At 41.7% G+C, this 133,459-nt stretch overlaps 2 protein-coding genes across 6 annotated transcripts; both read left to right on the top strand.

Annotated features, from left to right (window-relative positions):
• The first annotated feature begins 18,245 nt into the window (after positions 1-18,245).
• Positions 18,246-29,981, top strand: elac1 (elaC ribonuclease Z 1). Its single transcript, XM_078552580.1, has 3 exons — positions 18,246-18,409; positions 21,538-22,008; positions 26,276-29,981. The coding sequence occupies exons 1-3, from the start codon at positions 18,253-18,255 to the stop codon at positions 26,764-26,766; spliced, it is 1,119 nt and encodes a 372-aa protein (XP_078408706.1). The 5' UTR covers positions 18,246-18,252; the 3' UTR covers positions 26,767-29,981.
• A 1,673-nt stretch (positions 29,982-31,654) lies between these two features.
• On the top strand, positions 31,655-126,382 carry LOC144686798 (mothers against decapentaplegic homolog 4). Of its 5 annotated transcripts, XM_078552525.1 has the most exons (13): positions 47,933-48,147; positions 52,113-52,218; positions 66,743-67,196; positions 77,184-77,358; positions 82,332-82,361; positions 83,427-83,657; positions 90,809-90,928; positions 96,472-96,585; positions 101,113-101,163; positions 107,004-107,187; positions 109,115-109,283; positions 112,185-112,323; positions 123,052-126,382. In XM_078552525.1, the coding sequence occupies exons 3-13, from the start codon at positions 66,957-66,959 to the stop codon at positions 123,261-123,263; spliced, it is 1,665 nt and encodes a 554-aa protein (XP_078408651.1). In that variant the 5' UTR covers positions 47,933-48,147; positions 52,113-52,218; positions 66,743-66,956; the 3' UTR covers positions 123,264-126,382. The 5 variants fall into 5 exon arrangements, with proteins under 5 accessions (XP_078408669.1, XP_078408680.1, XP_078408651.1 ...); XM_078552543.1 differs by lacking the exons at positions 47,933-48,147; positions 52,113-52,218 and adding an exon at positions 31,655-31,674; XM_078552554.1 differs by lacking the exons at positions 47,933-48,147; positions 52,113-52,218 and adding an exon at positions 47,492-47,512.
• Positions 126,383-133,459: the final 7,077 nt, after the last annotated feature.

Raw genomic sequence — 133,459 nt, 5'->3', positions numbered from 1 at the left:
AATAACTAGGGCTGTAGAGAGAGCTTTAAACTAAATAGAAGGGAGGGAGGGTTCTGGAGAGGGGATAAGTAGGCTTACAAAGCAAAAGGATATGGTGGCATTTGCAGGGCAGCTACTTGGGTAATGATAGTGTGACAGGAAGGGACAGTGTGCAAACATTTTTTAAAAAGCAGAAAATAGGGTCAAAGGGGGGGGAAAAAATGGTAAAAAGGCAAAATTAATGGCTCTTAAATGCAAATAGTATTCGGAACAAAATAAATGAATTAATGGCACAAATAGAGGTTAATAGGTATAATCTTGTAGCCATTACGGAGACATGGGGCAGAATTTTGCCGTTGGTGAGCAGGGGGCGGGGCCTGCTCGCCGACGCGTAAAATGATGCGGGATGGTGTCGGGGGAACCCCCGACGTCATCCCACCCCATTTAAATTTTCAGGAAGGCGGGGGCACAGCAAAATCAACTGCAGGCCCGCCGACCTGTCAATGGCCAATTGAGGCCATTGACAGGGTCATTTAAACAATTAAAGGATCTGCCCGTCCAACCTTAAGGTTGGCGGGCAGGCCAGGAGCCCCGGCAGCAAATAGATAAAACATGAAACCTCATCCAGCGGCGGGATGAGGTTTCATGCAGGGTTGCAAAAATTTTAATAAAGGTATAATGTAAATTATGAACATGTCCCATCTCATGTGACATTGTCATTTGAGGGGGACATGTTGAGGAATTTTCTTTTCTATTATAAATATTTTTAAAAGTGTCAGCAATCTCCCTGAGGCAGCACTTTGCCTCAGGGAGATGTGCGCTCTTTCGTGTGCATGCGCGAAAGAGCACGCTCTCGCTTTTGGGGAATCACCCCCCCACTTCCCGCCGGATGTCATGCTGGGCAGGCCTTAATTAGCCCGCCCATGTAAAATGGCGGTAGGGCCCGCTTCTCCGGCAGGGATTGGCTCCCCGCCCGCCAAAGATTGGGTCGGGCCTGCCCATCCGACAGGCAGAAAATTCTGACCATGGTTACAAAGAGATCAAAACTGGGAACTTTTTTTTAATTCATTCATAGGATGTGGGCTTCACTGGCTGGGCCAGCATTTATTGCCCATCCCTAATTGTCCTTGAGAAGGTGGTCGTGAGTTGCCTTCTTGAACTGCTGCAGTCCATGTGGTATGGGTACACCGACAGTGCTGTTAGGAAGGGAGTTCCAGGATTTTGACCCAGCGACAGTGAAGGAATGGCGATATATTTCCAAGTCAGGATGGTGAGTGACTTGGAAGGGAACTTCCAGGTGGTGGTATTCCCATCTATCGGCTGGCCTTGTCCTTCTAGATGGTAGTAGCCATTGGTTTGGGAGGTGCTGTCAAAGGAGCCTTGGTGAATTCCTGCAGTGCACCTTGTAGATGGTACACACTGCTGCTACTGTGCTTCGGTGGTGGAGGGAGTGAATACTTATGGATGTGGTGCCAATCAAGCGGGCTGCTTTGTCCTCGACGGTGTCAAGCTCCTTGAGTGTTGTGGGAGCTGCACTCATCCAGGCAAGTGGGGAGTATTCCATCACATTCCTGATTTGTGCCTTGTAGATGATGGACAGGCTTTGGGGAGTCAGGAAGTGAGTTACTCGTCACAGGATTCCTAGCCTCTGACCTACTCTTGTAGCCACAGTATTTATATGGCTAGTCCATTTCAGTTTCTGGTCAATGGTAACCCCAAGGATGTTGCTTAGCGGGAGTTTCAGTGATGGTAATGCCATTGAACGTCAAGGGGCAATGGTTAGATTCTCTCTTGTTGAAGATGGTCATTGCCAGGCACTTGGTGTGGCGCGAATGTTACTTGCAACTTACCAGCCCAAGGCAGGGTATTGTCCAGGTCTTGCTGCATTTAGACATAGACTGCTTCAGTAACTGAGTCATGAACGGTGCTGGACATTGTGCAATCATCGGCGAACATCCCCATTTCTGACCATATGTTGGTAGGAAGGTCATTGAAGCAGCTGAAGATGGTTTGGCCTAGGACACTACCCTGAGGAACTCCTGCAGTGATGTACTGGAGCTGAGATGACTGACCTCCAATATCCACCACCATCTTTCTTTGTGCTAGGTATGATTCCAACCAGTGGAGAGGTTTCCCCCTGATTCCCATTGACTCCAGTTTTGCTAGGGCTCCTTGATGCCATGCTCCATCAAATGTGACCTTGATGTCAAGGGCAATCACTCTCACCTCACCTCAGGAGTTCAGCTCTTTTGTCCATGTTTGAACCAAGGCTGTAATGAGGTCAGGATCTGAGTGGCCCTGGCGGAACCCAAACTGGGTGTCAGTGAGCAGGTTATTGCTCAGCAAGTGCCACTTGATAGCACTGTCGATGACCCCTTCCATTACTTTACTGATGATCGAGAGTAGATTGATGAGGCATAATTGCTGGGTTGGATTTGTTCTGCTTTTTGTGTACAGGACACATTTGGGAGATTTTACACGTAGCCGGGTATATGCCAGTGTGGTAGCTGTACTGGAACAGCTTGGCCATTGCGGCAAGCTCTGGAGCACAAGTCTTCAGTACTATTGCTGGAATATTTTCAGGGCCCATAGCCTTTGCACTATCCAGTGCCTTCAGCTGTTTTTTGATGTCACGTGGAGTGAATTGAATTGGCTGAAGACTGGTATCTGTGGTGCTGGGAACCTCTGGAGGAGGCTAAGATGGATCATCCACTTGGTACTTATGGCTGAAGATTGTAGCAATTGCTTCAGCCTTATCTTTTGCGAGTGATGTGCGGGGCTCCCCCATCATTGAAGATGGGGATATTTGTGGAGCCTCCTCCTCCAGTGAGTTGTTTAATTGTTCACTACCATACACGACTGAATGTGATAGGATTGCAGAGCTTAGATCTGATCCTTTGGTTGTGGGATCGCTTAGTTCTGCCTGTTTCTTGCTGCTTATGCTGTTTGGCACGCAAGTAGTCTTGTGTTATTGCTTCACCAGGTTGACACCTCATTTTTAGGTATGCCTGGTGCTGCTCCTGGCACTCCCTCCTGCACTCTTCATTTGAAGCAGAGCTGTATCCCCTGAGTACAAAAGCAGGGATGTAATGCTGGAACTGTATAAAGCAATGGTTAGTCCACAGCTGGAATTTTGTTTGGTTCTGATCGACATATTACAGGTAGGACATAATTGCTCTGGAGATTTACAAGAATGTTGTCAGGGCTTGAAAATTGTAGCAATGAGGAAAGATTGCCTAAGCTAGGATTGATTTCCTTAGAACAGAAGAGGCTGAGGAGTGACTTACTTGAGGTGTACAAGATTCTGAGGGGCCTCGATTGAGTAGACAGGAAGGGCCTGTTTCCTCTACCGGAGAGATCAATTATCAGGGGGGCACAGATTTAAGGGGATTGGTAGAAGGATTAGAGGAGACATGAAAAACTTCTCCACCCAGAGGGTGGTGGGTGTTTGGAATTTGCTGCCTGGTTTGCTCATGGAGGCAGATATCCTCAACTCATTTAAAAGGTACGTGGATCTGCACCTGAAGTGTTGTAACCTGAAAGGCTATGGGCCAGGTGCTGGAAGGTGGGATTAGAATGGGTGGCTAGTTTTTTGGTTTTTCTTTCTCGGCTGGCGCAGATATGATGGGCTGAATGGCTTTTTTATACGCTGTATCTTTTCTATGGTTCCATTGACTGGGAAATGTTAACATTCGGAGGGATTTGGATGTTCTTGTACACTAATCAAAGTTAACATACAGGTACAGCAAGCAATTAGGAAAGAAAGTGGTGAGTTTGCCATTATTACAAAAGGATTGAAGTATGAGTCTGGAGTCTTCCTCCAACTGTCAGGGCCAAGGAGAGACCAAACTTAGAGTACTGTTCAGTTTTGGTCCTCTAAGGAAGGATATACTTGTTGTAGAGGGTGTGCAATGAAAGTTTGTTAAACTAATTCCTCCTGGCACTAGGGGATTGTTTTATGGGAGAGATTTAGTAGATTAGAGCCACATTCCATAGAGTAAAGAACAATCAGAAGTGATCTCATTGAAACATACAAAACTTGAAGGAACTAGAAAGGTAGATGCTGGGAGGATGTTTCATCTGACTGGGAAGTCTAGAACTAGGGTTGAGTTTCAGAATAAATGGTAGGCTACATAGGATGATGAGAATGCTCTTCAGTCAAGGGGTTCTGAATCTTTAGAACTCTCAACTCAAAGACCTGTATGCTCAGTCATTGAGCACATTCAAGACTGAAATCGATAGATTTTTGGTTGGGAATTGATGGATATGGTGAAAGTGAGGGAAGGTGGAGTTACATAGGCCAGGATCGTCCAGTCGGCGATTTGGGGGCGGGGCCCGCTCTCCGACAGGAAAATGACACGGGATGATGTCGGGAGGAACCCCTGACGTCATCCCAGTCCCTTTAAATTTTCAGGAAGGCGGGCGGACAGCGAAATCAGCTGTCCACCCTCCAACCTGTCAATGGCCAATTAAGATTGTTAAAGACCTGCCCGTCCAACCTTAAGGCTGGCGGGCAGGCCAGGAGCCCCAGCTGGCTCCTGATTATGCATGAAACCTCATCCACTGGCGGGATGAGGTTTCATGTTCCTTTTTAAAAACCTGAATAAATGTTATGTTATATTTATTAACATTGTGTGCCATTGTCACATGAGGGGAACATGTTAATAAGTTTTATATTCTTCTATTTTTAATGTTTTTGACACAGTCACTGATCTCCCTGAGACAGCACTCTGTCTCAGGGAGATGTGCGCTCTTTGACAGATGGGGAATCCCTCCCCCTACCCACCAAAACCGCACAGGAAGTGCATAGCGGGCAGGCCGCTAGGCAGGCCTTAATTGGCCCGCCCACTCAAAATGGCGGCGGGCCCCGTTTCAGCGGTGGAGTTCAGCTGCCCGCCCGCTGCCAAGCCGGTGGGGCCCGCCCGCCCATCAAGGTAAGAATTCTGCCCATAGGATATATGACACAGAAATAGGCCAATCGGACCAGCCAGTTTATGCTGATATATTTGTGCTCCACACAAGTCTCCTCCCATCTTTTCTCATCTAAATCTACCATGGTAACCATCTATTCCCTTCTCCCTTAAATGCTTGTCTAGCTTCCCCTTAAATGCATCTTTGCTCTTGTTTCAACCACACTGTGGTAGTGTGTTCCACATTCTTACCACTCATCGAGTAAATAAGTTCCTTCTGAATTCCCTATTGGATTTCTTGGTGACTATCTTATATAATGGCTTCAAGTTTTGTTCTTCTCCATAAGAGGGAATATTCTCTCCACACTATCAAAAACATTCATTATTTTAAAGACCTATTAGGTCACCCTCAGCCACCTTTTCTCCAAGAGGAAAGAGCCCCAGCCTGTCAATACTTTCCTGATAATACGTGTCCATGCATTTCTGGTATCATTCTTATAAATCATTGTACCCTCTGCAGTGCCCTTCTATCTTTTTGATATTATGGTGAGCAGAAACGCACACAGTACTCGAAGTTTGATCTAACCAAGGTTCAATACAGATTTAGCATATCTTCCCTACCTTTCAATCCTATCCTTCTGGAAATAAGACCTGATGCTTTTTTTTTTATTGCCTTGCTGTGTTGCAACTTTTAGTGATGATATTTGTACTCTTGAGATCCCTTTGTTCCTTTTCTTCACCTAGACTTGCAGCTTTCAAGTGACCTCCCTATTCTTCCCACCAAAATGTACTGCCTGTGTTGAATTTCATTTGCCAATTATTTTCCCATTCTGCAACTCCTCTGTAATTTGTTGCAGCCCTCCACGGTATTGACTATCACCCCATTTGGTGTCATCCACAAATTTAGAAATAGCGTTTTTGGATTCCACAGTCTGAATCGTTAATATGAATTGTAAATAGCAGTGATCCCAGCACTGATCTTTATGAAACACTGCTTCCCACCTTTTGCTCCAAAATCGCTATCCTTTACTCCCACTCTCTGCTTTCTGTCTTGAAGCCAGCTAGCAACTCATCTCCTAATCTCATTCTCTGACTTTATTCATTAGTTGATTATGGGGCAGCTTATCATCGTCTCTGAACATTAACTCTGTTTCTCTCCACAGAAGCTGCATGACCTGCTGAGTATTTCCAGCATTTTGATTTCATTTCAGATTTCCAGCATCTGCGGTATTTTGCTTTTGTATAATGTTTTTCCTGTACTCCGAACACCGTTTTAAATGTTTTCCCATTGTTGTTTGCCAATATAATTGCCCATTTTAAGTTCCCAACTTCTAGGAACATAGGAGCAGGAGTAGGCCATTCCGCACATTGAGCCTGCCCCATTATTCAATATGATCATGGCTGATCATCCACTTCAGTGCCTTTTTCCCACACTATCCCCATATCCCTTTATGTCATTGATATTTAGAAATCGGCCAAGCTCTGCTTTAAACATACTCAGTGACTGAGCTTCCGCTGGGGTAGAGAATTCAAAAGATTCACAACCCTCTGAGCAAAAGATTTCTCCTCACCTCAGTCCTAAATAGCTTCCCCCTTATTTTGAAATTGTGCCCCCTGGCTCTACGCTCCCCAACCAGGGGAAACATCTTATCTGCATCTACCCTGTCTATTCCTTTAAGTATTTTGTAGACTTCAATGAGATCACCTCTCATTCTTCAAAACTCTACACAATACAGGCCCAGTTTCCCCAATCTCTCTTCATAAGACATTCCTGCCATCCTGGGAACAAGTCTGGTAAACCCCCATTACACACTCTTTATGGCAATAATATTCTTCCTAAGGGAAGGGGACCAAAGCTGCACACACTACTCCAGGTGGGGTCTAACCGAGGTTCTATACAATTGAAGCAAGACTTTGCTAGTCCTGTAATCAAATCCTCTTATGATAAAGGCTAACATACCATTAACCTTCCTAATTGCCTGCTGCACCTGCATGTTAGCTTTCAGTGACTTATTGACGAGGACACCCAGGTCCCTTTGTACATCTACACTTTCTGATCTCTTACCATTTAAGAAACTCTGCACATCTGTTCCTCCAACCAAAGAGGATAATCTCACATTTTTCCACAATGTATTCCATTTGCCAATGTTCTCGCCCACTCATTAAGTCTGTCCAAAACCCCTTGAAGCCGCTTTGTATCTTCCTCATAACACAAATTCCCACCTCGCTTTGTGTCAGCTGCGAACTTGGAAATATTACATTTGGGCCCCACATCCAAATCATCGATATATGTTGTGAACAGCTGAGGCCCAAGTACTGACCCCTGTGGTACCCCACTAGTCACAGCCTGCCAACATGAGAATGACCTGTTTATTCCTACTATGTTCTCTGCCTGTTAACCAATAGAAAAGCTACCATAAGACCATGAAACGTAGGAGCACAAGTAGGCCATTTGGCGCATCGAGACAGCTCTGCCATTCAATGTGATCATGGCTGATCTGATAATCCATAGGATTTAGGAGCAGAAGTAGGCCATTTGGCCCATTGAGTCTGCTTCACCATTCAGTGAGATCATGGCTCCTCAGTCCTCCAACTCCACTTTCCTACCTTTTCCCCATAATCCTTGATTCCCTTACTGATTAAAAATCTGTCGATCTCAGCCTTGAATGTACTTAACGACCCAGCCTCTACAGCCCACTGCGGTAAAGAATTCCACAGATTCACTACCCTCCGAGAGAAGAAATTCCTCCTCATCTCATTCTTGGTACAGCACCAGTCAGCTGTGGCCGCAGCCTTGACTGCAGCTCCTGTCAGCCACACTCTAATACTCAGCTCGTGGGGATGGCTATGGAATAGCAGATGGCAAAATAGGAGTTTCTAACATTCACAGGTCTACCTACAATCAATTAGATTGCTGAAAGCTACACAACACAAAGACCAACCAATTTTGAACACAGTAATCTCCCAAGCATTGGGTCTAATGTTCAGTTATTAGGAACAAAAACAGAAAATGCTGCAAAAGCTCAGCAGGCCTAACAGCATCTGTGGAGAGAAAGACAGAGTTAATGTTTCGAGTCCGTATGACTCTTCTTCAGAGCTAAAGAGAAGTAAAAATGTAATGAAATTTGTACTGTTTAAGGGGGATGGAGCAGGTGAAGCCAGATAGAAGGCCAGTGATGGGTAGAGGCAAAGGAGAGATTGGCAAAGATGCCATGAATAAAAGGACAAAGGGGTGTTAATGGTGGCGTTACTGGCTAAAGGAGGTGCTGATGATGGCATAAAGGTCAAAAAGCAGAATGTGGTAATCGCAGGACAAGGGTAAGCACTCTGGAAAGAACAACATGAACAAGTGACAGATGGCCCCAATGGGGGTGGGGTGGGGGGGTGGGGGGGAGGGGACAGTGGTGGGAAAAAAGATCGAAAATAAGATAAAAGGTGGGGCTAAAGCAATAAATTAAAAAATGGATAAAAATGAAAATAAATAAAAATAAGTAGATAAAAAATAAAAATGAATATTGAAAAAAGGGAATAAAAATGGGGTGAGGATGGAGGAGACAGTTCATGGTCTGAAGTTGTTGAACTCCATGTTAAGTCCGGAAGGCTGTAATTGGCCTAATCGGAAGATGAGGTGCTGTTCCTCCAGTTTACGTTGAGCCTCACTGGAACATTGCAGCAGGCCAAAGATGGACATGTGGGCATGAGAGCAGGGTGGTGTGTTGAAATGGCTAGCAACAGGAAGGTCTGGGTCACGCTTGCGGACAGACCGGTGTTCCGCAAAGTGGTCACCCAGTCTGTGTTTGGTCTCTGCTATGTAGAGGAGACCATGTTGGGAGCAGAGAATGCAGTAGACCAAATTGAAGGAGGTGCAAGTGAAGCGCTGCTTCACATGAAAGGAGTGTTTGGGCCCTTTGGCGGTGAGGAGGGAGGACGTAAAATGGCAGGTGTTGCACCTTCTGCAATTGCATGGGAAGGTGCCGTGGGAGGGGGATGAGATGATGGAGGAATGGACTAGGCTGTCCCGGAGGGAGCGGTCCCTACAGAATGTCGACGGCGGGGTGAAGGGAAGATGTGTTTGGTGGTGGCATCATGCTGGAGATGGTGGAAATGGCGAAGGATGATCCTTTGAATGTGGAGACTGGTGGGATGAAAAGTGAGGACAAGGAGGACCCTATCATGGTTCTGGGAGGGAGAGGAAGGTGTGAGGGCAGAGGCATGGGAGATGGGTCGGACATGGTTGAGGGTCCTGTCAACCACTGGGTGGGAATCCTCGGTTAAGGAAGAATGAAGACGTGTCAGAAGCGGCGTTTTGGAAAGTGGCATCATCAGAACAGATGTGAAGAAGGCGAAGGAACTGAGAGAATGGGATGGAGTCCTCACAGGAAGTGGGGCATGAGGAGCTGTGGTCGAGGTAGCTGTAGGAGTCAGTGGGCTTGTAATAAATTGGTGGACAGCCTATCACCAGAAAGAGACAAGAGACAGAGACAGAGCGTTCAAGGAGGGGAAAGGAAGTGTCGGAGATGGACTATGTGAAAGTGATGGGGGGGGTGGAAATTGGAAGCAAAGTTGATAAATTTTTCCAGGTCCAGATGAGAGCATGAAGCAGCACCAAAGCAGTCTATCGATGTACTGAAAAAGAGTTGTGGGAGGGGGCTTGAGTAGGACTCGAACAAGGAATGTTTCACATACCCAATAAACAGACAGGCACAACTAGGGCCCATGCGGGTACCCATAGCCACACCTTTTATTTGGAGGGCGTGAGATAAGTTTAAGGAGAAATTGACACGATCGGTCTACCAGGACAGTCCTGTTTGTGGATTTTGGGGAGGAGGTAGAAGCGGGCTGTCCAAGGTTGGGAGACTATGAGTTTGGAAGCTGTGGAGGGAAGATCTCCAGAGGAGATGAGGTCAGTGACAGTCCTGGAAACAATTGCTTGATGTTCGATGGTGGGGCCATGGTCCAGGGGCAGGTAGGTGACGCTCAGCCTCTGCGAGGTAGAGGTCAGTGTGCCAGACAACAACAGCACCACCCTTGTCAGCAGGTTTGATAACAAAATCAGGGTTGGACTTGATACAACGGAGTGCAGCAAGTTCAGAAGAAGGCAGGTTAGAGTGGGTGGGAGGAGCAGAGAAATTGAGACGGCCGATGTCATGCCAACAGTTCTCAATGAAAAGACCAAGAGCAGGTAAGAGGCCAGACGGAGGGGCCCAGGAGGAGGAGGGAGAATACTGGAGGCGGGAGAAATGATCCGTTGAACTGGGGGAGGACTCCTGCCCAAAGAAGTGAGCACAGAGACGAAGGCGGTGGAAGAAGAGTTCAGCATCGTGCTGAGCCCGGAATTTATTGAGTTGAGGGCGTAAGGGTAAACTGAATCCTTTGCTGAGTACTGAATGTTCAGCATCAGAGAGGGGAATGTCAGGGGATAAGTTGAATACACAGCGAAGGCTGGGTTTAGAAGACGGGATGGGGTCAGAGGGATGGGAAGGGGTGGAGGGTTCTGGATGGGCGTTGGTATCAATGAGTTGTTGGAGCTTGTGTTCCTGAAAGAAAGGGACAAAGTTTCTTGTTATGGCGTCAGGTGAGACAAAGAATAAAATGAAACTGGGGACAAGGACAGCTTTGAGATAGAGTGAGTTGGTGCTGCTGGAGGGAGAGGTCGAGTGTGTTCATATGGCAGCGCATGGCACTGAGTGCGGATCTCAGGATGCGGCAAGAACAGCAGTCCGAGGAGCGTTGTATGTCCCGGAGATACCTATAATCCTGGCTGGATTTGAAACATGAGGGATGGAACTTCAGTTGGAATCCATGTAAGTCGGAGACGAAGACAGTCACTGAGGAAGGAACTGTGGCCATGAAAGCGAGTTTTGGTAAACACCTTGTCAAACACCAGGAGGGAATTGGAAAGCAAGGAAGGTGAACAAGGCAAAAGAGACAAATGGAAATCCTGTCGGAGAGAAGAGCAGTACTTCTTCAAGGTAGGCATTCCTGGAAGAGAAGTGGCAGTGAATTAAACACTAAGATAAAAGTAAAATACTGCGGATGCCGGAAATCTAAAACAAAAACAGAAAATGCTGGAAAAACTAAGCAGGTCTGTTTTTGTTTCAGATTTCCAACATCCGCAGTATTTTACTTTTATTTTGGTTCAGTTATTAGGTTTTGCTTTTAAGCTAGCATGGTTCTATAAGGCCATCATTCAGGTTGTCTGTGGAGGAATGGTATAAATAGTTCCCAAGTGTGATCAGAGTTTAATGTGTGGGTTAGTGAGGAAGGTTTGTAGATTGATAGCCCAGAGGATAAAAATACACTACAGCTTTTTTTTTAAATACATTTGACACTTTGGAGCGTAATGTCTGAAGTGTGATGGATGTTGTCATTTTTATTTTGATAAGGCAGACTAGTAGATCTCCTGTGACAGTGCTCACAATGTCAGAAGGTATTTGGGTGCAAGGAGATGCTGCAGTGTGCAGTTGGGGAGGGGTTTACATCAACGCTGAAAGAATTTGAAATTTTTTTTTAAGAGATCTCCAAAGAAATCATTAAATTTATACCATTGATTGCCTGTAAAACAAATATGTTGCATCTTCCCAACCCATTGTAAGGTGCAGAATAATTTTGTTTCCCTTATTGTAATTCAGATGACTTCCATATTCTTTATTCACCCACTCTGCAAAAGTTGGATTCCATGGGCAAGCCGAAGCTTTCTATGTGAGCTCACGTGCAAAAAGCTGGGCTAGTGGGTCACAGGTCCAGCGGTGAATCTTTACATTAATGTGCAGCTTGGCAGAATAAGTATACTGAGGGACAAAACATTAACATTTTGTAAGCCAGCAGTTATAGCCTGACCCTGTCAAGAGTTCTATAAATCCCATGATAATGGTTTTGTTTTCTGCAACAATTACCCATCCTGTCCTGAATTCAGTGAGAGCCGCTTTAAACAACAAGAATTAATGAGTTCAAAATTGTACGTGAAAACTTCTAAATGTTTGCTGTTGAGGGGAAAGCCCTTCCCTTGCACCTTGACTTGTGAAAGTTCTGAGGGGTAGCCATTTTTCTGCCCAGGCTGGTTGCTCCCTTCGCTTTAAGCTCCTCCGCTGTCTTGAAGTAGTACTTGGGTTTCTTCTTCTGACCCATGGGATCCTTCCACCACTGGCTCATCTCCTTCTGAAATTCCTTGTCCGCTTCTTCAAAGCCATTCAGCCCATCATGTCTGTGCCAGCTGAAAATACCAGCTGCCCATCCTAATCCCACTTTCCAGCATCTGGTACGAAGCATTGCAGGTTACAGCACTTCAGGTGCAGATCCGGGTATCTTTTAAATGAGTTGAGGGTTTCTGCCTCAATCCGCCAATCCGGGCAGCCAATTCCAGACCACCTACCACCTTCTGAAATCCTTAATCCTTAATTGATGCCAGTATATTACCTTCTATCCCATGTGCTTCAATTTTGCTAACCAACCTATTCTTAGCCCCTCAAAATCAGATTTTCTCCAATTTTTTAACTTGGTTTTTGCTCTTCTTATGTCCTTCTCTAACAACCTTTTTAAAGTGTATTGTGGTCACTATTGCCTAAATGTTCCCTTACTTTTACTTCCCTTACCTTATCTGTTGAAATACAAGCTCAGCCATAATCTTATTTTTGCAAGCTCAAATAGTTTACTCCTCTTATTTTTTATGCTCATAAAAGTAGCCCAACTGGAGAAGCTAGTATTAGATTAAAAGTATAATGCCTACAATGTTGCCGAAAAAGAGCAGCAAAGTTGAGGATTGGGAAGATTCTAGAAATTAGCAAATGATGACCAAGAATTTGATAGAGGGCAAACAATTGTATGAGCAACTGTGTCACAAGATATAAAAACAGATTTTAAGAGTTTCCACAAGTATGTACAAAGGAAGAGATTACCAAAAGTAAACAGGGGTCACTTAGAAGCAGAAATGAGAGAAATTATAATGGGGAATAATGAAAAGGCAGAAATGTTAAACAAATATTTAGTATCTAACTTCACAGCAGAAGACATAAACACAGGGAATAGTGGAAAATCAAGAGCCCAGTGAGTGAAGAAGTTGGAACTATTGATATTAGCAAAGAAGTAGTACTGGAGAAATTAATAGAACTAAAAGTCAACAAATTCTCTGGACCTGACAGCTTTAAAAAAGACAGCTGCAGAGATAATGGGCTGTATTTTAAATTACCTAACCTGCTGGGAGCAGGTGGTGTTAGTAAGGTGCAGGGAAATTGAAAGTTGCGGTTCCCTCCCGCGCTGTGGCATTTAATTCCCTGCCTGGAAGCCAACCCGTGACAGTCTTGGCTTTCAGTCGAACAGAGAGCAAGTTGAGCCACCGAGCCAGTTAAGTCCTCACCCAGTGAGGGAGAGGGGTTGGTCACTTGCGCCTCCTCCGTTACAACAGGAAGTAGGTGTGTTGGTATCAGAATTATGATTCTTAGACTTTCATTACACACGTACGCATGCACACACTCCAAAACCAGTTAGTTCTGTTAAAATTTCCCCCAATGGATGCATTCGTTTTGATCTTCCAAAATTCCCTAGATTCTAGAACAGTCCCTGTAGATTGGAAAGTAGCCATTGTAACCATGCTTTTCAAAAAAGAGGGACAAAGAAACCAGGTAAACTATAGGCCGGCTAACCTGACATCAGTGGTAGGGAAATACTAGAGTCTCATATAAGAATGTGATAACAAGGCACTTAAAGTAAAATGATTAGGCAGGCTGAACACTGTCTTATGAATTTACAAAGCTATTAGATTTTTTACAGCAGAGGCACTGTAGGTGATGGAGAACAAGTGGATGTAAAATACTTGGATTTTGAGAAGACATTCAATAAGAGCCACATGACAGGTTGTTGCATAAGATTAGGGCTCATGAGATTGAGTTGAGTTGGCAGGCTATAGTTTGTGGCATGCTGCACTAAATTATTTATAATTTATATCAATGACTTAGACATATGTAAAATATATCCAGGCTTGCTGACTATATTAGGTGGGATAGTAAGCTGTGAGGGACTGCAAAGGGATATAGACCAGTTAAGTGATTGGACTAAAACGTGATAGTGGGAAGTGTGAAATCATCCCTTTTGGTAGGAAGAATGAGGACTAATTGAGTAGAAATGGGCTTATGTTCTCTGGCGTTTAGAAGAATCATCTCTCAGCGATTGCAATAAAATTCTTCAAGGGCTTGACAGTAGATACTGATTGGTTGCTTTCCTCTTGCTGGATTGTCTACAAGTAAATAACATTAGATAAAAATAAGTTATTTAGCCCAATCAGCCCGGGCTGCATTTTGTGCTCTGTTTGAGCCTCTCCTGTCCTTCCTTATCTACCTATCAGCATAACCCGATACTCCCTTCTTCCTCATATGCTTATCTAGCCTACCCTTAAATGTATCTAGACTGCTCTTGAAACCAAGTCAGCATTTGATTGTGTGGCATGAAGGAACCCTGGCAAAATTGAAGTCAATGGGAATCGGGAGGAAATCTTTCCACAGGTTGGAGTCTTACCTGGCACAAAAGATGGCTTGGTGCTGGAGGCCAATCATCTCAGTTCCAGGACATTGCTGCAGGAGTTTGTCAGGGTAGTGTCCTCGGCCTAACTATCTTCAGCTGTTTCATCTATGAGCTTCCCTCCATCATAAGGTCAGAAGCGATGATGTTTGATGATTACACAATGATTAGTACTGTTTGCAATTCCTCAAATATTGAAGCAGTCTGTTCCAATATACAGCAAGACCTTGACAGCATTCAGGCTTGGGCTGATACGTAGCAAGTAACATTGCCTGGCACTTGTGTAGCGTGAACGATATCTCCAACAAGAGGGAATCTAACCATTTTCCCTTGACATTCAATGGCATTACCATCACTGAGTCCTCCAATATCAACAAGCAGGGTGTTACCATTAACTGACCTGGACCAGTCATAAAAATACTGTGGCTACAGGAACTGGTTAGAAGCTGGGAATTCTGAAGCAAGTAACTCACCTCCAGACTCCCCAAAGCCTGTCTACCATCTACAAGGCACAAATCAGGAGCGTGAAGGAATACTCTCTACTTGCCTGGACGTATGTGGTCAGAAGCTTGACACTGTCTAGGACAAAGCAGCCTGCTTGATTGGCACCCCGTCCACCACTTTAAACACTCACTTTCTCCACCAGCAACACACAGCAGCAGCAGTGTGCACTATCTACAAGATACACTGCAGCAACTCACCAAGGCTCCTTTGACAGCATCTGGAAGGACAAGGGCAGGAGATGATTGGAAACACCACCACCTGCAAGTTGCCCTCCAAGCCACACGCCATCTTGACTTGAAACTATATCACCGTTCCTTCACTGTCATGGGATCAAAATCCTGGGACTTCCTTCCTAACAGCACTGTGGATGTATATGTACCAGAAGAACTGCAGCGGTTCAAGAAGGCAGTCCACCACCACCTTCACAAGGGCAATTGGGCATAGGCAACAAATGCTGGCTTTACCAGTGATGCCCACTTCCCATGGAAGAATTTTTAAAAATTGCTGAAATCATTTCTGTGGTAACAAGTTCCATATTCTCAGCAGCCTGGGTGAAGAAGCTTCTTCTGAATTTTCTATTTGACTTCTTATTAACTATCTTATATTGATGGCGTCTAGTTTTGCTCTTCCCCACAAGTGAAAGAACCTGTCTCTTATCAAAGACTTTCATAATTTTAAAGTGGTGTCTTCGCTCACCCCTCAGCTTTCCCTTTTCAAGAGAAAGGTTTCTCAGCCTGTTTATTCTTTCCTAATGGGTATAACCTCACATTTCTGGTATCATCCCTGTAAATCTTATTTGGGCCTCTCTATGCCCCTGTCTCTTTCTTAATAATATGGTGGCCAGAAGTGTACAGAGTAATCCAGCTCTGTGCTCAAAGTAGGATTCCATACAAGTTTAGTATAACTTCACTGCTTTTCAATTCTATCCCTCCGGAAATAAACCTGCTTGGTTTGCTGTTTTCCTTCCAGCCTTATTGACCTGCATTGCTACTTGTTGTGATTTGTGCATATGTACACCCAGAGCCCTTTGATCCTCTACCAATTTAGATTCTTATTTCCCAAGCAATGTGACCTCCTTATTGTTCTTAACAAAATATAATACCTCACACTTATGTGTTGAAATTTATTTGCCAATTATATCACAGAATTGTTCCGGTGCAGAAGGAGGCCATTTGACCCAGCATGTCTGTACTGGCTCTCTGAATGAGCATTTCACCTAGTACCATTCTCCTGCCTTCTCCCCATAACTCTGAACATTGTTTTTTTTTCAAATCAACTATTTCCCTCTTGACAGCTTTGATTGAACCTGCCTCCGCCACATTCTCAGGCAGTGCATTCCAGACCCAAACCACTTGCTGTTGAAAAAGTTTTTTCTCATTCCACTTTTGCTTCTTTTACCAATTACCATAAATCTGTGCCTTCTGGGTCTCGATCCTTCTGCTAATGGGAACAGTTTCTCCCTAACTACCCTGTCAGTATCCCTCATGATTTTGAATACTTCTAACAGATCTTCTCTCTGCTACCTTTTGTCCAAGGAAGAGTCCCAACTTCTTCAATCTATTTTCATAACTGAAGTTTCTCATCCCTGGAATCATTCTCGTAAACCTCTCCTGTACTCTCTCCATTGCTGTCACATCCTTCCTAAAATGTTGTGCCCAAAATTGAATGCAGTGCCCCAGCTGAGGTCCAACTAGTGTCTTAGATAAGCTCAACATAACCTCCTTACTCTTGTACTCTATGCCCTATTCATAAATCCTAGGATACTGTATACTTTAACTGCTCTCTCAACCTATCCTACCACCTTTAATGACTTTATGCACATATACACCCAAGTCCCTCTGCTCTTGCACCTTCTTTAAAGTTGTATTTATAGTTTTTACTGTCTCGCCATGTTCTTCCTATCAAAATGTATCATCTCATATTTCTCTGCATTGAACTTTATTTGCCACACATCTGCCCATTCCACCAACTTGTCTTTGTCCTTTAAAGTTTTACACTATCCTCCTTACAGTTCATAATGCATCCAAGTTTTGTCTCATCCACAAATTTTGAAATTGTTCCCTGTATGCCAAGGTCTGGATCGTTGATATATATCAGGAAAAGCAAGGGCCCCAATACTAGGGAACTCCACTACAAACCTTGCTCCAGCCTGAGAAACATTCATTAACCACTACTCTCTGTTGCCTGCATCCATTATATTCTGCAAGTTTATCATTGTCATTTTGTAAATTCTTGCAGTCCTCCTCAATATTAACTGTCTCCACCCTGCCATTTGGTGTTATCCACAAATTTAGAAGTTCTGTTTTGAATTCCAAAATCTTTAACTCATTCATAAAAATTGTGAACAACGGTATTCCTAACACTGATCCTTGAGGGACCTTATTTTCCACCTTCTGCCACTCTGACCTTTTGTCCCTAACCTTTGCTTTCAGTCTTGCAGCCAGCTAGCTATCCATTCTGTGACTTGTGCCCTGAACTGCATGTTCTAACTTTATTCATTAGTCTTGTTACAATCCCCATAGAAACCACTAACTTTTAAAAATAGATATGAATTTTCCAGTGACCTATGAAAAAGATCTACTGAGTATTTTCTGTTTTTATACTAAACCATTACCATTTATTTCAGGAATTTGCATTGTCTCCATAGCTGCAATGGATTTGTAACTTTCATGCAGCAGACTTGAATTTCGAGAATGGATTAGTGTCAGGCTGATGAATAATTCCTCGAGTCGGGTGAATAAGTAACTAAAGGGGAAATTGAAGATCATCAAGAGAATGAAGGCAGACATTCAAAGGATTTATTTTTAGCCAGGAGCTGTTAAAAAGACAATATTTCCAGCAGAGAGTGTACAAAAGAGAAGGGGATCGATACTTGAAAAAGATAGATCAAAGAGGGGAGGTGAAGATGCGTTTTATAGAGGGAATTCCAGTGAGGGGTTGATGTTTGTGAATAGCTAAAGGGAAATATTTTTTGAAAACGAAGCAGTGATGGCCCCACGAGCTTGTAAATAGAAGAAAAGGTCTATACTCGGCATAGAAACCATCAAGGAATCCACACTCAACATGGTTCTGAAGAAGAGTCATACGGACTAGAAACATTAACTCTGTCTTTCTCTCCACAAATGCTGTCAGACCTGCTGAGTTTTTCCAACAATTCTTGTTTTTGGCCCAACATATCCCTCCCCTCAGGCCATCCATACGCCCATCTCAGTGTACACTGTCAGTCAATGCTACTCGGCGTTTGATTGGTCCAGGTGTTTTCACCAATGAGCCAATGATGTGAGAGAGTGGGAAGAGGCGGGTCCTGAGTGAGGAATGGACATTGCGCATGTGCAGTGCCGTAGCCGCCATGGCCATGGAACTGACCTTTCTGGGCACGGGCTCAGCCTATCCGTCCCCCAGCCGCGGGGCCTCGGCCCTGGCACTGCGATACCAGGGCGAGTGTTGGCTCTTCGATTGCGGCGAGGGGACTCAGACTCAGTTCATGCGGAGTCAGCTGAGAGCAGGTAGGCGGCGGGTCCACGGCGCAGCCCGGCCCTCACTCACCCACCCCGGCGCTCCCAGCTCCCCAACCCCCCCCAAGCCTCGTCTCCCCACCCCCCAGCCCCCCCCCTCCCCCCCTCCCCACAAGCCTCCTTCTCCCCTCTATATATTTTCTTTGCCTTCCTAATTTCCGTTTTAATTTTTCGGCTGCACTTTTTATACTCCCCTAGGTTTCCGCGGTATTAAGCCCTTGGTCTGGCCTGCATGTGTCTCCAGGTCCTCAGCAATGTAGTTGACTCTTAATGCCCTCTGACATGGCCTAGCAAGTCACTCAGTTGTATTAGAACGCTAGAAAATCAATAAGGAATGAAACTGGACGGACTGGCATCGACCTTGGCGCTGGAAGCCACAACGGCAAACTCAACCCTGGTGACTCTGCAAAGTCCTCCTTACTAACATCTGGGGGCTTGCGCCAAAATTGGGAGAGCTGTCTCAGACTAGACAAGCAACAGCCTGACATAGTCAACCTCACGGTTTCATACCTTACAGATAATGTCTCAGACACCACCATCTCTGTCCCACTGACAGGACAGACCTAAAAGAGGTGACGGCACAGTGGTATACAGTTGGGAGGGAGTTGCTCTGGGAGTCCTCAACATCAACTCCAGACCACATGAAGTCTCATGGCATCAGTCAAACATGGGCAAGGAAATCTCCTGCTGATTACTACGTTCTGTCCCCCTGTTAGCTGATGAATCAGTGCTCCTCCATATTGAACACCATTTGGAGGAAGCACTGAGGGTGGCAAGGGTGCAGAACGTACTCCGGATGAGTTACTTCAATATCCATCACCAAGAGTAGCTTGGTAGCACCAGTACAGACTGAAGCTGGCTGAGTCCTAAAGGACATAGCTGTTAGTCTGGGCCTGCGGCAAGTGGCTTGGGAACCAGCAAGAGAGAAAAATGTGTTTGACCGCATTCTCACCAACCTGCCTGCCGCAGATGCATCTGTCCATGACAGTATCAGTAGGAGTGACCACCACACAGTTGTTGTGGAGACGAAGTCCTGTCTTCACATTGAGGATACCCTCCATTGTGTTGTATGGCACTACCACCATGCTAAAGGGGATAGATTTCGAACAGATCTAGCAACTTAAGACTGGCAACTATGAGGTGCAGTAGGCCTTCAACAGCAGCAGAATTGTACTCAACCACAATGTGTAACCTCATGGCCTGGCATTCCCCCCAGTCTAACATTACCAAGCCAAGGATTGGAACCCTGGTTCAATGAAGAGTGTAGGAGGGCATGCCTGGAGCAGCACCAGACGTACCTAAAAATGAGGTGTCTACCTGGTGATGCTACAACACAGGACTACTTGCGTGCCAAACAGCATAAGCAGCAAGTGATAGACAGAGCTAAGCGATCCCACAACCAACGGATCAGATCTAAGCTCTGCAGCCCTACCATATCCAGTCATGAATAGTGATGGACAATCAAAAAACTCACTGGAGGAGGAGGCTCCACAAATGTTCCCATACTCAATGATGAGGGAGCCCAGCACATCAGTGCAAATGGTAAGTCTGAAGCATTTGCAACAATCTTCAGGCAGAAGTGCCGAGTGGATGATCCATCTCAGCCTCCTCTGGAGGTCCCTGGCATCACAGATACCAGCCTGTAGTCATTTTGGTTCGGTCCACATGATATCAAGGAATGGCCGAAGGCACTGGATACTGTAAAGCCCTGACAATATTCTGGCAACAGTACTGAAGACTTGTGCTCTAGAACTTGCCACGCCCTTAGCCAAGCTGTTGCAGTACAGCTACAACACCAGCATTTACCTGGCAATGTGAAAAATTGCTCAGGTGTGTCATGTACACAAGCAGGACAAATCCAACCCAGTCAATTACAGTCCCATCACTCTACTCTCCATCATCAGTAAAGTGATGGAAGGGGTTTCCCGACTGCCTCTCCTCTCGCGCTGTTTTCAACCTCCCGACTGCCTCTCCGCTCGCGCTGCTTTCAATCTCCCGACTGCCTCTCCGCTCCCGCTGTTTTTAACTTCCCGACTGCCTCTCTGCTCACGCTGTTTTCAGACTCCCGATCGCCTTTCCTCTCGCTCTGTTTTCTATCTCCTGACTGCCTCACCACTCCCTGTTTTCAATTTCCCGACAGTCTCTCCACTTGCGCTGATTTCAGACCCCTAACTGCCTCTCCTCTCGCACTGTTTTTAATCTCTCGATTGCCTGTCCATTCATGCTGATTTTAGATTCCCAACTGCCTCTCCACTCACACTGTTTTCAATGTTCTGACTGCTTCTCCACTCCTCGTGACTGTGACGAAGGTAAACTACCCCTCCTTGACCTGTCTGGAGCCCTTGACACAGTTGATTGCTCCATCCTGCTCTAATGCCTCCGCACTGTTGTCCAGATAGATGGTATTCCACTCACTTGATTCCATTCTTATTTATCTAATTGTAGCCAGTGAATCACCTACAGTGCCTTCTCTTCCCATTCCTGCATTGTTAACTTGGGTGCCCCACCAAAGATCTATTTTTCCCCCCCTCCTATTTGTTATCTATATGCTGCACCTTGGTAGTATCAGCAAAAACACAGCGTCAGTTTCCATGTGTAGGCTGATGGCGTCAGGCTTGACTGCACCACCACCTCTCTCAACCCCACTTACTGTCTCACTCATCAGACTACTCGTTCAACATCGAGTACTAGATGAACAGAAATTTCCTCCAAATAAATATTGGGAAGACTAAAGCCTTATCCCTTCCCAACCTCTGCAATCTCCTCTGGCTCCACAACCCTCCCAAGATACCCACATTCTAATTCTGGCTTCTTGAGTATCCCCAATTTTAATCACTCCATTATTGATCACTGTGGCTTCAGCTGTCAAGGCTGAAGTTTGGATTTCCCTCTGTCTGCCTCCCCTCTCTTCCCTCAAGACCTATCTCCTTGACAAGTTTTTGGTCATCTGCTGTAAGATTTCCTCTTGTGACTCATTGTCAAATATAGTTTTAAACACTCCTGTGACGTGCCTTGGGGTAGTTTATTATGTTAAAGATGCTACATAAGTGCCAGTTGTTATGACTAATTTTAAAATGCAAATGCATATAATGACCTGATATTTCCATTTTACTTTATAGGAAAAATTGCAAAGATTTTCATTACTCATCTCCATGGTGACCATATGTTTGGTTTGCCTGGTCTCTTGTGCACAGTGAGTCTCCAAAGTAGTCCTCTCTCAAACAAACAACCTGTTGAGATTTATGGGCCTGTTGGATTAAGGAAATTTCTGAGGACAAGCATGGAACTTTCTCACTCACAGTTGCTCTTCCCATATGTAGTCCATGAACTGGTTCCAACAGAAGATCAGTGCTTCCCTGAGGAATGGAGGGAACCTTGTATACAGAAAGTGGATGATCAGCTTCATCCTCAGGAACTGCCAGGAAAAACAATTTATCTTAATCCTGAGGAAGACTGTTACAATCTTGTCAATCATGAACAGTTCATCGTAAAAGCTTTCAGGCTTTTTCATCGCATACCATCTTTTGGGTTTGTAATTGAGGAGAGGAAACGACCAGGAAAACTTCAGACACAGAAACTGAAAGATATGGGTAATTTTGTAAATTTTGTCAAATAGTTTATTTTTAATTGCACTTTTTCAGCCCAAGGATTGCCAGAATCTCTCTTCATTCCCAGCATGAAGTAATTTGAGATCCAAAAACTCGTATTTTTAATTGAGACTTCAACTTAGTTCAAACAACCTATTAGAAACAATAAATGTATGTACAGGTACAGTGTCTCAAACCTGGCTGTCCAAAAACCGGACACTTATAATGTCCGCAGCATCAATTTTAATTAAGTAAATTAAAGAAAAACTTACCTGGACAATTCTGCTAGGTGCTGCATTGGCGTGGTGTGGCTCCCACTTAGGAACCTGCTTTGCTCGCTGATCTATCCCACGCTCCAAGCTTGACCCGAACTGCCCACGGCCCGAACCGCCTGAGCAGAAACCCAACAATATCCGAAATCCACCATGGCCCCAGTCTCGAGGTTGTAGGATTTGAAGTACTGTGCCTGTATTGGAAATTAAAATATCAGAAATAGAGTGGGTCATGGGTTCAAAGCCTGATTTTGCTGATTTTTGCCGATGGAAATCTTCAGAAGGCGAGCATAGTTAAGGCAGAAAGCCCATTAGAAAATTTTTTGTTTTTCCTATTCTAAATCAAAATGTAATGCAGTGCAATTTTGTGATGGATTGTTTTTCAAGAATTGTCTTGACCCAAGATCTGTTTTCTTGCTCAAGTGCCAATGACTTGTGCATTTTCAGTATTTTCTATTTTTATATAGTCATAGAATGGTTATGGCACAGAAGGAGACCATTCAGCCAATAGTGTATGTGCCAGCTTTCTGCAAGAGCAACGGGGCTAGTCTCATGCTCCTGGCCTTTTCCCTATAGCCCTTCATATTATATCTCTTTGTGCTTATCCAGTTCTCTTTTGATAGTGTTATTGAAGGATATGATGTTGTGGCAATAATGGAGACTTGGTTCAAAAAAGGGCAGAAATGGGAACTAAATATTCCTGGATATAAGGTGAACAGAAAAGAAAGGAGGGTGATACGGACACAATGGGCTGAATGGTAGCCTCGTGTTCTGATAAATTTTTCTATGAGAAAAAGTAGGATGGGTGGCAGTACTGATTAAAAAATATATTAAAGTGAATGACTGTCCTGGAGGTATCAAGGGCAGAATCTCTTTGGTTAGAGTTAAGGAACAATAGGAGTACCATTAGACTAGAGGTGTATTCTATAAGCCACAATTAATAGGAAAGATATAGAGGAGCAAATTGCAGGGAAATTATAAAGGTGCAAGAGCTGTAGAGAGTGATAATGGGGGACTTCAATTATCTTAATATAGACTGGGATAGAAATAGTGTAAAAGGCAGAGAGGGGAAAGGGTTTCTGAAGTGTGCTGAGGAGAATTTTCTAAATCAGTATGTTTCTGGTTCAAAGAGGAAGGAGGCATTGCTGGATCTGATTCCGGGGAATGTGGGTGGGTCATGTGGCAGTGAGTGAATGCTTAGGGGACAATGAACATAGTATCATAGGGTTTAGGTTAGTTTTGGAAATGGACAAGGAGTAGTCTAGAATAAAAATACTTATTTAGAGTAGGGCTCATTTCAGTGGGTTGAGAACATGTCTGTCATGATATATTCCCAGAAGGTAGACAACTGATGTCAGAGCACCCTTCATGATGAGAGAGATAGAGAATAAGATGAAGTAGAAAAAGGGGGTGTATGACAGAAGCCAGGTTGATAAAACAAGTGAGAACCATGCTGAATATAGAAAATTCAGAGGGTGAGTGAAAAAAGAAATCAACGATTCAGAGAGAGAATATGATATGAGACTGGCAATAAATATAAAAGAGAATCCAAAAGTCTATCGTAGACTTGGGTGCATAGGGCACAATTTCAAAATTGCAGATGACACAAAACTTGGAAGGATTGTGATCTGTCAGGGGATTAGTGATGGACTTCAAGAGGACATAGACAGGATGGTTGAATGGGCAGCCATGTGCTAGATACAATCTAACACAGAAGTGCGAAGTGGTACCTTTTGGTCAGAAGAAAGAGGAGAGGCAATATGAACTAAAGGGTGCAATTCTAAAGGGGGTTCAGGAACAGAGAAACCTGGGATATATGTGCACAAATTGTTGAAGGTGGCAGCGCAGTTGAGAAAGTAATTAGAAGGTATACAGGATTCTGGACTTTATAAACAGCAGCAAAGAATACAAAAGCAAGGATGTTCTGATAAACCTGCAACACTAATTTGGCCTCAACTGGAGTATCATGTCCAATACTGGGCACTGCATTTCTGGTAGGACGTGTGAGGGCTTTGGAGAGGATGCAGAAAAGATTTACGAGAATGGTTCTAAGATGAAGGATATCAGTTACCTGGACAAATTTGAGAAACTTTGGTTCTTAGAGAAGACTGGGTTGACAGGAGATTTGTTAGAGATGTTCAAAATTATAAGGGGTCTAAAGTAGATGGACAGAGCCTTCCTATTGATTTATGCATCGAGAACCAGAGGAAAGTAATTTAAAGTGATTGGCAAAAGAACAAAAGGTGTCATTAGGAAAAACCTTTTTATGCAATGGTAGTTATGATCTGAAACTCACTGCCTGAAGGTAGGGTGGAGGCAGCTTCACTCATGGCTTTCAAAGGAAATTGGATAATTATCTGAAGGGAAATGTTTACTGAGCTACAGGGAAAGGGCTGGAGAGTGAATGGAGTTAATTGCTCTTGCAGAGAGCTGGATTGATGGGCCAAATGATCACCACCTATGCTGTAACAGTTTTATGAGAAGAGTGGTTTGTGCAAGTGTTTACTAGCGATTTTGTTTTGTAATTTCCTTGCCTTGTGTTTTGGTGAAACATCCTTGTCTGTGTTGTTGAAGGTAAAATGCTTGCTTCCATAATAGCAGCCTTTATGAAAAACAGGAGAAGTGGTGATTAGATACTGGTGTAAAGGAAAAATTGCAGGTGGCACAGCTTATGAAGAGCATTTTATGTCCTGCTTTACTTGCTAACAGATCCTGTTTTTTGAGTGGCTACAATTGGCATTGATTTGTTTAATGCCTGCCGTGAATATACAAGCATACGAATTAGGAGCAGGAGTAGGTCATTTGGCCCCTTGAGCCTGCTCCGCCATTCAAAAAGATCATGGCTGATCTGATTGTGGCCTCAACACCACTTTGCTGCCTACCTCTAAATTCCTTTGACTGCCTTATTAGTCAAGACTCTTATCTACCTCTGCCTCAAAAATATTCAATGACCCTCCCTCTACCGCTCTCTGGGGAAGAGAGTGCCACAAGCACATGACCTGCTGAGAGAAAAGAATTCTCCTCATCTTTGTCTTAAATGGGGGACCTGTTATTTTTAAACCATGTCCTGTAGTTCTGGTCTCTCCCATAAGGGGAAACACCCTCTCAGTATCCACTCAGTCAAATCCTCTCAGGATTTTATATGTGTCAATACAATCACCTCTTGTTCTTCTAAACTTCAGCAGATACAGGCCCAAACTGTTCAACCTCTCCTCATAAGATAATCCCCTCACCCCAGGAATCAGTTGAGTGAACTTTCTCTGAACTGCTTCTAATGCGTTTGTATCCTTCCTTAAACAAGGAGACCCAAAACTGTGTACAGTACTCTGGAAGTAGTCTCGCCATTGCCCTGTACAACTGCAGCAAAACATCCCGACTTTTATATTCCATTGCCTCTGTAATAAACGACAACATTCCATTTGCCTTCCTAATTACTTGAGGTACCTGTATACTTATTTTTCCTGATTCGAGTCCTTTCATGTCCCAGGTCCTTCTGTTTACAGATTTATGAGTCTCTCTCCATTCAGATAATTATGCTGTTTTTCCTGCCAAAGTGGACAAGTTCACATTTTCCCACTTTATACTCCATCTGCCAAACTTTATTCCATTCACTTTACCTATCCAGCCCTTTAGCAGACTCTTTACGTCCCCTTCACAAGTTACTTTTCTACCTATCTTTGTGTCATCAGCAAATTTAGCAACTATGCATTTGGTGTCTTCATTCACAATCTATGTCAGTAATTTGATCATATTTAGTATTTGGGGTTTGTGCATGTTTAATATTTATGATCAGCTTTCTTTCCCTGCATGGTGGGTTTTTCTCTCTGTAAAGTACTCTATTTGCTTGTTGAGCCATGTGATCCAACAGCCTGGCAACGCTGCCAAAAGAGAATTATTTTAAAATTGAAAAATGCATATTATTATTTTTGTCTGTCTTTTCTGCTTTTGCTGTATATTTTTAACTTTTGTTCAATTTTATGTGGTTTGCATTATTTTAGGTGTTCAACCAGGACCTTTGTATGGGAAACTAAAAAACGGACAAACCATCACTCTAAACAATGGCATTACAGTTTTTCCCATGGATGTACTAGAAGCTCCTATTCCAGGTCGGAAAATATGCATTTTGGGAGATTGCTCACGTATTGTGGGTGACATGGGTAAAAAGCTTTGCATTGATGCAGATGTGCTGGTGCATGAGGCTACACTAGATGACAGTCAGTCAGACAAGGCTGAGGAACATGGACACTGCACTCCAAAGACTGCTGCAGAGTTTGCAAAATCGTGTAAAGTTAAACGACTAATCCTTACTCACTTCAGTCAAAGGTACAAGCCTACACCCTTGACTAATGCAGGAGATGATGATGTAATGGAACTGAAGACACAGGCTGAGCTGGTGCTGGAAGGACAGGAAGTGACACTAGCTGAAGACTTTATGGTGATTGAAATCCCTTTCAACAAGGCAAAGCAACAAATAATCCCAGCACATTAAAAAAAATTCTGAAGTAATGTAACATTAGACTAGATCCTGAATCAATATGTTAAACTTTACAGCAAGATTAAATTGCAAATAATGTAGGTTTTACAAATTTAAGATGGAGGTATAATTTGTTACTATGAGGTAATCATCAGCTTTCAATCAATCTCCTTGGTTAACTTGACTATGTCGACTGGAAGTGGAAGCAATGATGTCTGCCATTTGCTCTTGGTCTCTGTGGTGTGGATGCTGTAAGTTCAGGAGGAATCTGTGTTATATTTAAGAGTCCTCATTTCCACCGTGCGCTATGCCTTGGTTAGGGTTTAAAACTTCTGCCGAGTGAAATTTGAGGTAATGTGGAATTTATTAATTTCCAAGCAATCAACATTTATGGTCAGATGGTTAGGGCAATTGCTGTGGAGATGGAGGGTTGGGGGTGGAATTTGAATATTCTTGTTGGTTGCACACTTGGCATCCAGTGAAATGTATTCCACCTTCACTGTCTGGAAAAATTTAACCACAGATGGCAAGTTTGAATTGCAAGCCTTATCTTGCAATGGGACATCATTCTAATGCTGTTATTCTCAATAAGTAGACTTTTATGAAATTTCTAACAGCTTACCATGTTTATTCAGTGTGTAGTTGAACCATACAAATAGGCCATGCCCCATGTTGTTATTTTATCCTGAATTAGATGATCTTAGTGGGACAACATTGGGATACTTTCAGCACATTCAGGTTTTGGAGGGGGAAATGTAGTCAGTGTTCCTGCTTCTGACTGGTATCCAGTGACGTTCTTGAATTTCCCAATTGTGAATAGTGGGGGAAGGGCAAGGTTGTGTTTGATTTTGATTTGCTTTTCACCTACCCCACTCCCACCTACAAGAAGTCATCAACAAACCATCCAATTTTAACTTTGATCATAAATGTTCAAATGGCCAGCTAGTAACGGTGAACTGAATGATAGTAACAATTACACTCCAGTCTTTTCCTGATCTCTTGAAGCTGCTGGCCTGCTGAAATGCTATTTCCCAGGCCATAGTGGTCTTCTGGTAGCTTACTAAAGTGAGCATTCTTAATCTGAATCTGGCGAGTGAGCCTTATCCAAGGTTGATTTGTATCCACATACATGCAGGGATCCTTGTATAGTATGCTGGCTTCTCTGCCTCCTCAGTCTTTGGACCTTAGAGGCCAATTTTAGTATTCCAGCTGAGATACAGTAATTCACAAGAGATTAAGTGGTTGTACCTGGGATTTCAAGGCTTAAAACTACATCCTGTACAGTATTATGTTTATCAGTAGAAGCATTAGTATGTCCCAGAAAGGTAATTTTAGCTGAATACTATGTGATACAATAGATGGAACTACGAAAGCGTTGCACAGTGGAGATGTAAAGTGTAGTTTATTTGCCATGGTTTCCCAACTTCAAATGTGGAGAGAAGAAATAGTCCTGAAGGGGTGTTTGAATGGCAAACCCGAGTTAGAGGACGACTGGCAGATATTTTGGGAGCAGTTCTTGAGTCCATCCTGCTAGCTGAGATAGGCTGTACAATATACTCCAGCAATGCAATCCAGAGGCCGAGCCAATGTTTGAGAAATTTAGCTTGTATGGAATGTTGCATTTTTTCCCTATTCAGCTCTACTAACAAGATTTAAAGTGGAATTGTAGTGTCACAGTGATGCCTCAAATTGAATGTTTGCTGTACACAGCCCGCTATCCTTGTTTTGTATCATTATGAATGACTTGTGCAGTAGGGAAGTCTTTCTTGGACTGCCTCTAATAACTGATGAAATGGTTAAAGATAGATGACAGAGACAATAGCAAGTCCTCAGTGTTTCAATTTCACATTTATGGCTATATGTGAACTGTTGGAACGTATCTACATTTCAAGTTGTCTCAAGTACAAATAAGCTATTTTCTTCACAGTTAATTTAATTCCAGATCTTCAGACTATAACTGCTGATGAGGGATTGGCTAACCTGCACCATCTGATATAACCAAGCCACGTGGTGTTGAATGAGAGGGAACAGCGATAACCAGCGTTATGCTTCTTCTGTTAACACCCACTTTCAAGACTTGGGATGTGCCTCACCTCCCTAAATATGATTGAAAATATAGAGGATTGTCAGCATGACCCTGTATCCTATTGCTCCATTTTATTGTGTTGCCATGTTGCCCATTCTAACTTCCTTTTTAAGAATAATTTTGTTCCAATTTATTTTCTTATCTCCCTTTTGCACTGCCACACATTGGCAAAGGAGTGTTGTGCTGTCTTCACCTTTAGTGCACTTTTCTACAAAACAGCTGTTATGCCTGGGCCAAAATTGCTGTTTCAATTTTATATTTCACAATTGAACAGAATAATGCCCTCAGTTTGGGTATGGGAACATAATAGCAACATACAGGCATTGAAGAAATTCAATACTGAAAATTGGGTTTCTCCACACATTATCACACAGCCGTAAGAGATACATTTATCTGTGGTCATTTTTAAAATTTAAAAGAGCGTTTTCCTTTTTACAGATTATTTATACAGAATTTCAGGGAGTTGGAATGGGCAACGTGGCAACTCAATAGAATGGAGCAAAAGGATACAGGGTCATGCTGACAATCCTCTATATTTTCAATCATGGCTATGGAGGTGAGGCACATTCCAAATACTTGGAAGTGGGTGTTAACAGAAGAAGCATAACGCTGATTATTGCTGTTCCCCCTCATTCAACACCACATGGTTTGGTTATGTCAGATGGGGCAGGTTAGCCAATCCCTCAGCAGCAGTTATAGTCTAAAGACCTGCTGCATTCTGAGAAGGAAGTAGATTCAATTTTTGCCAGATTGCATTATATATTCACCTCCCATTCACTTTTGCTTTCCTCTGCTGTCCTGGCAAAAAAAATCTGAACTATCAAATAAGCATTATTGAGATGTATGAAGTTTTTTAATGTCACAAAGGCCAAAGGGTATATTGTGGTTGAATTAAAGATTATTGTGCTTAAGACTTCTGCTTTTAATTTTTTTAACTCTCCCTCTCTCTACTAAAGGAGTTAGGAAAGACCTGGGATTAATCCTATAATTTAACTAATTTGTCTAATTTAGTAATAACCCAGTCACTGCATTTACTTGCTGAGCCATCAAGGTGCTTTGTTTTCTGTGAACATTTGTTAATTCTGTTCAAACAATTAAACTGCAACTTGTATTTGAATAAAGTGTCTTGCTTACAAAAATAGAATCTCGTTCCCCTTTTATGTTGCAATACTCCTTCCCCTGCTACTTTTCACTAGCATAACATTAAATTCAATTGCAGATTGGAAGACATGAAGATGAATTTGTCCAGCCCGAAGTGAGACTAGACATCAGAAAAAAAAAGTTTACTTCTCCAATTTCATAGAGCCGTTGATTCTGAAATAGGCAATCTAAAACACCTAATGGTAGGTCCAATTTCAATTAAAATTGGAACCAATTGATGAATAGGTTTGATGTTTTAACAAAAAGGCAAAGATATCTGATTAATTATTCTGAAGAACGGTTTGATTCTAATCCTCTTGGACTGTGGGAATGCCATTATTAGGTGCAACTAGTTAGATTTGAATAATAGTTGCAAAATTTCTGGTGTTCATCAGAGTTCTCTTTGGTTCTTGTCTTTTTTTTCTTCTTTCAGGGATGTGGACAAAGGCCAGAATTTGTTTCCCATCCCTAATAGCCTTAAACTGAGTGGCTAGCTCAGCCATTTCAGAGGGCAGTTAAGAATCTACTATGTTGCTGTGGGTCTGGAGTCACATGTAGGCCAGACCAGGTAAGGATGGTAGATTTCCTTCCCTAAAGGACATTAGTGAACCAGATGGGTTTTCACGCCAGTTGATGGTTTTATGGTCACCATTACTGTGATTAGTTTTCAAATCCAGATTTATTAACTGAATATAAATTCTACCAGCTGCCATGATGGGATTTGAACCCCTGTTCTCAGAGCATTACTATCCTCTTGATTACTACTGCAGTGACATTACCATTGTGCCATCATCTCCCATCTTTTCAGTTGCATTTCGATGTCCTTAAGAACTGGTGAAAGATTATTGACCTGAAATGTTATTTCTGTTTCTTTCTTCCATAGATGCTGCCTGACTTGCTGAGCATTTCAATATCTCCTGTTTTTATACCAGGAGGGACTGGTTGATTTCAGTCAGCACTCCTCTTCTTCCTCCCTCACTTCTCACTTCTCCATTAGGTGGACATCAATAGGCAGATCTCCACCGACCACTATAAACCCATCACATCTGATTGCTTTCAAACTGTCCTCAATTTATTCCCAATAAAACCCCATAATTTTGCTCCCCTCTTCCTCCTTTTTTCCTTTCCCTAATATGTTTATGAACTCCCTAATACCCTTATGATCTGAGTCATTTGCCTAGGGAAAACACTGGCCCTGCTAATTAGTATCCCTACTTGAAGAGGTGTACAGATTATTAAGATACTTGGTTATTTGCAGGTACCAAGCAATCTGCAAAGCATAGTTGACATTCTACTAAGGACAAGTCCTGTACAATCCAACAATAGCAAAATAGAATTTGAAGAAAAATATCAATTTAATTTTTTTTACAGCTGTAACTCAGCCTGCCTGCTTGATCTCAATTTTTTTGTCTAAGCTAACCAAATCTAACTCGTATTTTTTTCCTCCATGCTTTCTTATTCAATGTGCAGCTTTCATTTGAAAATTGGAAGCTAATTCCGAAGTATTGCTGAAAACATTCTCCAAATGTTTGCTTTTTTTCAGTAAAGTCAGTTTAAAATCCAAGGTCTCAAAAATGAATCTCATCTTTCTTCATGAATTAGGTGGTTGAAAAAGGCTGCCTCCAGTCAAGCAAACTGCTGTGACAGCCTCAAGACCTTGTTTGTACGTGTTTGAATTAACTTGTCTATATTGCAGTGTAAGTCAATATCTATTCAAATATCTATTCAGTTCTATAATGCTTTAAAATATGCAGCAAACCTTGCTGTATGATCAGTTTTACATTTTGTTTTTGAAATATGTTGAATGGGGATGTCTTGGGATGACTGCATGCAAGCAATTACATCACGGTAAGATGCAGGTTTTTTTTGCAGTGATTTCCTTCAGACTGATTTTTTTTCTCAGTTATGTTAGTGTATTTTAAAATTGAAAACAATGTATTCCCAGAGCTGGTTTAATGTATTTTCTAGAACACACATACATGTTAAGTCAACAAAGCACCCCTTTATTTGTATGTGTAATTATATCTTTGATCATCTGCCATTTTGTATGCCTATTTGGCTCCTTTGCACATTGAAATAGTTTGTCAGATAAGTTCAATTTGACCACACAGGTAAGGAAACTTAAGGCAATGATAACATAAACAGCAACTTGCGTTTTTACTTAGCTTTTTTAACGTAGTCAAACATCCCAAGGAGCTTCACAACAGCTCCATCATTGACACCAAGCCACATGAAATATTAGGGCAGATGACCAAATATTTGATCGGAGGTAGGTTTCAAAGGAGCATTTTATACGAGGAAAAAGAGCTAGAGAGGTCAAAGGAATTCTAGGGCTTAGGACTTAGGCAGCAGAAGGCACAGCCACCATTGGTTGTGCAGGTGAAATCTGGGCATTCTTAAGAAGTCAGAATTTGCTGAGCGCAGACGTCTCTCAGTTGTGAAGCTCTAGAGATAGGGATGAGACTGTGGAGAGATTTGAAAACAAGGATGAAAATGTTAAAATTGAGACATTGTTTAAATGGGTGCCATTGTAGGTCAGTGAGATGATGGATGTAATGAATGTGGTGCAAGTTATGACACAGGCAGCTGAGTTCTGGATGATGTCAAGTTTGCAATGGTAGAATGTGGGAGGCTGGCTAAGAGCACGTTGGAATATTCAAGTCTAGAGGCACCAAAGGCATAGATCAGAACTTCAAGAACAGTTGAACTAAGGTGGAGCAGAGTCAGATGATGTTAGAGGTGGAAATGGGCAATTTTAGTGATGTCACGTGGAAATTGATGCAATGTTTTCTGATGACATCACCAAGGAGGCATCATGTAGTTGAAAAATAAGAGGCCAAGGATAGATCCTTGGGGATGCATCAGAAGTAGCAGAATTGGAGGAAGCTGAAGTGGTCAACCATGTCAAAGTCAATAAGGACAAGGAAGAATAGATTATCACTGTCACACAGGATGTCATAGTGACTTTGGTAAGGAATGGAAACCCGATTAGAAGAATTTAAACATGAAGTTCCAAGATAGATCAGCATGAATTAGGAAGACAACAGCGTATGCAAGAATTTGAGAGAGGAAAGGGAGGTTGAAGATGCAGTGGTAGTGTGCAAGGATGGAAAGGATCAGAGGTTTTTTTTTGAGGAGAAGGGTGATAATGATAGATTTGAAGGACAGGGACAATATCTGAGGAGAGAGAACTGTTGTTAATATCAACTAATCTGGGGGCTGGGAAGGGATATCAGATGGTCAACAGTTTAGTGGAAATAAAGCTGAGGAAGCAGGGTATGGCATAGGAGCGAAACTGGAGAAAGATATGATTGCATAGGTGGTGTGGAGGGCCAAAGGTTGGTCAGTTGGGATTTTGAAAGTGCAGTATAAGTGAATTGGAGTTTTTTTCAGGAATGAGCCCAGAAGGAAGTAAGGTTGGGGGTTGGAAGGGTGATGTGGGTGGAGAGATACATGTAAGTGATTAGACATTGCCTTATCTGTGATTGACACAAAGGGAGTTACAAAGACACATGAGATATAAAGTCAAAGGGAGGAGAGTTTAGGTGGACTAAGAGATTGAGGGAGGAATTGAGGAGGAACATGATGAGTTGAAATAGAAGTTGAAATTGCCAGCGAGAAGTTGCTTTGCTCAGAGACTGAGGGAGAAAAGATGTGACGATACCTCAATTTGTCATTGTTCAGGTGGGTGGTAGAGAACACCAAGCAATGGGGTCACATGTTTGAGAACACATAATTAATGGAGAAAATATTTTCTGTAGAAATTGCAGATCACGTGAAAATTTAGAAGATATGCTGAAGATAACCAAAGGTCAGAAATCAATACAATTTTTTTATCCCATGGCGGGGAGCACCTAAAAACTTAAAACCTGTGGATAAAAGTGCATTCAGCATTTTGGAATACTTTGCATGTTTTAAAAAAATTGTGTGGACTATTTAAAGAATAGAGGGCACTTAGAGATATGAGATGTATTTATGATTACTCTAGAGAGATGTTTGACTATTTTCACAACACCCCGCCCCCCCTCCCCCCACCGAAAATTTATGCTAAGCTATTTGGAATGAGAAGTTCAGACATTAGTTTGCTTTGGTTAGCATTGAGAACTAATAGCTGAGACTGAAGAGCACTTGACAAGTTTACAAATGACCATTAACTTTCTTACTGTGCCTTTTTAAGACATTGTAAATTTTATTAGTGAAATTGCCACACACTGGATATTCATAATACTAGGCCATTGCCAATGCCAGTGCACTTAAATCTTTAGAAGAATTAAAGGGAGGCATAATTTTGCATGGCTAATTAAAAACGACAGTTGTTAAACTTACTGGTATTAAAGGTTTTATGCATAGCATGAATTTGATAAAGGCAAGTAGTGTCTGGTCAATTTATTATTTAACCTGAAGTAAATAACTAGTTATAAATATATCTTAGTGGACTTTGTGCATATGGAGTTTCAAAATGCATTTGGTAAGGTGCCACTTAGAAGGCTGATTCATAAAATTAAGGCACACAACTGGAGTGTGGCACAATGGTTAGGAATATTGTTATGGCTGAAAATAGTAACTGGTGTGAGGGCATAAATGGGTAGTGTTTTACTAGGGCTCCTGTATTGGATTATCAATCCAGAGATTGAGTTCAAATCCCATCATCCCAAATTATGAAATTGAATTTAATAAATTTGGTGATTTGTGGGCTAACACCAGAAAAAAATGTTATGGAGGCTATTGAATTAGCATCAATGCCTTTCAATGAAGGGAGCTACACGATCTGGCCTGCACATGACATCAATTCCATTTTATCTTCTGACCGCTGATCCTTTTCCAACTGGAAACAGTATTTCCTTGTTTACTCTATCAAAACTACTCATGACTTGGAAAACCCTCAAACCTCTTAAACTTCTCTGCTCTCAGAATAACCATTCCAGTTTCTTCAGACTCTCCACATAACTGATGTCCCTCATTCCTGGCACCAATCCAGTAAATGTCTTCTGCACTTTCTCCAAGGCTTTGATAGCCTTCCTAAAGTGTGGTGCCCAGAATTGATCAGGTCCAGATGATTTGTGTCTCAGACTGCTGAGGGAAGCAAGGGAGGAGATCGCAGGGGCTCTGACCCAAATTTTTAATTCCTCTCTGGCCACGGCCAGAGGACTGGAGAACAGCTAATGTGGTTCCGCTATTTAAAAAGTGTTGTAGAGATAAGCCAGGGAACTACAGGCCAGTGAGCCTAACGTCAGTGGTAGGGAAACTATTGGAGAAAGTTCTGAAGGAGAGATCTATCTACACTTGGAGAGGCAAGGTTTGTTCAGGGATAGTCGGCATGGCTTTGTCAGAGGGAGGTCATGCCTAACAAATTTGATTGAATTTTTTGAGGAGGTGACCAGGTGTGTAGATGAGGGTAGTGTAGTTGATGTAGCTTATATGGATTTCAGCAAAGCCTTTGACAAGGTCCCACATGGGAGAGTTATAAAGAAGGCAAATGCACATGGGATACAGGGTAATTTGATAAGGTGGATTCAAAATTGGCTTAGTTGTAGGAGACAGAGGGTGATGACAGAAGGATGCTTTAGTGACTGGAAGCCAGTGTCCAGTGGCGTACCACAGGGATCTGTGCTCGGTCCCCTATTATTTGTCATTTATATAAACGACATAGATGACTATGTGGGAGGTAGGATTAGTAAGTTTGTGGATGACACAAAGATTGGCCGGATGGTTAACAGTGAGGTTGAGTGTCTTGGGCTACAGGAAGATATAGACGGGATGGTCAAATGGGCAGATAAGTGGCAGATGGAATTTAACCCTGAAAAGTGTGAGATGATACACTTTGGAAGGAGTAATTTGACAAGGAAGCATTCAATGAACAGCATGACATGAGGAAGTTCTGAGGAATAAAGGGACCTTGGCATGTGTGTCCATATATCTCTGAAGGCAGAGGGGCATGTTAGTGGGGTGGTGAAAAAGGCTTATGGGACACTTGCCTTTATCAATCGAGGCACAGATTACAAAAGTAGGGAGGTCATGTTGGAATTGTATAGAACCTTGGTGAGGCCACAGCTGGAGTACTGTGTGCAGTTCTGGTCGCCACATTATAGGAAGGATGTGATTGCACTGGAGGGGGTGCAGAGAAGATTTACCAGGATGTTGCCTGGGATGAAACATTTAAGTTATGAAGAGAGGTTGGATAGACTTGGGTTGTTTTTGTTGGAGCAGAGAAGACTGAGGGGCGACCTGATCGAGGTGTACAAGATTTTGAGGGGCATGGACAGGGTGGATAGGGAGCAGCTGTTCCCCTTAGTTGAAGGGTCAGTCATGCAGGGACATAAGTTCAAGGTGAGGGGCAGGAGGTTTAGGGGGGATGTGAGGAAAAACTTTTTTACCCAGAGGGTGATGACAGTCTGGAATGCACTGCCTGGGAGGGTGGTGGAGGCGGGTTGCCTCACATCCTTTAAAAAGTACCTGGATGAGCACTTGGCACATCATAACATTCAACGCTATGGGCCAAGTGCTGGTAATTGGGATTAGGCAGGTAGGTCAGGTGTTTCTCATGTGTCGGTGCAGACTTGATGGGCCGAAGGGCCTCTTCTGCACTGTGATTCTGTGATACTCCAGCTGGTCTAAGCAGTGTGTTATAACGGTTTAGCATAATTTTCTTGCTTTTGTGTACTTTTCCTATTAATAAATTCAGGGATCCCATAAGCTTTTTTAAACTGCTTTCTTGACTTATCCCAGCTTCTTCGAAGCTTTGTTCGCAAATCCACATGTCTCTCTGTCCTGTGCCTGTTTTAAAATTGTACTATTGAGTTCATATTGCCTCTCCTCATTCTATCAAATTTTATCTGCAATGTGTCTACTCATTTCACCAATCTGTCTTTCTGATGTCTGTTACTATCCTCCTCAATAACCTCCATTTTTTACTACATTTCTGAGCTTTGTGTCATTTGAAAACTTTGAAATTATGCCCTACATCCGAGTCCAGGTTATCAAGATTATATCAAAACTAGGGATCAACCTCACAGCTATTTGCAGAGCTGCCTCTTGTGACCAGGAGCAAAAGTTTCAGGTGAACCCTTTATATAGTTTAAACTATAAAGGAGGTAGTGGCATTGTCACTGGGCTAGTAATACTAGCTGATAGGAGGCTGATGCTCTAGGATCATGGGTTCAAATCCCACCATGGTAGCTGGTGGAATTTTAATTTAATTAATAAATCTGGAATTGAAAGCTCATCTCAGCAATGGTGACCGTGAAGCTATCATTGATCATTGTAAAAACTCATCTAGTTCACTAATGTCCTTTAAGGAAGGAAATCTACTGTCCTTACCTGGTCTGGCCTACATGTGACTCCAGACCCACAACAATGTCAGTGACTCTTAACTGCCCTCTGAAATGGCTGAGCAGTCCAAGGGCAATTAGGGACAGACAACAAATGCTGGCCTTGCCAGTGACACCCACATCCCATGAGTTGAAAAAAAGTAACATAATTTAAATGCTATATAGTTTAAATAGACTCAGATCACCACTTTTTTTTTTGTTTTTTTACATTTAGTAAGGTAAAGTTTGATTTTTAATTTTTAAAAATTTATTCTTTTGATGGGATGTGGGTGTTGCTGGCTAGGTCAGCATTTGTTATCCATCCTTAATTGCCTTGAGAAGGTGGTGGTGAGCCGCCACCTTGCACCGCTGCAGCCCATGTGGTGTAGGTACACCCACAGTGCTGTTAGGAAGGGAGTTCCAGGAATTTGATCCAGCGACAGTGATGGTTCTGGTGCCTAGGTCAATGCCAGGTGTTCCATCTGGTTTCATTCCTTTTTGATTTTTGTAGTGGTTTGGTACAATTGAGTGGCTTGCTAGGCTATTTCAGAGGGCATTTAAGAGTCACATGTAGGCCAGATCAGGTAAGGATGGCAGATTTCCTTCCCTAAAGGACATTAGTGAACCAGATGGGTTTTTACTAAATCGATGACGGCTTGGGCAAAATGACTAGCTTTTAATTCCGGATTTCTTTCTATTACTTAATTGAACTTAAATTCCGCCAGCTCCCATGGTGGGATTTGAACCTGTGTCCCCAGAGCATAATCCTGGCTTTTTGGATTACAAGTCCAATGACATCACCACTATGCCACCACATCCCCACATGAAATGGTGTATCATTTGTAAATGACTTCCTCGCCCCCCCACCACCCCATCCATTATAAGTAGCAATTATTTCAACATGAGTGTGGGTATCTTTTATTGTCCTTAAGTAGAAGGGTTTGTGCTTTTGCCAAGAATATGACCTTTGTTGGCTCTGTCCTTTGACCTTGGTGAAGTATTTTAGAGATTTCTTCTACATACGAGGAGCTGTATAAAAGCAATTTTTTGTTATCGATGACTAGGTTATGAAAAATTGTGCCTAAATTTATTTTTGCTAACAAAAAGACTGCAGAGATGCTATGCTGTATTCAAATAATGGAATGTGTAGATGACACTGAAGCTATTTAAGATGGACAATGAGGATAACATTTGAGGGCACTAAATATAAATGTCACAAGCTCTGTGGAAGGTTTGAGATTATCGAAATGAACTCTGTATTCCCCTCCTCCCACCTTGCGCCTCCCCCTCCCCCCATCAAGTTAGTTAATATGTGCAACAAGCTCTTAGATGAAGTCCAATTTTCTATGACTCCACCTTCCACTTATGTTTTTGCAATAGTTTTCATTTTAATTGGAGATGCACAGCCTTTCTGCTTAGTTGTACCCACACCACTTTCCCAGGGCCACAAATAAAACTTCCCATTTCAGTAAGCAGTTCACATGGACTTTCTCTAATCTGTATTTCCCACTCAGTGATTTCCTCTACTGGGGATACCAAATGCATATTAAGTGATGGCTTTTGTTAGGAATTGTGACCCTGACCACCTTGTAGCACTGCATTTTAAATCCACTTCCCATTTCTGCTGACTGCTTCATCTTATTTTACCCCAAAACTCAACATAGGTTTCAGAAAGAGTATCTTATCTTTCTACTGAATATAGTTGTTTGGAAACGTAGCTTTCTTATGTTCTACAACCTTATTTTCTTCACTCTAGTGAGTACTTGTGATGTGGGATGGGTTTGTAAGTGTCCAAGGGAAGGGAAGGCAGATCGTCATTTGGATTGGAGACCCTTTACCAGTGCACAGTACATGTTGTGGAACCATTCTTCATCTTTTCTCATGATTTGCAGATCCATAGTTTCATTTTAATTCTCCGTTCTGATCTTCATTGTTGCAGATTGTTTCAGTTTTTTCCCCACCTTTATATACGATACTGTACATTGTGCCTTTTTCTCCCCCCCTTGCTATTTTTATATTTTTGTACATCTGCACCATCTCACTGATGCTTTGCATCATTGAACTGTCTTTTAATGAGTAGTGTGTAGGTAAATTAACATGTTTGCTCCCTTTCTATGGCTGGTGTATCTGTTAGTTCTTTCTTTATTGGCTCACCTCTTTTTCTCTCATTTTCCAACTGTATTAAAATACAAAAGCAAGATATTGTTGGTACTGTAAGTCTGAAATAAAAATAGCCTTTCCTACATTTTTCTGTTTTTATTTCTTATTAAAATACATGTTTTCTCAAAATCATCAATTCTTCTGAAGATTACACCAGAAATGCCATAATGTGTTTTACTCCCCGAACAGATGTTGACATCTGTATACTCCAAAAATTTTGTAATTCAAAATTTCCCTGAGAGTAACTTTTACCCTCTTTGTTTTTACTTTATCAGAGAAGGTTGCAGGGTCATTTAAGACCTTTAAATAGGAACTATTTAGAAAATGGGCGGAGAGGTTTGGGGAAAAATTCATTTTCTTTTAAAATGGGGAAATCAATAGATTGTGTGGGAGACCATGTCATGAAAAATATATCTATATGGACTTGGAATAGAGTACACTGTTGTGATTTTTTTTTTGTTCTTCAACTTTAATTAAACATTTGGAAGACTAAAACCTTTGGCCCAATTCTACTGGAGTGAAGCATCTCTTGGTGTGCCCCATTAATTAGACTTTCTCTTTCCCTTACCTTTCGCTTGAAATGTTTTTTGCACTGCAAGTTGCTGGACATGCAAGCTTATAACATCATGGTGAGGGTAATTATGGGACTTGCAATCTATCCTTAACCAACAATATTTAAATACTAATAAACAAAGGAACGACAGAAATGGAAACATTGAATTAATGAAATCAGGTACAGAAAGAAAGAGAAATAAAAGGAGAAAGATCAGATTGAGAAATAATAAAATGGAAAGGAAAAGTAGGAAATTATTTTTTCAAAATCTCCAAACAACTCATTACCTTTGGAATGTATCTCTACAGTTTCTGGGCTGGAGATGGCATACAAGAACATAAGTCCCTAGCCCAGTGATTGTGAGTATCTAAGGTAATTAAAAAGAAAGGAAGATGTACTCATCCGAGATGCCACAGTTTAGCAGAATCGATCTCTTTGAACCAGCCACAGAAGACTGGTCTCAATATATAGAATGTCTTGCATTCTACTTTCACGCCAACGAAATCACGGGGGAGGAAAAGAGGAGAGCGATTCTCCTGAGTATTTATGGGAGCAAAACAGTTTAATTCAAAGCTTGATGGCCCCCAGTGCCCCTGATTCAAAGACCTTCGGTGAATTAGTAGACCTCATTAAGGGACATTTTCAACTCAAGCCCTCAGCCACAATGCAGAGGTTCAGGTTCAATTCATGGAACAAAGTCCCAGGGGAGACCTTTGCTACCTACGTGGCAAAATTAAAACAACTAACAGTATATTGTGATTTCAGTGAAACCCTGAATGATATGCTCAGGGATCGGTTGGTCTGTGGCGTGCAAGAGGATGCTATTCAGTGAAGATTGCTGGTTGAAGTGGATCTTGATTTTTAAGAAAGCGTTAGAAATAGTGCTTGTGATGGAAAGCGCGGAAAGAGATTCGCAAGTGATTCAAGGCGTGTGAAATGGAGCAGTTTTCCTAGTTGGGTGGGAACAGCTAACCAAAGAATTAGAGGAAACAGCTTAGAGCAAAGTCAAAAACTAATTTTTATCAATATGGAAACAATCATACTCCTAATGATTGGCAATTTATAAAGGCAGTGTGTTATTTTTGTCACAAAAGTGGACACATATTGAAACATTGCAAAGTGAGATTTAAACAGGCTTCCAGACAACAAAATCCGTCCAATTAAGTAGTGTAGAAGAGCCACAAACAACCAATTCTGGCATTTATTAATTATTCAACATGAAAGTTGGAAAGACAGAGCCAATTACTGTCACATTGCAAGTGAATGGTAAACCCTTAAAAATGAAAGTAGACACGGGTACTTCTACCACTGTAATAGGAGAACACACTCAGATATTTAAATAAAGGTGATCAACAATTAAATTTGGACAAACATCTGCCAAATTTAAAACGTGTACAGGTGAAGAAATCCAGGTACAAGATATCACCAAAGTAACTGTTCATTATAGACATCAATCAGCACAGCTACCAGTGATTGTGGTCGAAGGTGAAGGACCAAGCCTTCTAGGCTGTGATTGGCTGAAAGAGATTAAATTAAACTGGTCCAAAATCTTCCAGTGGCGAGTAGGGGGACTACAAGAGTTACTTAAAAAATTACATCATCTTCAGGGATGAACTGGGAAAAATCCAAGGCATACAGGCCAAGATTTACGTCAACCTAGAAGCAGCTCCTTGCTTCTTGAAAGCAAGACTGGTGCCATATGCCCCGAGAGAGAAGGTTGATGCTGAGTTGAACTGGCTAGAGAGGCTGGGTGTCATAAAAGCGGTTCAGTTCTCAGTGGGCAGCACCCACAGTCCCTGTCCTTAAACCAGACCAGACCATCTGAATCTGTGGGAACTATAAACCAATGGTTAATAAAGCAGCCATACTGGACAGGTACCCTATTCCCAAGATTGAAGACCTCTATGCCAAACTAGCAGGAGGGACAACGTATACAAAACTTGACATGTGTCACACATATTAGCAACTGGAGCTGGATGATGCCTTCTGAGAATTTGTGACCATAAATACCCAAAAAGGGCTATGCCAATGTACACGCCTGCCCTTTGGTGTTCCCTCGGCCTGTGCCATTTTTCAGAGGACGACGGAGAGCTTGCTACAAGGACCGCCTCAAGTTGTGATCTCCCTGGTCGATGAACTGATAACTGGATTCTCTAAAAAGGAACACTTGGCTAATCTAGAGGAAGTCTTGAAACAATTTTTAGAAGCAGGCGTGTGCTTTAGGAAGGAAAAATGCACTTTTCAGGCACATGAAGTTATTTATTTGGGCCACTTGGTAGATGCCCAAGGGTTACACCCTGTCGAAGAGAAGGTCAAAGCAATTAGAGGCACCTGCATCTAAGAACGTCTCTGAACTTAAATCATTTTTAGGGATGGTAAATTATTATGGTCGATTTCTACCAAATTTATCACCAGTTCTAGCCCCTCTACATTCACTGCAAAGAAGAAAACAGCATCGGGTTTGGGAATCACCCCAAGAACAAGCCTTCATGAAAGTAAAACAGCTCTTGCACTCTTCACATTTGTTAGTGCATTATGACCCGACAAAGGAATTGGTGCTAACCTGCGATGCGTCCCCCTATGGAGTGGGAGCAGTACTATCTCACAAGATGGATGACGGTACAGAGAAGCCGATAGGCTCTGTATCCAGGACACTTACCACAGCTGAAAAAGGATATTCTCAGATTGAAAAGGAAGGTCCTTCAATTATTTTTGGTGTAAAAATTCCACCAATACGTACATGGGTGACATTTCACGATAGTATCAGACCACAAACCACTTTTGGGTTTGTTTAGTGAGGAAAAGGCTAGATCTCCCATAGCTTTTGCACAAATACAAAGATGGGCCCTAATTTTGGCAGCAGCATATGAATACACCTTTGTACATGGACTAGGGATTCATACAGCAAATGCCGATGCCCTAAGCTGCCTACCTTTGCAAGAGAACAATGACCATGTCCCAATTCCCCAAGTGTTCGTATTAGTGATGAATTTCCTGGATTCCTCACCAGTCTGTGCCAGGCAGCTAAGAAATTGGGTGAATTGTGATCCAGTCCTGTCTCGAGTGAGAGACCAAGTGTTACATGGTTTGTCCCAGGAACAATTCTCTGATGAATTGAAGCCATTTTTCAACCGAAGACGCGGGATGAGCAGTCAAGATGGTTTTCTATTACGGGGTGCACGAGTAGTAGCTCCATCACAAGGAAGGGAACCACTCTTAGTAGAGTTACGCAGTGCCCATCCGGGAATCTCACGAATGAAGACAATAGCACGAGGTTAATTGGTGGCTGGGGATGGATGGCGATATTGAAAAGGTGGTAAAACACTGTGCAATGTCAACAGCTGCAAAAGTTGTTGGTGGAAGCTCCATTACACCCATGGGAATGGCCTGGTAGACACTGGATGAGATTGCACATCGACTACATTGGCCCTTGGAACCACGTTTCTACTGATTATAAATACTCATTTCAAGTGGTTAGACATTTCTGAGGTAAAGTCGCCAATGTCAGGTGCTATTATGGAAAAACTACACCAAAACTTCGTGATCCTTGGATTGCCGGGGGTAATCATCTCAGATATTGGTACTATGTTTACGAGCATTGATTTTCAACGATTTGTCAGCTTCAATGGTATGAACCTCGTGAAGACTGCACTGTACCATCCATCACCTAACGAACTGGTGGAAAGAGCAGTACAAATTTTTAAGGCGGGAATGATTAAGCAGGTGACTAAACTTGCGCATTTCTTATTTCACGACAGAACAACCGCACCCTCCCACAACGATAGGTGCAACACCTGCAGAATTACTGATGAGGCACTGTCTTTGAACAAGACTAAGCCTGATACTTCCCAGTTTGGAGGGGAAGGTGGAGAAAAGTCAAGGGAACCAAAAAGTGACTCATGATTTGCATAGTTATGAATGACAATTTACTGTTGGATAAGCAGTATATGTAAGGAATTTCAGTGGAGGATTGAAGTGGTTACCTGGTAAAGTAAGCTCTGTGACTGGACCACTGTCGTACCATGTGGAAGTGGAGGGCTGGATCACCTGTATGCATGTGGATCATTTGAGAAGGGAGGTACCCCAACAAAATGATGTTCCACCTGTAACAATTGCTGAACCTGTGGTCCCTGTTGAAGTTGCTCAACCAAGGATAGACATGCCCGATGCCTCTGTCGGAATGGATGACACTGAACTGCCTGTCCCTAATGAGATACCTTACATTAATGCATTCCAGAGACTGTGGTTCCTGCCAAAGATTCAGAAGTCGTGGAGCTACGATGTTCCACACGGATCAGGAAACCACCTGGAAGACTGAACTTGTAAATTCATGGAATTTCAGAGGTCCTCTGACACCTTACGTCACATCAACAATTTCCAGTTCCCTGGCCCCAACCGCTTCCTCTTCACCATGGACGTCCAATCCCTCTACACCTCCATCCCCCACCAGGATGGTCTGAGGGCCCTTAGTTTCTTCCTTGAACAAAGGCCCGAACAATCCCCATCCACCACTACTCTCCTCCGTCTGGCTGAATTTGTTCTCACACTGAACAATTTCTCCTTTAACTCCTCTCACTTCCTCCAAATAAAACGTGTGGCTATGGGTACTCGCATGGGCCCCAGTTATGCCTGTCTCTTTATGGGGTATGTGGGACATTCCTTGTTCCAGTCCTACTCAGGCCCCCTCCCACAACTCTTTCTCCAGTACATCGATGATTGCTTTGGTGCGGCTTCATGCTCTCGTCTGGACCTGGAAAAATTTATTAATTTTGCTTCCAATCTCCACCCCTCCATCATTTTCACATGGTCCATCTCTGACACTTCCCTTCCCTTCCTTGACCTCTCTGTCTCAATTTCTGATGATAGACTGTCCACTGCACTCCGTTCTCTCAGGTCCAACCCCAACATTGTCATCAAACCCGCTGACAAGGGTGGTGCTGTTGTTATCTGGCGCACTGACCTCTACCTCGCGGAGGCTGAGCGTCAACTCGCAGACACTTCCTCCTACCTCTCCCTGGACCATGACCCCACCACTGAACATCAAGCCATTGTTTCCAGGACTGTCACTGACCTCATCTCCTCTGGAGATCTTCCTCCCACGGCTTCCAACCTGATAGTCGCCCAACCTTGGACGGCCCGCTTCTACCTCCTACTCAAAATCCACAAACAGAACTGTCCCGGCAGACCGATCATGTCAGCCTGTTCCTGCCCCACGGAACTCATTTCTCGTTATCTTGACTCCCTTCTCTCTCCCCTTGTCCAGTCCCTTCCCGCCTACATCCGTGATTCCTCTGACACCTTACGTCAGATCAACAATTTCCAGTTCCCTGGCCACAACCGCTTCCTCTTCAACATGGACGTCCAATCCCTCTACACCTCCATCCCCCACCAGGATGGTCTGAGGGCCCTTAGCTTCTTTCTTGAACAGAGGCCCGAACAATCCCCATCCACCACTACTCTCCTCCGTCTGGCTGAACTTGTTCTCACACTGAACAATTTCTCCTTTAACTCCTCCCACTTCCTCCAAATAAAAGGTGTGGCTGTGGGTACCCGCATGGGCCCCAGCTATGCCTGTCTCTTTATGGGGTATGTGGAACATTCCTTGTTCCAGTCCTAATCCGGCCCCCTCCCACAACTCTTTCTCCGGTACATCGATGATTACTTCGGTGCGGCTTCGTGCTCTCGTCGGGACCTGAAAAAATTTATTAATTTTGCTTCCAATCTCCACCCCTCCATCATTTTCACATGGTCCATCTCTGACACTTCTCTTCCCTTCCTTGACCTCTCTGTCTCAATTTCTGATGATAGACTGTCCACCAATATCCATTACAAGCCTACCGACTGCCACAGCTACCTCGACTACAGCTCCTCACACCCCGCTTCCTGTAAGGACTCCATCCCATTCTCTCAGTTCCTTTGCCTCCGTCGCATCTGTTCTGATGACGCTACCTTCAAAAACAGTTCCTCTGACATGTCCTCCTTCTTCCTTAACTGAGCTTTTCCACCCACGGTCGTTGACAGGGCCCTCAACCGTGTCCGGCCCATCTCCCGCGCATCCGCCCTCACGCCTTCTCCTCCCTCCCAGAAACATGATAGGGTCCCCCTTGTCCTCACTTATCACCCCACCAGCCTCCGCATTCAAAGGAACATCCTCTGCCATTTCTGCCATCTCCAGCATGATGCCACCACCAAACACATCTTCCCTTCACCCCCCCGGCGGCATTCCGCAGGGATCGTTCCCTCCGGGACACCCTGGTCCACTCCTCCATCACCCCCTACTCCTCAACCCCCACCTATGGCACCTCCCTATGCCCACGCAGAAGATGCAACACCTGCCCCTTCACTTCCTCTCTCCTCACCGTCCAAGGGCCCAAACACTCCTTTCAAGTGAAGCAGCATTTCACTTGCATTTCCCCTAACTTAGTCTACTGCATTCGTTGCTCCCAATGCGGTCTCCTCTACATTGGAGAGACCAAACGCAAACTGGGCGACTGCTTTGCAGAATACCTGCGGTCTGTCCGCAAGAAAGACCCAAACCTCCCTGTCGCTTGCCTGTTTAACACTCCACCCTGCTCTCTTGCCCACATGACTGTCCTTGGCTTGCTGCATTGTTCCAGTGAAGCCCAACGCAAACTGGAGGAACAGCACCTCATCTTCCGACTAGGCACTTTACAGCCTTCCGGGCTGAATATTGAATTCAACAACTTTAGATCTTGAACTCCCTCCCCCCATCCCCACCCAGTTTCTTCCCCCTCCCTTTTGTTTTTTTCAATAATTTACATAGATTTTTCTTTTCCCACCTATTTCCATTATTTAAAAATCTACAACTAATACCTTGTCAGTCTTTCCACCCCACCCCAACTAGAGCTGTACCTTGAGTGTCCTGCCATCCATTCTTAATTAGCACATTTTCTTAGATAATATCACCACCTTCAACACCTCTTCGATCCTTTTGTCTGTGACATCTTTTGATTATCTGCTCCTATCACTGCTTGCTTGTCCCTACAACCACTCCCCCCCCCCCCCCTCCTTAAACGAGCTTATATTTCACCCCTCTCCTAACTATACTCAGTTCTGCTGAAGGGTCATGAGGACTTGAAACGTCAACTCTTTTCTTCTCCGCCGATGCTGCCAGACCTGCTGAGTTTTTCCAGCTAATTCTGTTTTGTAAATTCATGATCTGTGTAAATGTTGTAATGTCATGAGATAAATATCCTTGTAAACACAAAATGTACAGAAAAGTTAAAAGGGGAGGAATGTAGTAATTATAGTTTTGATAAATGTAGGACTGTAGCTTTAAGAGTAATCCTGTGCTGTAAGATCATATGGCCTGTGTAAATGAATGCATTTGCAGCGTGGAGAACCTCTAGGGGAGTTCTTTTTTAGTCATAGAGTTAGATGCACGCATGTAGCTGCTGTGTTGTAAATAAAGTTCAACGTTTCCACTAAGAAAAGTTGCCTGGAAAATCAGCTCTGTCACAAGTGGTATTCAACATTATGAAGGTTTGCATTAAGGTAATTAATAATGGATTCTTTCCAGTGGTCAGGAGCCGACTAAGATAATCACCAACAATTAAAGGTCAGAAAAAAAGTTTATTTACAGAGATTGTGGAATTTAGTGATTCAGTGCCAGAAACGCAGGGAGCAGAGATTATTTTGACAGGAAATCCATTATTTGGGAAATAAATAAGTCTGATAAGCAAGCGGAGAGGGGCTGGGATTGGTACAGGTAGCCCGTGCGGATAATATTGTGTGCAAATAACATTTGCAGAGTTTGGTGTTTAATGTGTGGCTGTCATTGTTGCCTTGCTGTCAAAAGCCGAGCCCCCCCGCGCATGCAGACAGACTGCTGTCTGGCTGTGCCAGTCGGCCGGCCGGAAATTGACGAAATCACTCGGAATTCCCCCCCCTCCCCCCAACCCCTCACTTGCAGGGCGCATGCGCCTGGTGAACCGCCATGTTGTGTCCTTAAAAAAAATCTGGGTGTCGGGGAGCGGAGGAGCCCAGGGTGAGGAATAATAATAATAATAATAATTTTAAAAGAATAAGCGACAGCTCCGATTAGATGCGGCTTGGAGATCCCAGGGCGATCGAGCAAGCCGATAGCTACTCCCCTTCCTCTCTGTGAAACGATCGAGGGAAAAGCGACGGTAAGCGAGGCCGATCCGGGGCCGGAAAACTTTCTCTCTGGCGCCGGGGAGGAGAAGGCGGGGGTCCCGAGGCCCAGGTTAGGCCTGGAGTTACAGAACTTAACCCCCCCCCCCCCCAAAAAATGGTCAAGTTTGCAAGTTCGTCCCCGCTCCGAAGCCTCTGCATGAGCATTAACTTAAGCACTGTTGCTATGGTGATTTAAAATAAACATTTTATTCAGTCTTTACCGTGGATTTGGCTGCTTTTCAAGGGGAGTCTCAGCGCCGTAAACATGAGAATGGCGGCGGGGGGGGGGGGGGGTGGTTGGGGAGAGAGGGAAGCATTTCCTGCCTCTCTCAAACACGCCAGTTAATTTAAAAAAAAATTCGAAATCCTACTCCTGATTTCTTTCAGTTCTCCCTCCTTTGGAGTGTTTAACTCGTATTCACACCCGGTGTTGCTGGGAAGTAGCAAGGGTCTGAGTGTTGAGTTAAAGCTTTCCAATTGCACTGAAGTCTCTTCTGATCAAATCATTGGACTGATTTTATTTTATTACGAGGTTATTTATGTTTATTTCACGGGAATCTCTGCATCTAAAATGTTGACTCTTTAAAGGTTGTGTAACCTCTTCGTTTTAAACATTGAACTCATTCATGTTGTGAATCCGCCTTCTGTGGTGCAAATCGATTGTTTAGAAATTGAGCGGGAGTATTGTATGCAATATAATCCATATTTTTGTTTTTTGGCAAATAACTGATAAGCTTCCTAACTAAAGTCAAGATATGAGAAAGCAGATCAATCTATCAGAATCAGTCTGGTCCCTAACTCGCATAATATCTAGCCTCCTCTTAAACACCAACTTAAATTGTAACCTCTGCTACCTCACCTAGGAGATCATCCCAAAAATGTATCACTTGACTAGAAAAGCTATAGCCATGAGACTTACAAATTACAATTAATGAAAAATTTTAATCTTCTGATCTTTCACCCTGCTTACACTAATCTGCATGTTTGTTAGAACTTGGAAATACAGACATATATCTGCTGAAACATCTAAGGAACTTGTGCCCTCTCTCCCACCCCCCCCCCCCCCCCCCCCCCACCGCCGCCGCCACCAGTTTCCGTCATCAGACCACACTAACTGCCTATCTTAACTGTCTTTCCAGATTGTAAAGTTTAAGCTTCTCTAATTTGGGTTAGTCTATTTACCCTTCTCTCCACATTCTTGTACAGGTTGACTAGAATTGACAGTCCCAGAAAAATCTCTAGGTTTGTACTGTATTCTGTTTTTCTATCCCAGAATTCCCATTGCCTTTTTAGCAGCTTTATTCCATCAAAAGTGGTAGGCCAGTCAAAAATCCCAGTTCTGTTTCCCAATGTTTTTTTAACTGTCTAAATTCCTCTGCTACATGTATTTTTCTAAATCTACAGCTATTTTAAGTAATTTCTAGACACGTTTTTGAGCTTACCTCAAAGTTGTTATAATTCTGTGCTACTGATATCGGTTCTCAATATGAGAGTCTCTACAGTTGGAATCTGAAGCCAAACTTTGCAGATGGGGAAGACTGGCACTTAATACAGGATATGATTGAAGAGCTGGTGTTTTGGACTTTGATCATATGGTTTATGCAGGATTGAACATGGGATGCTGTAAGGAGAACAATTGAGTAGTCTAGTCTAGGAATGACAAAAAAATGGATTAATGTTGCAGTAGGAATAAGTTGAGGTGTGGCTTTGTTATAGATATGAAAGTAGACAGTTTTGTTGTTTAGCATGTGTTTAAATCCCTCAGTCAATGTCTAGTAAGATGATTATGCTGAGATAATGCACTTTTGGTTGAGCCTGAGAGGCAGTGGGGAGGGGAATGGAATTGTGGGCTAGGGTAAATTCTTTTGATGGAATTCAAATAGTTTTACTGATAATTTGAAGAAACCGTTTGTCTGCTCATGTTTAAATTTTGGACAGAAAATTAGATGATAAATAGGATGTTTTTAGCTGTGTGGAATGTTTGTAGACTTAAATACATTCTGAATACCTTATTGATGAAAATCACTCGGATTAAGTCAGAAGACAAAACAGATGTGTATGTAGCAGAATGGAAATTAAGCCTATTGCAACACCATTTACAATGCTCAAATTTGTCACCATTCTTTGTGTACACTATGATGATATGCAAGCTGACCAACAGACCCACTACAAATCTTATCAGTGAAAACTGGGGTCAGACAAGGCTGTGTCATTGCACCAACTATCTTCTCCATTTTCCTGGCAGCAATACCACACCTCACCTCCAGCAAATTACCCACCGACGAGGAGATAATCCACAGAACAGATGGGGAACTGTTCAACCTAGGCCACCTTCAAACCAAAACCATTCCAAAACACCTCAGTCATTGAGCTTCAGTATGCAGATAACACTTGTGCATGTGCTCACTCAGAAACTGGAGCTCCAGGCTTCAGATTTACCAACTTCTTGTCCAAAGCATATGAGAAAAGGTGCCTTTCATTAAACACCAAAAGTACGGTCCTCTTCCAGTCAGCTCCCAGAGGAAAACACCTCTCTTGATCAATAAAGAGCGACAGTGAGATCCTGGAAAATGTGGACCGTTTTTTGTATCTTGGGAGCTGCCTCCCAACAAAGGCAGACATAGATGACAAAATTCATCATTGCCCCCAAAGTACCAGCTTGGCCTTCAGCTGACTGAGGAAAAGAGTATTTGAGGACTTGAATATCAAATCCGTTGCCAAATTATGATTTACCAGGCAGCAGTGATCCCCGCACTCCTATATGCTTCAGAGGCTTCCACAACCTACAGCTGGCACATCCAAGGTACTGTAGAAGTACAACCAGTGATGCCTTTGCAAGATCCTCCAAATCTGTTGGCAGCATCTCTCCCAAGTCAACTTTCCAAGCATCAAGGAGTCTTAAGGGGGAGGCGATGGCGTAGTGGTATTGTCGCTGGACTGGTGTCTAGAGACCCAGACTCTGGGGACCCGGGTTTGAATCCCACCATGGCAAATGGTGGAATTTAAATCCAGTAAAAATCTGATGACGATGAAACCATTGTCAATTGTTGTAAAAACCCATCTGGTTCACTAATGTCCTTCAGGGAAGGAAATTTGTTGTCCTTACCTGGTCTGGCCTACAGAACCATAGCAATATGGTTGACTCTTAAATGATGGGCAATAAATGCTGCCAGCGACACCCACATCCAATGAATAAAACAAATCATTCAAAACCTGCTCTACTGAGCAGGACATGTTTTTATGCCTGACACCAGATCCCGGAAGCAATTGCTTTACTCTGAACACTGTGATGGCAGGAGACCTCCAGGAGGACAGTGGAAGTGCTTTAGGGATGTCTTCAAAGCATCCCTGAAGAGGTCAAACACACCTACTGACTCATGGCGGACCCTGGCTTGTGACCAACCAAAATGGAGAAGGCTTATTTGGGATAGCACTGAACACATCGGGAGACTTTGGGAACGTACAGAGGCAAGGTCGAGGCATCAGAGGGAGAGAACAAACCTCCAAACAGATCACCTACCCAACCCTTCAAGCACCACCTCCCCCATGTGGCAAAGCCTGCAGATCTCGCATTGAACTTATCAGCCATATCAGAACCTGTTGAACCGAAGTGGAAGCAAGTCATCCTCGACCTCGACGGACTACCGAAGAAGATTATGCAGCTGCCTTCCGAATGCTTTTCACCAAGTGCCTATGATTTGTTTTGGTGCTGGCAGATACATGGACTTGGGCAGAGCTGAAGAGTAAAGAGTCCACAAGGTTGGAGCAGTGCATCAGGAATTTACATGGCAGTGAAGCCAAGCAGTGTATCAGTGATATTGGACTCGAAGCATTAACTCTAAAATCTAAGCTGGCCATTTTAGTAACCATATGCAGGAATGCAAATCGTAAGATAGAAATTGTTACTTTATAAATATAGCAACAACAACTTGCACTTATGTAGCACCTTTTTTAACAGAAAAACATGACACACAACACTATAAGAAGTGATGTTAAACTGAGGTCCCATCTACTCTCTCCTGGTGGATGTAAAAGCTCCCTTGGCACTCCTCAAAGAAGAGCAGGTAAGTTCTCCTGGTGTTCTGTCCAATTCTTATCCTTCAACCAACATTGTTCAAAAAAAATCAGTTCATCATTTCATTGCTGTTGGTGAGACCTTGCTGTGTGCCAATTTGCAGCTGCATTTCCTACAATACAGCGTGACAACACTTCCAATGTACTTCATTGGCTGTAAAATGCTTTGGTACACCCTGAGATCGCTAACTGTGTATGGAAGTTCTTTTGTTTGTAGTCAAAGAAAATGGACAGGAAGCCAAAGAAGGAGAACATAGAGTTTGTGTGAGAAGCTAGAGTGGGTGGAGCACAAAGTTCCCAGTTTAAGGGCGGGAGGAGGTTCCAGGAAAGGCCATGAGGGATTTAAACATATGGATGGAACTTGGTGTAGGTTTGGATATGGGCAGCAGCGTTTTGGATGAGCTCAAGTTTATGGATTGAGCCTGGTGAGGCCAGAGGAAAGTAGGAAGGCAGCGTGTTAATGTTCATGAGAGGGATTTTTTTATGTGAGGGGGAGAAGTGAAACATGGTATAACTGGGTGACGGGGCAAAATAGAGCCTAAGGAGGGTTAATTGGGAATGAACTTGGGTTTAGCTGCGCAGCAAAAACGAGTACATGGAGATAGGGGGAAAAAAATCAAGTGAATATAAGAAAATCGTCGGATGGATATAAAATCATAGAAACTTGCACAGGAGGAAGCCATTTGAACTGAGCAGTTATGCTTGGTCCCAGATCCCCACATTTTGTCTATAACCATGTAAGTTCCTCATCCTCATGTACAACTTGCTTTTAAAATTATTCACCATAGCAGCCTATGCCATCTTTTCAGGTAGATTGTTTTAGATCCCAACAACTGAATACTCACCTTCCTCTAGATCTTTTTCTAATGATTTTAAATTTATGACCTTGGTTATTGGCCCACTCACCAGTGGGAATAATTTTTCTCTATCTATTCTCTAAAAAAACCCCTCATCCTGAAAGCCTCTATTACGTTGCCACTTACCCTTCCTGCTCAAAGGAGAGCCGTCCTAACTTTTCTAAACTCTCCTCATGACTGAAATTTCCCATCCCTAGTAAGTTTTCCCTTTACTCTTTCTCGGGCCTTTATATCTTTTCTCAATTGTGTCCAGAATTGCCCACAGTACTCCAGCTAAGGCCAGTGATTTATAAGGTTCTAGTGTGATCTCTTTGCTTTTTTATTTTATTCCTCTATTTATAAATGCAAGTAGCCATATATAGCCACCTTATCAGCTTGCCCTGCCACCTTTTAACAATATATGTTTTTGTTAATTCTTTCATGGGATGCGGGCGTCGCTGGCTTGGTTAGTATTTTTATTGCCTATTCCTAATTGCCCTTGAGAAGGTGGTGGTGTGCCGTCGTGTTGAACTGTTGCAGTCCATGTGGTGCAGGTACACCCACAGAGCTGTTAGGGAGGGAGTTCCAGGATTTTGACCCAGCGACAGTGAAGGAATGACTATATTTCCAGGTCAGGATGGTGTTTGGCTTGGAAGGGAACTTCCAGGTGGTGCTCCTCTGGTGCGCTCATGTATCTGCTGCTCTTGTTCTTCTAGTTGGTAGTGGTCGTGGTTTTGGAAGGTGCTGTTTAAGGAGCCTTGGTGAGTTGCTGCAGTGCATTTTGTAGATGTTACACTGCTGCAACTGTGTTGGGGTGGAGGGAGTGGATGTTGAAGATGGTGTATGGGGTGCCAATGAAGCGGGCTGCTTTGGTCTGCATGTGGTTCATCATCTTGGGTGTTGTTGGAGCTGCGCCCATCCACGCAAGTGGAGAGTATTTTATCACACTCCTGAGTTGTGCCTTGTAGATGGCGGATAGGCTTTGGGGAGTCAGGAACTGAGTTACTCTCTGCAGAATTCCAAGCTTCTGACCTGCTTTTGTAGCCATGGTATTTAAATGGCTAGTCCAGTTCAGTTTCTGGTCAATGGTAATCCCCAAGATGTTGATAGTGGGGGATTCAGCAATGGTAATGCCGTTGAATGTCAAGTGGAGATTGCTGAAATCTCTCTCTCTTGTTGGAGATCATGATTGCCTGACGTTTGTGTGCTGTGAATGTTACTTATCAGCCCAAACTTGAATGTTGTCCAGATCTTGCTGCCTATGGGCATGGGCTGCTTCAGTACCTGAGGAGTTCCAAATGGTGCTGAACATTGTGCAATTATCAGCGAACATTTCCCACTTCTGACCTTATGATGGAAGGAAGGTCATAGATGAAGCAGCTGAAAATGGTTGGGCCCAATGCACTCCCCTGAGGAACTCCTGCAGTGATGCCCTGGAACCGAGATGATTGACCTCCAACAGCCACAACCATCTTCCTTTGTGCTAGGTAAGACTCCAGCCAGCGGAGAGTTTACTCCCATTGACTCCAGTTTTGCTAGGGCTGCTTGATGCCGCACTCGGTCAAATGCTGCCTCAATGTCAAGTTCAGTCACTCTCACCTCACCTCTCGAGTTCAGCTCTTTTGTCCATGTTTGGACTAAGACTGTAATAAGGTCAGGAGCTGAGTGGGCCTTTTGGAACACAGACTGAGTGTCAGTGAGCAGATTATTGCTAAGCAAGTGCTGCTTGATAGCACTGTCAACAACTTCTTCCATCACTTTGCTGATGATTGAGAGTAGACTGGGGTGGTAATTGGCTACATTGGATTTGTCCTGCTTTTTGTGTACAGGACACACCTGAGCAGTTTTCCACATTTCTGAGTAGGTGCGAGTGTTGTGGCTGTACTGGAACAGCTTGATTAAGGGTGCAGCTAGTTCGAGAGGCAAGTCTTCAGTACTATTGCAGAATGTTGTCAGGGCAGTTTTGTAGTATCCCGTGCCTTCAGCAGTTTCTTGATATCACATGGGATGAATTGAATTGGCTGAGGACAGGCATCTGTGATGCTGGGGACATCGGGAGAAGGCCGGGATGGATCATCCACTTGGCACTTCTGGCTGCAGGTGTGAACACCCAAGGTATCTCTCCTTATACGCAAATTTCCATTTATTGTATACAATTTTTCCATATTAGTCCTCTTGAGTGCATCATTTTACACTTCTCTGTATTGAATTCCATCTGCCATGCTTCTACCCATTTCACCATTCTATTTATGTCACCCTAAAGTCTGTAACCATCCTCATCACTATCTACTACTTTGCAAAGTTGCCCTGGTTGTAAACAGAGGATTGTGTGTAAGCCTGTGTAAGGACATGATAAAATTCAACGTTAAAATCAGAGGTTTTATAGTGGGATGAAGTATTAGCTGATATTTTAATTTAGGCCCAGTTAGGCCTATTAATTACACTTTAAACCATCACCAGCTGGCTACTTTAAACAAATTGGGCAACAGTAACGGAAATACTTTATTTTCATTTCAATTTTTCTTAATAAAGAAGTGTTAATTTTAACTTAAGTATCCAGAAACTTGCAGTCACAACATTGGAAAATGCGAGGTAACTGAATGAAAAATGTTACATGGCACCAGGTCAGTTTACTGGAAAGACTTGCATTTATATATACCTTTCATGATCTAAGAGCACCCCAAAGCACTTTACAGCTAATGGTTTACTTTGAAAGAGTAGTCACTATTGTAATGTAGGAAACACAACAGATAATTTGTACACAGCAAGCTCCCACAAACAGCAATGAAATATTGATCAGTTAATCTGTTTTTTTTTGGGATGTTGATTGAGGAATAAGTATTGGTGAGGACACTGGGGATAATTCCCCTGTTCTTCTTTGAAATAGTGCCATGGGCTCTATTACTTTCACACTCGAGCAGAAAGCTAATTGAAATGACCATATATTTAACAATGCAGCACTCCCTCAGTTATGAACTACAGAGGCAGTCTAGATTTTTGTGCTCCATCCATAGCGGGACTTGAACGCACACCTTCTGACTCAGGTGAGAGTGCTGCCACCTGAGTCACAAATAGCCTAATGATGCCTGGCTGGTTTGCATTCAGTGTTATATTCTAGGATTATCCCGCACATTTATGTTGGAAACTGGTTATCAGAAAATATTTAGATCTCCAGCCTTTTGGTCCAGTGAATCAAGGAGAAACAAGACTTCACTATAATGAAGAGGCCATATTGAACCTTGAAACATTAACTCTGTTTCTCTCTCCACAGATGTTGCCAGAATGGCTAAGTTTTCCCAGCACTTCGTTTTTATTTCAGATCTCCAGCATCTGCTGTATTTTGCTTTTAATTTGTAGCGTTCTGCTCCAAACAAAATTGTTTGACGTTGTCTAGAATTTACACCTTGTCATGAATTTACAATTACAATTATGCATTTATAAATGTTTCAGGATATGTAATTTCAGAAGATAAACTGCATACAGTCATTAATTTCATGTATACTTTTTACCTGTGACTAAGAAAAATAACTAATTCCAGGTAAAATTTATAAACATTTGAATGGGCTGCTGTTGCCAAATTGTTGAAGTATGAAATGAAAGTGACCTATGTTTGCTCCCAGTCCAACAACACCTTGGCCAGAATTGTCCAGCCCCTCGCGCCGGTGGGACCTTTTGGTCCTGCCGATGTGAATGGAGATTTCAATGGCTTGTTGGCCTCATCACGGGGGGGCTGGAAAATTCTGGCCCTTGATTTTAAAATCCTCATCTTTGTGTTCAAATCCCTCCATTGCCCCTTCCTATATCTCTTAACATTTTCCAGTCCTACCATCCTCTGCAACCTTGGTAGTTCTCCAATTTTGGCCTCTCTGCCTTCATTGTTTTACCAATGCTAGTTGCATCTTCAACTGTCTGAGCCATAAGCCTGGGAATTTCCCCCCCACCCACCCCCCCCCTAAATTTCTCCGCTTCTCTATCTCTTTCCTCTAATTCTACCTTACCTCTTCAAACAAGCTCTTCATCATCTGCCCTAACACCTTTTTATCTAGTTTGACATCAGAATTTGTCTGAACGCTCCTCTGAAGTGAGTGGGAGGTTTTACCAAGTTAAAAAGTTCTATATAAATGCATTTTGTTGTTGCAGTTTCTTGCCAGAGGAGGTGGGGAAATTGGAACTAATCATTTATTCCGTACTGACAAAACTATTAGAGAGGAATTTATGGGTCAAATGAACCAGTGGTATTGTTTGTAGGATAAAAATTTTTTTGGATCTCTTTCAAAATGGATTGTTTTAGTTGTGCTGAGTGCTGAATAAGTGTGGCAGTAGACTGCACTGATGACAGTCATGAATTAAGTCACCTCCTGACTCTCCAAAGCCTGTCCATCATCTACAAGGCATTAGTCAGGAGTGTGATGGAATATACTTCACTTGCCTGGGTGAGAGCGGTTGCAACAATACTCGAGCATGACGCCTCTCTCCTTTGAATCACAAGCTCCGGGTTCAAGTCCCATTCCAGGGCTTGGGTACAGAAATCAAGGTTGACACTCCAGAACAGTCCTGAAGGAGTGCTGCACTGTTGGAGGTACCTGCTCAGGTGGATGTAAAAGATTGTATGGCACTATTTTGCAGAAGAACAGGGGAGTTATGGCTGGAGTCCTGGCCAATATTTGCCTCTCAATCAACATCAAAAAAACAGATTATCTGGTCATTGTCACATTGCTGGAAGTTTGCTGTATACATATTGGCTGCCTTGTTTTCCCACATTACAACAGTGACAACACTTCAAAAAGTACTTAACATTTCCAAACACTTTGCAACCAGTTAAGTGTCAAGATGCACTGCAGCATCTCACAAAGGCTCCTTCAACAGCCCCTTTCAAACTGAAAGACAAAGGTAGCAGATGCAAAGGAACACCTACAAGTTCCCTCCAAGTCATTTAACACCCTGACTTGATACTATATTGCCATTCCTTCACTCTCACTGGGTCAAAATCCTAGAACTGAAAGCTGCAGGTGCACCTACATCAGTTCAAGAAAGTGGTTCAGAATCACCTTCTCAAGGGCAAGTAGGGGATGAGCAATAAATTAAATAAAAGCAAAACATTGCGGATGCTGGAAATCTGAAATAAAAACAGAAAATGCTAGAAAAACTCAGGTCTAATAGCATCTGTGGAGAGGGAAACAGAGTTGACGTTTCGAATCTGTATGACCCTTCTTCAGAGCTAGGCAAGCAACGAGCAATAAATGCTGGCCGTGCCAGCATTTGTTTGCATCCAGAGATCAAATTGAAAAAAAAAATAAGGCTTTAATAGGGTCGACACTCTGTTCCTGCTTGTGGGGAAGAGCAAAATTAGAGGCCATCAATATAAGCTAAACACCATGAAATCAAATCAGAAATTCAGAACAAACTTCTTTACACAGAGTGGTAAGAATATGGAATTCGCTACCACAGGGAGTGATGGAGGCACATAATGTAAATGTATTTAAAGGAAACCAAATATGCATTTAAAGGAAAAGGGAATAGAGGATTATACTGATAATTGGATGAGGCAAGATCGTAGGAGGGTTGAGTGGATTCGAATCTAGTCCCAAGGTTGTGAACATTTATTTCTGACTGTCATGGAAAAATAAACTTTTGGGGGTGCTTTTTTCAATTAATGCGGTTTTTGTCCAGTGCTTTTACTTTAAGCAGGCTTTAGCATTCAAATTAGGTAAATATAAGTAACACTAGGCTATTTTTCACAAGTGAGTAAAACATTTGAATGTTTAAATTGCAAAATATATAACACAACGACAGCTTTTGTATAGTACCTTTAACACAAAACATCCCAAGGTGCTTCTTGGCAGCATTGTCATATAAAATTTGACAAAAAGGCTTGGCCTAAAAGGCAGGCTTTAAGCAACGTCTTAATAGAGGACAGACTTGCAAAATACCTAGACTGCTATTGCCATCCACTATTAATGGTATAACCTGGGGCGAAAGGCACAAATATGTGCTGGGCCCTGTGCACATTATCTTGTATTTTTCAGATATTTTGATTTATAGTGACGAAAGTAAATTGTGTATGAGGATGCGCCTCATTTTTCCTTGCTATTATTTTGTTCAGATCAATGTTCCTATTTGATCTTACAGTTCAATGGAAAGAATTAATTAATGTTAGGAAAAAACCCTGAGGCTTGTATATAATTCTTTTAAAATAATTGTCCTCCTCTTGGGTTTGTCTGTTTTTGTTCAACTTTATACACACACACCTCATAATGTGTTAAAAACATAAGTAGCAGAGAGGGGCTACATGAGCACCAAAGTCAGAAGATGCATTTATACCAGGCCTTTCATGAGCTTGGGTGTGCCAAAGTGCTTTTCAGTCAGTGAAAACTGGAGCAAGTTGTAATCAGGAATGAAGCAAGGTATGGGACAGATTTGTAAACTGCATTGAGTTTTGAAATCTTTAAGCTTGGTAATGGGGAACCCAGTGAAAACTGACGAGAATAGATGGGAGTGTGGGACTTAGTAGGAATATAATGATGGAGTTTTGGATGACTTGGAGTTTGTTCAGTGAAGGTGAGGTGAGCGTCAGGAAAAACCTCTGTGGAGATAACAATCATGGGTGAGGGTTTCAGCTTTCATGGGCATGAGATAGAAGTAGGTTGTCTCGTTGAAGGACTGAAGATGGGGTCTGGGTTGAGTGCACCAAAACTGCAGTTTCATTCTTGAGTGAGAAACCAGGGAGGGAATTAAATTGGTGGATGTCAGAAGGCACTGTGTGGCTTGCGATGATAAACCATTGGAGGAAATGTATTGCCCACGTTGGAATAACTAGGGATCGTGAAGAATGGTACCATGAAAGTCGGCCATGGAGGATGGTGTGATCAGCCATTTTGAGGTTGATATGGAGACTTGGGAGGGCTAATGTGTCACAATCATAGCCTCACAAAATAATAATGTGGACCAGTGATCAGAAGATCATAGCTACCTATCTCTGTAGTAAATAATCTTGTTTGAATCACATGAACCTTGAAGGGGAAGTTGGAGAGGATGGGGTTTGGTTTCTAAATAAGATAACATTTTGTTGGGACTAAGACTCAATCAAATTAACACAAGCAAGAATTACAATAATAGAAACATTAATGGCATGAAAGAGACAGAACCAGATAGTTTCCATCTGAGTAATTTAAAATAAATAGTTGGGAACATTGCTGATGCCCTTACGTATAATGAATATTCCAAAGTTTTCATGATCCAGAAACCAATTGCAAAATTGCACATGTTGCTCTGATATTTAAGGAGCAGGTGTGAGAGAAACCAGGAAATTAAAGCCAATTATCCTAACCTTTGTTTTCAGGAAATTACTAGAGTCTATAATTCAGGTTAGGGTGACTGAACACCTTGAAAATTTTCAACTGAACAGAGAGCTAGCATGAATTTGTAAAGGATAGGTTTTGATTCCATAAAAAGAACTAAATAAATATAAGTTGTTACGCCTGACAAACTTGATTGAATTTTTTGAAGAGGTGACTAAAGTAGTGGACAGGGAAATCTCTATGGATGTTATTTGCATGGACCTCCAAGAAGATATTTGATAAAAGTCCCTCAGGCAGGCAATCTCTCTTTCTCTCCCCCCTCCCACCCCCCCAGAAAGCCCCTCCCCTTCCCCAGCAGACCAGACTCTCTGCCACCACCAGTGTTCAGGCCTCAGGCTGAATGAAGCCATTCACCTTCACACTGTTTGCTGCTCCTCCAATCACAGATTGTTTTTCTCTTGCATTTGCTGCTGAAAGGCCTGCGATTGGAGGAGCAGCTCCTTGCAAACCTTTCATTTGCCTGTATCACCTGTATTTTGAACAATGACTCAGTGGGCCGGATAGAGAGGCACGGCGAGCCGGATTGTGATCCACGAGCTGTATGTTGGACAACCCTGGAGAACAAAACAAAAACAAAAATACCGGAAAAACTCAGCAGGTCTGGCAGCATCTGTGGAGAGGAGCACAGTTAACGTTTCGAGTCCGCATGACTCTTCAACAGAACTAAGGAAAAATAGAAAAGGGATATAAATAGAAAATTTATTACCCACCCTTTTCTATTTTTCTGTTCTGTTGAAGAGTCATACGGATTCAAAACGTTAATTGTGTTCCTCTCCACAGATGCTGCCAGACCTGCCGAGTTTTTCCAGGTATTTTTGTTTTTGTTTTGGATTTCCAGCATCCGCAGTTTTTTGCTTTTATCCTGGAGAACAAAGCGCTTTCTAAATGGTCAAAAGCTTAAAACAGTGGAAGAGAGGTTTGGGGATCCAGGTACATAAATTATTAAAATGCCATGAACATTTACAGAAAATAACCAAAAAGGTTAATGAGATGCTGGCCTTTATATTTTTTTTATTTGTTCATGGGATGTGGGTGTCGCTGGCTAGGCCAGCATTTACTACCCATCCTTAATTGCACTTGTTCATAGGGCATTTTAAGAGTCAACCACATTGCTGTGGACCTGGAGTCACATGTTGGCCAGACCAGGTATGGATGGCAAATTTCCTTCCCTTAAAGGGGCATTAGCGAACTAGATGGGTTTTTACAGCAATCAACAGTACTTTCATGGTCATCATTAGACTTTTAGTTCCAGATTTTTTACTGAATTCAAATTCCACCATTGTTTGTGGTGAGATTCAAACCCGGGTCCCCAGAGCATTATCCTGGGTCTCTGGATTACCAGTCTAGTGACAATATTGGAGGAACAATTTTTGTTGCTTGGGGAGTCTAGTACTCGGGGGATAGTCAAAAAATTAGACTGAAGTTCGGAGACACTTCATGCAAGGGTGATGGAAGTTTGGAACTCTCGCAGTGGCAGCTGACACTATATCAATTGTTAATTTTCAAACTGAGATCGACAAATTTTTGTTAGCCATAGTTATGAAGGGATATGGGGCAAAGGTAGGAAGTTGCAGATCCCTGTGATCTAATTGAATGGCAGAACAGGCTTGGGTGGTGATGCAGGGGTGTGGTGGGGGGCAGAGAGGAGCTTGGAGATGGTTAACTGGCCTACTCCTATTCCTATGACCCTAAAACCAGTAATTTTATTTGTTGTATGGATCATGGGCAAGAATTACTGTTGTTAAGGAATAGAAAAAGAGAATAGATCAAAACATGAGATTAAAATAGAGATTTAAATTTTTATACATTCAATAATGTATAGAAGATATATTTTTTTTAAATAGTCATTTTTACCTATTCCTATAAACCCAAAAAGGAATAAATCTGTTATGAATGCAATGGCAAACATTCAAAGAGCGCATGGGTGAAGTGCAACAATTGTTTATTCCTGTCTGGTGCAAAAGTAAAACAGGAAAGATGGCCAAACCATGGCTTACAAGGGAAATTAGATAGTATTAGATCCAAGGAAGAGGCATACAAATTGGTAAGAAAAAACAATAGACCTGAGGATTGGGAGTAGTTTAAAATTCAGCAAAGGAGGGCCAAGGGATTGATTAAGCAGGGGAAAATAGAGTACGAGAGTAAGCTTGCGGGGAACATTAAAAATTGACTGTAAAAGTTTCTATAGGTATGTGAAGAGAAAAAGATTGGTGAAGACAAATGTAGGTCCCTTATAGTCAGAAACAGGGGAATTTATAATGGGGAACAAAGAAATGGCTGACGAACTAAATACATACTTTGGTTCTGTCTTCACAAAGGAGGACACACATAACATACCAGAAATGTTGGGGAGCACAGGGTTTAGTGAGAGGGAGTAACTGAAAAAAATCAGTATTAGTAGGGAAATGGTGTTAGAGAAATTGATGGGATTGAAGGCTGATAAATCCTCAGGGCCTGATGATCTACATTCCAGAGTACTTAAGGAAGTGGCCCTAGAAATAGTGGATGCATTGGCGGTCATCTTCTGAGATTATATAGACCCTAGAACAGTTCCTACAGATTGGAGTGTAGCTAATGTAACCCCACTATTTAAAAAGGGAGGTAGAGAATAAACAGGGAATTATAGACCAGTCAGCCTGATGTCGATAGTGGGGAGAATTTTAGAGTCCATTATAAAAGATTTAGTAGCTGAGCACTTGGAAAACAGTGGCAGAATCGGACAGAGTCAGCATGGATTTACGAAAGGGCAATCATGCTTGACAACTCTACTGGAATTTTTCGAGGATGTAACTAGTAGAGTTGATGAGGGGGAGCCAGGGGATGTGGTTTATTTGGACTTTCAGAAGGCTTTCGACAAAGTCCCACATAAGAGATTAGCGTGTAAAATTAAAGCGCATGGGATTGGGGGTAGTGTATTGAGATGCATAGAAAACTGGTTGGCAGACAGGAAACAAAGAATAGGAATAAATGGGTCTTTTTCCGAATGGCAGGCAGTGACTAGTGGGGTACCGCAGGGATCGGTGCTGGGACCCTAGCTATTCACAATATATATTGATTTAGATGAGGGAACTAACTGTAATATCTCCAAATTTGCAGATGACACAAAGCTGGGTGGGAGGATGAGCTATGAGGAGGATGCAGAGATGCTTCAGTGTGATTTGGACAAGCTGAGTGAATGGGCAAATGCATGGCAGATGCAGTATAGCATAGATAAACGTGAGGCTATCCACTTTGGTTGCAAAAACAGGAAGGCAGATTATTATCCGAATGGTTATAAATTGAGAGAGGGGAATGTGCAACGAGACCTGGGTGTCCTTGTACACCAGTTGCTGAAGTTAAGCATGCAGGTGCAGCAGGTGATAAAGAAGGCCTTCATAGTGAGAGGATTCGAATACAGGAGCAGGGATGTCTTGCTGCAATTATACAGGGCCTTGGTGAGACCACATCTGGAATATTGTGTGCAGCTTTGGTCTCCTTGTCTGAGGAAGGATGTTCTTGCTATAGAGGGAGTGCAGCGAAGGTTTACCAGACTGATTCCTGGGATGGCGGGACTGACATATGAGGAGAGATTGAGTCGGTTAGGATTATGTTTGCTGGAGTTCAGAAGAATGAGGGGGGGATCTCATAGAAACCTATAAAATTCTAACAGAACGAGACAGGGTGGATGCAGGAAGGATGTTCCTGGTGGCGGGGGAGTCCAGAACCAAGGGTCACAGTCTGACGGTACGGGGTAGACCATTTAGGACTGAGATGAGGAGAAATTTCTTCACCCAGAGAGTGGTGAGCCAGTGGAATTAGCTATCACAGAAAGTAGTTCAGGCCAAAACATTGTATGTTTTCAAGACGGAGTTAGATATAGCTCTTAGGGCGAAAGCAATCAAAGGGTATGGGGAGAAAGCGGGAGCAGGCTATTGAGTTGGATGATCAGCCATGATCATAATGAATGGCGGAGCAGGCTTGAAGGTGACCTACTCCTGTTCCTGTTTTCTATGTTTCTATGTATAACGAATAAATTTGCACTACTCCAATTGTAGATGTGATCATTAAAAAACTTTATATGTATTCATTTGTAGAAACCTCCAAGATAAGAATGGCCCTCGTCCTCAATTAAGAACAGAGCTGAGAATATTAAAGATAACAAAAATTGAATGATTAAATCTTTCAAGTTACTGATTTATAAATGACTTGTAGGCTCCTGCTTGTATTAAAGTACTTTCTATGATGAAACAAAACATTATCTATTTTTTTATGTACAAATGTAGCAAGTTAATCAAGATTGGAAATTCAGGTTAATGCCTTCTCTGTGACCCTCATCAGCTGCTGACACTTCATTTCTCCATCTCACTCCTGACTTCTCTGTCCTTGGCCTCCCACACTGTTCCAGCGAAGCTCCAGGAACAGCATTATCTTTGTACTAGGCACTTTACTGCCTTCCGACCTGAACAAGTTTAGAACTTAATGAATGCTCTCATTTTCTGTCAGACAACAGATGCTAGGAATGGGGAATGGCTGCACCAGAGTCACTGGGAGTGAAGGAGATGTGCACTGATGCTTGGCATGCAGAGTCTGCATTGAAACATGACATTTTCGGGCCATGGCATCTCTCCTCGCTTTGCAAGACTTTCTATTCTTCCCCCTTAACTTTCCCACTCTGCTGTACTATTCGCACCTCCAGGTGTATCTTTATATATACTTGACTAATCATCATCGCCTCGATGGCTTGCACCATCATCCCTTTTGTCATGTACTTTTTCCCTACATCATCTTTGCCTACCTGCTGTTTTTGCTGGTTCTGTACTTAAAATATCTCCCTGTTCTGATCAGTGGTCATTGATCTGAAACATTAACTTAGTTTCTGTGTTCCTGGGCTATTAATCCAGAGAGTTTTAATTCAAACCCCACCATGGTAGTTTGAGAACTTCAAATCTGGAAATAAAAGAGTCATCATGAAGCTGTTGGATTGCTGAAAACACAAGTGGCTCACTAATACCTTTTATGAGGGTGACCTGCCTTCCTTACCTGTTGTAGACTATCCCACATCATCTTGGTTGACTCTTATCTGCCCTCTGAGTGGCCTATAAATCCAATCATTGTATCACAGGGATAGGCAATAAATAAATATAGCAATGCCTATATCTTGAATGAATTTTAAGAAAATTCTTTCCATGGATGCTGCCCCATTTGTGTTTTCAGCATTTTCTGTTTATTCCAGATTTCCGTAATCTGCACTGTATTGCTTTTGTATCAGATATGGATTGCTCTGCTGTCTGGCATTTTCTGTTCTTGGCTTATCAGCATTTGAGGTTTTCCTTCTAGGAATTTTTGCTAATTAAGGATACATGTAATAAAAGTGCTATTGTTGGCAAATATATTTGCCTTTATTGATATGGCAAAGATCGCAAGCATCACTTTTTTCAGCATTGTAACTCTTAACAGAGACTTTGATCAATTTATTTTAAAAGCCTATCTGATGAATCAAAAATCTAGCACTCTAGTGAATGCACTGAAAATTGTAAAAGTTCATTGGTGTGGTCCAGGAAAGAAATAATGTTCTTAGCCTAGTCTTTTGGCAATCAAGTAAAAGATGAATAAAGGAAAACTCTGCTTTTTGTGCTTTTGTGTATTCGTGCATCAAATATGTATGTTAACTTCATTATCTTAACCATTTTCCTTTCCATTTGCATTTGTTGCATTGCCCCAGCAAAGTTTTGGCTCCAAGATATGATGTGGAATATTTTGAGCACTTCAGAGTTACTCTTTTTAATGCAAATTCCCCATTAAGTTTAACTGATAAAAGCAAAACCCGCTGATAACAAGTCATGTAGACCAGGAAGAATTTGATATCTGATCCTTTGAGTTAACTGCTTTAGCGTGAATACCAGTAAGTTATTTAATACTTATTGTCTTCCAAATTAGGAAAAAATATCCTGAGTTTCTTCCTAATTGCTGCTCAATGAATTTATGTTGGAAAGTGGACCTGTCTGAACGTTAGGTGGTAACAGGATTAACCTTTGCTATGAAACATTCAGTAGTCAAATAATCTCTTGACCCTTACTGCCATGGCTTGTAAATCTATAATGGCTACTTGGATGATTTGCTGGGAGGTTGAGGAATTGTATTCCAATAAAAATCAATCTTCAGAGGAGAAGAAAAGGAATTAAAATCCAAAAGGACGTTCCCAGAAACTCAGTTGCAGATATCATAGACAACTTTGTAAATCAAAATAATTATAAACAATTGCAATGCTTTAAATTATTTTTAAAGGAAAATGCGAATAATGAGTTGTGTGTTACATGTTCTGCCTGTGCTTTATTTTTAAGGTTGGTCTAAGGAACTCTTCAAAGCTACTTTGCTTCTGCTGAAGTTCTGGCTACAGTTGAGACATCAGGTGGTGTGCCTTTTAATACACGGGGGCATTTGTTGCAAGAAAACCCGTTTCTTGACTCTGGGAGGATCCGTTTCTTGACTCTGGAAGGCCCTTTTAACACAAAGATTGTGCTTTTGAGGGGGTGAAACTGATATAAAATCAGCAACATGTCCATCACCAATACCCCAACCAGTAACGATGCATGCCTGAGCATTGTGCATAGCTTGATGTGTCATCGACAAGGTGGAGAAAGTGAAACTTTTGCTAAAAGAGCTATTGAAAGCTTGGTGAAAAAGCTGAAAGAGAAAAAGGACGAGCTTGATTCACTAATCACAGCTATAACAACAAATGGAGCTCACCCCAGCAAATGTGTCACAATACAGAGAACACTAGATGGTAGACTGCAGGTAAGTGTCAAGTGGGAAACTGATTTAAAAATAACAACTTGCACTTGTGCAGCAACTTTTAACATTAAAAAAATCCAAGGAAGCCTCACAGGAACATAATAAAACATTAAGATTACGGACCAAGCAGCTAAAGTTATTGGTTCATGATACTGGGGAGTAATTACCATATTATGGTAATGTCACCGTTTGAGTAATCCAGAAACTCTGGGGTCATGAGTTCAAATCCCACCACGGCAGCTGGTGGAATTTGAATTCAATTAATAAATCTGGAATATAAAGCTAGTCTCAGTAATGATGACCATGACAACTATCTTTGATTGTTACAATAATCCATCTGGTTCACTAATGTCCTTTAGGGAAGGAAATCTGCCATCTTTAATCAGTCTGGCCTACGTGACTCCAGACCCACAGTAAAATGGTTGAATCTTAACTGATGTCTGACATGCTGAGCAAAACCAACTCAGTTCAAGGGCAATTAGGGATGGGCAACAAATGCTGGCATTGCCAGCGACACCCACCTTCCAGCAAAGAATTTTAAAAATGTGAAAATGGATCCACCTTGAGCTCCCATCTGGATGAAATTACTTAATTTCTGCCAAATGTGTGTTGTTCATCTTTGGGTGTGAACTGTGGAGAAAATCCTTTTTTTCTTTGTTTTTTTTGTTTAACTCTTTAGATCTCATTTGTTTTCTTCTTAAAGTATTTCTATTTTAGGTGCTTATTTCATCAATTCTGTTTTGATTCAGTTTCTTTATTGAAGCAGATCTTATCTTGGATTCTGCTGAAAGATTGGTGATCTTATTTCCTTCCAAACAGGCTAGTTGAAACAGATAAGGTGCATAGACTTTTAAACAAGACTGAATGATCTAATGTGCTGGAGAGCAAAAAGAATGAAGAAAAGAGACCAAATGATTGATTATGTTTAGAATGTTTATCCATGCTAAGTTAGCAGAAAAGTTATTGGGTTTAAAAAAAAATCCCACATTCATTGCTTCCCCACCACTGCCACTTTTGAACAGTTCTGCTGAGGTTCAATATTTTGAATCTGAAGCTCACCATAGCAGCTCACCTGGCATGAGGTGTTGGGCTCTGCCAAAAGCAGCTCTGTAGAATTGCTAGTGGGTGGCATATTTCTAGTTACAGATGTAACAATTCTGAAGTCAATACCTGCCAAGTAGGAATGCTCTCACTTTCTCACATTACCCATATCCCACAATCCAGTTTTGCACACTCGCTTTATCTGTTTCATGGTATCTAATCACCTGCTCTCATTCACACTATTTATTGTGCTTCCTAATTTAGTGGCATTTGGAAACTTGGATATACAATTCTGAAGGCCTTGTCATTCATATGTATGGTGAAAACTGAGGATGTAGCACGGAGCCCTGTGGAACACCACTTGCTGGGAACAGTGCTTTTCACATTCCAGTGATCAGAATGTACTCCCTTTTACCCAATTCTCTGTCTCCTGCCTTCTTACCAATTTCCAATCCATTTCACAAGGTTGCCTTAGTTCCATGTGCTTACATTTTTGCTACTAATTTCTTGTCTGAAACCATACTAAATCCTTCTGGAATTCAATATAAAGAACATCAAAGCATTTAATTAGATTAGTCGGACATAACAGATCTATGCTAACTCTGATCAACTCAACTTTTCCAGAGCTTAGTCACTCCGTCTCCAGTGACAGATTCCACTAACTTCTCTGCGTGTCATTTGAGAAAAAAATAAATACTTATTCCTATAGAAGTATATAATTTTAATAGGGATTAGACATTTTATTAGTATAATTTTTGTGTGATGTGGTAATGTCTTGGTATTTGTAGACCAAAGCAATGATAAAGGATTTGATTGATTGAATGTGTTTCCAGATCATATGATTTAGCATTTAAGGTATTGCCAAAGTTTGAAAAGGAAATGAAATAATTTGCTATCTTGTTTACTTCAAACACATTGTGAGGCAGGAAGATAATATTACATCATGTAAAATATGATGGGGATCAGACAATTATTTCAAGTTTAGGACCTGAACAGAATCTGTGTTTTTTCCTCGTTCTGCCTTATTAGGCGCACCCATAATTTGATTTATTCAAAAAGTCAAACTCTTAGCTGTTTTAAGATTGTTTTTAAGAAGTGATTCTTAGCTGACCTGTGAAGACCAGTGAATGCTAACAATAGCTGGAAGAGTGGTATTTAGTGTGAACTCTTAAAGCTTTTCAAGCAGTTGCTCAATCCTCTAATTGTTTGAATACATTAATTTATGGGCGACTTACATCAAGACAAAACCCAGTAACAGTATACATAATTTAACCTTTGAGATTTTAATTAGAGAAACAGTTGGTAAAATACTAAGTGAAATAATTAAGCCAGCTTGCTGTTAGAAAAATATACTTTTCGTTTTTTATTATTCGTTCATGGGATGTGGGCATTTGCTGCCCATCCCTAATTGCCCTTGTTCAGATGGCATTTAAGTGTCATCCACATTGCTGTGGGTCTGGAATCGCATGTAGGCCAGACTAGGAAAGGATGGCAGATTTCCTTTCCTAAAGGACATCAGTGAACCAGATGGGTTTTTACAAGTGGCAATGGTTTCATGGTCATCACCAGACTTTTAATTCTAGATTTTTACTGAATTCAAATTTCATGGATCCCCAGAGCATTACCCTGGGTCTTGGGAATGCTAGTCCAGTGACAATACCACTATATGCCACCATCTCCCCTGTTTTACTATGGGAGGTGCAAGGCCTGTTGATAGTGTTTTAATATCATTATGTAATTCAGCTGTGCAGAACAATTTTTCGTGTTGAATTAAATTCTTAAATATTTTTAGCCACTAATATAATTAAGTTTGTATTTTATTCTCAGTGCTATTTTCCCTTGGTAAGAAATGGGTTCTAAATTAATCTTTATTTAAAATTCATTTAAATGTATTACATTCAATGGCATTTTGTTTTATTAAATTTAAGATTAGTGATGGGTCAAATATGTATCATTGTCAGTGAACATTGCCTCAAATTTGGAAGCTTTTGACCTCCAAGTTCCCATAAGATGTGAGGACTGACCTCTGAGAAATTGGAAATATGTCACAGTGTTGCATATATTTTGTGCACAATGTGCCCCATTTTATCTGGTGTCACTAGCTCTGAATCTAGATGTTGAATACTCTTGATCATTTTGGGGTAAAAAAAAACAGAATTCTGTACAATAAACAATTTGCGTATTGTCAGTTGCCAGTAATTGAAGTGCATTTGGGTTCCTTCTGCAGTACAAAGTGAAGGCATACTGTGGTGGATGGGTTCAGATAAGGGTAAATTTATAGGTCCAAAGAGAAAAATTAGGGTTGTTGAGCGAAGCGGCAATTTGGATTAAATCAAGTAGGTTGAGTCAGGGACAGAATTTAATAATGGTAATAGAGCATTAGCAGCTAAGGCTACATCAGGGAGAAATACTTAAATTGAAGGCACTGTATCTGAATGCATAAAGCATTTTTAACAAGATAGATGAATTAGTGGCATAAAGAGATATGAACATATGAATTAGGAAGAGGAGTAGGCTACTTGGCCCTTTGAGCCTGCTTTGCCATTCAATAAGATCAAATGCTTGTTGATTTGATTTTAACCTCAACTCCACATTCCTACCTAGCCTCGATAACCTTTCACCCCCTTGCTTACCAAGAATCTATCTACCTCTGCCTTAAAAGTACTCAAAGGCTCTGCTTCCACCGCCTTTTGAGGAAGAGCGTTCCAAAGACTCATACCCTCTGAGAGAAAAAAAATTCTCCTAATCTGTCTTAAATGGCTGACCCCATATTATTAAAGCGTGACTCCTAGTTCTAGATTCTCCCTCAAGACGAAACATCCTTTTCACATCCACCCTGTCAAGACCCCTGAGGATCTTGTATGTTTCAATCAAGTCATCTCTTACTCCTCTAAACTCAAGCGGATACTAGCCTAGCCTGTCCAACCTTTCCTTATAAGACAACCCCTCATCCTGCGTATTAGCCCAGTAAATCTTCTCTGAACTGCTTCCAACGCATTTACATTCTTCCTTAAATAAGGAGACCAACACTGTACATGCTGCTCCAGATGTGGTCTCACCTATGCCCTGTATGACTGAAGTTTAGCCTCCCTACTTTTGTATTCAACTCCCTTTGCAATAAACGATAACATTCCATTAGGTTTGCTAATTACTTGCTGTACCTGCATACTAACCTTTTGCGATTCATGCACTACATCCCTCTGCATCTCCAAGCTCTGCAACCTCCCACCATTTAGATAATATGCTGCTTTTTTATTCTTCCTGCCAAAATGGACAGTTTTGCATTTGACCACATTGTACTCCCTTTGCCATGCCCTTTACCCATTCACTTAACCTATCAATATTCCCTTGTAACCTCCTTACGTCCTCTTCGCAACTTACTTTCCTGCTTATCTTTGTGTCGTCACAAATTTATCAACCATACCTTTGGTCCCTTCATCCAAGTCATTTATATAAATTGTAGAGTTGAGGCTCTAGCACTGATCCCTGTGGCACACCACTCGTTACATCTTGCCAACCAAAAAATGGCCCATTTATGCCTACTCTGTTTCCTGTTAGATAGCCAATCTTCATTCCATGGCAATATGTTACCCCCTACACTATGAGCTTTTATTTTCCACGATAACCTTTTGATGTGGCATGTTATCAAATCCCTACTGGAAATCTACAGTACAGTACATCCACCCCTTTATCCACAGCACATGTTATTTCTTCAAAGAACTCCAATAAATTAGTTAAATATGATTTCTCTTTCATAAAACCATGTTGTCTCTGCCTTGAATTTATCCAAGTGCCCTGCTATAACATCTTTAATAATAGCTTCTTATGTTTTCCCTATGACCGACGTTAAGCTAACTGGTCTGTAGTGTTTCCTGCTTTCTGTCTCCCTCCCTTTTTAATAAGAGTTACATTCGCCAGTTTCCAATCTAATGGAACCTTCCCTGAATCTAGGGAATTTTGGAAAATTAAAATCAATGCATCAACTATCTCACTAACCACCACCCTTTGATGAAGCCCATCAGGATTGGGTGGGTACTTGTCAGCCCGTAGCTCCAACAATTTGCTCAGTACCACTTCCCTGGTGATTGTGATTTTCTTGAGTTCCTCCCTCCTTTCCATTCCCTGATTTACAGCTATTTCTGGGATGTTACTTGTCTCCTCTGTGGTGAAGACCAATGCAAAATACCTGTTCAATTAATGTCATCTCCTTAATTTCCAATATTAATTCCCCAGACTCCTTTTCTATAGGACCAACGCTCAGTTTGTTGACTTTTTTAAAAAAAACTATAGAAACTCTTACTATCTGTCTTTATATTTCTAGCTAGCTTTCTCTCAAAGTCGTAATTTTTCCCTCCTTATTAATCTTTTAGTCATTCTTTGCTGTTTTTTATATTCTGTCCAGTCTTCTGACCTGCCACACATCTTTGCGATAAATAGATAAAAACAAAAAAACTGCGGATGCTGGAAATCCAAAACAAAAACAGAAACAGAAATACCTGGAAAAACTCAGCAGGTCTGGCAGCATCGGTGGAGAAGAGTACAATTGACGTTTCAAGTCCTCATGACCCTTCAACAGAACTAAGTAAAAATAGGAAAAGGGTGAAATATAAGCTGGTTTAAGGGGGGTGGTGGGGGGGGGGGGCGGGAGTTGGTAGAAGTGGGGGTGGTTATTCGGACAAGCAAGCAGTGATAGGAGGAGATAACAATAGGCGGACAGAATCTGGATTTCAAGCCTCGGCATGGCTCGACCTCCATTCCGGTTACTGCTGTAAAGTAAACCATCCTTTGGATGCGGCGGAAGGTGTAGTATTTCTTTTGTTCCATTCTTGATATAGTGATCCAATAGGAGATAACTCTCCTATTTTTACTTAGTTCTGTTGAAGGGTCATGAGGACTCGAAACGTCAACTGTACTCTTCTCCGCCGATGCTGCCAGACCTGCTGAGTTTTTCCAGGTATTTCTGTTTCTGTTTTTATTTTGCGATAAATAGATTTGATCCAGTAACCATCACAGAGATGTAGTTGCAGGCAGATCAGGGTTGACAACACTTGACTTTTAGAAGTCATAGGCAAAATGAAAATGAGGTGCGGTAGATCTGATGATAAAGAATGAAAGGATCTTAGCCCAGAAAATAGGAATGTAGAATCTGTATTTGTAGAGCCATGAAACAATAAAGGTCAGGAAAAGGCTGTGACAATAATGTGATAGAATTTCATATGAAGGTTGAAAGTTATGTGGTTAAGTCCAAAATAAGGGGCTTAAATTTAAACAAAGTCAATTGTGGGTATATGAGGGGTGCATAAACTGAGGTAGATTGGAAAATTAGATTACGGTATGATGGTAGAAAAACAATAACAAATATTTTAAAGAAATAATTCATAATTCTCAAGGAATATACATTCTCTTAAGGAATAAAACTCTACTGGAAAAGTGGTATAACTGTGACAAGCTAGAAATGTTAAAGACACAATGAGATTAAACAAAAAGACTTAGTGTTGCCAGAATGAACCTGAAGATTGGGAGAGTTTTAAAAATCAGCAGAGGAAGATCAAGAAAGTGATAAAAATATAAAGAAATGTGAAAACAGATTGTAAAACCTTTTCCAAGTATGTAAAAAGGAAGAGATTAGCACCTCTGGTTTCCCCTGAGGTTCCCACCACCACAGCTGCCAGTTTTCAACCAATTTAATTCGCTCAACTTGATGATCAAGAAACCTGGTAAATTTCAAGGCAGTGGGAATAGGGGGAAAATCTGGGCAGGTTCTCGGGGTGGGGAGGCGGAAGAAGTGGGATTCCACAGTTACTAAAGGGTGAGGTCAATATGGTAAAGAGAAATGATCTTGATTTGGAGCATCAAAACATAGAATCAGTTCGAAGGAGATAAGAATTAGCAAAGGAAAGAAGTTGCTGATGGGGAGTGGTTTTTGGGCCTCCTGAAGGTAGCTACACTGTAGGACAGTATAAATCAAAAAAAATACGGGCTTATAAGAATGCTACTGTAATAATCACGGGAGATTTTAATTTTTATATAGATTGGATGAATCAAATTGGCAAAAGTACTCAGGGGGATGAATTCATAGAGTATAATCAGGACAGTTTCTTAGAACAGTACATTCTGGAAACAACGAGGGAACTATTTTAGGCATGGCAATGTGTAATAAGGCAGGATTAATTAATGACTTCATAGTAAAGGATCCTCCTAAGTAAGTGTGATCGTAATATGATAGTTTCACATTCAGTTTGAGGGTGAAAAATTACAAGGGTATGAAGATGGTTGGCTAAAGTGGAATGGGAAAATAGGCTAAAAGGTAAGATTGTAGAGAAGCAGAGATTTAAGGAGATATTTCAGTTCCAAATTTCTGCAATAAGTTTAATCTTTAACTTATTCTTTCTCTGGCTTATTTGTAGTGTGTTTTTCTGTAATGACAGCTTTGTCACTCCTTTTTTAATGAACCTCTCGATTTTACATTGTACGACTAATACTTCTGTTCTGTTGGTCTGCCCCCTCATCTTTTTGGTACCCAATCTCAAAATAACTCAGTAATTCTTGGACTTCCAGCTGTGGCTTTCTTCGTACCTTGGGATAAATAGAATTTTTCTTACTTTGAACGCTTAGCCCAAACAGAAGGAAGTTATTATTTCCACTTGATTTGAGTGACTTGGAGGTTATGAGTTTAAATCCCACCATGCAGACTTGTGAGATTAACTTCAATCACTAATATCCATCAATAAGAAAAAAATATCACTTCTATCAGGTCTGGCCTCTAAGTGACCCCAGTCTCTCTCTGTGTGGTTTATACTTCATGCTTTCTGAATTGTACTAGCAAGGTATGTCCTGTACACAAAGCAGGACAAATCCAACCCAGTCAATTACTGCCCCATCAGTCTACAATCGATCATTAGTAAAGTGATGGGTTCATCAACAGTGCTATCAAGCGGCACTTGCTTAGCAATAACCTGCTCACTGGCGCACAGCTTGGGTTCCACCAGGGCCACTCAGCTCCTGACCTTATTACAGCCTTGGTTCAAACGTGGACAAAAGAGCTGAACTCCTGAGGTGAGAGTGACTCCCCTTAACACTAACAGCATTTGACCAAGTGTGGGATCAAGGAGCCCTAGCAAAACTGGATTCAGTGGGAACCTGGGAAAACTGTCCACTCGTTGGAGTCATACCTAACACAAAGGGAGATGGTTGTGGTTGTTGGAGGTCAATCATCTCCGTTTCAGGACAACACTGCAGGAGTTCCTCAGTAGTGTCATTGGCCCAACCGTCTTCAGCTGCTTCATCAATAACTTCCTTCCATTATAAGGCCAGAACTGCTCAATGTTCAGCACCATTCGCGACTCCCCAGATACTGAAGCAGCCCATATTCAAATGCAGCTAGACCTGGACGATATCCAGGCTTGGGTTGACAAGTGGCAAGTAACATTCACGCCACACAAGTGCCAGGCAATGACCATCGCCAGCAAGAAGGAATCTAACCATCGCCCATTGACATTCAATGGCATTACCATCACTGAATTCCCCACTATCAACATCCTGGGGGGTTACCATTGACCAGAAACTGAACTGGACTAGCCATATAAATACTGTGGCTACAAGAGCAGGTCAGAGGCTAGGAATTCTGTGGCGAGTAACTCATCACATGATTTCCCAAAGTCTTTCCACCATCTACAAGGCACAAGTCAGGAGTGTGATGGAATACTCCCCACTTGCCTGGATGAGTGCCGCTCCAACAATACTCAAGAAGCTTGACACCATCCAGGACAAAGCAGCCTGCTTGATTGGCACCTCGTCCAGAAACATTCATTCTCCCCACCACCAATGCAAAGTAGCAGCAGTGTGTACCATCCACAAGATGCACTGCAGCAACTCTCCAAGACTCCTTAGACAGCATCTTCCAAACCGATGATTAGTAAAGTCTAGAAGGACCAGGGCAGCAAATGCGTGGGAACACCACCGCCTGGAAGTTCCCCTTCAAGCCACACACCATCCTGACTTGGAAATATATCGCCATTCCTTCACTGTCACTGGGTCAAAATCCTGGAACTCCCTTCCTAACCGCACTGTGGGTGTACCTACGCCACATGGACTGCAGCGGTTCAAGAAGGCAGCTCACCACCACCTTTTCAAGGGCAGTTATGGATGGGCAATAAATGCTGGCCTAGCCAGTGACGCCCACACCCCATGAGTGAATAAAAAAAAGAGCCTCTCCCCATTTTAAAAAAAGCAGCCTCTTGGGGCAACTAGGTATCGGCAGTAAAGGTGGCCTTGCCGGCAGCCCGCATCCTGCAAACATATTAAAGAAAAATCCTGCTTGTATTTTTGATTATACTGAATATGTTACTTGTGTTTTCCTTAGTGGAAGTAACAAAGAGTACATTAACTGTTTAATGCTTGTCCAATGTTTTAGACCCATTTGCATCCTTAAGAATCCTCATATCTTCATGACTTTAAATTTACATAACATTGGTAGCATATCTTGCTGTTTTGTTTGAAGCATGTTTACAATTGCTCTTTGTACCTCTGTGTGCTTCTGAAGACTATTCATTCTCGTGTCTCCTTACTTTTTACTAATCAACTTGCAAGGAGAAAAGTGTTTTAGATCTAGAAATATAGGTGAAAGGTTAGAACTCATAGTGCAGGATATTGTACCACCAATGCCTCACTTTAAAGAGTAGGGAAGGAAGATGATTCAGCTTATCAAGAATTGTCGATCCTGGGAAAGCATGAATTTGAGCAGGACACTTGAGCTTGGGTGTCAATTCCTGCAATTGGTTTATTCTTTAGCATATTGATCCTTCCCTCTGGTTTATTTTGAGTGTGCTTTTCTGTATTGACGGCTTTGTCACTCTTTTTTATGAAACTCGTGAGTTTACATTTGCATAGATTTTATAAAACAATTGTGCATTTTATGATATCATTTCTCAAAAACAAATTCTTCCCCAGGTGGCTGGACGTAAAGGTTTTCCACATGTGATTTACGCTAGGCTTTGGAGATGGCCTGACCTTCATAAAAATGAACTGAAACATGTAAAATATTGTCAGTATGCATTTGACTTGAAATGTGACAGCGTCTGCGTGAATCCTTATCACTATGAACGTGTGGTTTCACCTGGCATTGGTAAGGGTTCTTTTACTTTAACTGTTCTATCCTTTTGTACTAATAGTACCTGTTAGGTGAAATTTCATGTGATTGGTACTAACTGCTCATTTATGGCAAGATACCCCTAGTGGCACAATGATTTATTTTTAATGATGAGAAATCTAGGTGAAGAGCTGAGTTTCAAAGTGGAGGACACTACCAATCTTCAACAAAATAGAGGAGATCAGGTGAATTGAAAAATAGTTAGAAGATGACAGCCTTGGGTATTTAAATTTTGCAGACTGCAGTGGAGGAGGAGAGAAATTAAGGAGGTAAGGAGCTCCACAATTTTGAAGCTCTAAAATGGAAATTAGGGTATTGAGTCTTGATTACAACACTGTGAGAATATGTGGAGGAGACTGGCACATTTGGAGCTTGGGTTAAATATGAGCAATGTTCAAAGAAGGCGTCCATGTCCAAATGCAGCAAGACCTGGACAATATCCAGGCTTGGGCCATCAAGTGGCAAGTAACATTTGCGCCACACAAGTGCCAGGCAATGACTATCTCCCACAAGAGCGAATCTAACCTTCGCCCCATGAAGTTCAGTGGCATTGCCATCACTGAATCCCCCACTATCAACATCCTGGAGGGTTACCATTGACCAGAAACTGAACTGGACTAGCCATATAAATACTGTGGCTACAAGACGAAGCCAGAATCCTCATCTCCTGACTACCCAAAGCTTGTCCACCATCTACAAGGCACAAGTCAGGAGTGTGATGGAATACTCTCCACTTGCCTGCAGCTCCCACAACAATCAAGAAGCTTGGCACCGTACAAGACAAAGCAGCCCGCTTGATTGGCACCACATCCATAAACATTTACACCCTCACCACCGATGCATAGTAGCAGCAGTGTGTACCATCTACAAGATGCACTGCAGGAATTCACCATGGCTCCTTAGACAGCAACTTCCAAATCCATGACCACTACCATCTAGAAGGACAAGGGCAGCAGACAGATGGGAACACCAGCACCTGGAAGTTCCCCTCACTCGCCATCCTGACTTGGAAATATATCGCTGTTCCATCACTGTCACCGGGTCAAAATCCTGGACCTCCCTAACAGCACTGTGGGTGTACCTACACCACATGGACTGCAGTGGTTCAAGAAGGCAGTTCACCACCGCCTTTTCAAGGGCAACTCGGGATGGGCAATCTCAGCCAGCGAAGCCCCCATCCCATGAATGAATAAAAAAAACTGGAACTATCAATAAAATTGAGAAAATGAAGAAAGATTGATTAAAAGCTGGTGAGATGAGAGGTTACAGATGAGAAGAATCAGTGTTCTGATATGATGTGCATATACCTTTAAAGGAGACATATCTTAAACTATGAATCATTGGAACAGAATATATTAGCCCCATGACTTGTCAGTCTGCAAGCAGCAGAGTAGAGATCAGATGTACCATACTTAGCCTCCCAATGACCATTATCTATATATCGTCTTATCTTCAAATAACGAATCCACATTATTGTTTCATCAATCCTTATGTATGATTGATACATTTATGTTGAAAAGAAGAAGAATGTAACACACAGTTGAAGGAGGAGGAAAGGAATGCTGTCTGGATTTTTAGTTGTATAGTCTTGACATTCATGTAAGCAAGACTTGTCAGGTAACAACAAAGAGAATCAGGATAACATGAATCGTCTTAATAAATTCAGCAATGCTCAACTCTAGTTGGAAACTAGGTTTGCAGCTGCAGTATGCCATAATTTTGAATTTTTCAGGATTTGTCAGTACAAGCTCAAAGAATTTTGGATTGGGTTAGTGACTGGTGTATTATACAGTTCAAATTCACTTTGTAAGAATAAAAAAGCAGAATATTTTTTAAAAGGTGAGCAGCTTGTAAGTGTTGATGTTTAAAGAGTGCTGGTACAAGGGTCACAGAAAGTTTGCTTGTAGGTGCAGCAAGCAACTAGGAAGGTTAATGGCATGTTAGCTTTCATGGCAAGGGGATTGGGGTACAAGAATAAAGAAGCCTTGCTACAGTTATACAGGGTTTTGTTGAGACCACATCTGGAATACTGTGTGCAGTTTTGGTCTCCACATTTATGAAAGGATATACTTGTATTTGAGGTGGTAGAGCAAAGGTTCAATAAATTGATCCCTGGGATGAAGGGGTTGTCCTGTGATAGGCTGAGTAAATTGGGCCTATATTCTCTGTAGTTTAGAAGAGTGAGAGGCAATCTCATTGAAACCTACAAAATTCTGAAGGGGCTTGATAGGGTGGATGCTGATTGTTTCCATTGGTCGGAAAATCTGAAACATAGGGGCACAGTCTTAGGATAAGGGGCCAATCATTTAGGACTGAGATGAGGGGAAATTTCTCCATTGAAAGGGATGTGAACCTTTGGAATTCTCTACCCCAGAGGGTTGTGGATGCCCCATCGTTGAATACATTTGAGGCTGGGATAGACAAATTTTTGGTGTCTCAGAGAATTAAGGGATATGGGGAGCGGGTGGGAAAATGGAGTTGAAGCCCGAGATCAGCCATGATCGTATTGAATGATGGAGCAAGCTCGATGGTCCATTCCTACTCCTAATTATGTTCTTAAATACCGGGCATTTGTGACACGAGGATTTAGACTACTCATTACTGAAGTAGGTTTTCATTGCAAAATGATGGGCAACATAGATAGACTTTTCTAGTTACCTGATCACTCTTAATTGTATATGACAACGGTAAAACACAAGCCTTTTTTTCTTTTTATGGAAAATAGCACTTAGTTCATTGCTGAAGGTTCTCTTTCTAAAGTATAACAATTGTGCAGTCTGCTTGAGGTTTTTGCTTGTAGTTAGACCACCCTGGCGAGACTAGAACTAAAAATAACTTCTTGATACTGTTTATATTATGCATGCTGTGTGCTTTGTTGCTTGCTGGATAAAACTTACATTTATAATATGTTTGATATTTGTGCATCATTGTCGTGTCATCCACTGTTTGCCAAAATAAGCTGATAAGCAAAGGGAAAACTCTTGGCCCTGATTACACCATGATATGCATATTTTATTTTTCAAAAAATGAAGTATTTTAAGGCAGCAGTCTCCTTTCTGATGATGTGACAGAAAAATATTAATGCTGCAGGCAGTTGATTCCATGAGATGAAATTATTAAAAAGACAATTTATTAAAAACATCGAAGTGACTTGTGTATTACATTTACTTATTGGTTATGTAATTTGCTTATGTTCAAGGATAACATTTTGTGCTTGGGTAAGATATTTGTAGAGTTTATGAATCTGATCATTAATAGCTCACAATGGGATTTGTTGATGTTACTCTGCAGTTTCTGGAGTTTGCTGCATGGCTCAATGTTCAAATCTTTGCCCCCTTCTTGTTGATAAAATAATGATCCATTATCTGAGACACTGTATCTTTGTGGCAAGTTAGGAGGGAGATTGCTACTGAGCCTTTACATGCAAACTAGTTTGTTAGGCTAGATCTTCTGAAGCAGAACTTTAAAAAAAACATTAGTGTAATAAAATATCCAACTGCTGTAATAGAACATGTAATCTAATTGCACACTTTGACTGCTGTTTGTATATAGCCACCATGCAATCACTGACCACTTCAAGCTAAGTTGAAGTGTTCAAAGTGTTATCTCATAGGCTGCTTAGATGTGAACCATGGAGCTTTGAGAGCCACATGTTTAAACCCATGTTACCTAATTTGAGAGCCACAGTTTAAACCCATGTTACCTAATTTAAATAGTTGCTTGTTAATATAGAACTTGAATATTGCTGAAAAAATAGACATTACAAAAACTTTTAGTCTTGCACTCATCAGGACAAACGCAAGAATGGCAAATTTCAAACGATCATAACAATTTATACTACAGTATTGGGACCTGTGATTGGGCGGCATCTGCTGAACAATCCTGAGTGTGCTAATAGCAACACTAACACTAACAATTTAAGATAATCAGTCTAGCTCGTAATGTAACTCATTTACGCTTGTTAGAAGTGACATACATTCACACAGGGGGAACATTCTCTGCAAACAAAAAGAATATGTCTAAACTTTGCCCTGTGTTTTTTAAATTACCAGGAAGCTTGCGGAGCTTATAGTTCCCCATTGCTTTCTCCATGGCAATGTCTTAGCCAATTAGTGGACTGGACAACCAATCAGCACCCTTTTCCCCTGTCGTGTAAGTTGTTTGTGATCGTTTGAAATTTGGCCACCTTGTGTTTGTCCTGATGAGTGCAAGACGAAAAGCCTGAGCAACATGCCTCTCTCAGTTACATAATTTATGTGCATTTCAAGTTACCGATGCTAACTGACTTTGATGTTCTGACTCAGGATTTAGCATACTGAGGAGAAAATAACGTGAAAGTAAACTTCTAAGCCTACAAAATTCAGACAACAAACCAACAATTTAAAAGCACAAGTGCAAATAGAATCAAGCTACCTTGGTTTCAAAGGTTGATCCTATGTGGTTCTAGGGCTGCAGGTTGGACATTGCTGCATTAAGTTGAATAATAACCACAGCAATTTTAATTTGTAGTTTCACACCTTTCAGATATATTAACAGCATTGTAACATTTTCAGATCAATGCAGTAGCAAAATGCTAGATTGTATTGGTGTTCAGTGGTGAAATTTGGCTTGTAGGATAAGTAAGTTGCAGGTGAATAGTTTTATCAAAACTTGATAAGCCAAAGCACAATTATATAACAATTGTGTGCTGTTTGTTATGGTATCACTGATCTCAACTTCATCCTGGGTACCTGTCTCTGCAGTTTGCCATGGACCCTATGGGGTGAGTGGATTTCAGTGCATTATTGATATCAATCAGTGTTGTAGAATTGAATTAAGTTGCTTCTATTTAAGTTTTTCTTGTCCCAAGAAAAACTTAATTACTTAGACGTTCAAAGTTCAAAAATTAGATATTGCAATATTTGGATAAAATAAAACTGATACTAATATTTCATTTTTTTTAAATGAAGATCTGTCAGGATTGACGCTGCAAAGTTCAGGTAAGCAGCTCATCACCGATTTGCTTTATGGGTTAATCTATTTGTGTGTGGTGTGACTAGAACTTGCTGCATCCTTTCAAATTTTGTGACTTTTTTTTCTAGGTTTTTCTTTCATCTCTTTTGATTGCATGAGTTCAAGTAGAGTTTAGACTGTCGGATGTTCAATGTAAATCTCTTTCAACTAGAAAATAATGATATGTTATGTACAGAATGTTGGAGGAGTTGTGGTGTACTGCTGGGTTTGTTTCCCAAGTGTGTGACAGTTTTAAAAAGATCTTTTAGAAACATGTTCTTTCTGGCAATACTGTGCTGTTCTTAGTGTTAATGCGTATGAATAAATTTATCACATTTTAAATTTAGTTAAATAGTTCATTTAGTTTGAATTGAGCTTTCCCTGTGAGGTGTGTTTCACAGAAATTCAAGTGAAAAGTCAAAATGTACATCATGCATTTGCAGAAGCTGTTGGGATAATCTCAGTCAATGCTCTGAACCAAAGAGAGCTCATTAAGTAATTATTCTTCCCCTCTCCCCCTGCCACACTCCCCTGTGCCCCCACACACAAACATTTTGAAGCACTTTACGGAGTGAGGCGAATACTACTCCGAACTTGGGGTTCTGATGAAAGGTCATCGACCTGAAACCTTAACTCCATTTCTCTGTCCACAGATATTGCCAGAACTTCCGAATTTTTTGAGCATTTTCTGTTTTTACCCAAAATGTTAATGTATTATTATATTGCAGCAAGATGGTGTTATGTGGGCTTGTGCAATGACTATCTATAGAGTGCAATCTGTAAGCATGAGGCAGATATTTAGCAGGGAAAGTGAAAGCTTCCTGCATGGAGATTAGCCAAGTTTTTTTGTGCAGTTGCAAGTGTCTGATTGGAGTGATTTTGGAGGCAACCTTGGAAGTAGGTTTATACTCCTGCCTGTCCCCTCACCTGCTAGATTGCTGAATGGTGGATGGCATGAAAGATCTTTTTAAAGAGAGAAAATACCTGAATATTAATAACAATCGTCTTGCTTTCATTAATGCTTATTGACATCTTTCCTTTTTCAAAATTAGTTCCAGCTCCTTCAAATCTTTTAGTTAAAGATGAATTTGTGAATGAATACGGGCAAGTTGAAGGACAGCAGTCTCTGTTGAACACTGAAGGACATTCTTTGCAGACAATCCAACATCCGCCTAGCACCAGGCAACCAACTGAAACTTACAGTGGACCAGCCTTGTTAACACCAGCAGAGCCCAGTACTCCCAGCACCACCAATTTTCCCAACATTCCCGTTGCCACCACAAGTAAGTGGAATTATAGTTAGGGTTAATGAAAACAAAGTGTACATATATATTGTAGAAAAGAAAATGGATCTTGCATCGAGGGACAGTTTCCTTGTAAATTTTCAGTCATGAAACAAGTCACGATCTCACAACCTTATGACCTGAGACAAGAATGCTATTTCAGAAATTTAATTTAGACTACATTGGCTTATAAGACTGAAAAATGATTGGGTAAACTAGGTGAGCCATTGAGGGACCTGATATGCTGTTTGATTTCATTGTTTTAAAGTGTATTTCTCAAGAATGATTTTTTTACTAAACATTTTAGATTTTTTAAATATATATTTAGTATATACTTGTTACAGCTCTGCATTTTAGTTGAAATTTCAGTGCTGAGAAACTTATGCAGAACTTGGTTTTTAAAATTTTTTCACGGGATGTGGGTGTCGCTGGCTAGGCAGGCATTTATTGCCCAGCCCTAATTGCCCTTGAGAAGTTGGTGACGAGCTGCCTTCTTGAACCGCTGCAATCCACGCGGTGTAGGTACACCCACAGTGCTGTTAGGAAGGGAGTTCTACGGTTTTGACACAGCGACAATGAAGGAACGGCAATATAGTTCCAAAGTCAGGATAGTGTGTGGCTTGGAGGTGGTGGCCATGTATTTGCTGCCCTTGTTATTCTTGGTGTTAGGGGTCACAGATCTGTAAGGTGCTGTCAAAGGACCCTTGGTGAGTTGCTGCAGTGCATCTTGTATATGGTACACACTCTGTGTGAGTGGTGGAGGGAGTGGATGTTTAAAGTGGTGGATGGAGTGCTACTCCTGTATTAAGTCGATCCTGCAGTCATGTTCTGGAGAAAAATAAACTATGTAATGCAGTAACATAAGCTTTTGCCCAGTAGTTTAGACAACACTAAAGTTGCATTCCCATATTGGCATATGCAATAATACTTTAATTGCATTGAAATTCCATTGAAAAGGTAGGTGGGATCTCTGTTTAACATCTTGCCCAAACAACAGAACCTCCAGACACTGCATTGATATAGCATCAACCTACATTATGTGCTCAACTGATGAGTTGGGGCTTGATCACACAACCTTATGACCTGAGACAAGAATGCTATCTCAGAAATCTAATTTAGACTACATTGGCTTGCATGACTAAGCTATTGATTAGATAAACTAGCTGAACCACTGAGGGACCTGATGTGCTGTTTGATTTCATTGTTCTAAATTCATTTGTAGAATTTTTAAAAAATTCAGGAAACCTGGGGAAAAACAAAATTCAGAAAAGGCTCAACAGGTTATTTAGCATCTGTGGAGAGAACCAACAAGTAGACTGTTTTCAATACTGGGGTAGGGGAAAAGTTAACTTCACCATTCTGGTGTAAAACCAGTGATGTAGATTGCACTACAGTTATGGGAACCACCAGATTTTCTGGTTTATATAACGGCTGCTTGACTCTCAATGCTAATAATTTGAAACATACCCCCAGGGCTTTACCTTAAGTCCATCAATGTTAACTATCTTGATTTTAAAGGTTCCTCATTGTATTACAAAAGAGCACTTTCTGCTTTTGGTCAAATGGGGCTGTTAGTGAAATATTTTGCAAGAAACAATTTTAGCTTTGCCTCAACTTTGTCTCTATTTCAGTATCAGTGATACTTGGATAATTTCAACAAAATGAGCAAAGTTTCAGTGGGGGTGGTCAGAAGCCTGAGAGCTGTCTCGAGGAGCATCATAAATGTAATCAAGTGATCCACGTGGACACATTGAGAGCAAATTCCATGGAAATAAATCACTTCAAAAAGCAGTTCAATATAAACTTATATACGCATAACTTCTCATGAAACCTTATAAATTCACTTGGGATAGGTAAAACAGTGGTTAGCAGTACATTGGGATAAGGCATTTTATTTACTAGTACCAAACAGGCAGATGAAAGGCTGAAGACTAATTCAAGTCACATGGCATAGTCTGTGAAATCTTCACTTGGCTCCATTTCTTCACAAGATAAACTTTACTATCTTGTGCAGTATGAAGATCAATCTTTAAAATCAGTTTTTCCTGATCTTATTTTTAAAAATTCATTCATGCAATGTGGGTGTCATTGACAAGGCCAGAATTTATTGTCCATCCCTAATTGCCCTTAAGATGGTGGTGAACTGCCTTCTTGAACTGCCATGGTTAGTGTAAAGCTGCTGTCACAGGGCAATTCCAGAATTTTGACCAGTTCAAATGAAGGAATGGCAGTTATAGTTCAGTCAGGCTGTGCCTTAAAGGGTAATTTACAAGTTGTGCTGTTCACATGTGTATACTGCCCTTGTCTTTCTCGGCAGTAAGTGTTGAAGGCTTGGTGAGTTGCTGCAGTGCAACTTGTAGATGGTACACATTTCACCACCGGCACTTAGTAGCTGCAGAAATTTCCAATCAAATGCCTGCTTTGTCCTGGATGGTTTCAAGTTTCTTTATTATTATTGGAGCTGCACTCATCAGACAAGTGGAGAGTATTCCATCACATTTCTGACTTGTGCCTTGTAGAATGCGGAAAGGCTTTGGGGAGTCAGGAATTGACTCACTTGTCACAAGCCTCTGGCCTGCTTGCATAGCCCCAGTATTTATGTGGTTGGTCCAGTTATGTTTCTGGTCAATGGTGACCTCCCATGATCTTGATGGTGGAGTATTTGGCATTGGTGATCCTTTGACTATCAAATGGAGATGGTTAGATTCTCTCTTATTGGAGATGATCATTGCTCGGCAATTCTGTGGCGCAAACATTGCTTGCCATTTATCAGCAGGAGCCTGAATGTTCTCCAGGTCTTGCTGCATGTGGAAATGGACTGCTTCATTATTTGAGGAGTTGAGTAGAACCGAACACTGCAATAATCAGCTATCATCCTCACTTGACATCGGCAACTACAATGAGGCAGAAAGTCATTGAAACAGCTGAAGTTGGTTGGCTGTTGGACACTGCCCTGATAAACTCCTGCAGCCATGTCCTGGGGCTGAGATGATTGGCCTCCAACAGCCACAACCGCCTTCCTTTGTGCTAGGTATGACTCCAACCAGTGGAGAATTTTTCATCTGATTCCCATTAACTTTAATTTTACTAGGACTCTTTAGTGCACACTCAGTCAATTGATGTCAAAGGTAGTCATTATCCCCTCATTCTTTCTTTAGCTCTTTGTCCATGTTTGGATGAAAGTTGTAATGAGGTCTGGAGCTGAGTGGTTTACGCTGAACCCAAACTAAGCATTGCTGAGCAGATTTTTTTTTAATTGTTTCATGGGATCTGAGCATCACTAGCAAGGCCAGCAGTTGCCCATCCCTAATTGCCCTTGAGAAAGTGATGGGGCGCTGGCTTTTTGAAGACCATCTGGGGTAGATACATCCACAATGCTGTTAGGAAGGGAGTTCCAGGATTTTCTCACAAGGATAGCGAAATACCGGTGATATAGTTCACAGTCAGGATGGTGTGTGGCTTGGAGAGGAATTGGAGATGATGGTATTCCCATACATTTGCTGCCCTTGCCCTTCAAGTTGAAAGAGGGTAGTGGGTTTGGAAAGTGCAGTTGAAGGAATCTTAGTGAGTAGCTGCAATGTATCTTGTGTATTGTACACACTGCTGCAGAGATGATGGATAGAATGAATGTTTAAGGTCATTGATGGGGTGTTGATCAAGCTGCCTGCTTTGTCCTCCATAGTGTCAGCTTCTTGAGTGTTTTGGAGCTGCTTTCATCCAGGCAAGTGGAGAGTATTTCATTAAGCTCCTGAATTGTGCCTTGTTGATGCTGGGCTGGCATTTGGGAAGTCAAAAGGTGAGTTCTTGCTACAGTAATTGTATGGCTGTTCCACTTAAGTTTCTAGTCATTGGTAATTCCCCAAGATGTTAACGTTGCTGAGGAAATGCTGCTTGATAGTACTGTTGATGACACCGTTCCTACTTTGAGAGTAGGCTGATGGGGGGTGGTAATTAGCTAGATCATATTTGTCCTACTTATTGTGGACAGGACACACCTGGCCAATTTTCTACTTTGTCAGCTAGATGCCAGTATTGTAGTTATACTGGAATATATTGGCTAGAGCCATAGCTAGTTCTGGAGCACAAGTCTTTAGTACTACACCCAGCATGTTGTCTTTACTGTATCTACTATGCTCAGCTGTTCCTTGATAGTCATGTGGAACAAATCAAATTGGTTGAACACTGGCATCTGAGATTGTTAGGCTCATCAGGAGGTGGCCAAGATTGATCATCCACTTGGCACTTCTGCTTACAAGCACTTCAGCCATGCCATTTGTATTCATGTGCTGGGCTGCACCATTGTTAAAGATGGGAATGTAAGTGGAGTCGTCTCCTCCTGTTAGATATTTACTTGTCCACCACCTGACTGGGTGTGGCGGGACTGTCGAGCTTTAATGTGATCTGTTAATTGTGGGACTACTTCACTTGGTATATTACATTTATTTTTATTCTTTCATAGCATGTGGCCATCACAGGCTAGACCAGCATTTGTTCCCAAACCCTAAATGCCTTTGGAAAGATGGTGGTGAGCAGCTGTCTTGAACCTTGCAGTCCATGTGGTGTTAGGTACAGTGCTGTTAGGGAGAGAGTTCCAGGATTTTGACCCAGCAGTTGTGATGGAACATTGATGTAGTTCTACATCAGGATGGTTTGTAGCTTGGGAGGGAACTTGTAGTTGGTGGTGTTCCCACGCATCTGCTGCTCTTGTCCTTTGAGGTGGTTTGGAAGGTGCTGTCGAAGGAGCCTTGGTGAGTTGCTGCAGTGCATCTTGTAGATGGTGCACACTGCTGCCACTGTGCATCAGTGGTGGAGGGATTGAATGTTGAAGGTGGTGGATGGGGTGCCAATGAAAAAGGCTGTTAGTAATTATGTAGTACTGTGTTGTGGCTTCACCAGGTTGGCATCTCATTTTTAGGTATGCATGGCACTCCTGGTGTACTCTTCTATAATCCTTATTGAATCAGTGTTAGTCCCCTTGCTCAATTTTAATGATGAAATGAGGGATATATCAGGCCAATAGGTGACATATCGTGATGGTATAAAATTCTGTTGCTGATGGTTTTAGTGCATCGTGGATGTCCAATTTTGAGCTGCTACATCTGTTCTGAACCTATCCCATTTAGTCTGATAGTGTTGGACCACACGATGAAGGGTGTTGTCATAGTTTCTACAAGAATTGTGTAGTGGCCACTCCTACCAATACTCTTCTGGACAGATGCATCTGCAACAGATAGATTGGTAGGACAGGGTCAAATAGGTTTTTCCCTTGTGTTCTCACCACCTGCTGCAGGCCCAATCAGCAGCTATATCCTTTAGGACTTGCCAGCTTGGTCAGTAGTGGTGCTACTGTGTCACTCTTGGTGATGCACATTGAAGTCCCCCATGCAGAGTACAGTATGTGCCCTTCCCACCCTCAGTGCTTCGTCCAAGTGGTGCTCAGCATGGAAGACTACCAATTCATAGGTTATAATAGGTTTCTTTTTACTAGACCATGTTTGATCTGATGCCACGTCTTCATGGGGCCCAGAGTCAATGTTGGAATTCCCAGGGCCAGTCCATCCTGACTGTATACTGCTGTGCCATCATCTCTGGCTGGTCTGACTTATCAGTGGGACAGGCCATGCCTAGGGATGGTGGAGGAGGATGACCCTGGGATGTTGGCTGAAAGGTATCATTGTGTGTATCACTCCTCTTAGCAGGCTCCCTCCAAATTGAGAAGAAAGATTAAAATTTTCTAATCAAAAATAAAATGCAGTAATGTGATTTGTGTGCATTTCTAGGCCTGATTTTCAGCAGAACCACAAACCAGGACTGCAAATTGTATTTTAAAAGAGGATCTGGGTGAGCTTTAGGTTCAGTTGTATGGAGTATATTCTCTATGTTGTAGCAAATGTCTGTCTTTCATTTGTAGCATGGCGCAAAGATAGTTCTGCACTGACACAGATGCCACATTGATAACTGAGGTCATCAACCAATGGTCACACACTGAAGCATTGTTTACTAAAAGTAAGATTACAGCTGTGCATAATCTGCAAAAATGTATCATGTCACATGGTTATAAAGACAAATAAGTAACTGGAGCCACAGCCGTAAACAGTGGCTCTTTAATTTTAATTTTACTTTTTTCTAGTGGTTAGGTAAGTCCGATGGTGAGACCATAAACCTGATGACTGAATTGTGTAAATAATTGTGAATTGTCATTTGATTAATTTCTTTCTTAAAAAAAAATCCTGGCTTTTTTTAAGTTTTAGTAATGATCAAAATAAAAACTTTACTGATTTTTCTCAATTTACCTTGACTCTTGGGCTTTCATACCCCTCTTCCTCTTAGACATTGATAACTAGAAAAACCAGGTTTTATAATTGACAAAAACAGTCATTAGAGCTACTTAACCATGAAGGACAACAATATTCAGAAGTGTGTTTCAAGAGAGTATCTCATCTAGTTCAGGCAGTATTGCATATCATAAAAGTGAAACCTGAACGATTGTTTATGATGATTGAACTTTTTAATGCTTTTTTAAACTCCCAATTTTAGATAAAATTGCCCTTAGAGACAGAAAATGGCAGGAATTGCAACAGGGCAAGTGACATCTGAAGGGAAAAGAAAGGTTTACATGTTGGATTTTAAAACTATCTTTTTCATTCAGATGCAGATGAACCTGCTGTTGAGTTTCCAGCATCTTTTTATATTTACTTCTGATTTCCAGGATTTGCAGTGCTCTTTTTGCCAATAAAATCATATTCTTTTCAGTTGTCTGCATGTTATTTATTTGTCAATTTTTGTCATTTCGAGAGGAACTGTCAATGGAACATGGTCTCAAAAACTGATTCATGGTAAGAAGTACAGTTTTGCAGTGAACTTGATGGGATTGCATGTGCTTTTTCAGACTGCATTGTTCCCATCCTAATTAATTGCAATGTATACCTCAAAGCTGGAGATGCGGTTGAAGAGAGAGAATTTTGAAAAAAAGTATAGTGGTTTGGGTAGTATTTGGTCTGAAAAATGTAGTAAAATCAGTTTAAACCTTGGACTTCACCTGAAGTTGCATCACTAGAATTTTTCAATATCTGTTGGTATCCATCGATGTTTCAGAATTGGACTGCTAAATTCATCAGAATGAATTTTGCCTTGCACTCTATTTTCCTCAGGTCAGCCAAGCAACATGTTGCCGGTGAACCACAATGATGGATTAATACAGATTGCCTCGGGGCCTCAGCAAGCAACACAGCAGAATGGCTTTCCGGCACAACCAGCAACCTACCATCACAGTAAGGAAGCAGTATTTCAGAGTTATATTTGACTGTCATTATGCTGAGTGATCAATGTTTACATACCTCAATCAAATTGTTGGTCATTTTTCTCACAATTTATAATCAGCCCACTGTAGCTAAGCATAAATGGCACTTTGGTTCAGTCCAAACCATGCTTACTACACTGCATTCCCCGGCATAGGAAGCATCTTGTTCAGGTTGCAGACCACAAACGCTATGTGTGTCTGTGTGCATATGTGTACATTGACAGGATCAGTAAGTATAATTTTACTTCCTATTGGCAGATAAGTAGATGTTACCACAATTTTTTTAACTGATGTTACCACAATTTTTTTTAACTGTTGATCCTGCTTTCAAATGATTTTTTTCAGACTTAATTTCAAAATCTATTTTACAAAGGTTTTTGTTTTAGTTTTGAAATGACTTGTTTTAAAAGCAGGAGGTCTTGAGCCCTATTTGTAAATTGAAAAGTGTTTATAATTGGTGCATAAATATAAATTAGCCACTCACCAATTAAATACAGAATTTAGAAGGAATTTATTTATGCAGAGTGTAGTGGGCATGTGGAACTCAGTACCACATTGGAATGGTTGAAGCATTTAGCATTGGCACATGTAAGAGGAGGCTTGCAGGTGAGAAGCTGTAATTAGAGTGTGGAATATAAACATTTGGGCTGAACAGCCTATTTCTGTGCTGTTGTTTCTATGTAATTGCTCATAGCTTGAATGTACCCTTCCGCTGTTGCCAACCAATCCTAGAACTGTTTAAATTCAATTGCTTCCATAACCAAGAAATTTGCATTGTTATGAATCTTAGCAGCTAAATATCACACTTTTTTTCATGCAAGTTTTCCTGCCATTGTGGTTTGGAACAGGAGGAAAATATAGTCACTGGAATACCATGATTTTATTAGCAATTAAATGTTTAAAACTTGGGAGGGGTACAATGGAGAAAAATTGTTAAATATACTGATCTGTACATTTTGCATTTTCTGTACACCAAACAAGGTGGCCCGATTTCCATTCATTTTGTAGCACTTCTCATTGCATTAAGATGCAGTTGTGATTTGGAGTGGTTCTGGAATTTCTTTGCATGAGTTGCACCAAAATTGTGATTTTCACAGGAAATGTGACTGGCTGATTTCGAATGCATGATTACGATGCGCTGCTTCAATTTGTTTACAGTTTGCGACTGGGAAACTTGCACAAATTTAACGGCACAGGAAACTTCCGGTAAATGCAGCAAAACAAAACTTCAGAGAAGAGAAGTTGGGTGGCCTGATTGTAGAAGAACAGCACCATGAGGAGGAGCTGTTCAGGAAGGAGAAAACCAAACACTGTCCCCTAGGTGGCAAAAATCAAAATTATGGTGGTCAATTTTTGGAGAAAATCAATGCAATCTTCTCTTTACCCAAGACATATTTGAGAGGAAATAACAGTGGCGCAACCTGCATTAAATCTGTTGGATGTAGTTGGAGGAAGTATGTGGAGGAAGCAGGATTCACCCTTGAGATCCTGAACCTCCTAAAGCCTTTAGCAGGAGGTACCGCTGGTATGTCCATGTCATAGCAGCGTCAATCATCCCATTCAGATTAATTAGCCTTTCAAATCCATGCAAATCACTATCTCTTTTGTTGTTGGTGCTAATTCCACCTTCCTTTAAACTTTGCTAATTAGGAATTGGGTCTGTTTTCTTTTAGGATACTTCAAATTAATCAAAATGTACTGCACCAATTGCAGTCAGCTCTCAGTATGAAAAATTTCAACTTTAAGGCACATTTAGCTTGTGGTCACTTTAGCTTGTAGCAATACACCGTAATTTTCTTCTGTCAATTCTCTCAGAAAACATCTCACCCAATTCTCCATGATTTTAACACAATGCATCATTTCTTCCCCAACCCATCCCATCCCATCCCACCCCACACTAGGTTTTGCCCCAGTAAGAGCAGGATGAACTTCCTTAGCCTCTTCCATTAGGCTGGGAACCATCCTTGTTGCCCTTCTTTGAATCCTTTCATGTGAATGTACTTGTCCTCCTGGATAATCGATATATGCTGAGATTCCCCCTTCACCTGTTTTTCTCATAGATACCATGGCGGAGTCGAACCTTGTGACCATTGAAGATGATGATGATGATGATGAGGATGATTATGGGGAACCCCAGGAGATTATTCATCCAGGTTCTCCAGTGGATGATCCAGATAACGGGCCAAATAGATGGAGATCTTCAACTTGGGTCCCTGAAGAAACTTTCTTTAAAATCGAGGAATGTCACAATGCTATGTTGATCGATGGTTTCCAAAGGATTGAAGAGGGAATTCATGGACTTCGCCAAGATATGAATGAGCACATGGAGAACTTGTGTGGCTCCATTGACTCTCTCCGTACTCCCCTGCAACTAATAGGGCAAACCCTTCAGGGCCTTCTCTTACATTTAAGGGCTAACCAAGAACCAGGGAGGATGGATACAGGAACTTCACATAGTGAAGAGACTGTGGAGCCTGGCCCCTCCAACATCCCTTCAGAAACAGAACTTGACCAGAGTGATACAAAACCTTTCAAAAAGCAAAAAATTTATTGAAAATATAAAATGGTGTGGGTCACCAGGAGACAATTTTATCTTCCATGTGTTACAGTTTTTTTGGAAGAGGAGGTCTTACCTTAGCCACAGAGTGTGACATCTCATCTGCAGGGGGAGCTTCCCACAAAAAAAGGGCAAAATGTTTTCCTTTCTTGTTTTTAAAGAAACAAAATTTGTCTTCGTCTTTTAGTATGTTACTGTGCTTGGAAATCCCCTATGCATCCAAAAAAAATCATAAATTAATTAAAATGCCTGATCACGTTCTGTCATTGTTGCACTGCATCAGCATCTGTCCCGCTTTAACTTGCCACAACTGAAAGTTTGGCTATGTTGCCTTGGCAACGGTAACAGGAAAATATTTTAAAAGACTATAAGTTCTAAAGAAAATGTATAGACCTGCGTCTATGCAAATGAAATTCATTTTGCGGGATTCTAGATATACGCCCAAGTAGTTCATCTTGTGGTGCAGCGTAATTGGTTATACTTGATTGCCTCTGCAAGTTTGAAGAACACCTCACTGATGACTTCAAGACCTTGCACCTGAAAAAAAACAAAGACAAACGAAAGGTGGAGCTAATGATGTGTTTGGATTGCATACATCAAGGATTCTTGACTTCTACAGATCAAAACTTTCATGAGCCAGCTTTTTATATTCTCTGGTTAAACTAGCCTCATTGGAGGCTGAAGAACTGCAGGAGCTGTAATTGGTACCAATCTTGGGAAATATCCCCCAGGGTATTCAACTGATACATTGCTAATTTTGCGCTTATTATGTTAAAATTTGCACAGCTAATGAGCTGGAGTATTTCTCAGTTTCTGCAGATTCGTTTGGGGTGAAGTAGTACACAGCTACCAATGCGCTTGGTAGTGTTTTGCTCCTGGGGCTTTGGATTAGAGCACAGAACTGTTTTGCGTTCTGTTGCTGTGTCTGATCTAAGAGAGCTGATTGATTGCACAGCATTATTGCCAAGGCACTGTAATCAGGCTGTTACGTATTGACATGGATAACTGATGTAGTTGAGTTTATTTATTTGGAAAGTGCCCATGCCAGTTATGGGGACATTGTCGCAGTGGTCACTTTGAATGCATAAATAATTAGGCCATGGGACGCTCCCTTTGAGCTCCACACACCATGTACGCACACACACACCTTGGACATATACACAAACTGTTGCTATTTGAGGTAGTAATTATGCTAGACTTGTGCTTCAGACTAGTTTGGATATTCACCCTTTCTCCCCATCTCTTGCCTGGGAAGAAAACTTTGCCATATACCTGTGAAATGCAGTTTCCAGCAGTTATTTATCCTCAAGTACACTTTGCAACTTTGCCAGAGTACTTTAAAAGTGAGTAACAAGATGGATTTGTGGAAAAAACTTTGTACTATAAACAGTGTATGAGAGTGAGGGGAGATGTAACTTGCAGTTTAACCATGACATATCCATTGCTTTTTATTACCCAAAGCCTTAGACATGTTGGCAAATCCTATATCTGGAAATAATTAGTTACAGTTTCATTGCTTAGAGGCACTTGCAACTCAGGCTCTATTATAGATGCCTTTGAAAAGTTGCAATTCTGTTTCAAAATAGGGTCCATAAAATGAAGCTGAATTAAAGTAATTCTTCACTTCATACCTCTTAAAATAGACCTTCATGCTTTGTAAACTATTTTTTATTAAATATTCTTTGTGCTATGTTCCATTCACCATTTTATTAAACAGATTTTATTGCACCTGATGGCATGTTATTTTCTTCCTTTTGTTTCAATTTACGCTTTTTTGTTTATGCAAATACAAAAATGTTTTGTGATACTTGCACAATTATGAAAAAAATTATTAGAATTTACAGGTGTAAAAGAGCACGTTTGAAATATTTCGTCTTTAGTGTAAGTCTGATAATTTCCTATACAGCTTATATACTGAGTAAGCTCAAAAGTCCAGTAACACATCTTTTAGCTCTGGTATTTCTAACATTACTCCTTGTTAAACTTAAAATAATTTCTATTAATTATGTTTGAAAAACAGCAGGTGGCAGTAAAGGTCTCTCTTTTAATGTTTTTTGACACTTTCTGACCATTTATTGTACTTATGCCCTATATTGTTGGATTGATTTCAATCTCCAATAAATCTAGCTTATAACAATCATTTTTGGTATTGAAATCTTACTATGTGAGAAACTTTTGGTGTATCAAAGTGTAATCTTAATTTTTTTGCATGCTATGAAACTGAGACATTGCTTAACCTGCCTTTGTGAGACAAGGTTTCAAGAGACAAGAGACTTTCAAAGTGAGTTCTCTCAGTAAATGTCAAGATTGGTCCCTGTTAAGTTTTATAAAGTCACTCACTGTACCTGGTGGTTTTACGTCTAAGTTCTTCTCTGTAATCTTAAAATTTTCATGAAGATAGCTCTTTGAATTTGCTGCCACATAGAGGGTTGTCTGTTATTTGTCATACCACATAGCTGATGATGTTGGGTGTCTACTCATTTCACTGAGGGATAACCAGCTTGGACCTGTTGGGCTGAATGGCCTGTCACTGTGCTGTAAATCCTATAATGTTCAACTTAATGTCAATTTGTGATCAGTTTCTATCTGCCACTGGTGCGCTCCAATGACGATGTTGGAGACTTCTGAGTTATTGGCGTAGACTTATTGTGGGGCTTAGGTTAGATTTGAAGAGGCCTGTATTTGTATTTGTTGAGAACGTAAAGCTGTAATTCGGCTTTCTAGCTCTATGTTTGGGATTCTTTGTGCATGATTTCGAAAATTACAAGAGAATTTAATAGTTTAAAAATAAGGTTCTTAAACCATTAAATGGGCATTGTGATGTTTCATGGCTGTCTTTTTTCATCATTTACAACTTTGGAGATTAATGCTGATTTTTTTTGTGTGAAAGATGCTTGATTTACTTGTTACAAAAATTGATATATACAACCATATATTCCCAATTTGTGACCTAACAGATAGCACTACAACTTGGACTGGAAGCAGAACGGCAGCATTTACCCCTAATATGCCTCACCACCAGAATGGACACCTTCAACACCACACCCCTATACATCATGCTGGCCATTACTGTAAGTCTTGATGCAGGACTTGTGTCAACCAAGAGATTATGCTTAATTTTGCATCCCCCTGTAGGTATATGAATGAAAGTTATTATATATTGCGATGCAACTTACCCCAAATACTATGCAATATCTGTCCCCGAAATTTTGAATTGCAGCACCATTTTGTGTAGGGTTGGAAAAGGGAAACAGTCTATTCAATATCACAGAATCACACAGTGCAGAAGAGGCCCTTTGGCCCATCGAGTCTGCACCAACACGTGAGAACACCTGACCTACCTACCTAACCAAATTTACCAGAATTTGGCCTATAGCCTTGAACGTTATAACGTGCCAAGTGCTCATCCAGGTACTTTTTAAAGGATGTGAGGCAACCCGCCTCCACCACCCTGTCAGGCAGTGCATTCCAGACCGTCACCACCCTCTAGGTAAAAACGTTTTTCCTCACATCCCCCCTAAACCTCCTGCCCCTCACCTTGAACTTATGTCCCTGCATGACTGACCCTTCAACTAAAGGGAACAGCTGCTCCCTATCCATCATGTCCATGCCCCTCAAGATCTTGTACACTGCGATCAGGTCACCCCTCAGTCTTCTCTGCTCCAATGAAAACAACCCAAGTCTATCCAACCTCTTTTCATAACTTAAATGTTTCACCCCAGGCAACATCCTGGTGAATCTCCTCTGTGACCCCCTCCAGTGCAATCACATCCTTCCTATAATGTGGCGATCAGAACTGCACACAGTACTCCAACTGTGACCTCACCAAGGTTCTATACAACTCCAACATGACCTCCCTACTTTTGTAATCTATGCCTCGATTAATAAAGGCAAGTGTCCCATGTGCCTTTTTCACCACCCCACTAATGTGCCCCTCAGTTTTCAGAGATCTATGGACACACACACCAAGGTCCCTTTGTTCCTCAGAACTTCCTAGTGTCATGCCATTCATTGAATACTTCCTTGTCAAATTACTCCTTCCAAAGTGTATTATCTCACACTTTACAGGGTTAAATTCCATCTGCCACTTATCTGCCCATTTGACCATCCCATCTATATCTTCCTGTAGCCCAAGGCACTCAACCTCACTGTTAACCACCCGGCCAATCTTTGTGTCATCCTCAAACTTACTAATCCAACCCCCCACATAGTCATCTTTGTCGTTTATATAAATGACGAATAATAGGGGACCCAGCACAAATCCCTGTGATATGTCACTGGACTCTGGCTTCCAGTCACTAAAGCATCCTTCTGTCATCACCCTCTGTCTCCTACAACTAAGCCAATTTTGAATCCACATTATCAAATTACCCTGTATCCCATGTGCATTTGCCTTCTTTATAAGTCTCCCATGTGGGACCCAGCTGAATTCCACATAAACTACATCAACTGCACTACCCTCATCTACACACCTGGTCACCACCTCAAAAAATTCAATCAAATTTGTTAGGCATGACCTCCCCCTGACAAAGCCATGCTGACTATCCCTGATCAAACCTTGCCTCTCCAAGTGGAGATAGATTCTCTCCTTCAGAATTTTCTCCAATAGTTTCCCTACCATTGACGTGAGACTCACTGGCCTGTAGTTCCCTGGCTTATCTCTACAACCCTTCTTAAATAGCGGAACCACATTAACTGTTCTCCAGTCTTCTGGCACCTCCCCCATGGCCAGAGAGGAATTAAAAATTTGGGTCAGAGCCCCTGCGACCTCCTCCCTTGCCTCCCTCAACAGTCTGAGACACAAATCATCTGGACCTGGAGATTTGTCCACTTTTAAGCCTGCCAACACCTCTAATACCTTGTCACTTCCTATATCAATTTGCTCAAGAACCTCACAGTCTCTCTCCCCGAGATCGATACCTTCATCCTCATTCTCTTGGGTGAAGATGGATGTGAAGTATTCATTCAACACTCTCGTGATGTCCTCTGGCTCCACCCATAGATTGCCCCCTTGGCCCCTTATGGGCCCTACTCTTTCCCTGGTTATCCTCTTCCCATTGATATACTTATAGAATATCTTGGGATTTTCCCTACTTTTACCAGCCAGAGCTTTCTCATATCCTCTCTTTGCTCTCCTAATTGCTTTCTTAAGCTCCACCCTGCACTTTCTGTACTCCACTAATCCCTCCGCTGATTTGCTCCCCTTGTACCTGCTAAAAGTCTCTCTTTTCCTTCTCATCATAACCTGAATATCTCTGGTCATCCATGGTTCTCTAGGCTTGTTACTCCTTCCTATCACCCTAGCGGGAACATGTTGAGCCTGTACCCTCCCCATTTCCTTTTTGAATGCCTCCCACTGCTCCTCTGTAGATTTCCCCACAAGTAACTGTTCCTAGCCTATCTTGGCCAGATCCTGCCTTATTTTACTAAAATCCACTCTTCCCCCAATCCAAAATATGTTGGCTTCATCGTATGAAACTGCCTTGATCAAATGTTTCAGGCTTTGTGTCTACTTGTGTTAGTTGTAACATTTCTACTATTAACAAATTTTTTAACATATCTAAATTTTATTTCTTGGTTTTTCATTTTTGCTCTCATCCACTTTCATTGCAGCAAGAATAAAAAAAACTTGCATAAAATAATCTTAAAATTTAAGGAAGACAATCAGTGAACATAGAATTGCTTTTGAAATGCCTAATTTTCACAGAAAAAATATTACTTGCAGATAAGAATCCAAAGAAATTGGACTCTGCATAATGGATAGTTTCATTTACATTAGAGGCCAAAAAAATGTGCTTCTCTATGGTGGACAAAGTATTCATTTTGAATCCTTGAAGATGACTTTAATGATCTGCACTACATTATGAACAGGAATAGACCATATACACCCTTCAAACCTGCTCCGCCATTAAATTAGCTCATGACTCATCATAGCATGGTTAGATGCAAGTTGAAAGCTCCTGCTGTACAAAAGCAAAGTTTCCTATAGCCACAATAAGAACAATCAGTATCCTGTATGAAAACAGTGTGGCTTTTTTGAGGGATATTTCCCAGTTTTGTACTGCAGGAACCTGCTGGAAGACAGCCCACACACATTCCACTCAAAACCACAATACATCTGATTTTCATTGGATCAAGCTAAATTCAAATATATCCAAATGTGAAAGCTAGTGTGCCACCCAGGCCCCATGAAATATATATTCTGATTAAACTTTACAGTGGTGACGTGAAGTTATATACCTATCATCAACTAAGTTTATACAAAGGCTATGGGTAGTAACTCTCATGCCTGAGGCAAAATCAAAGAGAAAACAGTTCACAGCTCCCTTGTAATGTTTAGAATGATGTAGCAGTTTCGATGGCTGCTGATTCTCTTTTAATAAGCACCATGATTTTGTCGACTTGAAGGTGCTGGCTTGGATTAAATGCACTATATGGCATGGTACTGAGACATATCAACCAGGAATGTTCCAGGTTCAGTCTGTTTGTGCTAGCTAAGAAGTTTTCAAACATGGCAGTGGAAAGGAGTATTACAGTTGATTTCAGTGCAGAAGGGAGGAAAAATCCCACTGCTGACCCCAGCCAAGATTTCTGCTGGAAACTTGCATGCAGGTTCAAAAGTGGATTACTTCTGAGTTCTAAGTTGAATAACCTGCTGATGGTCACTGCCTATTGGCATACATAAGTGTACACTTTAGAACACTACAAGGGGGACAGTACTGGCACTTATGAAACCCTACCCTATCATGAATGATCATTCAATCATAACTATATAAGGGGAAGAAAGAGAGAAAATGATATTACTGGTCTAAAATTTGAGAATGCGCAGGAATAAAAAGTAAATAAATTGTAGCATGTATGAATGATTGTGACATTTGTATCAAGTATCCTATTCCTTCATTTAAGGTTTATTGCCTATTTTTGTTGAAGCCCATGCATGTGTTATATTCATAGCATGTAGAGATTGTCTGACCTTGTATGTGACTTTCTAGCAGTCAATTGCAGCACCTAAGAACTTCATATATGGTAGCATAATAATTTTGTTCACCTCCTTGCTCCTCTTCCTACTTGGATGTTTAGCACAGCTGGTGCACAACTGCTAAAATAGAAAATGGTTACATGTTGCCAGTGTTGTGGCATAACTTAAAAGTTCGCTTTATAAAGAGAAAATTTAAAGAAATTGTATTGGGAAGGAGGAGAGTATAATCTTCACTTAGTACCAGAAACAACAAAGCACGAGAAAGAAATTGCAACACAATGCCTTAAGAAGGACCTAGAAAGAAGAGTTCCTCAACATCATCCGAGTGTTGAAGGGCTGGAATTATTTTTCATATCTGTCTGGCCATTCCATCTTGCTGCCTCAAGTTATTATCATGTGGATTTTATTAATCCAGTCAGACGTGCATTTACCAATGTTTAGTCAATCAGTTCAGAATTGTTTTCATGTGTAGAAATTATAGAAAATATCTGCAAGTAATGCCAAATTAACAAAAATATTATCAATTTACTTAGCAAACTCTTATTAGAAATCTCTTCTACTCATTAAGTAATTTATGTATGTTTGAGGTATGAAATTATGTACCAACTTTCTTCCTTAGGGGCAGTGCATAATGAACTTGCCTACCAGCCTCCTATATCCAATCATCCAGGTTAGTAAAATAAAAATGAAATCTGACAATTGCATAATCTCATTTATGTTATTTATGGGGACCTTATAATATGGATCCCAAATACGAGTCAGAATTGATCCTAAGTTAGGACAGCACTTTACGTTAAGTCCTGAAGTTAGACATTTATCAGTAGTTTTCAAATGTAAGTCTGGGGATCAAAGCACATTCAGCAATAAAGCCTCACATTTACTTATGATAGGAACATTAGCGATGTGAGTTTGACAATTATACAGATATCGGATTGAATTGATGCATTGAAATGCTTGAGTTACATTAACTTACCCCCTCTAAACTCAGTTATACTCACCTGTCACTTCTAAAGTGTACCGGTGCTAATTTTGAATTTACCCAAAATTAGTCTTAAAAGCCACAATTGAGAGAAATTTTGATTTTTCAGATAATTAAATGCAGTTTGCTGAATAAATTTATGTTGCCATCAGTAACCCCTATAAAAATTAAGCCATTACAGAAAAGCTGGCTTGAAGTGTGTGGAAACTGCACTACCAGGTTAAATTGAAGCTTATCTTTGATACAAGGTAATGTAATGAACTCATCATTTTAATGATGGTCAATGCTCTTACAGTAGAGCAATCTACTGTCTAACAATCCTTCATAATGGGTTTTCAGTTTTTCATTTTTGCTTAAGTAAAGGAATTTTTTTCAATTATTCATTCACGGGACATGGACAATGATGGCAATACAAATGAGTGGCTTGCTAGGCCATGCCAGAGGACAATTAAAAGTCAAGCTTGTTGCTATGGGCTGGAATTACTTATAGGCCAGACTGTTTAAGGATGGCAGATTTCCTTCCTTAAAGGACCAGCATTCGACTTTTTTTTTTCTCTAGGAGGGACCAAATGATTGTTTGGCCTTTTGGAAAAAATGAGCAATTGTAACTATAAATATTTAAAAATGTGAGTCGAGCATTTTTTCCTGTTCACTTAGGTGTGCAAGTCAATATTCATGGCAGTTTGATCTCAGACCCTAAACATGTTTGTGCTGTAAACCAGTGTCTCTGAGGAGCTGGATTGACTACACAAATTATTTTATGTACAGATTCTTAAAATTTAGCAGGGAAAGGCATTGCCTTTCAATTTCTATTCCAATACTTTTTTTATTCCTTCATGGGATGTAGGCGTTGCTGGTAAGGCCAGCATCTGTTGCCCATCCCTATTTGCCCTTGAACTTAGTGGCTTGCTAGGTCATTTCACGGGGCAGTTAATAGTCAGCCATAGTTCTGTGGGTTTGGAGTCATGCGTAGACCAGACTAGGTAAGGGATTTCTTTCCCTAAAGGGCATTAGTGACCCCAATGGATTTTTACAATAATTGATGATAGTTCAACACCCCCCAGGATGTTGACAGTGAAGGATTCAGTGATGGTCATGCCATTGAATGTCATGGGGGCGATGGTTAGATTCTCCCTTGTTGGAGATGGTCATTGCCTCGCACTTGTGTGGCATGAATGTTACTTGCCACTTGTCAGCCTAAGCCTGGATATTGTCCAGATCTTGCTTCATTTGGACGTGGAGTGCTTCAGTATATGAGGAGTTGTGAATGGTGCTGAACATTGTGCAATCATCAGCGAACATCCCCACTTCTGAGCTTATGATGGAAGGAAGATCATTGATGAAGCAGCTGAAGATGGTTGGGCCGAGGACACTACCCTGAGGAACTCCTGCAGTGATGTCCTGAAACTGAGATGATTGACCTCCAACAACCACAACCATCTTCCTTTGTGCTTGGTATGACTCCAACCAGAAGAAGAGCTTTCACCTCGATTCCCATTGACCACAGTGTTGCTAGGGCTCCTTGATGCTGGGTCAAATGCTGCCTTGATGTCAAGGGCAGTCGCTCTCACCTCACCTCTGGAGTTAGCTCTTTTGGTCCATGTTTGAACCAAGGCTGTAATGAGGTCAGAGCCGAGTGGCCCTGGTGGAACATATATAAGCTGAGGAAGAGTGGAGCCAGTTGATGTTTCAGAGGTAGAAGCAACTGGTCATGGCAAGCATATGTTGTCTGAAGTTTATCTTGGGGTCAAATAGAACATCAAGGTTGCAAATAGTCCAGTTCAACCTCAGACAGTTGCTAGTGAGAGGGATGGAATTGGTGGCTGGGGAGTGGAGTTGCAGGAGGACCAAAGACAATGACTCGTCTTTCCAGTATTAGAGGAATTTTCTGCTCATCTGAATGTCTAACAAGCAGTGTGACAATTTAGAGACAGTAGGGGGTAGGGGAGAGGTGGTGATAAGGCAGAGCTGGGTGTTGTCAGTATACATTTGAAAACTATTGTCTTTGGATGATGTTACTAAGGGACACCATGTAGATGAGAACTAGCAGGGGAAAAATAGATCCTCGGGAGACACCAGAAGTAATAGCTCAGGAGTGAAAAAAAACCATTGCAGGTAATTGTTTAATAAAGTGGGCGGATGCCTGCGGGGATGGAACATAAACACCACGATAGACGTGTTGACTCAAATGTTTCTGTTCCTGTGCTGTGAAGTCCTTTGAACTGTGCTTTTCATTATATCCACTTCCAGAGACAAACAGGCTGGGAGGAGATGATCAGATTAACATAAACTGTCAACTTCAATTGCCATACATGCTGGTATCACCAGGAGATTTCTTGCTGTGTCAATAGCATCCATCCAAAAAGTGTCTAACAAATACATTTGTTGCCTGGCTAACAATTACCTTAATTTTGATAGCTTTTGCAGAACAGATTGTAGATTTATTCCAGTCTGAAGAGTGCAAAGAATATAAAATATGCAGTTTCAAAATTAAAAATATTTTACATACATAGTGGGCTGACTTTTTCCTGTTCATGAGCCTGACATCAGGCTGATTTCCAGGCCGTGAACCCAGACATGCGTGTGGGAGGATAGCGACCGCGATCTTTCCAGAGGAGGTAGTTAAAAACACACTTTTGAGATCACCGCCCAATTAGGAGTAGTGGGAAAGCTAAGGAGACAGGAGGGCCAGTTGGGACCCGAGGTAAAAGAGGCCTGCAGCCTTCAATTTGGCTGCAGTGGGAGTGCAGTTACAGTGATTGGGACACGAGGAAGCAATGTGAGCAAAGGAAGATGAGGCTGAATGTGTCAGAAGGCTTTTTTTTGACCTGATCTCTCTCAGTAGCAGTAGTTTCCACAAGAGACTACTACAGTGGCAGCCCTGTGCCTGGGGATAATCGCTGATGTTCACTTTTTGGCAAGTATAGGTCAGATTGCATGTAAATGTCAATTGGCTAGGACCTCCCACTTTGTGCTCATATCCTGTGAGCTGCTGAGTTCTGCTCACTCTTGGAAGATTACGAAGTCTGGGGAAAATCCCTATTGATTAGTCTCCTCCATCTATCTTAATTGCCTTCCTGCCAGCGCTGGGTTGCTTTCACTGCTTTGAAGCTGCTTACAATAGAAGCATGAAGTGGTGGGAACGTATCAGAGAGTAGGTCCTAAACATTTTTTGCCATTTTCCCAGCTCCTCTTCTCCAAGGTGCTGGCAAAATTCCCCATAATGTCAGCAGTTCTAAGCTGGTATTCACAAAATCTCTCAGTGCAGAAGAGGCCCTTCGGTCCATCGGATCTGCATCGTCACGTGAGAAACACCTGACCTACCTACCTAATCCCATTTACCAGCACTTGGCCCATAGCCTTGAAAATTATGACGTGCCAAGTGCTCATCCGGGTACTTTTTAAAGTATGTGAGGCAACCCGCCTCCATCACCTTCCCAGGCAGCATTCCAGACTCTCACCACCTTCTGGGTAAAAATATTTTTCCTCACATCGCCCTAAACCTCCTGCCCCTCACCTTGAACTTGTGTCCCCTCGTGACTGACCCTTCAACTAAGGGGAACAGCTGCTCCCTATCCACCCTGTCCATGCCCCTCATAATCTTGTACACCTCGATCAGGTCACCGCTCAGTCTTCTCTGCTCCAACGAAAACAACCCAAGTCTATCCAACTTCTCTTCATAACTTAAATGTTTCATCCCAGGCAACATCCTGGTGAACCTCCTCTGCACCCCCTCCAGTGCAATCACATCCTTCCAATAATGTGGCGACCAGAACTGCGCACACTACTCCAGCTGTGGCCTCACCAAGGTTCTATACAACTGCAACATGACCTCCCTACTTTTGTAATCTATGCCTCGATTGATAAAGGCAAATGTCCCATATGCCTTTTTCACCACCCCACTAACATGCCCCTCTGCTATCAGAGATCTATGGACACACACGCCAAGGTCCCTTTGTTCCTCAGAACTTCCTTGTGTCATGCTGTTCATTGAATGCTTCCTTGTCAAATTACTCCTTCCAAGGTGTATCACCTCACACTTTACAGGGTTAAATTCCATCTGCCACTTATCTGCCCATTTGACCATCCCGTCTATATTTTCCTGTAGCCCAAGCCACTCAACTTCACTGTTAACCACCCGGCTAGTTTGTCATCCGCTAACTTACTAATAATGTTTCCCAGACCAACATTTCCATTTATTGCCACCTTACTTTCTATTGCCATGCCAAGTTTCAAAACAGTTGAACACTGCGGTAAAATATCCAACATTTTACTTAGTTACAGAAATATGTTAGTTTGCCCTTCAAACCTTTTGAGTTGTAACCTATTCAATTCAGGCTGTGTGAGCTTTAACTCCTCTCCATTTATCCACTGTTGTTTCATATTCCTTGATACCCAACAAACATCAATAATAAAATCGGGAAAAGGTTGGATATTCTCAGCATATCAGGCAGCATCTGTGGAGAGACAAACAAAGTTAATGTTTCAGGTTAATGGCCATTCATTAGAACTGGAAAACATTAGATATTTAATTCTTTTTGATCAAACACAGAGGCAGGTAAAGGAGGAGTGGAGAAATGAACAAAAGGGGAGAAGTCTTGGTTTAGGGCCTAATTAAATGACAGAAGGGCTGTGATGCAAAGCAAAAGGGGATGGTGTTGAGACAAGTAAAGAAACAAAAGATGACTCCAGCAAACCCTGTAACTGGCAACAGCAGAACCATTATTAACACCTGCTATCTTAAAAAAATAAGGAAGCAATTATGATTGAAATTGTTGAACTCGGTGTTGAAAGCAGAAGCTTACAAAGTGCCTAATCGATGAGTTGCTGTTCCGCGACATTCAATTGAGCTTCACAAAAGACAAACCTACATATGTATTCACCCTTAAAAATCTTAGATTATAAACCCAAGTTACATAAACCTAATACAAATGGGTATGGCCAGTATAGAGTCATGAACCATGTGAACGGCATGCGTGCTGTAGAGTGCATGTACTCTACGTTTTGTTGTTTGATTTCAGGCCCAGGAGGTGAAGGGGCAGTAAATGAATTTGTTGTCTTTTGCATTAAGTGTGTAACTTCTTTGCACTCAGGCTAAGAGAGGAATGTATAGTTGTAGTATTTATAATAGGTGATTGTTTTGTCAGTGCAACCCAACTAAGAGGCCTGTGGTTCCAATGATTTTATAATTCTGTGATTTTTTTTTTTAGTTTCAGAAATAGTAATTTGGAAGTACAAAACTTGAGTATTGCTGAAAAAGATTTTTTGTCGAAGCTTTTTGTCTTGCCTGATGAGTGCAAGATGAAAAGCTTTGACAAAAATGTCTCTCTCTTTCAGAAAAACTTGAGTTTCAGAAATGTGAGAATTTTGTTGAATAGCAGGCTCTCCATTTGTCAGTTGGGGTACAAAGTAAATAAACTTGTTTTCTTGCTGAACACTTAGTGTATCCAGCAGTATTGAACACAATAAGTATCCAAGTATTCAAACAAATTTTGTTTAGATTTGATGTGTATGTGTAATCCAATTTCTAGTTCCTGAATACTGGTGTTCAATCGCCTACTTCGAGATGGATGTGCAGGTCGGAGAAACGTTCAAAGTGCCATCTAGCTGTCCTGTGGTTACTGTTGATGGATATGTGGATCCCTCTGGGGGTGACCGCTTTTGTTTGGGCCAACTGTCCAATGTTCATAGAACAGAAGCCATTGAAAGAGCCAGGTAAAAAGAAATATGTGGGGGAAGTAGTTGGAAATGTCTTGGATGCAATTTATTTGAATTATATATTGTATTTCAAAATAAAATATTGCAGTAAAATACTGTTCTAATGTGAATTTCTAATGTCTTTGAATTCAGGAAAATTTTAACAACTCCAAAATAAATGTCCGCACCTGCTGTCCAAAACTATATAGCATAGTTCAGTGGGAGAGAAGTGTGAAGCTAGCAGTATTGATATATCTCTGTGAACTCAGCATGCATTTGCAGGGATAGGTTAGTCAAGGGCTCATGAGAGGAATTCCTTGAAAATGGTGTTTGTAAGACCACCCATTACAGCTGGTCTACGTTAATGCAGCCTCAACAGATATGATATACCCACCCCTAAACACTCCAGTTTTCTTGCTCCAGCTTCTTATGCATTCCCCTCTACCATTCACCAACAATAGCAGCTTTCAACCATCTAGGCCAGCCACTCCAGAATTTCCTCTCTTAAACCCTTTCACTTCACTCTCCTCAAGACTGTCCTTAAAATCCATGTCTTTGACGAAGCTTTGCTCACACCTGCTAATACATTGCATCTGTGAGCACTTGGCAATTTTTTTGTATTGCTGGTGTTATATAAATAGCTAGCTATGAAATGTATTTATGTTTGGATGTGTGTCTGGCTACCATTTTTGCTTATAGTAAATGAGTTACACACAGTTTTGAAGGATGTTAATTTTTCCGTAATAAGTTTTGTGCTTATAAAAATTAAGCGGCTCAATTTCTGTTGTCTTTGTTTGATGCAAATGGCGATATTAGACTTGTGGACTTGTGCCCAGTCAAATTACAAAAGCAAAAACAAAAAAACGTTCTTACATTTAATGATGCTGACACCATTTGAAACAAGTGTGTTTTAGCCAGATTACATGCCCCAGTGGGATGCACAAAACAGACCTGCTGGAAATAGGATATGCATCCTCTGAAATTGTTGGCAGTACTGGGTTTCTTCGCTTCCAATCAGCATTGTTTTGATTATTTTCCTTAAATTTGATTTCCCATTAATTTTTGGTCCACAGCCAGCACATTTGCATTGTCATGGGAAAGCGGTTCATTTTTAAGTTATTTAGGAAAATTACACCACAGTGGTAACATTTCCATTTTTTGACTGCATGAAGTTTTTGATAAATGTTAAAAGCTGCACAGCAAGACAAAAAATTGCTAGAAGATCAGTGAGGAGCTGGGAGTCTTGGATTACCATTATTATTTAAATTTATGCGGTATATCTTTTAGTTAACTAAGACAATGCAGATGATTGGTTTTAGTAATATGAAAGCAAAATATTGCGGATATTGGAGATCTGAAATAAAAATACAAAGTACTGGAAAACTCAGCGGGTCTGGCAGCATCTGTGGAGAGAGATATGACTGTGCTTGGGAGGGGCAGTTGTAGATGGAATTTAAGGAGGTGGAGGTTCTTTAAATCGTAACAGGAGTCTTGAGTTCAGGTTCCTGGCTGTTTGATCCTGCTGAAAGTGTGTGTTATCATTTTAATGCACAAGCATAGAAAATCTGGAGAGGAAAATTTTAATTGAAATTCTTAGTTATTATTACAACCAAAACATATAGCAGAATATGTTTGCTGAGACAATTATTTAGTATTGAAAAGATGCCGTTGGAACTTATAATATCCGAAAGACCAGTTTATTTTATGCATGCTTGATTAAATTGGAACAATTTGCAATGAGCCGAAGAGCACATTTGTCTCTGTTTTTCTTTTAATGCTGTCTAAAATCTCTCTCAAATTTAGATTATTGACACAAATGGCTGCATAATATTTCTGATTCTTGGGTCTGTTGGCACCAGCATTGAGAGTTTTAATACTGATTATAGTTCTTTCAACTTGAGCTTATAATAAAACCTCTTTACTGCTTGGTTGCTTTTGGTGTCAGGTTGCATATTGGAAAAGGTGTGCAGCTAGAATGCAAAGGGGAAGGAGATGTCTGGGTGCGATGTTTGAGCGATCATGCAGTCTTTGTGCAGAGCTACTACTTGGATCGAGAAGCTGGGCGTGCTCCTGGTGATGCAGTTCACAAGATTTATCCAAGTGCATACATTAAGGTTGGTTAAATTGGATTAAATGTTCTTTCTCTTGTCAGCCTCCTGACTTTGTATCCCTTCTCCCCCTTCCCGGCCCTGTTCTTGAATAAGCCATTTCTATCATACTGGCCCCTCTGTCCTCTGCCTCCTGCAGTGTTCCAATGAAGCTCAACGCAAGCTAAAGGAACAGTACCTCACTTTTCGATTAGGAACTTTGCAGCTTTCCAGATCTAACATTGAGTTCAGCATTTTCAGACCATAATCTCTGCCCCCATTTTGTTTCCTTTTTCTTTGTAGATTTTGGTTTTAGACGTGTTTTCCTTTGTTTTTACTTCTGGGTGACAGCTGTTCATTATTCTGCCGTTCACACCTGCTCTGGACACATCTTTTGTTTCTTGTCCCTTTAGCACTACACCACCAACCCTTCTGTTTCCAGTCTTCAATCCCATCACAGATCTTCCCTTATGTTCTTTCTCCATGCTTCCCCCTTTCGCTTGCTTAAAACCTATTACATTTCTAATTTTGCCTAGTTCTGATGAAAGGTCATTGATCTGAAACTTGGAAAGTTGGAATGTTTCTTGTTTCTTGGCGACCAGAACTGGATGCATTATTGGAGGCATTGTCTGATCAAAGCAGTAAACATTTGATTGCCATTTCTCCTGACGTCACTAAAACTCTATGATGCCTTTGCCATCTCCAGACCCAGCTACTTCAATGCTTGCTTTGCCTGCCCACCATCCTCCACCCCCAACTTCAGACCATCCAAAAATCTTCAGCCTTTATTGTATTCTGCACCAAGTTCTGCACTCCCATCACTACTGTCCTTGCCCTAAATAGCCACCTGGCTCCCCAGTGCTTCGAGCTTAAAATTCTCATTCTTGTGTTCAAATTTCTGCACGGCTTTCCTCTCCTCATTTCTGTAACCTTTTCCGGCCCTAAAACGTTCCTACCCCATCTTCTGTGTTTTTATGACTGGCCTCTTGTGCATTCTCCCCTTTTGCCTCATCATCGATGCCGTCAGCTGTTTAGTCGCACACTCTGGTATTCTCTTCTCGAACTCTTTTGCTGTATGATTTGTCGTCCTCCCTTAAACCCATTTTGTTCTTTGGCTGGACATCTGTTTCTTGTCTGATTACACCTCCAAAGAACCTTGGGACATTTTTGCTATATTGAAGCCGATATATTAATGCAAGTTGTTGGTTTTGATTCTGGGAAATCAAACATGAGCAGAGTTTAAAAAAGAGCAAGCCAAAACACAGAACAAACAGTGTTGGTGGTTGGATAATGTGCTATGTGCAGTTAGCTTTAACTTCAGCTTGAATTTCTAGACAGACTGAAAATGTACACACTTAAGGATCTTAAACCGTGATAAGATAGTAATAGACTTCAGGAGTGCAATTTATAAGAGGGAGCAGAATTAGATAGACCTGGGGATGTAATGCAAACATTTTTGAAGGTGACTGGAGAAGTTGAGAAGCTTGTTAAAAAGCATATAACTTCCAAATGGCAATTGAATATATTCTTCAAGAGAAAAAAAATTGTACAGTTGAGGAAAGAGCAAAGGACTGGGACTAATTGAGCCGGCACAGGCACTATGGACTAAGTGGCCTCCTTCAGTGCTAAATCAGTCTATGAGAAGAGACTAGGGGAAAAAGACAAGAAGTGACAATAAATGGCCCAGGAAAGAGCTGCAAAGGAGAGGAACTCATTAGTCAGCTGCCAGCCTGGGAGTTGTCATCCAGCTAAGTCTAAGACAAAAGCAGTGTTTTTTCCATTAACAGCCTCAGCTGCTTGACTAAGTCTCTTAGTAGCAACAACTCAACTATAGAAGTGAGCCAAATAATCAGTATTGTTGTTATATCTGTCACATCCAACTTTTAGTTCCGATGATGAACTAGTTAGTTTGTAGATGCACCTTTAAATCATTTGTACTACTAGCACTGTAGTTTCTGCTAAAATTTGGGCTTGGTTATGACCCAACTACAGTGGCTATCCAACTTCAATGTGTAATGTTGGTGCCTGCTGCGCTGCATGAATTGGCAATCAACAGTAAATTACAAAATGTCATCATCTGTCAACACATAGTGCCAATGCCTTACCAGTAGCACTGACCAGTTGATCATTGATTATTGTGCTGCTTTGCATGTTCTGCTTGCAAACCTCCAGAGGCACAGGTTAAGCACCAGAACAGAATTGTCCATAAATACAACTGCAACTTTGCTGAGCTGATGAATAACACAGAATTATCATATACACCAGACTGCTTTTGTTAGCCATAGTTAGCATTACACTGAACACAAGTGCATGATGTTCACTTGTAAGACTATTAACTGTGAAAAATAAAATGACAGATTAACAGAAAATTCTTTGAAAATGCTTTTTATTATTCCTCTATCCTGAAGTACAAGGAGTTCCCATATATTTTTATTAAAAAAGCAAGTTTTTGCCACTCAGCTGGGGTCGTATCATCTGATACTTGGCACCTTATCAGCTTATTTCCACACCATCCACCCCCACTCATACAATTATACACTGAAAGCAGTTTGTCTCAAGTCTCAGAATTGAACTGAAGACAACAGCTGTGATCACCTCTTGCTTTAACTAAAAAAACTTTAATAAAAAATAACACCGCGTGGCACTGAGCTCTGGACTTGGCTCATTTAGTTCCCCAGATGATCCCTGAGCTATTGTGAGCCAAGAGTTTCCCCATAGGGAGGGGAAGTTGAATGTTCATTATCCTGAGACTATGCTCTTGGATGCTTGAGCACAACATTAATACAGGTCTAGGAAGCAGTTTGACTGCTGTTGTTGATCATTTCGGTGGATGAGCTCCCATCTAAAGCAATATTGGAATTTTAAGTTAATAATTCAGTGTTTTCCATCACTGGGATAGCAGTTTTAAAATCTTTGTTTGTGTTCCAGGTGTTTGATTTGCGTCAGTGTCACCGTCAGATGCAACAACAGGCTGCTACTGCTCAGGCTGCAGCCGCTGCCCAAGCAGCAGCTGTTGCTGGAAACATCCCTGGACCAGGTTCAGTGGGAGGCATTGCCCCAGCTATTAGTAAGTTACCATGCCTGTTGGCATTCAGTATTTTGTGCAAAACATAAAGTTGAGGAAATAGACATTTTGCCTATCAAAGCACATAATTTTAATGCCCTAATTTTCTCATTCTACACTCGGCATTCTCTGCAGAACACTAGGGTTCAGCTGGCTTATTGTTGTTTTGGGGGAAATGATGGCAGTGTCTTTTCTGTTGTTCAGTATTCATTTCATTTATTTAATATGTCTGTTGGCATTAACCCATGTAGTGTTCCTCTCTGGTTTGTACACATCCTGACATGTAACAGAGTTTTTGTTCTCAGGTTGGAACAATATTCTCTGCTCCCAAATACAACTTACATTTTTTGAGAGTTTAGACTCTTGAGTGTTTTCTTTTTCACTTGATGAAATTCTTATGTAGTGGTTTGTATTTTAGCCTATTTTTTCCATTTCTCATTACTCAAAAATGAATGGTTTGCCATCACCAGTCGGCACCATTATCTAGTTTACACCTTTGTTACACCGCTGTTGCTGCCGCCTTTCACAGTGTCAGATGATTCTGGATTGCACATGAGATTTTGGTGTCCTTTGCTCCTGGGAATCTCACTCTGAGGACTCAGAGCCCAAGGATGTGGAGCCTTTATTTTTTTGAGGATTGTTAGCGTGGCCCCTGTGATGGACTATGGTCTTTGCTGTTTTAATATGACCTTGGTAATTGTCCCCACAACCAACTATTGGATCTTTCTTATTATATACATTCTACAACTCCTGGGCAAGTTTAGTGCCCCGGGCTATCAATGCTAGAGGAAAGTAGGGACCTTTTGTGTCAACTTCCAATTGTATGGTTGGATTTCTTTGGTTAAAGATGTGACATTCTCAATACAGCTATCCTTCATTTATCACTCCTAATTCATTTCCACAAAAAATGGTGTGTTAAACAAAAATCACTTTCTTAGAAGAAAACATGTAATAATGGTAGGATATGTTCCTGACCTGTAATTTTTACATTAATAACCTATTAGTTGCCTTGAACCTACATGGTCCAAATACCCTCTTACTAACTTGCTCACTCTTACTAACTTAGCCTCCCCCTCATCCTTCCTGCTCACTGTTTCCCACTCCTGCTCCCTCCTCCTCACTCAACCGCTACCTGAATCACTCCGTCCCTTTCTCTGCCTTGCTTCTGAGCCCTTGCTCACAGTGAGAGCTTTGGAGAAGGGTGGCAAACATGAAGCAGCAAGACTTTGGGAGCAGGAAATGGCAAGCAGGTGGGAGTGGGCAAGGAAAGCGGCTAGCGAGAGGGAGGGAGTGGGCGAGGGAAGCGGTGAGCGGGAGGAAGGAAGTGGGCAAGGGAAGCAGCAAGTATGAGGCTGGGAAAGGGCACAAAGGAGGGATGGAGAGAAATGGCGAGCAGGAGTGAGGCAGAAGCAGCAATGTGTTTAAAAAACAGACTCGGCATGTGGAGTTAGAACGTGGCTCTTGGCACATTCACTAAAATTAAGATGGAAGCAGCACTATTCTAGAGCTAATTTACTAACTGCATTAAAACGGAACTGAAAACTTGCTTTGAGAACGCACTTCAAACAGGGAAATACCTGTACTTCATTTTATGAGCTAGTTACTTTGGTTATTCACATCCACTCCAAGGCCACATTATATCTTGGCAGTCTGTCCACTACAGAATAACTTTAATCAGTTAAACTTCAGATTGGTGATTGAAAAAGGAATATGAAGATATTGATATCGATCTGCATGGAGGTACTGGAAACAAAGAGCTGCAGGGCTCCATCTTATTACCTTGCAGCCAAAATATCTTATGTCTGCCTGTCATTGGTGAGAATGACAGTTAAGAATATAGGAGTAGGCCATTCAGCCCTTCGAGACTGCTCCTCCATTCAATAAGATCATGGCTAATCTGGTTATGGTCTCAATTCCACTTTCTTGCCTGCTCCCCCGATAACCCTTGGCTCCCTTGCTATCAAAAATCTGTCTAACTCTGCCTTTAATACATTCAATGACCCAGCCTCCACTGGGGAAGAGTGTTCCACTTAGTAACCACCCTCTGAGAGAAAAAAATTCTCACCTGAGCCTTAAAAGGGAGACCCCTTATTTTTAAATTGTGTCCCTGAGTTCTAGCCTCCCCCACAAATGGAAACATCCTCCTGCAATCCATCCTATCAAGTCCCCACAGGATCTTTTATGTTTCAATAGGATCACCTCTCATTTTTCTAAACTCCAGTGGGTATAAGCACAACCTGTTCAACCTTTCTTCATAAGCTCAGCCTCTCATCCCAGGAATGAGTCAAGTGAGCCTTCTCTGAACTGCTTCTAATACAATTATATCCTTTCTTAAACAGGGACACCAAAACTGTACACAGTATTCCAGATGTAGTCTCACCAAGGCCCTCTACTGCTGCAGTAAAATTTTCCTATTCCATTCCCCTTGCAATAAATGCCAGCATTCCATTTGCCTTCCTAATCACTTGCTGTACCTGTATACTTACTTTTGCAATCTCTCTCTATTTAAATAGTATACTGCTTTTCTATTCTTCCTGCCAAAGTGGAGAAGTTCAAATTTTCACGCATTATACTCCAATCTACCAAATTTTTGCCCATTCATGTAACCTGAGTACTTACAGGACAGAACTGAGAAATTACCAGAGTTGCCTTTTGGTCCCTGTGTCACAGGATAATGTGTGTGGGACAGCTAATTTTTTTCTCTATTCCATGCTGGCTGTGGGTTTGGAATATTGAAAGATGTTGTGATATGGTTCCTATAAACTATTTTGTCAACTTGGGAGAAGGAACATAGACCTGGAAATTAAATTTAAGTTAGACTATATATAAATTACAGTAAATGTTCATTGTGATAGCAAAATAAAATGGAGCTTGTCAGCATTTCTGCTTACTTTTATTAAGAGCTCATATCAAGGTGTTCATGCAAAGCTTTGTAAGGCATCTGAATGTTTGTCCTGCAGGTAATCAAATGTGGCACAATGTTTGGAAAGAAAACGAATGCTGGAACTATCAGAGTAAAAAACAGAAAATGCTGGTTAATTAGCATTCAAATCAATTGAATAATATTTCAGACAGAATATCCCAGTTGGTGGTGGAGGGGCTGAACGTTTGTGGAAGGGGTGCCAATCAAGCAGGCTGTTTTGTCCTGGATGGTGGGAAGCTTCTTGAGTGTTGTTGGAGCTGCACTCATCCATGCAAGGGGAGAGTATTCCATCACACTCCTGACTTGTGCCTTGTAGACGGTTGACAGGCTTTGGGGAGTCAGGAGGTGCATTACTCTCTGCAAAATTCCCAGCCTCTGACCTGTTCTTGTAGCCACAGTATTTATTTATATCACTGGTCCAGTTCAGTTTCCAGTCAATGGTAACTCCAGAATGTTGATATTTTAGTACGAATCCGAAAAAAAAAGCCAATTTTGTAATTAATCAATGATTAAAGTTAGTGTCAATCAGTTAATCAGATTTATGGGATAAAGTTAAAATTAAATAACGAGAATGTAACACTAAAGGGTTCTGAATTTCTTAGCAAATTAAAACTTAAGTATTTAGATAAAAGTTAATTAAAACATTTCAGTTAACCTCCCTATGAGATAACGTGACATTATGCAAGAGAAGCAGCTTGTTAGTGAGTAGCTGGTGAGCCTTTATTTATTTAATTCATAAATAAAGACATCGGGCAGCTAGGAGCCTCGTAGTATGCGTCCTGTTCTGTGTGCGAGCTCCAGGACACTTCTCGTTTGCAGGAAGCGTTAGCTGCAGTAGCTCGAACCCCAGGTTTCAGAGCACGAGCAGCAGCAGCTGGTGTGATTGCAGCGCATTTGGGAGGTTGAGAGTTTCATGGATTGCAGGTTTGTAGATGTGGTCACCCTGCAGCTTAAGGGTATGCAGGCAAAGAGGAAAGGAGTGACCGTCAGGCAGTCAAGAAAGACTCAGCAGGTTGTGCGCCCTGAGTGCATCTCACTCTCCAATCAGTGTTCAGTTCTAAATGCTGGTGAGAGTGATAGTTGCTTTGGAGAGTGCAGCCATAGACAAGTGCACCTCATTGGCTGACTCACCTATACAGCGGGGCAAGAGGAACATTGGGAAATCAAAAGTGATAGAGGGTTTGATTTTTTTGGGAACAGCCGGGCGTTTCTTGGCTTTAGACATGAAGCCAGGATGATGCATTGCCTCCCTGATGCCAGGATCAAGGATGTCTTTGGGCAGCTGCAGAACACTCAGATGAACAGCCAGAGGCCTTGGTCCATATTGGTACCATCAACATAGGTAGAAAAAGGCAGGCAGAATTTAGGCAGCTGGCATAGAAACTAGTAAGAAGGAACGGAAAGGTAATAATCTCTGGAATACAGTACTCCCAATACCATGGGCTAGTGAGTATAGAAATAGAATAGAACAGATGAATGCAAGACTGGAGATGGTGAATGAGGAAGGGCTTTTAGATTCCTGAGACACTGGGACCAGTTCTGGATGAGATGGAACCAGTACAGGCTGGATGGGTTGCACCTGGTCAGAGCCAGAAGCAATATACTTGTGGGGCAATTTGATAGTGTTACTGGGGAGGGTTTAAAGTAGTTTAGCAGGGGTTTGGGAAGCAGGAAATGTTAGCAAGGAAAAGCAAGCTGCATGGTGAATTGGGAGACACAGAAAGCATTGGAGTAGAAATAGCATGGTATTAGGTGGGGTCATTCTCGACTCTTCAGATACTGAAGCAGTCCATGTCCAAATGCAGCAAGACCTGGACAATATCCAGGATTAGGCTGGCAAGTGGCAAGTAACATTTGTGTCACACAAGTGCCAGGCAATGACCATCTTCAACAAGAGAGAATCGAACCATTACCCCTTGACATTCAATGGCATTACCATCGCTGAATTCCCCCACTGTCAACATCCTTCTTCAACATTGACCAGAACCCGAACTGGACTAGCCATATAAATACTGTGGCTACAAGAGCAGGTCAGAGGCTAGGAATCCTGAGGTGAGTAACTCACCACCTGACTCCCCAAAGCCTGTCCATCATCTACAAGGCACAAGTCAGGAGTGCGATGGAATACTCTCCACTTGCCTGGATGAGTACAGCTCCAACAACACTCAAGAAGCTTGACACCATCCAGGACAAAGCAGCCCGCTTGATTCGCACGCCATCCACAAACATTCACTCATTACACCACCGACGCACAGTGGCAGTAGTGTGTGTCATCTGCAAGATGCACTGCAGAAACTCACCAAGCCTCCTTAGACAGCTCCTTCTTAACCCACGACTGCTACCATCTAGAAGGACAAGGGCAGCTGATACAAGGGAGCACCATCACCTGGAAATTTCCCTCCAAGCCACTCACTATTCTGACTTGGAAATGTATCACCTTTCCTTCACTGTCACTGGGTCAAAATCCTGGAATTTCCTCCCTAACAGCAGTGTGGATGTACCTACATCACATGGGCTGCACTGGTTCAAGAGGGCAGCTCACCACCACCTCCTCAAGAGCAAAAAGGATTGGGCAATAAATGCTGGCTTTGCCGGAGATGCCCACATTCCCGTAAATGAATTTTAAAAAAGAGTAGGGGGGGAATGAAATGAGGTCTAAATTAATTTTATTGTGCATGTATGTGAATGCATGGAGTGTGGAAAATAAGGTTGGTGAGCTGCGGGTGCAGATAGCCACAGCCACAAGGAAATATGATGTTGCGGCCAGGATGAAGCTAGCCAGCGATGCCCACATCCCATGAACAAATAATAAAAAAAGGGGACCTTGGTCAAAAAAGGACAGGACTGGCACTAAATATTCCTGGATGCAGGATGTTCAGGAAAGATAAGAGGGGAAAGAAAGGGGGTGGGGCAGCAGAATTGATTAAGGAGAACATTACAGTACTGGGGAGAGAGAGGGTGTCCTAGAACGTTCAACAAAAGAAGAACAAAGAAAAGTACAGCACAGGAACAGGCCCTTCGGCTCTCCAAGCCTGCGCCAATCATATTGCCCGTCAACTAAAACATTTTGCACTTCTGGGGTCCGTATCCCTCTATTCCCATCCTATTCACGTATTTGTCAAGCTGCCTCTTAAACACCACTATCGTACCTGCTTCCACCACCTCCTCTGGCAACGAATTCCAGACACTCACTACACTCTGCGTAAAAAACTTGCCCCGCACATCTCCTCTATAGTTTTCTCCTCTCACCTTAAATCTATGTCCCCTAGTAATTGACTCTTCCACCCTGGGAAAAAGCTTCTGACTATCTACTCTGTCCATGCCACTCATAATTTTGTAAACTTCTATCAAGTCGCCCCTCAATCTCCGCTGCTCTAGTGAGAACAATCCGAGTTTCTCCAACCTCTGCTCATAGCTAATAACCTCCAGACCAGGCAGCATCCTGGTAAACTACCTCTGTGCCCTCTCCAACGCCTCCATATCCTTCTGGTAATGTGGTGACCAGAATTGCACTCAATATTCCAAGTGTGGCCTAACCAAGGTTCTATAAAGCTGCAGCATGACTTCCCAGCTTTTATACTCAAAACCCCTGCCAATGAAGGCAAGCATGCCATATGCCTTCGTGACTACCTTATCCACCTGCGTTGCCACTTTCAGTGACCTGTGGACCTGTACACCCAGATCCCTCTGCCCGTCAATGCACTTAAGGGTTCTGCCATTTACTGTATAATTCCTGCCTGTATTAGACCTTCCAAAATGCATTACCTCGCATTTGTCCGGATTAAACTCCATCTGCCATTTCTCCGCCCAAGTCTCCAACCGATCTATATCCCGTTGTATCCTTTGACAATCCTCTGGGCCTGTAATTTCCTGGATTATCCCTGCTACCCTTCTTAAACAATGGAACAACATTGGCCATTCTCCAGTCAGCTGGGACCTCACCCGTAGCCAGTGAAGATACAAAGATTTCAAGGATAGAATCTCTTTAGTTAAGGCTAAAAAAGAACCACAGAGGTGCCATTATACTACTGCATCCAATCTATAGCCACCATCCAGTGGAAAGATATAGAGGAACAAATTTGCAAGGAAATTAGAGAGAGAGAAAAGATTGGGCCTTGCATTTATGTAGACCTTTTTGTGACCACCAGAAGTCTCAAAATGCTTTACAGCCATTATGGAGAAAGGTAGGAACACAAATCCAGAGCTCCCTGGATGGCAGTAGAGATGGAGAGTAAGATAAAACTGAAAAAGAGTGAATATGACATGTCAGGTGGATAATTCAATTGAGAACAAGGCTGAATATAGAAAGTTCAGAGGTGAAGTGAAAAAAGAAATAAGCATACAGGGAGTATGAGAAGAGACTGACAGTTAATATAAATGGGATCGAGAAGTTTTCTACAGCATGTAAATAGTAAAGGAAAAAGTAGTGGGGCTGATTAGGGACCAAAAAGGCAATTTATGCATGGAGGCAGCGGCATGGCTGAGATACTAAATGTGAGTACTTGCATCTGTTTTTACCAAAATGATGTTGCCCAAGTCACAGTGAAAGAGCAGATAGTTGAGGCACTAGATGGGTTAAAAGATAAAAAGGAGGTATTAGATGGCTGGCTGAGTTAAAGTTGATACTTCACCAGTGCTGGTTCACATGCACTCGAGGATACTGAGGGAAGTAAGGGCAGGAATTGCAGAGCTGTTGACCATAATCTTCCAATCCTCCTTTAGATACAGAGGACTGGAGAATTGTAAAGTTATCCCCTTGCCAAAAAAAGGGCATAAGGATAAGCCCAGCAATTACAAGCATGTCAGTTTAATCTCAGTCGTGGGGAAGCTTTTAGAAGTGATAATTCAGGACAAAATTAACAGTCACTTGGACAAATGTGGATTAAGGAAAGCCAGCGTGGATTTGTTAAGGGCAAACTGTGTTTAACTTGCTTGAGTTTTTGATGAGATAACAGAAAGTTGATTGACTTTCAGAAGGCATTTGACAAATGTCACATAACAGGCTTGTCAGCAAAGTTGAAGCCCATGGAATAAAAGGGGCAATTGCAACATGGGTGCGAAGTTGATGGAATGACAGAAAACAGTAGTGGTGAATGGTTGTTTTTTGAAATGGGAGAAGATGTATAGTAGAGTTCCCCAAAGGTTTGTGTTAGGACCACAGCTTCTCTTGGGGCTGAATTTTACCTATGTTAGGTGGGAGCGGGCGCAGAGCAGATCGCCGCCCGCAATCAGCTGTGTGCTGCCATTTTACATGGACGGGCCAATTAAGGCCCACCCAGCGTAATACGCGTTGCGTAGTGCTCAGCGCTACCTGTGCGGGTGGGGGGAGGAGGGAAAGCTGGGGCCTGCGCAAAAGAGCGCAGCAATCTCCCTGAGGCATGGAGCTGCCTCGAGATTAAGTACATAATGAAACCTTTTTTTATAAATAAAGCGAAAAATTATTTAGAAATGTCCCCTCATGCAACAGTGTCACACGAGCTGGGACATGTTTGTCAATTAAGCAAAATTTATTTATTAAACCTTCAGGAAATCTCATCCCGCCCGTGAATGAGGTTTCCTGAAAAACGCGAAGGCCGCTTGGGCTCTTCGCCTGCCCGCCAACCATAAGGTTGGATGGGCAGTGTTGTCAACAACTTTAATTGCTTTTTTAATGGCCTTAATAGGCTGTTGACAGTTCGGTGTGCGCACAACCGCCTTCAGTGCATGCCCGCCGAACAAAATATCGAAATGATGCACGATGACATCAGGGTGCACGCCCGACGTCATCGCGTGTTATTTTACCCATCAGCATGTCGGGCCCGTCCCTGCACGCCGACAGCAATATTCTGCCCTTGATCTATGTCAAGAGAATATTGGCGTACAGGGCATAATTTCAAAATTTGCGGATGACACAAAACTTGGAAGCATTGTAAACTGTGAGGAAAATAGTGATAAACCTCAAGAGGACAGAGACAGGCTTGTAGGATGGGTGGACAAATGGCAGATGAAATTTAGTGCACAGAAGTGTTAAGTAATATGTTTTGTTAGGAAGAATGAGGAAAAGCAATATAAAATAAAGGGTAAAAACAAAAAGCTAAAAGCTACTGCGGATGCTGGAAATCCAAAACAAAATAAAAACAGAATTACCTGGAAAAACTCAGCAAGTCTGGCAGCATCGGTGGAGAAGAAATCAGTCAACGTTTCGAGCCCTCATGGCCCTTCAGCAGAACTGAAGCATAGTTTCAACAAGGGAGAAATATAAATTGGTTTAAGGTGGGTGGGGGGGAAGAGACACATTGAGGGTGTGGTGTGAGCAGATAATCAAAAGATGTCAGAGACAAAAGGGTCAAAGAGGTGTTGAAGGTGGTGGTCTTTGTCTGAGAAAAGTGCTAAGTCTTGCATTCTTAATTAGCACTTTTCTCAGACAAAGACCACCACCTTCAACACCTCTTTGACCCTTTTGTCTCTGACATCTTTTGATTATCTGCTCACACCACACCCTCAATGTGTCTCTTCCCCCCCACCCACCTTAAACCAATTTATATTTCTCCCTTGTTGAAACTATGCTTCAGTTCTGCTGAAGGGCCATGAGGGCTCGAAACGTTGACTGATTTCTTCTCCATAAAATAAAGGGTGCAATTCTAAATGTGGGGTACAGGAGCAGAGTGAACTGGCGTGTGGGTGCTTAACTCATTGAAGGTAGCAGGGAATGTTGAGAAAGCACACGGGATGCTGGGCTTTATGATCGGGGCATAGAGTACAGAAGCAAGGAAATTATGATAAACCTGGCTCAGCCTCTAATGGAGCATTGAGTCCAATTATTGGCACCACACTTTAGGAAGGATTTGAATGCATTAGGGGAAAACGGTAGTAATCTAGAGACCCAGGATCATGCACTGGGGATGTGGGTTCAGATCCTACCACGGCAGCTGGTGGAATTTGAATTAATTCATAAATCTGAAACATAAAACTAGTCTCACTAATGGTGACCATGAAACTATCATCGATGGTTGTAAAAACCCATCTGGTTCACTGATGCCCTTTAGGGAAGGAAATCTGTCATCCCTACCTGATCCAGCAATGTGGTTGACTCTTAATTGCCCTCTGAAATGACCTAGCAAGGTCAGTTCAAGGGCAATTAGGAATGGGCAGCAAATGCTGGCCTTGCCAGCGACGCTCACATCCCATGAAAGAATAAAGCAAAAAAAAAAGAAAAAAATCATGAGAATGGTTTCTCGAGATGAGGAACTTCAGCAACTTGGCTAGATTGGAGAAGCTGGGGCTGTTCTCCTCGGAGAAGAGAAGATTAAGAGGAGATTTAATAGAGGCTTTCAAAATCATGATGGGTCTGGACAGATCAGATGGGGAGGAACTATTACTCTTGGTGGAACGAGAGGACCAGAGGACAACAATTTATGGTGATGCAATGATGACATGAGGAAAACTCTTAACGTAAACGCAGTGCATGGTTAGGATCTGAATGCTCTGCCTGAGATTGTTGTGAAGGCAGATTCATTTAAGGCCTTTAAATGAGAACGGAAGAATTGTGAGAAAGTTTGCAGAGTTATGGGGAAAACGCAGAGGAGTGGGACTAGGTGCGTTGCTCTTCTGGCAAACCAGCACTGACATGACTGGCTGAATGGCCTCTTTGAGTGCTTAACCATTGTGATTATGGACAAAAACGTCAGCATATCCTCTTCATGCGTTGACCAATTTGATGTGCTTTTCCAGTTCATTGTTTTTATTCCTAAGAATCTTATTCCCAATATATTAACTATTCCGAAGTCTTTTAACTGAAGCCCTTGCATTAACCTACATTGCATTTTCAGGTTTGTCTGCTGCAGCTGGAATAGGAGTGGATGACTTGCGCCGTCTATGTATTCTCAGGATGAGTTTTGTTAAAGGCTGGGGACCTGATTACCCAAGGCAAAGCATCAAAGAGACCCCTTGCTGGATTGAAATTCACCTACATCGTGCCCTTCAGCTGCTGGATGAAGTACTTCACACCATGCCAATTGCAGAACCACAGCCCCTGGACTGAGTTGCTCTACAATAGTCATTGTCTTGCTTGGGTGGGGTGGGGAGAAGACTAGAGTTCAACCTTGTTAATAAACTGATGTATTTTACTTTTGTTCAGCATATTCTTTCAGAACAAAAACTTTTTTGGTAGGTATGCAAAAAAAAAATCAAACAGCAAAACTACTGTTTATTTTCTCTTGACAAACCTCAGTATTCAAGCTTGTGTCTTTGTTTCCTACTTTGATACTCCACCAGTATGATTCACAGCCTGTATGACTTAATACAGACTGTATTAACTACCAATAATGGTTATCCTACATTCAAATGCTGTGAATATTGCTTGATTTGGTGCTGCAAAAGGCTATTCAGTTCATTTGGTTAGCCACTCTTCTCCAAGCCCAAAACTGAACTGGGAAGATGGGGCAAAATGTGGGAACAATGAGGGTATCATTGTTTGAGTTCTGATAGTTTTGCTGATAGTACATTGAAACCTTAATAACTAATACCTCCATGCCAGAAAAGGCAGTACTAAGTGGGGGAGGGTAATTATTTTGAAAAAAATGTTTTCTGGTTTACAATTTAGAAATTTCCAGAGCAGTCAAAAACTGGTTGAGAAAACAGATGGCGACCTGTTTTTGAAAAAAAAAACATGCATTACAGCAAAGTGGCCTCTTCAGCCACATTTTACAGATCCAGGCTTTCTTTATTTGAAAGAACACCTGATTTGCACTTTATTCAAAAAAAACTTTCTTTTTTATACTGCACCCTTAAGAGAGAGCTCCTCTATAGAGGGATGTTTGTATTGTACAGTTAGTTCATCACCTTCAATAATGTAGTTTGCTTCTTAATTTTTTTTCTTTCAATCTCTTTCTTATGTTTCTTTGCATGTGGGTCTGGCCATTGTTTAACATTGGCTGCTTTGGCCAAAGTTTTCAAATTACGCACAGCTTATGACCAGAGACAGGAGGTTTAAGAAATGCTTGTTTCTGATCTGAGAGAAAAACTTAAAAAGCTGTATATTTTTTTACAGAAATCAAGATCTTGTTAGTAACACTAAAAAAGTGGAACTTTTTTTTCTGTGCTGTTCAGATGCATCTGATGCTGAAACGCCTGTGTTCGTTCTTCTTTGTGTCGATTTCCACACCCCCCCCCCCAAAAAAAAACCCCCTAATTCCATGTATACCAAGTTTGAGGTGATAAGGTATTCTTTGTTATTGATGTTCTCTGTAAGGAATTCATTTTTCAGCATTAGATGATGATGAATTATATTAAGATCAACATCAAGGGCATTCATGTTTTGTAGCCAGATCAAATTTTGTTTTACCCTGTCTGTTTTTAACACATTCTTATACTGTAGAAATGGAAGGTTGAACTTTCTTTTTAAAACGTCATTCTGCAGTGTATTTTTTGGCTTATTTAATATAATTGGTACCAAAATGCTGCTTATTTGACATCATCTGAAATTACTTCCACCATTATTACCAGCAGTGTTATAGAGTGCAAATACTTTCACCAGGTGGAACCTAAATTTGGATGGTCAAAACCTGTAATTGTACTGTTAAATCTTTTCACAATGCAGGTGGACATCATACAAAAGTTTCATATGCTTATTATTATTCACTGAAATCCAAGTTGGAGGAGAGGGAAGACGTACCCAAAACAGTGTGCCTGTGAACATTTCATGTTATTGAAATCCTAGTGGCAACATTTGAGTATTCATTTAGGAGCATTATGTATTTACTGCTCTTCACTGCATCTGCCGATTGGTTTCTGCAAAATACATTGATGTCACAATTCCAGTCGAAACCAAATGTAAATTGAAGTGTATCTTTTATGAGCAAATGTAATTTTTACAGGAGTTAAAAATGAAAATGGGGAGCTACTAATTTAGATTATTTTTAATTATCTGAATAACAAAACCAATTACTATGCCTTTGAAATGCTTCTCAGCCAAATGGAAGGTCTGTATTGTTGGAAATGTGACCACTTAGGAATGTAATGAATCATAAGACCAGTACAAGTTTTTCTTTTAACACTCTAATTATTTTGAATCTGGATTGACTTCTGCTTTCTGGTTACTAGCTGTTGTTTAAGTTGCAACTGACATGCTATTGTAAAGTTTTTAAGACAGTTTGCTAAAGGGGTGGGGAAATTGCCAATCTCAGCTTTTATTTCTCCCTTTTGCTGTGTGTGGATGTGTGCACATTTTGCAAATCTTTATACTATGCTTCGGCACCATTTGTAGAGACTACTAGGAACCAAGTATTATTAGGATAGATAAGAACAGAAAAAAGTATATGATAAAAATCTGAAATGCCTACCTAGAAATAGTTAAGACGGCCCTTTTTCTTACATTAGAGTTGCATTGGATTATGCTATTTATTAAAACTAATGTGTAAGAGATCATTCATTGACATTGCAGGGGTTAGGATGAAATTATAGTTATCGGCTCAAAGTAACTGAGTGCCTGTCTTGTGCAATTAAGAGATATTTTAATTCTTTGAATTGGGGGCAAAAAAATTCTGATGAAATCTTGCATTTTGCATGGTTGATGTTTTTTAAAAAAAAATTTTCCTCAGTCTACATTTAAATTTTAGGGATACTTTTCATTTTGAAATTTAGAAGCACCCAACGTTAAAACCTAATTTAAAAAATAAACTTCCAATTCCCCCTTCATGGTCCAAGTCAGTTTTTACTCGAGTCCTTTCAGATTTTTAGGTCCTTATTTAGTTCACTATGACTAAGAGAACTGATAGAAAATGGACATCATAAACCTTTTGAGTTACAATATAAAATAGGCTTGGAAGGGACTACAGACCTAAATCTAAACAGGGGGAAAATATAGCATCTGCAGTGTTATTCCTTTGTAGTAAAAGATTGAATTGAGCAGAAGGACTGTAAGCTGACTGAGAATTTTGCATTAACATTGAGACACATTGTGAATCAGGCATTCTGACGTCTGTTGTTTTGAGCCCCTGTTGGTTTGATGATTGGAATGGCATTGACTGCACGAGGTAGCAATGGAAATCTGTCTGGAATAGAACAACTTTGACAAAATGTCACCAGATATTCTGAATGGAACAAGTAATGTATGCATTTTATCTTTTAAGCAACTAGTATAAATAAAATGTTTGCAAAGTATACTATTTCCTCTTTTATTTTAGCAGCCTGTCTTGGTTATCTAAAAGCCTCTAAAGTCAGAAATTCTGTTCAACCTGAAACATTGTAAATCTTTCTCCAAATGATGTAGCCTGATTCAATTATTTTCTGCAGGTGTAGACTGCTGCAATAAATGCTTTGCAGCTGCATCATGCCTCTCCATGCACTTGATTTGTATTGGCTAAGTTAATGGATCCAAGCCATGTGCCCCCATGTTTTCTTCTTAAGTTTAAAGTGTACATAAAGATACATAAACAGCCCATTAATTTAGTCTTGACTTTAAAAAAAAAACAGAACTGATTCTGTATACTCTTGAACTGAGATGTGATGCAGGTACTTATCATTTCACTCGGATAGGCTGACTTTTTACTCTGCTTCTGGTGAAGTGTGGAACGAGCACAAGTGGACCTCATTGTGATAGACTTGTAGGCATGTGACTAAATGTTCCCAATAATTGGGAGTTTCATCCTTGATGGAGTTACTTCCTTAATGAAGTTTAAAGCAGCACTCAGCAGAAGCTGGTGGAAAATCCGAAAATTTCACCACTTGTTCTGAAAAATTCAACTGACAATTTAAGCTCAGTGCCTCAGTGATGGGACATGAGTTTGTATTAGCAGTGTTTCATTTCATGAGTTACTTATCTCCACTTAGGAAGGGGATTGAGCAGAGGCTAGATGCATCTTCCAGGCTGTGCTTACACATTTACTAATGATTAATTGCAGAATATCACTGGGGGAGGATTGTGAATGGGATGCCAATGCTCAATGGTGGGAGAAATACATGCGATACCTATTGAGGGGAAAAGTCAATTTACACAATCAGAAGGTGGGAGGAGCTTCGTATACACTGACTTGAACCTGCTGGGCTGAATGGCCTGTTTATGTGCTGTAAATACTATCCAAGGGTGTAAAATTTTGTTGGAGGAACCATACACCACTGCACATTCTTGTAATGTTACTTTCTGTTCCCTATGGAAACTACCCTCCATAACCTTGCCAACATTTTGTAATACAAGTCTAAACAATTTTAAAAAGTCTCCGGGCTAATCACTAAGCTATATCCCTCATATCCTAGTATGCCTGTCTTCATCCATCCTCATTCTGAGAGTTGGCCACATTACGAACAATGTTTCTGCACTGATTTCTATTCTCCACTGCCCTCGCTGCCTGTCCCATAGAGAAACCAGTCCACGTTCTGATTTAATCCATCTGTGCCATCTTTGGTCTTTATGCATGTTTTCCAGATGTTTTGCCTTGCATTACCTCTCTCTTTCCAAACACTCCGCTCCTGTTTTCATCACGTCCAAAATATGTGAGCTTTCTTGATATCACTGGCTAAAACAAGTTCCTCCTAACACCAGTTTTCTCGAGCACCCACTGGTTTGTCCGTTTGGCCATCCATGACACACGTAATACCTGTTTTGAGTCCTTTCATTTCAAATGCTCTTATTCTTCTTGATGGTTCAGCTTTCACAGCCATACAAGGGCTTTCTGAAGGCTAATTTTCATTGTAATTGAAGTTCACAATGCCATGACCCTTGTTAAGTCTAGCCCAAATTTCTCTGGTAGACTCTACATCTTGCATGATTAAGTGACCCAAGATAGTGGAAGGTATTAGCCTATTCAAGCTGAATTCCGTTAATCAGAATCTTCCAGGTTTTTCCACCCATCCCCATTACCTTTGCCTGGTCAACATTGATCAGTTAGTAGCCTACATTAAAAGAAAATGTAGGAGACTGGACAGTTGAGGGCAGTGGGGTTGAAAATCGATCATGAAAGCAAGGCAGACTTGTATTATATTCAAGACCACAGGATGTTCCAAAAGCAGCTAACAGCTAAGCAAGTAGTTTTGAAGTGAAGTCACTTGTAATTTAGGAAACCAGAAGCTAATTTGAGCACAGTAAGGTCCCACAGACAGCAATGTGGTAACGACCAGATAATTTGTTTTTGTGATGTTGATTGAGGGATAAATATTGACCAGAACACAGGATAAATCCCCTGTTCTTCTGATGATTTCAGCTGCTATTCTATTTCTTTGCATGTAAATTTTTCCAGTTTGTTTTCTCTGTATGTAAATTAATCCAGATCCAGTCTTACTAGTTGATAAAAGTCCGACTGTCAGCACTTGTCCTTTCTGCTACAACACTGGTCCCACTGTGATTCAGGTGCAGCCCATCTCAGCAGTACATTTCCTTCCCAATAGTACATTTCCTTCCTGACCCAGTGCCAGTGCCCCATGAAGTGGAAACTCCCCTCTCCGTACTAGTGCTTCAACAATATGCTCACCTTCCTATTCAACCTTTCCCTTTGCCAATTAGAGCAGGGCTTGGGTAGTAATCTCAGGATTACCAGTTGTGAGGTACTATTTTCACATTTAATGTCTAACTTTTGATATTCCCTTATTAGGGCTCTCTTTCCTTCCCCATGACTTTGAACATAGAAGTGAATCTCGGCTGGGTATCCAAGGATAATTGGAACTCAAATGCAAGTCAATTCTCACTTGGGTATGCGAACTAAGAATCTAACTCTAACCACTAAGGATAAGATGAAAACATTAGTCTAGCAAATAAATTGAAATTAATTTAAATAAGCATTTATTTATGCTCCTGCGCAATAAATATTGGCCTAATACACGAATATATGCTGCAAACCTTAGACAGCAGTTGTGTTGTTTCCAGGGTTGTGTAAATTAATACATGAGCTAAATATTCACCCATCAATCATTCTGTTTAATTATACAGCACTGCAACGAGTTTTATCTGGAGCACTGCCAATTGGATCCTGGATTCCTTAGACACCTTAAGGATTCATAACTTATTTAAAGTATACTGTACTAAATTTAATTTGTAATTAAGATTTCACAGGCTGCAGTACAGTGAAGACGTTTTGATAACCATTATATTATAACACTGTAGATACTGTAAACTGCTAAATGTTGCTATATTAGATTGAATCAGGAGTGTGAAGCAGGTCGGCATCATTCACTGGAGACTCTGGGTGGGGTGTGAAGCAGGGCAGCATCACTCACTGAAGAGAGACTGGGTGGGGTGTGAAGCAGGGCAGCATCACTCGCTGAAGGGAGACTGGGTGGGGTGTGAAGCAGGGCAGCGTCACTCACTGAAGAGAGACTGGGTGGGGTGTGAAGCAGGGCAGTGTCACTCACTGAAGCGAGACTGGGTGGAGTGTGAAGCAGGGCAGCGTCACTCACTGAAGAGAGACTGGGTGGAGTGTGAAGCAGGGCAGCATCACTCACTGAAGAGAGACTGGATGGAGTGTGAAGCAGGGCAGCATCACTCACTGAAGAGAGACTGGGTGGGGTGTGAAGCAGGGCAGCATCACTCGCTGAAGAGAGACTGGGTGGGGTGTGAAGCAGGGCAGTGTCACTCACTGAAGAGAGACTGGGTGGAGTGTGAAGCAGGGCAGCATCACTCGCTGAAGAGAGACTGGGTGGGGTGTGAAGCAGGGCAGTGTCACTCACTGAAGAGAGACTGGGTGGGGTGTGAAGCAGGGCAGCATCACTCACTGAAGAGAGACTGGGTGGGGTGTGAAGCAGGGCAGCATCACTCACTGAAGAGAAACTGGGTGGAGTGTGAAGCAGAGCAGCATCACTCACTGGAGAGAGACTGGGTGGAGTGTGAAGCAGGGCAGCGTCACTCACTGGAGGAAGTGGATGGAGTGTGAAGCAGGACAGCATCACTCGCAGGAGGGACTGGGTGGGGTGTGAAGCAGGGCAGCATCACACGCTGGAGGGACTGGGTGGGGTGTGAAGCAGGGCAGCATCACTCACTGAACAGAGACTGGGTGGGGTGTGAAGCAGGGCAGCGTCACTCGCTGAAGAGAGACTGGGTGGGGTGTGAAGCAGGGCAGCATCACTCACTGAAGAGAGACTGGGTGGGGTGTGAAGCAGGGCAGCATCACTCGCTGGAGAGACGGGGTGGGTGTGAAGCAGGACAGCATCACTCGCTGGAGGGACTGGGTGGGGTGTGAAGCAGGGCAGCATCACTCACTGAAGAGAGACTGGGTGGGGTGTGAAGCAGGGCAGTGTCACTCACTGAAGAGAGACTGGGTGGGGTGTGAAGCAGGGCAGTATCACTCGCTGCAGGGACTGGGTGGGGTGTGAAGCAGGGCAGCCTCACTCGCTGAAGAGAGATTGGGTGGGGTGTGAAGCAGGGCAGCATCACTCGCTGCAGGGACTGGGTGGGGTGTGAAGCAGGGCAGCATCACTAGCTGCAGGGACTGGGAGAGAGAAAAAAAATCCAACTGTGATATCACTGAAAAGCAGTTAGTTGATTGGTGAGTATTGCTGCTGATTTTCCTTTCTCCAAGGGTAGACTTGGTGAGCGGTGGGAAATAGAGCAGTGCGGGACTTCAGCTGGTGAGCAGCGGGAAGCTGGGAGCGGACCGGGGCTGAAAATAGTGGAGAGAACAAAATTTCATTTGGTGAGTGACTGGAAATAGTGATAGCAGAGTGGAGTTTAAAACATCGCGGAGAGAGCAAGGCTTCATTTGATGAGTAGCGGGAAACAGAGCAGAACAGGGCTATCCACCACCAAGAGCCAGGTTGAGGGGTCAGAGCCCGCATTCAGAAAGAAAAATCAATGTGTGAATCACAGGGAAGCAGCTAGGTGATTGGCTGTTGAGTATTTCATATTTATCTCATCCAAATAAGGAATAAGCTGATGTCTTCTTTTTGGCATAAGGTTTACTACTCCTAGTAATGCGTATTAAGGATTATTAGGGTCCATTAGCAGTGGTAAGGTTCATTAGCAGTAGCAAGGTTATTAACGAACAGATAAAGGAGGGGCAGGGCTGCTCTTACCTCAAGACTGCATATCCTGTCTTACGTGGGAACTCCAGGATGTTTCCCGTGTCCTGGATAACCATTTGTCATCAGTTGCAGCAGCTTGAGCTCCATGTTTTGGAGCTTGACCATGGAGCTGGCATCACTGGTGCAGCCGTGAGGTTGAGAGATTTGTGGATGGCAGTTGATACTTGTGATCACCCTGCAGCTTAAGGATATGTAGGGAAAGACAGAGCGTGTGACCACCAGAAAGTCAAGTAGAAGCAGGCACGTAGTCCCCTGAGTGCAACCCACTCTCCAACCGAATACAAATGAGGCTGATGGTTCATCTGGGGAGTGCAGCCTGAGGCAAGTCATGGGCACCACGGATGGCTTGCTTGGCTGTACAGGGGGGTACAAGGGAGGCTGGAAGATCAATAGTGATAGGTGATTTGATAGAATAGACAGGAGTTTCTGTGGCTCCAGATATGAATCCAGAATGATGTGTTGGCTCCCTGGTACAAGGGTCAACAATACCACTGAACAGTTGCAGAGCATCCTGAGGAGGACGAGGGTGAACAGCTAGCAGTCATAGTCTACATTGACACAAACAACATAGGCAGAAAGAGTGATGCGGTCCTATTCTTTCATGGGATGTGGGCAAGGCCAGCATTTGTTGCCCATCCCTGATTGTCTGTGAACTGAGGGCATTTAAGAGCCAACCACATTTAGACCATAAGATATAGGAGCAGAACTTAGGCCATTCAGCCCATCGAGTCTGCTCCGCCATTCAATCATGGCTGATAAGTTTCTCAACCCCATTCTCCCGCCTTCTCCCCGTAGCCTTTGATCCCCTTACCAATCAAGAACCTATCTATCTCGGTCTTAAATACACTCAATGACCTGACCTCCACAGCCTTCTGTGGCAATGAATTCCATAGATTCACCACTCTCTGGCTAAAGAAGTTTCTCCTCATCTCTGTTCTAAAAGGTCTTCCCTTTACTCTGAGGCTGTGCCCTCAGGTCCTAGTCTCTCCTGCTAATGCAAAACATCTTCCCCACGTCCACTCTATCCAGGCCTTTCAGTATTCTGTCATTTTCAATCAGATCCCCCCTCATCCTTTTAAACTCCATCGAGTATACACCCAGAGTCCTCAAACGTTCCTCATATGTTAAGCCTTTCATTCCTGGGATCATTCTCGTGAACCTCCTCTGGACCAGCACATCCTTCCTGAGATACAGGGCCCAAAATTGCTCACAATATTCTAAATGTGGTCTGACCAGGGCCTTATAAAGCCTCAGCAGCATTTCTGAGAGTCTGGAGTCACATGTAGGCCAGACCAGGTTAGGACAGCAGATTTGCTTCCCTAAAGGACATTAGTGAACCAGATGGGTTTTTACAATAATCACTGATAGTTGTCATGGTTACATTACTGAGACCAGCTTTATATTCCAGATTTATTTATTGAATTTAAATTCTACCAGCTGCTGTGGTGGGATTTGAACCCACGTCCCCAGAGCATTAGGCTCCACCTCTAGATTACTAATCCAGCGACATTACTGTTACGCCACCATCTCCCCCAATTTAGGGAAGTAAGTAGGAAATTAGCAAACAGGACCTCAAAAGTAATAACCTCCAGATTACTTCCAGTACCATGCACAAGTGAGTATAAAATAGGAGGATAAAGTAGATGAATGCATGGCTGGAGAGCTTTAGATTCTTGGGACATTGGGACCAGCTGTGGAGGAGATGGAATCTGTGTAGGCTGAATGGGTGGCACCTAAATAGAGCTGGGACTGAGTTCCTCGCGGGGCGATTTGCTACTGCTATTGGGGAGAGCTTGAACTAACTTGGCAGGGGTATGGGAACCATGAGGAAATAACAGAGTGGAATAACAAGGTGCACAGAATACTGGGAGAGATAGATAACACTAGAGTAGGGAATGGTAAGTTATTAGGTGAAGTCAGAGTAAGGGAGAAAGTAATAAAGTTTTAATCAGGGTTAATGTGCCTGTATGCATTTACAAAGAGTGTGGTTGGGGAGTTGCAAGCGCAGATTGACATTGGAAATATGATGTTGTGGCTATAACAGAAACATGATTAAAAGAAGGGCAAGACTGGGTGTTAAATATTCCTGGATACAAGGCGTTCAGGAAAGATAGGAAAGGAAGAAAAGGGGGAGGGCTGGCGATATTGATTAAGGCAAGCATTGCAGTACTGGAGAGAGAAGATACTCCAGAACGGTCAAGGACAGAATCTATTTGGCAGAACTAAGGAACA

This window comes from Cetorhinus maximus, chromosome 1 (genome assembly GCF_964194155.1).
Source record: "Cetorhinus maximus chromosome 1, sCetMax3.hap1.1, whole genome shotgun sequence".
Lineage (NCBI taxonomy): Eukaryota > Metazoa > Chordata > Chondrichthyes > Lamniformes > Cetorhinidae > Cetorhinus > Cetorhinus maximus.
Note: the sequence above shows the minus strand (reverse complement) of the source record. Positions and strands in the feature narration are given on the sequence as shown.

Bases quoted from the DNA above. Each gene is read 5' to 3' on its own strand.
- LOC144686798 (XM_078552543.1), top strand. From the start codon at position 66,957: ATGTCCATCACCAATACCCCAACCAGTAACGATGCATGCCTGAGCATT. The intron at 82,362-83,426 runs GTAAGCAGCTCA...TTTCAAAATTAG, and splicing joins ATTGACGCTGCAAAGTTCAG to TTCCAGCTCCTTCAAATCTT. The intron at 101,164-107,003 runs GTTAGTAAAATA...TCCAATTTCTAG, and splicing joins TCCTATATCCAATCATCCAG to TTCCTGAATACTGGTGTTCA.
- elac1 (XM_078552580.1), top strand. From the start codon at position 18,253: ATGGCCATGGAACTGACCTTTCTGGGCACGGGCTCAGCCTATCCGTCC. The intron at 18,410-21,537 runs GTAGGCGGCGGG...TTTACTTTATAG, and splicing joins GCGGAGTCAGCTGAGAGCAG to GAAAAATTGCAAAGATTTTC. The intron at 22,009-26,275 runs GTAATTTTGTAA...GCATTATTTTAG, and splicing joins ACAGAAACTGAAAGATATGG to GTGTTCAACCAGGACCTTTG.